Source organism: Bombyx mori, chromosome 18, assembly GCF_030269925.1.
Source record: "Bombyx mori chromosome 18, ASM3026992v2".
Taxonomy (NCBI): Eukaryota; Metazoa; Arthropoda; class Insecta; order Lepidoptera; family Bombycidae; genus Bombyx; species Bombyx mori.
In genome coordinates this window covers 3,383,990-3,508,344 of record NC_085124.1, presented here as the reverse complement: position 1 = coordinate 3,508,344, position 124,355 = coordinate 3,383,990, and the positions used below count along the sequence as shown (strand labels likewise).

Below are 124,355 nucleotides of genomic sequence, written 5' to 3'. Positions count from 1 at the left end.
ATTATATTTTATACTTCTATAATCACAAATTTCGCCAAGAATACACTTTAAAAAATATTAACAAAGACAAACAATATTTAATCTATTCTCAATTTGACCACAGACGTCAAGAACAAAAGTTTGACAATAAATAGTATGCATTATGCATGCGTGTGTGCGACAAATACATGGTATGTAGTGTGTGTAATGTTTTCTTTATTGATTTAATGTATCTTTTATGCATTATTTAAAAAAATATTAGCATTGTGCACTTCTTCTCTATATTCTCTATAAATGTGGAAAATTCATACTCCTCCGTCCGCGCAATTTTCGTAAAAAGGGATACAAAGTTTTTGCTTCACGTATTAATATATAGATATAGATTTGCGCGCAAGAATTGTTCAATATATTATCTGACATAAACTTTGAAATTATGGTTGAAAAAACAAAACGCCAAACCTATTACAGATAGGCAATGCATTTATTTTGTAAACGGAGTTAAAGAAAAAAGAAACTTGTTTGACTATAGTATGAAAATTTAAATGATTAAAATGTTTACGCGAACCTATTTTAGATTATTATTTGTGGTGTAGGTACCTTAAAGTTTAGCAATATTTGTTTCATGTGTGTTTTCTTTTTATGGGATTATCCCTGTGTATAGAATGCGAAAAATAGTAATTGTTTTTCTATAGATTGCCACTGTGAATCTTGAGACATAAAGTTACGCCGGGATACGTGCTGTGGCAGAAATTGGCGAGATGTATTCCTGATTGCATTAATTATATCCGCGTGCTGGTATTGGTTTACTGGTCGTGGACCTCATGTGAGACCACACGGTTATGTACCACCACTCTGCCTATTTCTGCCGTGAACCAGTAATGCGTTTCGGTTTGAAGGGTAGGGCAGCCGTTATAACTATACTCAGACCTTGGAAATCATATGTCAAGGTGGGTGGCGGCATTTGCGTTGTAGATAACAACTTAACACCAGGCGGGCTGTGAGCTCGTCCACCCATCTACGCAATAAAAAAAAAACATATTCACCTGGACTCTTTTTAACACTGTACAGACACGACATGTAATTACTTTGACTGCTTGGTCACCCTACAACACAGCCCAAGCCACCCTCCTATGTGTGTGTTCGTAACTTTTTTCTTGTCATCGAATTTATTAGAAAACGAAGACGTGAGAAAAATCTTTCATTCCCCAATATTCCTTCGCGGCTCTTGTATTCAAAACGGATACACGTCACAACACTATGCATAAAAGTAAATGATATTAACTTTGTTTATACGAAAAAAAATAATAATAATAAGTCTCATCGAATAAAAAAAAATTAAATGAAATCGTATGTAACGGGTTGAAGGGAATAAAATAATAACAATATTGACGTACCTGCTCAGCAGTAACAAAGAGTAAGCTGATATCAAAAGAAAACACAAAAATATTATTTATTTCCCTTTTACCAAGCGAATGATATTGATAATTCAAATAGCACTGTTTAGCTCCAGGCAAAATTATACCTTAATTAACATGTATAGCAAAAATATTGTTTTTTTAGAAACAAAACAATTACAGATGAACTGACAGTTTAGTTGAAAATGAATACAAATTTAGAAATAAGAAATAAACTGATATTTTCCAACCATTGTCTTCCTGATTGCACTGTACTCCTCGGTATCGAGCATCGTAAGCTCCTTACAACATTGCAGATATCCTTCGATATATATAGATAATTAATTCGAACCTTAAAATCTACTATTAACATTCCACAAGATACAAAAAAAAAACAAAATGTGTGCAATTCACACGTGGTAGAAGTGAAACCTTCCAAAATTAAAATTCAATTATCCTAAACGTCTTAAGTATATGTAAAATTTTGTCATTAGTAAATAATTGTAAGGTAACGCCCTCTGTGAATTGATATTTTAATTTCACGTATAATCCTAAATTAAAATTCACTACAAGAGCTTTCATACACACGTTAGTATTAAAAAATCTCACAGATGGCGCTGTATTAAATAGTATGTATATTTCTGTCTCATTCTTTGCTGGCTTCATCCTACACATTTTTGTATTTGTGTCTCTTACCTGTCGTTTTTTCCGTTGCATCCGGTTTGAAATCACAACGATTCTAAAGAAGTTTTCACTTCAACAATTTGGTGCTCTAAGAAACCAGAGAATTGGAATTAAATCCCATTCACGGTGATCCCAAAGCACTACAAACTATCCGTTACAAAGGGAGTATGAAAAGAGTCAACAGCAGTAAATTAGCTGTGCAGATATTAACCACTGACCAAGGTGAGCCCTTCGGTCGTGTAAATAGCCCATTATTATTGAGTAGTCAAACATCAGTCAACACAAATCATGTTATTCTAAATTATTGAAAGTACACATAGTTATATGTATGCATTTGGCTGGCTTTGTTTAAGGAAACACAAAGGAAATGGCATTTCATGTACAGGTAATACAATCGTGCATGAGGAATTGACATAGCTGCGTAGGCGAAGGTAGGGTTGTCTAATCGTCCAATTAAAAGTATTATTTTGCTTTTTGGCTACGTAAAAGTAAGTAATAAGTTAAAATACAAACGAGACTTTATCTGCACTTCGCGGTACCGAATTCTAGTTAGTGTCAATTAATTGGCTCATGCACAGCTATTGTCGTTTCAATAATCGACTTTATCGACTCAGATGTCCGTCTTGTTTTCTGGAACGTTTAAAATAAGACTTAATTCCAAGTCTACGCCTAGGTAGTTATAAATTGTTTATATTTTACTGTCCACTAAGTAATACCTAATTCACCCATAAGTTACGTTACAAATAAAGATGCATTTTGTTTTTAATGAAGTAATGTAATGTTATTAAAAATTATATCTACATATTGTTACACGCTGGGGTTCGGAATAAATATAAAATCTACCGAAGTACAAAATAGCACAATAATAACACTTAATGAACGCTTGAAAATTCTCAATTTACTTCTTCCGCTTCGCTTCAGGTGATCCGATCGCTGTTTCGCTTCGAGTAGTTCCAATTACTGGCTGGCTCCGTGTCATCACTGCAACGCTTTTATAGTTGATACATCCCTAGAATTATCGAGAACATTCCTAACAAGTCGAGTATTTGTCGATGTGCGTTTCTGCCATTTGACAATAAATGCCGTTATATTGCTGGAGCGGTCTAGATTTCACTGGCTATTTTGATATTCGTTTCTGCTATTTGAAGACAGATGGCGTTGCTCTTACCGGCGTAACAATATTTCTTAAAGTCTCGACAAAAAAATTAAAATATATTCTATTCAAAATAGCCATCTTTGGAGGCCGCTACCTACAGGGGCCGAGACGTACGGCGGAATCGCTGCGGATTGGTGCGGAAAGGGAAGAGCTCTCCCTCTCTCGTTCCGCCGCCTCCTTCTGCGAGATGGTGGACTCGCAGAAGTCGAGCATCGCCTTCCAGGACGCGTTGCTGCTGAGCATCGTAGCCACAACGCGCGGCAGCGAGAGGTCCTCTCCTATGACCGCGACGAGGGCGGCGCGTTGCTCGTCGAAACTAGAGCAACGCGCCAATGTGTGTTCCGCTGTGTCATCCTCGTCGCGGTCTGCGCAATGGTGGCACTGCGCCGTCGGTTCCCTTCCGGCTATCTTATGCAAGTACCGGCCGAAACATCCGTGGCCGGTAAGCATTTGCGTCAGCCGGAAGCTGAGGCATCCGCGGTCGCGGCCTACCCAGTCCGCGAGAACCGGGCGGACCGCCTCGACGGTACGAAGGCCGGCCGACGGGTCCGCCAAGCGGCGAGACCACGCCTCCAGCACGGACCGCCGAGATTGGAGCCTCTGCGCTCGAACTACTCCTTCGCCAGGGCGCCCTTCCCCCCTAGAGCGGAGATCGCTACGCCACCGGTAATCGGCAGCGAGCGCCTCCGCCTCCAGGTCCCAGGGTGGCGCCCCGAGCAAGCACGCCGCCTCGAAGGAGAATTAGAAAAAAACCTAGGTAAATTTTTTAAATCAAATCAAATCAAAAAAAAAATTTATTCAACATAAATGAAAGTACATACTTGTTGAACGTCAAAAGAACTACCGCCAATTCACAAGAACTAGCCTCCGTCCTGAGAAGAATTGGCAAGAAACTCAGCGGGCATGTCTTTTTTTTACATATAAAATTATTATTTTTTTTTTTTTTATATATATTTTTTTTAAATATGAATTTTTTACACTGAGTATTATAACGTAACAATTACTACAATATTGAAACGCCTGGAGCGAGCAACTCCCACTTTGTGCAATCTTCTAGATAATCATTGACTTTATAGTAAGCTTTATTGCACAGATGTTCTTTAATAGTTATCTTAAACCTATGTATATGTAGGTTCTGAACATCATGTGGGATTTTGTTGTACAGGCGCACAGACAAACACCCGAATGAATTTCGTATCTTATGTAACCTACTCATCGGCACAACAAGCTTGTGTTTGTTCCTAGTATTTTTATTATGTATGTCCGACTGTTTAGGAAACTCCTCAATATGTTTACGAACATACATCAAATTTTCAAAAATGTACTGGGATGGCATAGTGAGAACTTTAATTTCTTTAAATTTCTCCCTCAGGGATTCCCTTGAGTGCATGTTATAAATAGCACGTATAGCTCTTTTCTGCAGATAACTTTTTAACACACATCCATGCCTTCAGGCAAACAATCAAATATTTTTGCCACAACGTATGCTGTTATTGCAATACTTTTTTCCCCTTGCGATTTCACCCACTTGTCTTAGGGTACGCAATATTTTTTTTTATTGCTTAGATGTGTGGACGAGCTCATAGCCCACCTGGTGTTCAGTGGTTACTGGAGCCCACAGACACCCACAACGTAAATGCGCCACCCACCTTGAGATATAAGTTCTAAGGTCTCAAGTATAGTTACAACGGCTGCCCCATTCTTCAAACCGAAACGCATTACTGCTTCACGGCAGAAATAGGTAGGGTGGTGGTATCCACCCGCGCGGACTCACAAAAGGTCCTACCACCAGTAATTACGCAAATATAATTTTGCGGGTTTCATTTTTATTACACGTTCCCATTTCGTAATCGTTATAATCGTTCCCATTATCGCCTAAATAGCATTTATTCTTTGAAAATGCGAATTCAATCTTTATATAATAGAGAAATTGAAGAATAAGCAACCCTATTTTGAATATCTTAATATATCGCAGTGCATACCTAAATTCCCTCATTAATAAGCTAATAAAGTTTCAATGCCTTTAACAATATTTGGTCGATGTACAGTGAGTTTACGAACTATAAATTAAACTAATTTAAATTTCATTTGAAAACGCTATCACCATCGGAGGAATTGACTCGGCATACTAGTAAGCGGTATAAGGTGTACTCATATTCAATTTATAATATTTTTTATCAAACGACAAATAAAAAACACTTGTGAAACATATTGTTAGAGAATCCGTCTTTTATTTATTTATTTATTTATAACTTCTTATACTAGATAGTATAAAGGCGGACTTAATGCCATAGGCATTCTCTAACAGTCTACCTTAGGGGGGTGCAGAGATGAAGTTTGGTAGGTGTAGTGTGAAGGGGATATTACTTAAACATATATTATGTGTATATATAACATACATAATACATAGTACTTAAATAAATACATATACATAATATATAAATATATACATATAAAAACTTATATAAACAAATATTATCAATTAGATGACTCTGCTAACTCTCTGAGAAACAGTTCTCGAACCTTCGTCTTAAACGCTATTTACAGCCCTTTCTTTCTATTAAATTCAAATAAAGCTTTATTTTTATTACTACTGTTCGCCCAATACTCAAAACCCCAACATCTTAGCTGAGTCCTCAAGTCTTAGATTTATTTGAAAGATTACATTTTTTTGGTTAAATTATTCTCTAACAATCTCATAGTTGATGATTATTTCCAAAAAATATTGGAACGCTAAAGTTGGTTAATGGTTACTAAAACGAAAAATTGACAAAGAGTGGAGAAACTCTGGTTTGTTATGTCTTTACCTATATAAATCGTATATGTGTTAAATACGGTTGTGGGAATTGAAGTGACTAAACATCATCCCATCGCTTTTCCATCCGAGCGTAAGATCCCCATGGCCTTATCGCGTTCTAAGTAATGCTACCGCTTTATCAGAACCAAGGTGTGGCAATCCGTGTAAATTCCAATATATAATTTTTGTATGTTGCCTATGAGTACACCTATGAGTAACCAAACAAAATAATACAAAGGTACGAAATTTAATATTTTATGTAAATTGTTTTACCGTCCACTCCGTCAAACAATAAAGCACGAAATAAATAAAGCACGAACAAAGCACGTTTTTTAGCAAAAAACGAATCTACTACTAATATTGCCTTGCCTCTTATATTGGCTTTTCTAAAACTGGACCGATTTTAAGGCGTGCTTCCAAAATATTTCTTCGATTTATTTTTGTTTTATTTCAACCATCAAACTAAAACCTCTATTTGCTGGGTTTCTTCAAAAACGTAAATAATTATCACAATTTTAGTTTAAATTTTAGATTAGTTTAATTTTACATTTTAGTTTAGTTTTTAGTAAATTTGTAGTATAATAAATTTGCGATAAAAAAGAGTTTAATAGTTAAAAATAGGTTTAGATAAAAATAGGTCCTATAAATTTCCCGATCGAATATTTATTGAAAACTAGCTGACCCGGCAGACTTCGTAGTGCCTCAATCGATAAATAAAAGACACATCAAGGGGACACATCAAAGGAAAAACAAAATTGTTTTGTTTTTATATTATAAATCCGAGCTTTTTTTTATATTTTCTCACCTTTTAAACCTTCCCTGGACTTCAACAAATAATTCAAGACCAAAATTAGCCAAATCGGTCAAAACGTTCTCGAGTTTTAGCGAGACTAACGAACAGCAATTCATTTTTATATATATACTTAGATAAAGAAAATGGGTTTGCTTAGAGAAAACGCAACCCACGTTACCGCCTTCTTCTTAATTCTGGGGAATCCGTTTACAGATTCGAGGGGAGATGTCCGCGTTGCCCGCTAAAATAATTGCACAGCCATCCCGACCTATGTTTAGAGAGAAAGAGAGAGTAATGCTTTATTGTACACAAAATAATAATAATAATGCGAAACATTAAATACAAAAAAATACAATGGTGGTCTTATCATCAAGAGCGATCCCTTCCAGACAACCATTTACCGATGCTCAGCCTGTTAATATTATTTATTTTGGTTAGATTGTTAAGGTAAATCGAGTTCGGAGATTAAAACAATTAAACAAATACAACAAAATAACTTGTTTTCAAAATATTTTCCACAAACATAAATTATGTATCGTTTTCTTTATTCAAAATCAACATATTTAATTCTATTTTGATTAAGTTTTTCATTAAGAGGATAAAACATCACAAACATGTTTTTATTCGAAAGCTAAATAAACTTCAAAACAAGTGAGCTTTCAAACATTACAGGTTTGTTTGTTTAGGTAACATTGTATGTATTTATGTAGATATTATGTAAATTTGTGTTATCAATAAATTTCTACCATCTGTTTCTCGTTGTCGAGTGAGTTGACAACACACATTTTATATTGTTCGAACGTTTCTGATATCTATTTAACACTTTTATTTTATTTATTGCTTAGATGGGTGGACGAGCTCACACCCCACCTGGTGTTATGTAGTTACTGGAGTCCAAAGACATTTTTTTTTTGCAATTTTTCCTTATTAGGAAAGGCAAGGGGATCTAAGCCCATACAGCCTTGTTTGTTCTTTAGAATTTCTGAAATAAATTTTCTAAACAGCCGAAGCCGGGTCTTATATGATTTATATTATATCCTGAAATAACAATTTCATTAAGGCCGAAGACAAGTCCTTTATAATTTCTTCCTGAAATAAAAACTACAACGTCTAAGGTCTCAGTACATTTACAACGGCTGCCCCACCCTTCAAACCGAAACGCATTACTGCTTCACGGCAGAGTGCATTTAATGACAACTAACAAAGAGCAAAAGAAATTTCATAATGCGCTGATTGACTAAGACTAGTGCAGTTTTAATACAACGTGTAATCCTTGAATGTTATCAAGTGATAACATTATATTCGCAAAACTCAAGTCGTCGCTCTTAAACCGATAATCACGAAAACTCTTTTTAAGGCTCAGTCAAATCGAGATTTGCTTCAACGTAAATGGAAAAATTACTTTATTTCAATTAGATAATTTTAATAATATTTGTTTTTGCAAACTGAGTTTGCAAAAATGGTTGGAAAATCTAAAATGATTTCGACAAGATGATTATTTTTTTCCAGATAAAAAGTGCAAGAAAAAAGTCAAACAAAAATATTTAGAATGAAATCTGAAAGATTTCGTCCATTGAGTCGTAAACATAATAAATGATATTTGAAGACGCATTGAATAATACCTAATTTACTTAATTACGATTTATAGTTTAAGAGCTATGATGAAAAACTCTATAACTTTTCAAATCTGTATACTTTTTCCCTTCTTAATTCTCTGTGTGCTTTCCTGCTTTGCTTGAAGAAAACTAATTAGTGTGTAAAGCTGGTCTTTGTCCATGCTCTTTAGTAGCATAAAATTAAGATCACTGTACCTTTTTGATGTGAAACATTTATAGCTGCACGTAAAACCGATTGTTGACGTGGCGACGCATGGCCTTATTATCATGATCTTACAGTTTATATATAGTAGTGTATACGGTGTAGCGACACGTCGCCAAGCGCCAGCGACTGTTTCTTAATATTCATATTTTATTTTTCATTGTGCCATATGAATTTCCTGTCGTAAACTATCCTTTTAGGCATGTATCTCCTGTACAAAATGACCTCAGTGTTCCACATCTGCTAGCCTTCCCGCAATAGCTAATTGTTTTATGTGTATGTACATTAATTTTACTAAATTAAAGAAATAAATATAATAGACAGCTGAGAACTTAAATGCTTTTGCAGTAAGTATGTCAATCGTAAAACGGACCGTAACGGCTCAGAACGAATCCCAACAACATCAGTTGCAAACAACTCAAAACAATCCCATTATTATTTCTTTCGAGTTTTTTTTTTTTGTTTTTTCGATAACGAATAACAACAGTAACTTGCTCAACATTTCTAAAACAACAGTTAAAGTTTCAATTTTTGAGGTTTCTTTTCATTTCGAAACTGTAAGGACTGTAACTGAAAGGAAGGTAAATTTCAACAATTCCCGGTTTTTTTTTGTAAAGCACTAGAAAGAATCACGTGTTACAAGCAGTTGACTTTCGTAAAAATTTCTGAAGCCAACACAAACTCAATAGAAATAAGTAACTTTACAACCGTCACGCATTTCGTAAAGTTCTATACAAACTCTTTGCCTTTATTCTATGTTTTCCTTACAAACTTCTCAAAACACTTCTCAGAAAAAAGCTGATATTTTATTTTGTTTTTATTTTTTTGGAACCGAAATTCAATGTACTTTTTTAAGCTAGACTAGACGACCCATTACTATGATATATAATATCGATACTATAAATTAATAAATTTTAGCTATGAACAAATTTAATGAAAAAGCTAACTATCATCATCTATTAAAAGTAACTAAAATAGCATTTTAGGGTTTCTATAAAAGTGGGTAATTAAATTAATAAACGAAATATATTTTAAATAGTACTGTACCCTACAACGTGAATTCTCATGGAGATTGCATGCAATATCTAGTTCTATTGTAGTGAAATTTGTACGTTTCAAATCAGAATAACTCTTTAGAGGCAGAAGTATGAGATTGATTGCCTATTTGGATTAATTGGATAGAATTGGATGTACCTATAATAACGCACCAGCGATTATATACAGAATTTGTGTGTTACATTTTTAGGACACGTATTATTTGTTAATCATTCAAGTATCCTTTTTTTTAAGTATTCGTTAAGTCTTCTTCTCTTTATGCCGATACCGTTAAGCCGTGAAAATTTTGTTCTCCTTAAACTTTCCTACGAGTATAATTTGCATTCGTTGCAATGAGATCTTCGACTCATGTCTCAATTCAGACGATGGCCTTCATTATGTGCCGATTAAAAGCTTACACGTGAGTGGGCTTAAGTTCGGTTGCCGAACAAAGTATTAAAAACAAAAACATCAAGCTTCTAATTTATTTACAACTAGCTGACCCAGCAGACTTCGTAGTGCCTCAATCGATAAATAAAAGACCTAAACTGTTGTATAAAACAAACTTAAAACAAACAAAAGTAACCGTCCGACGGGGGACATATCAAAGGGAAAAACAAAATTGTTATTTATTTTTATCTAATTCCCCGCATTTTCATATTTATCTTCCACAAATAATTCAAGACCAAAATTAGCCAAATCGGTCCAGGCGTTCTCGAGTTTTAGCGAGACTTACGAACAGCAATTCATTTATATATATATATATATATATATATATATATATATAGATAAATAGATTATGCGTTAGAGAGAAAATAAAACCGTTATCATTAATGTTCGAAAATGTGTTTGTAAAATTTTCACAAAAAGTATGTTCGTTAAAATCGAAAACGACTTTTGTAAGCCGACTTTCAAAATAAACGGTACGCTCTGTGACGGTTACGGATAAACGCGCACGTGCGGCTCCCTCATCGCTTGTAATTGGCTTAAACTGGATTAATCCGGCTAGAACCGAATTCGAAAAGATTTTTCGATTTTCCTACGCTAATGAACGGCTTAACGGATGTTAAGAGTCTTCCGAGCGTAGCCGAAATAGCCCCTTAGGTTACCGGCGACTGGGTAGGGAAAACAAAAAAGTTGAGAGTTTTTTAATTATCCGTTTCAAAAAACCCGGTGGGCGTGAGCGGGATTATGAATACACGAATCGCGATGCTAATGGTCCTTTATTCAAAATAACCGACTTCCAGTTAGAGAGAGAAGCTTTGCAAAATAATGCTGTGTGTTTCCGAGAAACGTGTTCAAATTCGATGCTATCTTATAATAATAATATAACTCTTTATTCAACACCACATGTACAGAGTAAGTATATAAAACAATTAATAGACGGTAACATAAATTGGCGGCCTTATCGCTGAAAGCGATCTCTTCCAGGCAACCTTTCAGGGAGAGGAATAAGCAAACTAGCATGGACGGTGCTATATCTTAATAAACTTACATAAAAATATATACTTATATTCACATACTGTAAAAAATAAATACAATATAAGATAGACTTACATACGATAAAATACAAATATCTTATAGTGACTTTTTATGTGACTGCTGTATATGTGACTTTTTTGGTAGGCGAAGTGCATTTACGAATGTTCTCTGTTAGAGATTTTTTTTTATTATTATTATTTGTGGTCATAGTTTAACAAAGATTAATAAGCTAATATTAATAAATGTATCACTATGTCCTGCTAGTAAAGCGTACAAATATTAGGTGTGAGTATAATCTACATAAAAAAAAAACTGAAGATATAATTATTTAACTCTATTCTACTTTGTCATCTAAATTATCTAAAGTTATCGTCTAAATATTCTGACATACTATAGTAAGCCTTATCTATTAAAAATACTTGCAATTTTTGCTTAAAATCTTGTAAATCTACTGTCTTCAAAATTTTTATAGGTAGTTTATTAAATATTCTTGATGACATACTAAAAAAACTCTTGTCATAAAGGGCAGTTCTATGAGGTAGCGAAGAAATCTTTAAAGTATTCCTAACAGATTGCGGTTTTGCAAACAGATGTTTGTTCGTTTTGACAAAAATCGCTACCTCATAAATATATAAAGATGTAAAAGTCATGATTTTTAAAGAATGCTTTTCGCACAAAAACACGATTGACATTAAATATCGATCAAGTAGATACTCTTATCGCTAAGATCGATCTTTCCAGTCAACCGTTTTTATCTAGAAAACTATTATTAACAATGTTTGTAATATACCAAAATAGACGAAACCTTTAAAAAAAAAAATTAAATTATGAAACTAAACAAATACGTATATGGTACAACATGCGTGTATATTATTAATGTCTTATGCTATGACATGTCCTTCTTCAAACGAGGCTTGCGGAGAGTACTTTATGGTAGGCAGCGGATTGACTCTACCCCTGGCATTGCTGACGTCCATGAGCGACGGTGACCACTTACCATCAGGTATGCTCGTCTGCCTACAAAGGCAATAAAAAAAATTTAAATCACTATATCAATTAGATACCTTTTTTTATTGCTATGATAAGTGGATGATCTTACCCCCACGGCAGAAACAGCCGGGCTAGTGGTACCTGACCTACGACCAGTAAATACGAAAATTATAGTATTAGGGGGCTTGATTTTTATTACACGATCCTTCGCCTCGGACGTGAATCGTGAACATTTATTCAAATACGTATTTCAGCAGAATAATTGGTACCCGCCTGCGAGATTCGATCACCGGCACAGTCGCACCTAGATACCAAAACTTTACGCCACGGCGATTTTTTTATGACGTCCTCATAAGTTAAATATTATTAGAAGTTCATCTTTAGAAGAACAAACTAACTAAAAAAATCCATATAATAATATCCATAGAATATCTTGACAAAGTCATGGAGCTGGCTCAGCATACATATTGCGATGAATTTAGCTTTTTTAGATTTTTAAGACATTCTTATTTTAGAATTGATTCATAATAAATTTAAAGTATATTTTTTCTAAGAACAATAAAACCATATTATTCGGACCTCAAATTGCGAAAACCTTAGAATTACTCAAATCCTAACCCTAACAATGAGAGATAATAGAACAAATCATCGAATGAGAAAGTAGGTCCATTCGTTGTATGAAATTGGCTTATTATTTAGGTCCAAAGCCATATCAATTTTGTACAGTTCTGCTGATTTTGGGACATGTTCCAAGACTGCCAAGAGTTTGTCAAATTGTAGTCGCTTTAGATTTAGTGACAACGATTAACGGATTTAACGTGGAGAGTCTTTGAAAATAGCACGCTATTAATTGACAACGAGCGCTTACAATCTCGTTATTAACGCGCTTTTATTAGCTTGGTTTCTATGTAAGGAAATCTTTGAAAGCGTTTTTCACCAACTTCAAAACTTCGAATTGGTTTGCGTGGGGTGTTTTTTAAAATAATTTATAACGCTTTTTTTTACAGTAACATATGTATTTACAATAATTGACATCTAGCACCCCACTTATTTTACGATATAATGTTTTTTTTTTGTGAGTCTAATTTTTTTTTATCTTTTAGAACATTATTTTCTGTCTTTTATTTCATTTAGCTACAAAAGCGTGTTTTTTTCTTTGCTTTTTTAAACTATTCATTTTTGTTGTTGTAAATGGTCGACGCCCGGTGTGCTTATATTAAGTGACTTCCGAGACGAAAAAATAAATCGTGCAAAAAAACCTCGAAAATTATTAGATCTTTTGAATATTACGACAAAGGGAAAATCTTCCACCGAGGGAGTGAAATTGCTCAGTAGACCGACGCATGACGGTCCGAATGTTGTTGTTCGGAACTTGTATATATGCAAGCATACCTTGAAAATATTGTAAGCGAGATTCAATATATTCAAATATATTTTATTGCAGGGGTGGCCAACCGGTAGATCGCGATCGACCGGTTGATCGTGGCTATTATTTCAGTCAATCGTGGCAAGACAAAAAATATAAATACATAGAACAGACTGCGCAACGTAATCACCAATTGCTGCACGCATCATCTTCATCTCGTATCATTTGTTAATGACCATTACGTCACATTATTTATCCTCTCTTCTACACAATACTTCTCTTTTAGTATATAATTTTAGGCTTAATTTAATATTTTTAATAAAAGAAACTATACTATTTATTTTTATACTGAATTACATTGTCTACATTCTTTCATTAAATTTCAATAAATGTCTGGTAAATCACAGAGTGTTTCGTCACTAGACAGTAGATCTTGGTTTTAATCAAGTTGGACACCCCTGTTTTATTGTATAATAGCTACAGCCACAGACTTGTTTAATTACTGATGGTAAGTCGTGCTCTAAGCCCGCTCAGGTCTACCATCACCATGATGTTGCTTGTTATGCCGAGAAGCAATCATGCGGTCCGGTTTGATTTGCAGGACGACTTTTATACCATAGAAATGAGACTTCAAACCTCACCCCTCTGGTAGCTTAATTGACGCCGTGATGTCTATAGGTTTGACAATCACTCAAAAACGGGAAGGCAGTAATTTAAGCACAACATAAAACAATTCATAACTTAGAATCAAGCCATTACCAACTTGGAAACATTAGATCGAAAACTGATTTGTATTCATATTACGTGACTGCCTCAGAACTTTAACCCCTAAATACTCGCATCATTTGATACGATTACACTGCGACACCATGCGTCTTACCTATTAAGCAATTTTTTTTCAATACAGTAAAAAAAAATTACGTATATTTTGTTAGAAATGATACTGTAGTATATCACCAGGCCACTGCAGTTAATTATAGCTTATAAAATAGCACGCTGTTGGTGTGTACATCACTATTTATAATAGTTATAAGCTTCATGCGTGAAAATTATTTCCATCACCCTGCTTTAGTTCACTTTTGTTTTATTCATTCGAATTTATCGTACCTAATAAGAAAGCGATTCAAGCAGAACCGATACTGGGCTGTGTAGTCAATTAATTAACGCATGATTGATGAACCTAATTCATAATCGATTGAATAATTGGGGATAATACTGGGAAATGGAATAATACTGGGAATTCGAATTTGAATTAAATGAAAATTGATAACATACTAGAGGTCCCGCAGTAGTCGAAATTCGACTATAATTAATTGGAATTGTAAGAGTTTACACTATTATGGTTGTATTTTATACTTCTATAATCACAAATTTCGCCAAGACTACACTATAAAAAATATTAACAAAGACAAACAATATTTAATCTATTCCCAATTTGACAACAATGTGTCAAAAACAAAAGTTTGACAATAAATAGTATGTATGCGTGTGTGCGTCAAATACATGGTATGTAGTGTGTGTAATGTTTTCTTTATTGATTTAATGTATCTTTTACACATTATTTAAAAAAAATATTAGCATTGTGCACTTCATCTCTATATTCTCTATAAGTGTAGAAAATTTCATACTCATCCGTCCGCGCAATTTTCGTAAAAAAGGATACAAAGTTTTTGCTTCACGTATTAATATATAGACAATGATATTTTATATGTAAAAAGAAGCAGATATGTTTCAAGCGCACGTCAAGTGAAGACTCGAAAACAGGCCAATTGGGACGTTTCGTCTTTAGTCGCGTCTAAACAAATGCAATAATAATATAACAAGTGCAATCGTTCCAATTATAGCTATCTTTTTTACTCACGCGCTTATCCCATCTTTTGTACTTTTCATGAATGCTACTTGTCAACACGTGTGTGCACCATATCGGTAGGTATGTAGATATATATGGCACGATCAGATTTGAAGGGTCAGTTACTTTTTTTTTTTTTTTTTTTTATGATTGAAGGATTACTGGTGGCCCGGAGGCCTTTCCAGTTTCACCAGGACAGGTGGGCGAGCAAAGGCTCAGCCAGGAGGGGTGGGATTTGCTAACAGCTACCCGAGCGCCTCCGAAGGAGACCTAACAACTCAAGAGTAGCTGCTTCGCGAATGAATTTACTACCGGATCGGAATCGCGACCCGCTGAGAAGATCCGGCGAGAAACTCAGCGAGCTGATTCATGGGTTAGGTTGCACGGCGAACTCTTTGTCGAGTTCGACGAGTACGGTTACCGAGGTCCCTAAGCCTGCTCCTAGAGCTGAAGGCGTCTAGTGCGAAGGTTATTGGATCTGATGGATCCGTAAGGACGTGGGGTCAGTTACTATGAAGATAACATATCTGTTGTATAAAAAATCATTGTATATAGATATACGAGTTTTTTCCCAAATTTTTGGACGCATTGCCTGCATACGCATTTTATTTATAAAAAAAAACTAGCAATTGCACACCACGGTTAAAGTTTTAATTGAAATATTATTTGATTTCTCCTGATTTGTCTTCACAGAGAACTCTTCATCTCAATGAGAATTGATTGTCTTTAACCTGGACTGCGATTTTTTTTGTATTTCTTAAAACAAAATATGTTGCAAACAGTTCAGTATATTTTTAAAATTTATTGATTAAACATAGTAATCAAACAATAATATCCATTACAATTCTCCATTATTTTTCTTTTATCAGTAGATGGGGTTGCCATAATACTGTGTCCATGTTTTTGTTCGATTTCTCAAAGGGTTCGCTTCGTAAGCGCCCGCCTGATATTAACTTAGAGGTTGTATACCTCGAATCAGCTAATCGGAATAGAAATTGTTGAGAAGTTCTTGCTTCAAAACAATTAGTTTGTGGAATTGGGATCGTGGCGTATAAAACTGATTGAGTATTGTAGTTTTATTCTTCTCACTCCAAAACTATTACTAACCTATTACTTTAAACTAAAATTTTATTAACACCTTTTTTACTCCTCGCTCACTCAACGGTCCTCGCCATCTTGCTTTTTTTTCTTTTATTGTTTTTTCCCTTTCTTACCATTTTCTCTCACTCACACCTTAACGCTCCGTTTCAAAATATTTTCATACGTTCATTCCTATATTATTATATTTCAGCATCACATATAAACAGTACCATGTTGCCATTGATAACATATTGTACCAGTGAAATGTGGTCGCTAACATTGTACCCTATCAGGAGGGTCAACGTCTAACAAAGAGCAGTGCAGATATCTATGTATGTTCGGAGATTCCCTGCGAGATTGAATCGGTTAGAGATATAGGCATTGCTTAAATAAAATCGGATGGTGCAATAAAATGTACCGTCGCTTAAACATTTCTTTAATTTACTTAAATGCTTTTAGCGGGTTAGCCCTGCCCAAAAATAAATATAATAAAAACTGTATGATAACATAATTATAAATGAAAATATTATTACATGTTGTGTCGAATTTACAATATTATTGATTGATCTCGGCTGTTTCGGCCGCTACCTGAACCTCGTCGCCCGGAGGGAACCAACCCCGAAGTGCCACCTTTTTTTTCCAACCTATGCTGATAGCCTTGAGAAGCTATTTCAGCTTCTCCTTGACGTGTAGGTGAGCTCACAGGGTTCAAGCCGGGAGTGTTGCTAACACTGGCCCTAGCAAGAGCAGTGCTTCGCAGAATCTCCCACCGCATCGGAAGCACGACCCACTGAGAAGATCCGGCGAGAAACTCAGTGGACTGTGCCTATGGGCTGATTCACTCGTCGAGCCCTTCGTCGCAAGCGACGGGTTCAACGAGGACGGGGGCCGGTGCTTGTGGTACCTAAAAGCACCGTTAATGGATCGGGAGGATCCATAATGACGTGTTTAGGGCGACGTCTACTGTTTACCGTTCGGTCTACAGGATCGGGTATGTAGAGTGCCACCACTGCAGTGGCTGCGACAAGGACACGGCGGAGCACACGCTCACATACTGTCCCGCTTTCCCAAAACCGCGCCGCTTCCTCGTCACGTTGCAGCAGCTTCGCCACCCCCACGGCCAGGGACTGGCCCCACACGGGCGCCCCGTATAGGGCCATTGATCGCACCACCCCCGTATAGAGACGGCGCGTCACCTGGTCAGGCCCCCCGACGTTGGGCAGAAGCCGGCTTAGCGCGCCGGCCACCCCCAACAAACGAGGGACCAGGTTCTGAAAGTGAGCACGGAAGGTCCAACGACTGTCCAGAATGAGGCCGAGGTACTTCAACTGCACCCCGACCCCGATACGGACGCCTCCAACCACGATATGGGCATCGACAGGTGGCACTCTCCGGGGCCTGTGGAACCACATGGCCTCGGATTTACTGAGCGCCACGTCGAGGCCCAATCTCTTAATTTTGCCGACGACATGCGCCACCCCAGCCGTAGCAAGACGGGCAGACTCAGCAAAACTCCCCTCCCGGGCCACGACCAACGTGTCGTCCGCGTAACATATTACGCTCAGGCCCGGGAGGAGGGCACCTCTCAGCACCCAGTCATACCCGATATTCCACAAAAGGGGGCCGAGCACCGACCCCTGTGGAACACCGCGCACGACCGGGAACCGGTGCAGGATCCCACCGTGTCCGGTACACGTGACCGATCTGTCCTCTAAGTAGGAACCCACCAGCCGGCGAAGGTAGGGGGGCACTCTATGTCGTTCCAGCGCCCCCCCTATCACGGACCAGGGCAGGGTGTTAAACGCATTGGCGATATCGAGCGACACCGCCAAAGCCACCCCACCCCTGGAGACGGCCGCCTCCGAGAGGGCCCGCACGCGAAGGATCGCGTCTACCGTTGAGCGGCCCTCTCGGAAGCCATACTGCTCCGCCGACAGTATGTGTATATCATAGTCCTTAGGAAACAACGACGGCCTAGTTCATGCCAACCGGTCGGTACGTGGCAAATAATATACTTGCTCTTGATGAACTAGTTCTAGCTAGTATAATATGCAGCTTCACAAGAGAATGTGTTGCGGCAAGCAAACATAATATGTTTTATTGAGACAAAAATGTACTTTTTAATCACGACTCGCCAAATCACCAGTCATTCGTGCTGAGATAAATATAACTGCAATAGTAATGTTTGATAAGTGAGCATTGCATTTAAATGTATTCACATGTTCATTCAATGCGATACGTCATTTATGTAATAGGGGTTAAAGTATGAAATTGCCGTTCTATTGTAATAGGTATTTATTACATATTCACATAGAACCTTCATGGTTTGAGATTTTTTAGTAAAACTTTTTCAAATGGTAGGTACGTATGAGGTTCTTCTTTTAAAAAATGTGCAACATTCGATTATTGACTTTCAGTTGTTTTTTTTTATTCCGCTTAGACAAGGAAAATGGATACTTAAAAATCGAGTGATTTTTTAAAACGAGTTCCGACGCGGAACTAACGCTGCAGAAACAGCTCGCAATATCAATGTTGCGTTTGGAGAGGGGACTGCTAATGAACGCACCGTGCGATTTTGGTTTAAACGCTTTCATGATGGAAATTTTGATTTGAAGAACGAACCACGTAGAAGACCGCCCACGCATGTGAATAACAATGAATTAAAAGAGATGTTGGAAGCCGATCCGAGCCAAACTACCTAGAAATTACCGGCATGGTTTAACGTTACCTTACCAACGATATTGACTAATTGGGTCAAATCAATAAAATAAAAAAATATTAAAAATGAGTGCCTCATGATTTTACTGATCTACAGAAAGAAACGCATGCTGAAACTTGTATTGCCTTGAATCGAATTGTGACATGCGATGGTCTGAAAAGTGAATTCCTTACGAAAACCGTAAGCGAAAAATGCAATGACTGACCCCAGGTCAAACAAAACAGTGTCCTAAAGCAAAACTTACCAATAAAAAGATAATGGTAGCTGTTTGGTAGTCTCAGCATGGTTTTATTCACTATAGCTTTCTCCGATCCGGTCAAGCAATAGCGGCAGATGTCTACTGTGTCGAACTCCGAACAATGATAGCAAAGCTTGCAGTGAAACAGCCGCGACTCATGAATCGATCTTCACCATTACTGCTCCATGATAACGCGAGACCTCATACAGCACGAGAAACCATTTTAACTCTACAGGAACTGCAATTAGAAACCATTCGTCACTCTCCGTATTCGCCAGACCTTGTTCCAACGGAACACCCTTTTTTTGTGATTTGGACAAGTTTCTATGTGATAGTTTTCTTCCCAGGAGGCAGTACAAAATGCTTTCACACAGTTTGTAGAATCTAGATCACCAGAGTTCTATCGCAAAGGCATAAATGACCTTCCTATTAGGTGACAGCAATGTATAGATAATAATGGTAGATATTTTGATGAAATAAATATGTTATATTAAAAAAAAAACAATTTCAATTTGTCAGTAATAATCGGCAATTTCATGCTTTAACCCCTAATATAAATTAGCGGTCATAATTATTCCCAGTTTGTTCGATTTGCATTAAATTTAATTAATACGTAGTTACACGTGAACGCTAATTGAATTCGTCCATTGACTAACTCGAATTATTGACTAGTACAAACAGTATTATGTTAATTGTACAGAACTGTATTAGTAGGTCGTTTGTGATTTCAATGGAATTCTAATTAATTAATTGTAACACTTATTGATAGGAAATTAATTATTTGATTAAAAACAGATCTGTTGTTCAAGCACTTCGTAAAGGTATCTGACAATAACGTTTAGGGCAGAATACAGAAATTTTCTGTATAGTCTGTATGTATTATCTGTATTTTTTCTGTATTCTTTGTTAGGGCCTTTAAGGGCTACGGACGGATTTTAGTTTTTATGTGTTTTAGACTTTTATGTGTTTTGTGCGTTGAGAAAAACCTTGGAAAGGAATTGTTAGAAATGATTTTCCATTATACGTACCGTAAAAATTAACCATTGTTCGTCAACCGATCGAAATTCACCTTACTCACTCAAGATTTATATTCATTTCAAGTATTACGTAATAATTTTATTTTTATTGCTTAGATGGGTGGACGAGCTCACAGCCCACCTGGTGTTAAGTGGTTACTAGAGCCCATATACATCTACGACGTAAATGCGCCACCCAACTTGAGATTTAAGTTCTAAGGTCTCAAGTATAGTTACAACGGCTGCCCCACCCTTTAAACCGAAACGCATTATTGCTTCACGGCAGAAATAGGCAGGGTGATGGTACCTACCCGTGCGGGCTCACAAGAGGTCCTACCACCAGTACCATTGATAATAAATAAAAAACAAAAAATATTGTTACACTAAAAATCGTCGATAACCACTTCAGGGAAAAATATATGAAAAATATGTTTTAAATAAAGAGAGGTGAAAATGATAAGCATTATCTGATTGTAATAAAAAAAACAGACTAATTGATTATGGATTTTTTTTTCATAGAGTTGAGTTCCAAAGCAAGCCTGTCGCTGCAGTCGAGTTCAAAATCACATCTTAAATCCGTTTGATGCTGCAACATATCACACTTTGTCGTAAATTTCTTTGTGGCCAAGGAAAACTTTACTAAGCTCTCCTTTTTCGAGAGCGTCAAATAAAACCAATGTTCTTCACTTCAATGAATTTTATTTAAATAGTGTCTAGACCATTACTATTACATTAATATATCTATGCGCTTAAGCAATACTGAACAAAATCATAAACATTTTACAAATTACAAACACTCGTAGGAATACACGATTACAATCATTTTATTTCATCTTATTTATTCATATATTAAAACAAAACTGGATCGGTAACGCGAATTTTGGCAAAATTAAAAATTATATTTACAAAGTAGGTGATGAAAAAAAATAATTATATATTATTTCAAGAATTACTTGTATTTAATAAATAAAAACTTATTTGAGATATTTCATGTTAAAATTTATCAATTTTCAGAGAACCGTTACATAATTCACAGATTGAAATTCACACTGACACGTGACAAATCTCAATTTGAAAATTTGTCCATTTAAAGGTTTTGAAGACTCCCAGTTTACATGGTGGGCTAGCCTATGTCCTACGCAATTGAGAACTGGACCAAATGTGAGTGGTCAATTAACAGCGTATAGGCTGTGAGTTCGATAGCCCGTCTATATAATTAAAATAAAATTAGTTACACTCAACTTTAGTAACTAAAGTCCCAATATCCATGATAATTAATTATTATTTGACTTTCATATATTTGTTAAGATTCAATGGCAGGCATTAAGTATTCACTTCTGCCTATATAGTAACTCAATATTGAAAAAATAGCCTTTTTTTATTGTTTACCTATTTGCTGGGTTTATGTCAATTCCTACACTATAATGTTTACGAAAAAATTGTATAACATTTCAATTCCCTTTTAGATCGAATCAGATCTAAAATACCAATGCGTTCCGGTGATTTTTTAAACAAAACTTTTTTTTTTAATGCCTCAGACTCAAATATTTATCAAGAACGTCTAAATTTGGTTTATTTGTAAAATTTGAATTAAATATGTATACCCTAACGGGGATATGTTAGGTTTGTTTTTGTGTGTTGGCAACACCGGGTACGGTGTCAAATCGAACGCGTTAAATACAGTATCTAAATACTACGTACATAGATAATACAAACACATATAGCTCTATAGTAAGATTAAGACAATCAAAAAAATTGTTTACGGAATCATTTATTTGCAGCCTTCTCACTACTTCAGTCGTTACGAAAAAATACAAAACATTGAAACTGTATCTCAATCTACAATTATTTCAATTTTTGCAAAAATTATTACAAAAAAAATACTCTTCAAAATACTTTATTTTAGTACCAAAAAACACCACTAAAATACGTGGTAAAATGCATACAAAAATTACAAAGTATTAAAGGCAAAACGCTACTCATTATGAAATTAATTAATTAAGACCAAGCCGCAAACATATACCTGTGATAATTAAAAAGAGACACAAGATAAACAATTTGTGAAATCACAGATCAGTCCTTATCCCCTGCAATTTAAGGTCTAAATTAATAGTTAATGCTGACTTCGTTTAAAATTATTCCATCGTCTATAGTTAATACATTTGTGTAACAATTAAATTAACTCGGCGATATATTAATCGATTATTATTTATTAGTGGATTTAATATCGATTATTTATTAATCGATTTAATATATAAGCGATCGCGCTCATAAATTGGTATGTAGCACATTAAACGTCCTATCTTTTATTCTGTATAAATCTCTAAATATTTTGTGACGTACATTTCATCACCGTCCAAACTAATCTACTTCGAAAATATCACTTGTTACAATTATACTAATCGATTATTTTAAAGCAGTCATTCTAATCGATATTCCGACGTATGACGGTCATCGGCTCTCCGTTCCCAAACTTTAATTAGCATCGACGAATAAGTACATGTATACTATTTCAAAACTTACAGATTAATGCCTAATTATTTATTTGAGGGTATTTCGAAATATTGACAAACATGTGGTCGATTCTAGTAACAGAAAAGTTGTTGTAACAAATTTCTGTACTTACAAGCAATGTTCACGCATAGAGCCGTACTCACGTTCTTTGACACATCAATAACTGCTGTCAATCTCAATTCTTCTGTCTCTCCCTAGAGTCTTCCCTGCACACGCCCCTGGGAGGAGAGTCGCGACCCTTCTGAGTGACTTTGGAAGTCTTTCTTGATCTTTTGAATTTGGCCACGTCATCTCCGAAGACATCTCCTGTTCGTAATGCGGATATAAGGTCATCGAACTCTCCTTTTTGTCCGTTACTCATGGTGCCGTCCCGGGAGCTATCGTTGGAGTGTCCGTTGCAATCCCCGTTGGATTTCGCTAGGGATTTGCTCACCGAGCCTAGCGAGTTTGATTGCTTACGTTCCATTGTACGCTTTTTCAACTGCAAGAAAAAAATATATATTAAAATCAAAATTCTGTAGTGTTGGTAAGAATGGAACGAATGAAAAGAGTGTGAAACGAAGCGTTAAGAAGTGAGTGAGAGAAAACGGTAAGAAAGGGAAAAGATAATGACACACAGAATGACAGAGAAGAAGGAAGATGGCGAAGATGGTTAAAAATGCGTAATAAAAGTGCGAATTAATTTTTAATTATTATTATAACAGAAGATTTTGGAACAGCGGAAGTTTTATTTTATGCGCCGCAATCCCAATTCTACAATTCATTCGATAAAATTACATTGAGAAAAATGATAGATGATTCCGTCAGCTATTACCCGCTACAGACCATTGACGCTGCAGCCCCCAGTTCCCCAGTTGACTCCCCGGTCTCCACTGTCCCCCGGTCCCCACTGACAGCCCGGTCCCCACTGACACCCGGTCCCCTCTGACGCCCGGTCCCCACTGACCCCCGGTCCCCACTGACCTCTTGCTCATGCCTGGTCCGGCGCTGCTCGTCGTCGCGGCGCCTCCTGATGGCGTCGCACTCGGCGCGCGCCTCCGCAAGCTGCGTGAGGAACGCGTCCATGGCGCCGAACAGTTGCTCCGGGGACGCACTTGTCTCTTCACCGAAGGCGTGGGCGCATGCTTCGAGACGACTCTTCATGTCCTAGAAATTACTTGTTTAATTTTGCCCTTATCCGACACGGGTCAGCTGCGATAAAATGTATCCATATTGTATTGACTGAATTAGGCGTACTGGCTTATTCTTAAATTTTTTTGTGCTATTGTAGGCGGACAAACGTTTGACGCAACTAATGGTGAGTGGTTACCATCCGCCATGGACGTCAACAATACCAGGGACATAGACAAGCCGCTGCCTACCGTACCTAGCTTATGAAGAGATTTTCTTCGATAGGAGAGTCAGTATAAGTTACGGTGAATAAAAAATAAAAAAATAAAAAAAATAGCGGACATTCCTGTTTACATCTACTGTCCGTTCATACAATGCATATTTCCTCTGGTTAGAGCCACGTGAGCTTACCTACTCGCTCGGTGAATCTAGTATGACCCCTCGAGGTCACTAGCGTAAGTAGAAAAAAAAACACAATGCATATGATCGGCTTACCTGGAAAAGGTCTTCCAGTTGTGTGAAGGTACAAACGGCATGCGCATGGAACTCCCTCATGACGGGTAGGAAGGCGTCACCGGGCTGCGGTGAGGGCAGCGACGCGTGGTACTCCACCTCCTTCGCGACTTCACGGAGACCACTCCTCAAAGCACCCACATCTTTCTCCAGTTGTTCCACGCAAACCTTGGCCGCGGCTCGGACGTGCGGTAAATCCTCTTCGAGCAGCAGTATGTCTTTGAACTGAATATGCAAACCATATTATTATAATTAACACAAAAAGCGACGAAGAAACCAACAATGGTGAGGCGTAATACGAGCTAGCTAGAGTACCCCTACCTCCTGTCCTAAAGTAACCATGGGTTCCAGAAGGAAAGAGTTACATAATACTGTTACGCCGGTGTGATTGACGCCATCTATCGCCGAATAGTCGAACGAATATCGAAGGTTCTAGTAGCATCTAGAACGTTCGAGAAGTACAACGCCATCTATTGTCAGATAGCGGAAAAACAATACTCGACTTGTGTGGAATATTTTCGATAATTCTAGGGATGTCGGATCGATTATAAAAGCGTTGCAGAGACGGCCTGCAGTTAGTTAGTAATCGGAGCTACTCGAAGCGAAACAGCGAACGGATCACTTGAAGCGAAGCGGAAGAAGCGAATTGAGAATTTATTGTTTGTGAAGTGTTTTAAGTGTTCTAAGTACTAATATAGTTTTAATTTGTACTTCTAACTCTAACGACTTACAGTGGATAGTGGCATTCGTGTTGGAAAGTCTACTATTAGTACTATATTAGTTACATCGAGTGTGTTGTAAATTGGACAACGGTACTAGAGATGTTTTCGTTTTAAAAGTTCTAATCTGATTTTGGGTAATAGCTGTGCGTCCAATATGATGCAAAGCTCTCTGAACCCTTTAAAACCGTCTCCTCGTTATAAGTAAAGAGATACGTAACATTTCAATTAGCACTCACCTGTGTCTCCAACATTTCGACCAGGAAATGCAGGAGCGTGGTGTTTCTTGTAACACTGGACTTGGTGTCGGCGAGTTTGTTCAGTGACGAGAGCCGGAACCCTGACGCGTTGCCGCGGGCTCCCCTAGAGAGAAACGCACAATATGTTAGCGTTCAGCGGTAGGCAGCGGCTTGGGTCTGCACCTGGCATTGCTGACGTCCATGAGCGACGGTAACCACAGTAACCACTCACCAATGGTGAATCACCATCAGGTGGGCCGTATGCTCGTCTGCCTATACCGTGTGTGTGTGCAAGTCAAACACGGTAGAAGTGAAACTTATAAAATATAAAAATAATTGCAAGGGTCAACCACTCCGCAGTGCAATGGAGCAGACGCTCCCCGGGGGAACCGCCTGCATGATCACGGTATCCCGACGCCAGGTAGGTACGATTTAGCAAAAGAGAAATACGAGAACGTCTATCAACTATGTAACACAGTGAACAGAGGCGGCGTGCGTGCCAACATGCGCCACTAACAGAGATTCCATTTCTGTTTTGTAGCATTTTTTTCTTTAGTGGACTTCATTTCTGTTAATTTTGTGTCACAATGCGCGCGCATCGTAAAATTTCACTCTCATCAATTTTTCATAACGCGCCTAAAGTTGTAGTATAACTTCAATAAAAACCTGTTCATGTAGTTCCCGAGCGCCAGCACCAGCTCGAGCAGCGCGCGCAGGCGGCGCGAGCGCGTCATGTCCCGCGCGGCGCGCAGCACGGTGGTGGCGCGCCCGCTCGCCTCCGCGCTCGCCGCCGCGAACCGCTTCTTGAACAGCAGCGTGCGCACCCGCATCGAGTAGTGCGGGATCCTGAGGGCGGTACCGTTCGTTTATCTGAGATCTGGTTGCATTACAATGTGAAGGCGACGCGGCCCGAACTTCCACAGTGAATTAGTGACATCGCGTAATAAAAATCAACCCCGCAAAATATTTAATTTGCGTAATTACTGGTGGTGAGGGGGGGGGGGGGGAGCCCGCAGCAGTAAGTACCAACACCCTGCCAATTTCTGCAGCGAAGCAGTGTGATGACGATTTGAAAGATGGGGCAGTCCTTATACTATACAACTGAAACTTTCAGAAATCTCAAGGTGAGCAGCGGCATTTACACTTGGAGCCACACACTCAACCACTTGGTGCCGCGAGGGTCATGATCTCGTTTCATCCGTCTAAGCAATAGGATAACCTCCAATTGAAACACGTAGCTACTTCGTGACGTGACACATGTACCCGGACGGGTTCGGGTTGAAACTTTTTTGTAATGGACGATCGAATGACCAGGGCACCTCAGGTTGTGACGTCACGGTGCGACCTGCGGAAGGCAATTCAGCCCACGCTAGACGACAGAGAACGAATAAGTAAAGTCAGTGATGCAACATAGTTCAGAGGTACCCTACACCTGCAACTACACTCACTTGGAGATCTCGTAGAGGAAGCGATCCGCCCTCGCCATGCTGTCCAGTTCATCTTGGTGCTCTTCTAGCATGGCGGCCTCCTCGGCGCTGGGCGTGAACTTCAGGAGTTGCTCCAACATATCGATGGGCAGTTGTTCACCGCTGTCCATTTTGAGGATCGCTCTGTGGGAAATTTTAAAAGATTCAATAATTATTATAGAATCATTGCTGTCATTCGGGCAAACATTCGTGTGATGAACATATCTATTTATTGTATACATTTATACGTATAGAAGTACTTATAACAGTTTCTAGTTTCCATACTACAGGGAATCCTAGTTTGGGTAGTACCAGTTTAGTCTACATATTTTTAAAGATTTTAATCTTCAATGTTTTGCAGTGCACAACAAAGAAATGACTTTGAAAGTACACTTTATTGTAACTCAAATTCCATAAAATCAAAACAGAAAACAATTTCACAACGCTTCTGAATTCACCAAATGCCATATCTATACATATAAATAAAATTGGAGTGTCTGCTTGTAATATTGAAATAACCGCTTCTTACTACATACACCAAAATAGCATTTTTTACAATATTTGTCTATCTGTCTGTCTGTCTGTTTGTTCCGGCTAATCTCTGGAACGGCTGGACTGATTTTGACGAAACTTTCACTGATAGGTAGCGATGATATAAGGAGTAACTTAGACTAGAAGAAATGACTTTGAAAGTACACTTTATTGTAACTCAAATTCCATAAAATCAAAACAGAAAACAATTTCACAACGCTTCTGAATTCACCAAATGCCATATCTATACATATAAATAAAATTGGAGTGTCTGCTTGTAATATTGAAATAACCGCTTCTTACTACATACACCAAAATAGCATTTTTTACAATATTTGTCTATCTGTCTGTCTGTCTGTTTGTTCCGGCTAATCTCTGGAACGGCTGGACTGATTTTGACGAAACTTTCACTGATAGGTAGCGATGATATAAGGAGTAACTTAGACTAGGAGTGGGTAATATCGGTTTTGCCGCGTATCGAATCGTATCTATATATCGAGTATCAATATCGGATATTGAATCTATATATTTTCTGAATCTATATATTGATGGATGCTAGTAGATTTTCTCGATTCATGATATTTGAGATTTGAAACGATACGCTGATATAATATCGTAGTAGATATAGATTTAAGTCAACGTTATACGGTTGGTTTTCTGATATCAATTTATAATATGATTTTAAAGTAATAAAAAGAACATGAAAATAAAAATATCAAAAAAACTTTCCTTCATGCTTTTATCAGGCTTAGGACTGGCTACATTATTTTCAGTTTTTAGTATTTTGTGTCTTAATTTAAAATTACAAAATATACCAAAAGAGTGTAGATTTCAAAAGTTTAATACAAACACAAGAAATAAACTCAATTATTTGGATTCAACTAAAAATAGAAAAATGTGTACTTTAAAAATCAAACACAAAAAACTTTTAAGTATTTATAAACACTTGTCCAAAAATTGTAGTTCAAGGTCAAAGCGCGTGAAATTAAATTCAACGATGCAAATAGGCTATACTGCATTCAAGTTAGGGTCGAAAGTTGAAACTTCTTTCCTAAATTGTATCCTGCTGATACGCTAAGAATAATCTACAGACATATGGACGTAAATATAAGGTTTACAATTGTATGGATAATGCCTGTTTCTGTTTCATTCATCACATGATATCACTCACTCTGGCCGATTCGATACGAATCAAACGAATATTGCTGATATTCACGAATCGGTACGATATGCCGATGCGCATCACATCGAGCAATATCGTGTATCGGCTGATATCGATATATAGATTTCGATTCACGAATCGGTACGATATGCCGATGCGCATCACATCGAGCAATATCGTGTATCGGCTGATATCGATATATAGATTTCGTGCGGGGCGATATCGGATTCAACGATATTGCTGCGATATATAGATATTGAATCTAGATACGATTTATATCACCCACTCCTAACTTAGACTACTTTTATTAGACTAGCTTCACCCCGCGGCGTCACCCGCAGTACGACAATAACCGACGACAGTAAGATCGCGGGACTCATTTATCAATAATAAAATTTAAAGTTTCCGAAGCGAAGCGACTTATTATTTGACCACAGACTTTAAACAATAACAAAAGTTTCACAATTTACAACAAACGATTTAACAAGAAAGAAAGCAGTGCAAGTTATTATAATATTATATAATTTATCAGTCATTCATCCATAATTCAACTGATAATTAAAAAATCCATTTATTTTCAATGTAATCCATAAGAAAATCATTTATGTGATAATAATTTTCACTAATAAGATTACCTTTTAGGTTTACAAATTATAAATACGTGCAAAAAATAAAGAAAGATTAAAGAAACATAAGAGAGACTTTATTAACATTTCACATCACCTTTTCCGACAGAGCAGAGTACACTTCCTTTACATACAATTTATATAATAATCGTATAAATGTTACCTGCAAATCTCCTCATCGGTCATTTTAAGTTTGGACAGCAGGATGGTGCAGTTCTGGGCGCGGCGGCCGTCTATCACGGACAGTATCTTCGTCCTGGGCTTCGAGCCGAGCTGGCGGAGGTCCTCGACGGACCCCTCGTTCTGTAAGGCACGGGACCAGGGTACAGACAGACACAGAAAAAGACAATCCAATTCACAGGCGGTAGACGTGAAACCTCCAAAAGCGTTCTATCTCATTTTAACGTAGGACATTCAACACATACGTATACGTTTGTCTCTTTTTAGTGTCGCTTTTACGTTTCATTAAGTTTCAAACGACATCTGTGAATTAAAGAAGTTTTTATCTTTGTGTGACAACCCTTTTAGTGCTGAGCTTATTTTCATATATCTTGCAAAAATTCCTGAAAGGATTTTCTAAATTCACAGTAAAATAATGTTAACTATTTACAAATGTCATTATCTTATTATATGTACTTATTTATATGTACGCGCGATAAGACACGTCCGTGCAGGTTGATACCTAATACTCAAATAATCAAGCTTCGCAAAAGTCGATATTCCGACGCTCCGCATTTTATACTCCTCAACCGAGTGTCGATTTATCGACGGTTCGCGCTCTAATGGTTAATGTCTCCAAAGTCTGTGCGCGTAATAAGACGATGTATTAATTAGTCGTCACACACACATCTCCACTCGGGTGGTCTCGCATCCTCACTAACCTGGACGCCATTCTTCTGGTAGGCACAGAACATCTTGTCGATGGTGTGCAGATCCATCGCGTTGTACAGCTTCGTGTCGTCTAGCTCCTGCCATATCGTGCCGTGCAGCTTGGTATCAGGTAGTTTACTCCAGTTGAAGCTCTTGAGCGGGTTCCCGGGCGTGGGGACGTTCTTCTTGGGCTTGGGAGGGGCGGGGGCGAGCGGCGCCAGGGGGGCGAGGGGCGCGAGCGGCGCGGGGGGAGGAGCCGGCGCGGCGGGGGGCGCGGGGAACATTGACGGCGGGGGAGGAGGGGGAGGTACTGAAGACGTTTCGATCACCGCGTTCTTGAGGTTGTTCACCTGTAATATGAGTGATGTGGTAAAACAAAGGAAAATACAGTGCAATGATTTTCATGCAAAAGTTTATAAACTTATTTTCTTTTTTTTATTACTTAGATGGGTGGACGAGCTCACAGCCCACCTGATGTTAAGTGGTTACTGGAGCCCATAGACAGCTACAACGTAAATGCGCCACCCACTTTGAAATATAAATTCTAAAGTCTCAATATGGTTACAACAGATGCCCCGCAGATCAAACCGAAACGCATTACTGCTTCACGGCAGAAATATAGGCGGGGTGGTGATACCCGTGCGAACTCACAAGAGCTCCTACCACAAGTAAAATGTTTCTTGTCTTAGCGTGAGCAAATTATCTCAAGAACTGTGTCTTATGGTCTAGTCACCGACATGAGATCTAAATATCGATTTTAAATGAGCTATTCCACTCAAGCTTCAAACGGTACCTGTACCTTACAGCGTGCCCTAAAAATTTATGTTCTATAAATATCCCCCCCCCCTTATTATTGGAACATTAAAAAACTTCACATTCTGAACGTTTCAAATTACCTTAGCATCATCAGGTATGCTTCCCTCGCTGACTAGTTTTTCGAATCTCGCTCTCTCGGTTCTCTCTTGGGTCAACTGCGAGTCACGACACAATAATGTAAGTGACCGGAATCGTTCATTACACAAGCGCCTCAGTTCCAAATAGCATAAAGTCGGAAATCCATTGAAATCATACGACATTGATGCATTAACCGATTATCGAAACCCATAGATATCAGCAATGTACATATCTACGTGCGGCCACCCACCTTGAGACATTGATTCTAAGTCTCAATTTTATAGTACAATGGCTGCCTACACATTTGCCGAATTATCTTTTTTCTAATTGAATATTATTTATCGAAAATCGTGATTGGCGAGCAATACCCGAGCCAAGAGCAATAGCTTAGGTAGCGGCTTGACTCTGCCCCTGTCATTGCTGAAGTCCATGGGCGACGGTAACCACTCACCATCAGGTGGGCCGTACACTCATCTGCCTACAAGAACGATTAAAAAAAACAAACTGAATTTCCCTAAAATTAATTACACTTAATAATTGGGTTTAATAATTGTTTTAATAATAATTGTTTTTTTTTTGTTGCACTGAATCTGTGAACGAACTAACTAACAGCTCAGTGTATACCAGAGCGTCATGGAGATCAACAATGTGAATAACATTACTTCGAAATACTACGTCAATATCTAAATTTTATTCTACTCCCTCCCAAAAATCGAATCGAGTTAATGCTTCGCGGCAGAAATAGGGAAAACGATCTCACTTACTCTCTCACAAAAATATCTTCTGACTTTATCACTCTTTGGAACTGGGATATCAATGCTATGTTTAGTCGTGTGTACGTATGTAAGGACGTGTGTAATGATGTTACTGATAATATTAAAACTCTTTAAAACAATTATGGTTATTTTAAATACGCTAAAAGCCGCCCAAAGTGATAAAGCTCTCGGATTCTTTAAGCCGTGACAAATTATAAAGTGTTTTATTATAATATTAAACCGTTTAATTCGTAAATGAGTAAAATGAATTAATGAATGTTAAATGTGTTTTCATTTGAACTAGAATGATGTACGATATTGTTTTTATTCATCACTTTTACGGTTGATTCGTAACCCTTTGACTGCCGTGTAGATCACGGGTGCCCTACGCGGCCCACTGAAGTAATATTGTCGATTTCTGTTACTAAGGCGCCTGGATAACTTTGCCTTCTTTTGTTTTAGTCTTTTAGGTCTCACAGAAATACATTCGATTTCATTATCCTCGAATTCGTCTTTCCCACAGTCTACTAGATGTTCCGGCGTCTCAGTAACAAAAATTGGCATAATTATGTACTTGAGTGCGCCGCGTAGGGCACCGGTGACCAACACGACAGTCGAAGGGTTAAATCAGTAGAAACGTTAGCGTCAATTCGGAATGCAGTTTCATTAAAGAAGGTTCGACAAGAGACAAAGGAATCGTTATTCTATTTACTTCAATCGCATAAAATTACGAATCATTTTAACTTTGAAATTGACAATCGACAATAATTCAAAACATATTATTATATGAATGTTATTTAGGCGAGAGATTTACGCTAGTTAATAAATGAGGTTCATAGGTGGCGGGTCAACGACCCATTTTACCCACGAATACAAAAAAATATTAAAGTACAGTCCCCGACAATAAATATTGCACATCGACCCCTGGGAAGAGACAATCGGTTAGTTTCGGCTTCGTAGAGGTTCGAAAAAAAAATTGAATTGTTCGAGATGTGGTGTTGGTGAAGAATGCTCCGCATACCGTGGACTGCCAAGAGAACAAACAGATCTGTCCTCGAGCAACTTCGTATAGAAACGAGACTGTCGACGATTTGCTACCAGAAGGTTCTTGGTTACTTTGGTCACATTGCTCGGCGGCCACCTGACAACCTTGAAAAATTGACTGTGGTGGGCAAGGTAGAACGAAAAAGACCCACCGGCCGGCCACCAAACAGTTGGTCAGATCAGATAACTGCGCTCACTGGAGTCTCTGTTGCGACCGCCCTGAGAGAAGCTGAAAACCGAAGGAAATGGAAGCTGATGGTGCAAAGAGCCACAAAGGGCTTTCAGGGGCACAACCTTCAGCAATGAAGTATGCGACTAAGAAGAAGAAGAGGTTCCAAGAGTTGATGTGCAATATTTAACGACGGGCACTGTATGGTCATCATTTAACTCATAAACACAGCCCACTGAGTTTCTCGCTGAATTTTCTCAGTGGGTCGCGTTTCCGATCCGGTGGTAGATTCTGCGAAGCATTGCTCTTGCTAGGGTCAGTGTTAGCAACACTCCGATTAGAGTCCCGTGAGCTCACCTACACACGTTAGGGTGAACCTGAAATAGTCTCTCTCAAGGCTATCAGCACAGGTAGGCAAAAAAAAAAGAAAAAATGTATCGTACCGAAATAGCATCATTCAAGTTCAAAAGGCCTCAGAGGGCAGTCGCGTTTATGGTTTAGTGTATGAACCTGGCAGTCGAGCAGCTGCGCGCGTGCGGCGGCGGCGCGCGCCAGGTCGGCGCAGTGCATGTGCGCGGCCGTCTCGCGCTCCAGGCGGTCCCGCAGGCGCGCCGCGGCGCCCTCCAGCTCCTCGCGCTCCTGCGCGCGCTCGTCCAGCTGCTTCTCCTGCCCGCGCCCCACCCGCGTCAGTACACGCTCCGGGACGGTACGCACGTTACGAACGTCACATTCAGAAACGACGAACCAAAACTACGCGTCTTTTGATACTCCCGCGCGATATCACTCTTTTTTTCGTAATCACACAAAATCTCATAAGACCAGAGGCGGATTATCCGTAAAACAAACTAGGCACGTGCCTAGGGGCGTGCGAGCTCAGAATTTTTAAATAAATAAAGAAAATAACATATCGACGATTAAGGACTAAATTTTGATCTATAATAGGTTTTAATACTCGTATTATGCAATATTGCGGGTTTGTTTGTATTTCATTCGCGCATTAGCGTAAGTACAAGGGTCCTGGTCTACTAAAATCAAGGGTTTGATGATACAACGTCATCGTAATTGCAAAAACAACTAGTTAAAATATATAGTATTATGATGGCCATTAATGACCGGTACAGGGGCGCCGATAAAGTAATTTCCTAGGACGCTCTGGACCTTTAATCCGCCACTGCATAAGACAAATACCGATATTTTTATTCGCCTTCAAACTGAACTATATAATTTTTTTTAAAGACGCTCTTTTCAATTAAGACCATTCTTTAAAAAAAAAAGGTATTTATAAAATAAACGAGTGATATCTCCACGATCGAATTGCAATACAATACAATCCCAGAAACGAGCCGTACCGTACCATTTTAATGTATATATATAATATGTAAATATAATTATTGCAATAAATTCAAATGAACATGATATATATTTGGACTCTCGACTTTAGTCATGCAATTTATCAATTCGATGAATGCCACCAATAAAAGTTTTTAAAAAATCACAAAGCATCCAAAAACGCTTTTCATTAAATGTATTTTATGAGTGAGATGATCAAACCTAAACATTTCCATACCAAAAGTTATTTGGTTAAGTTCGAATAGTGAATGTGACCATAACCGAGATATTGGCTGCGTCGTCCTGACGTACCTTCTTAGCCAGCTCTGTGGCCAGGTCGATGTTCTCCCGTTCCAGATTCTCGGCCTTGGTTCTGGCGGCGACGAGCTCTTCCTCCTTGGCGAGCAGGTGCACTATCTCGCCGACGTTTATCTCGAGGGGAGCCACGTCAGGATCGTATATCTGTAAACAGATTCGAGAAATCTCTCAATCGTTTCATCCAAGAGAACAAACTTTTATTGATGTTATCCTATTAGCCAGCAATGTAAAACGTACTAAACTCTGATTTGATTGATTTGATTTTATAAATGGAACATTTAGTCACTTCCAAATCTTTTATCGTTTGTAGAGTGGACCTCAATACAACCAAGCTACAGACTATATTTGAAGTTTTAAAAGCGGTGTTCTTTAATACAAATCTACCGACTAAAACTGAATACCAAATATTTATGTCACAGATAACTGTATGATTTGACTACACTGTACGCTATTTGGGTACGAAGAGTTACAAGATCCTCATGACTGGGAAATAATGATATTTGAGGAGGTTAAGAACCCTGGTCTGGTCGCTGGTGCTGCCGCCCTCGCTGCCCTGCTCGCTGTCGGCGCGCGCCCCCGCCGCGGGCTGCTGCAGCACCACCTGCTGCACCACGCGGTCCAGCAGCAGCCAGTGCTGGGACTGCGGGCCGTACTCCACTGTGGAAACGATATACGACCTTTCACTCTCCTAATCCTTGTAATTTAAATATCGACGCTTGAAAGACAAACGTGACTAAGCGATAATGCGTGAACCAGCTTCCCGGGCGCCATTAAGCACAGGAATGCAGGCAACATTGGAGGAAGCTGTGCAAAAACTGAACCAAGGTGGTCACAACCCTCAGGAATGAGGAAGCGATGAAGGAGAGAGAGGGAGCTGTAGGATTGAAATGATTTTAATAAACCTAGAAATATATATATTTTGCGCATTGAATATGGTTATTGCCTATCATTTATGTATAAAACAGTTATTGTCGCTTAGTCACGTTTGCCTTTCAAGCGTCGATGTATAAAAATGAATTGCTGTTCGTTAGTCTCGCTAAAGCTCGAGAACGGCCGGACCGATTTGGATAATTTTGGTCTTGAATTATTTGTGGAAGTCCAGAGTAGGCTTAAAATGTAGATTTTTTTTTTTTTTTTTTTTATTGCTTAGATGAGTGGACGAGCTCACAGCCCACCTGGTGTTAAGTGGTTACTGGAGCCCATAGACATCTACAACGTAAATGCGCCACCCACCTTGAGATATAAGTTCTAAGGTCTCAATTATAGATAAATATGAAAATGCTCGGAATTAAATAAAAATAACAATTTTGTTTTTCCTTTGATGTGTCCAACGTCGGACGGATTCCTTTTGTTTGTTTTAAGTTTATTTTATATAAAAGTTTAAGTCTTTTATTTATCGATTGAGGCACTACGAAGTCTGCCGGGTCAACTAGTTCGAAATAAAAAACTTAATTGTTAATGTGATGCCTTGAGAACAATAAGTTTTCTGGAACCTGTCTGCAAAATGCTGATCTCAGTTGAGCATTTAAAACACCGAGATCTTTTTTTTGTTCATAAAACCCATTATCCGCGAACTCGTCTGACTGTCGTACGTCATTACCGACAACTCACACTGGTCAAAGACTTTTGTCTTGAGGCACTGCGGCTTTTTTTATGATCGAAGCATTACTGGTGGCCCGGTGGCCTTTCCAATTTCACCAGGACAGATGGGCGAGGAAATGCTCAGCCAGGAGGGGTAGGATTTGCTAACAGCTGCCCGAGCGCCTTTGAAGTAGACCTAACAACTCAAGAGCAGCTGCTTCGCGAATAAATCTACTACTGGATCGGAATCGCGACGCGTGACTTTTTTTTTTATTGCTTGGATGTGTGGACGAGCTCACAACCCACCTGGTGTAAAGTGGTTACTGGAGCCCATAGACATCTACAACGTAAATACGCCACCCACTTTGAGATATAAGTTCTTAGATCTCGGTATAGTTACAACGGCTGCCCCGCCCTTCGAACCGAAACGCATTACTGCTTCACGACAGAAATAGGCAGGGCGGTGGTACCTACCCGCGCGGACTCACAAGAGGTCCTACCACCAGTGATAAAGTGGCCGGTGTATGTGCTTGGTGCAGCAACTCACGCGGCAGCAGCAGCAGGTGTTGCAGCAGGGACAGCAGGTGCGGGTAGGCGGCGGAGTGGCCCAGCTTGCGGCGCAGCAGCTCGAACATGGCGGAGGCGCTCTTGGTGTCCACGTGCTCGCGGTCGAAGCGCCGCGCCAGCTCGCGCTCGTCCTCGCCGCGGACCATCTCGAAGAACTCGATGTGCCGGTCCAACGTCTCGTTTTCGTATTTACGGAGTTTTTCGATCACTGTAATTGAAAAGGTGTATATTAAATAAAAATAGCCGTTACGTTTTGCTAACATCACACTTTAGGACAACGACGCTGAAACGTTTCTAGGTTTTCAACAACGAATCATAGCTATATAGAGGACAGATTATGAGGCAATAAAAGGCTATAAAATTTTAGGACCACAACTTTCTAAAGGTGTCATCAACAAATGGACTATACTTCACCTAAAGGAATATGAGTCTACGAACCAGGCAGGGCCTGTACTTTGAGTTACCGTAACAAATTAAAACAATATCAATTTAAAGAAGTAAATTGTAACCAGTACAAAAATAGCATTAGGTTATAGAAAATAGAAAAAATTACACAATTATATATTTTAGTCACCAAAAATCTAAACAAGTCATATTATTATGCTCTTCGGTTTTTGCGACTTGTGGAAATATTATAATTGAAGCTACTTTTACAGATTGATCTCATGATTGTTATTGTCATTGCATTATTTCCGATGTTTCGAATACTTTACAATTTCCATAGTCACGGAGAACTAAGGTGTTATTTGTCGACATTTGAATACCGTTTGTTCTAACTACCGTCCTATTTTTCAATTAAAGTTATATGTGGAACGGTTATGGGCCTTTCCGGTATTATTTTCCCCTAGCTATTCACTGGTAGCCTAAAGGGTCATTCCACCGACGCCCGGACGGGTAGGTGAGCTCACGAGCTCAACCTGAGAGAATTTGCTAACACCAGCCCTAGTAAGAGCATTTCAGATATTTAAAGGCCTGTGCACACTACGTTATTTAAAGGCGCCGTCAACGCGCGTTTTAGAAACTTGCGTCGACGGCGCGCTTTTATCCCTACAGAGTGGTTACAAACGCGATACTAACGCGCATGTGTATCAATACAAACGCGCATTAGCATCGCGTCTATATCGATTCAAACGCGTATTTGAATGTATACAAGTGTGCAAAGGTCTACAGGCTGCATCTGACTTGTGTGCGTATCGCATCTGTATTGCTACAAACGTGGTGTGCACAGGCCCTAAGATCCCCTAAAGACTTGAAGAAATGAATCCCAACTTGAGACATGAGATCGAAGTCTCAAGCCTCGTGTGCGTCCAACTGGTACATGTATTCACCTGGTTGAAGCCCCAGCATGAGCAGCTCGTATCTCAGATGGAGCCTGAACTCGAGGCTCTCCTCGCCGGGCCCGTAGTTGAGCACGGCGTTGACGAGCGACATGATGGCCGTCTTCAGGCCGAGGTCGTCCCTGTAGGCGCCGGTGCTGCGGTCCAGCTCGTTGACGATGCTCTGGAAGCGGGCCCTCTCGCCGGAATACTTTTGGAAGTTGACCATCGCTTCTAGCACCTTGAAATGTGGAAAAATTATGTTAAAAAAGTTTTTATTGTTATATTATGACATTTGGGGCTAAACGAAATCACGGACCATTTGGTGTTAATTGATTAGAGAACCCCATAGACATGATTACGTGAATACCGCCACCCATCTTGAAACATGAGGTTTGGAGTGCCAAATGTATTTTTTTTATTGCTTAGATGATTGGACGAGCTCACAGCTCACCTGATGTTAAGTGGTTACTGGAGCCCATAGACATCTATAACGTAAATGCGCCACCCATCTTGAGATATAAGTTCTAAGGTCTCAAGTATAGTTACGACGGCTTCCCCACCCTTCAAACCGAAACGCATTCGATACTGCTTCACGGCAGAAATAGGCGGGGTGGTGGTGCCTACCCGCGCGGACTCACAAGACGTCCTACCACCAGTAATTATGCAAATTATAATTTTGCGGGTATCGTAAAAGACCATCCCCTCTCCACAACCCGAAATTCTTAATGCCAGTTGCGGCAGAAATAGGCAAAATACTAATACCAACGGTCATTAACTTAGTGCAAGTTTTTGTTTATAAGCCTCTACACGAATAACCATTATACAGATTGGTATTATTATTTTTTTTTTTTTTTTTTTTTATTGCCTTTGTAGGCAGACGGGCATACGGCCCACCTGATGGTGAGTGGTTACCGTCGCCCATGGACTTCAACAATGCCAGGGGCAGAGCCAAGCCGCTGCCTACCGCTTAATACTCTCCATAAGCCTCGTTTGAAGAAGGACATGTCATAGCGCTCGGGAAACACCGTGGAGGGGAGCTCATTCCATAGCCGGATGGTACGTGGCAAAAAAGATCTCTGGAAACGCACTGTGGATGACCGCAGTGGCTCCAGGTAGTATGGATGAACTCTACTCCGGTGGCGGGCGGTGCGATGGTAAAAACGAGATGCTGGTATCATCTCGAACAATTCCTCAGAGCACTCCCCATGGAACATACGGTACAAAATACAGAGGGAACCGAAGTCCCTCCGTAGACCCAGAGGCTCCAAACGATCCGAGAGAATGGGATTATCGACAATCCGAACGGCCCTCCTCTGTATGGAGTCAAATGGAAGAAGCTGGTATTTGGGAGCCCCGGCCCAGAGATGGGAGCAGTACTCCACGCGAGGCCGGACTTGTGCTTTATAAAGCAAAAGTCTTTGTCCAGGCGTGAAGTACCGCTTCGCTCTGTTGAGGACTCCCAGCATTTTGGACGCCAACTTGGCTTTGCCTTCCAAATGACTCCGAAACTGGACATCGCTCGAAATGTCGACCCCAAGTATCCCGATACTCTCGGATGGTTGCAGGGATACTCCTTGGAATTGCGGCGCCATGACAAAGGGGTCCTTCTTCGCAGTGAACGCGCAAACTTGTGTCTTTATCGGGTTGAATTGAACCAAGTTCAATTCACCCCATTCGGAGACTCGCCCCAGAGAGTTCTCCACTTCAGATACAAGTTTTGATCGTCTCTCTTGCACCACGCTCCGAGAGAGACTCTGATGGCCGATATATCGCGCATCCCCCGTGCTATCATCTGCATAGCAATGCATGCCATCAATAGACAGCATGTCATTGATATACAGGATGAAAAGCGTGGGGGAGAGCACCGAACCTTGTGGAACGCCAGCGTTAATGGTCATGGTATCAGAACAGTCACCGACTACAACGACCATGATGCTCCGCCCATCCAAAAAGCTAGCGATCCACTTGCAGAGACCCTCGGGGATTCCGTAAGATGGTAACTTCGATAGAAGTGCCCTATGCCAGACCCTGTCGAAGGCCTTCGCGATATCAAGGCTCACAGCAAGAGCCTCGCCCTTGCTCTCCAAGGCTTCAGCCCACCTGTGAGTAAGGTATACAAGAAGATCGCCAGCTGAGCGACCGTGACGGAAACCGTACTGTCGGTCACTGATCAGCTGGCGATCTTCAAGATACTTCAGGAGTTGTGTATTTATAATTCGCTCCATCACCTTGGAAAGCAAGGAAGTTATCGCGATAGGCCTGTAGCTCGATGGGTCCGACCGGTCACCCTTCTTGGGGATAGGGTGGACGTGGGCGGTCTTCCATGAAGACGGAACCCTGTTAGTGCAATAAGAGAGGCGATACAAACGCGTTAGCGCAGGTGTCAGCTCAGGGGCGCACGTTTTCAAAACCACTGCGGGGATGCCGTCTGGCCCACTCGACTTATGGACGTCCAGGAGTCGGAGCTCCCGCCTGACTGCACACTGTGTGAAGCAGATATCCGGCAGGGAGCTATCACACCGGGGGATGTTCGGTGGTGTGGCACCCCCGTCGTCCACAGTCGAGTTCGAGGCGAAGAGTTTGACCAGAAGGTCAGCCTTCTCTTTCGCGCTGTGGGCCAGATTGTCATCGGACTTGCGCAGTGGTGGGAGACTAGACCTGCAGAAGTTTCCTTCTGCAGCTTTGGCGAGCGACCAAAAAGCACGGCTCCCGGAGGGATAGCTCTTCAATCGCTCGCCAACTCTAGCGACGTGCTCCGACTTCGCCTTGGCAATTACCTTCTTGTAGGACCTGGAAGCGGCGTTATATTTCCGCCTTTCCCCTGAGATGTTAGGATCCCGACGTCTCCTGGCATTATCCCATGCCACGTATGCAGACCGCTTGAGGTGTGCAGCATCCCTGCTGGCATTGTTATACCAGGGTCTGCTGCGACCCCCAACGGGCACTTCAGAGGAGGGAATAAACAATTCCATCCCCTGGAGCACCACGTCTTTAAGACGGTCCGCACAGACGTCAGGATCAGCAGAGGAGAAGCAGAACCGCCCCCAAGGGTAGGATGCGTAAAATTCACGCAATCCATCCCAATCTGCTGACATATACCGCCAAACTCTTCGATACCTGGTCGTCGTTCGACGATCAGGACGAGAGAGTGGTACGGCAGCACGAATAAGGCAGTGATCAGACGATCCAAGCGGAGCGTCGACCACCACACTGTATCCGGCCGGATCTGTGGTCAGCAGAAGGTCCAACAAAGAAGGCTCGTGCCCCTCGATATCTGGGACACGGGTGGGCTGTGTCACCAGCTGGGAGAAGCCGTAGGCCAAGGCGAAATCGTAGGCAGTCCGACCCGGGAGGTCAGTGGTTCTGGACCCCAACCACTCTTGGTGGTGAGCGTTAAAGTCTCCAAGAACCACCACCTCCGCAGATGGGTACTGCTCAAGCACGCGGTTAGTCCCCTCTTGCACATGCTCAAACAGAGCTGAACCTGCATCACTGCTGTGGGACCTGTACAGGCACGCGTAGATTCGGCTACGGCCCCCGTGATCTACGCGCAGCCACAAGAGGGACAGGTCCCGTTGTTCGAGGCCCCGAAGACGGCGACAACAGACATCAGCCCGGACGAATACGCACACCCCGGCTTTACGCAGGAAGTTGTGCTCCAATACGTAGCCGGGGTATTCAAGGTATGAGGTATCATCCGGAGCAGATATCTGCGTCTCCGTTAAAAAAAGCAGGGCAGGCTGCGCCGTCTCAAGGTGGTGGTGTACGGCGTCAAGGTTGCTATGTAGGCCCCTGACATTGCTGAAATCCACATTAAATGTGGAATGGGGGACCGCCTGTGAAACCCTTTTCTTTTTTTTTGTCGTCTTCATGATTCTTAAGTTTACGGAGAGTAGGATTAGGAGAGGTAGGATGTTGGAGGTGAGATCGAGGCAACACCTGAATGAAGCGCGGAACATAGTACGTGCTCGACCACGGGTTGCGTGAGAGACTGACGCAGGGCATGGAAGGGCCCCCAGTCCACTCTGCGTGCGATCGCCGGGATCCACTCCGGTCTCCGACTCCGGCACGACGACCGCACGACAGGATTTTACACCGGTTGGCGGGACAGCTTCCCGGGGCGGAGTTTAGTAGAGACACCCGGGTTCAGGTCCCCTACTGACCGGCGGGCGGCAGCGGTTACCGTTTCACTGGGTCTCCCTATACCCCCGTCAAACAATCACGCCCCGTGAGTTCGCACGCACGTCTGCTCCGCAAGTTCCAGGCGTCACCAAGACTCAACCCCAACAAGGAAGGGGAAAGGGAAAGGATAGAACTGGCTCTCCAACCCACACGCCGGAACACAGCTAGGCTATTTGGCGGCGGACTCTAGTTGGAGGGTGGTCGCCAGCCAGTCGGACTAGGTCCTACCACCGATTAGATTAATACAATATATTATACAGAAGAATAAATGTGAATGTCATTATTACCTTTTTATGTCCCCCGGGGACAAGACAGACGGCGCCGAGTATCTCAAGTGCTGCGACTTTCGTCTTCACATTCTCCGTGTCCAAGGACTGAGCGATCAGGTCGATGCTCGTGGGATGAGCTAATACATGAGCACGACCAGTCTGGAATGATAAGGATAAATACAGTTGCGAAACTACGATAATACTTATGGTTCTATTCAAATTATTAGGCCAAATTAGTAAAACTATTTCTTTTCATGAGTCCTTGATCTCTCACTCTCTCTTTCCAGCTATCAATCACACATGGTAGCGGAGTCAGCTTCCCTTATTTTTCTCCTAGGGCCATCGTGGTAGAATTGACCTCCGCCAAATGATAAAGCCAACTGAAATTAACCAACTCACCGAATTATTCATCAAGGCTTTTATGGCAGCTATAAGGTTATGTCTCGTGACAGCATCGTCCCTGGGCGCCTTCTGCAACGCGTCCAATATGGCACCGAGTCCTCCTTGCTTGATAAACCGGAGGACGAAGCTGTGAGCCCTCGTCCTGAGCGCTGTCTTCAGGCCCTCGAGTAGGCCGCAGGATTCCGTCGGGGGGACGCCTTCAGACGACGCAAATGCCTTTAGAAAAAAAAACCAACTTCCTTAATGATCTGACACTTCAATATCTTAACATCATAAGGGACATATCCAAGTCAGTGCGGAAAATAATTGTTTATGACAACATCCATGAAAACTGGTTGTACAATTCCAATTGAATCCATCCGCATCCAGTTGACAGCATCGTCGGTCGATTTTTTGCTAACAATAATAAGAAGAAAGAATGCATCATCTGGCAGCATTAGTAGAAAAGCAGATATTAGTAGAAAAACCTATAGACCATTGAAAGGATTATGTTGACAGGCAAACGTACATCAGCGATCTCGTTAAGGGCCTTGATGTACTCCTCGACTTGTGGGGCGGTGGCCAGTGGAGGCGCCTGGCCCGGTGGCGGCCTGCGACTGCAGTAGATCTGCCATTTCTTGGCAGCCGGTAGCGCCATCATCGCTGCCTTGTTAACTGCTGTCAGGTCCAACTCCTCCTGCAGATAGCATATTTTTTATTTAAAACCGAAACATATATTTAACATTAAAAAATCGCCGGAATGCGTCATGTCTTTGCGTTCGTTTTATTTTTTATTTTTTATTTTATTCTTAGATGGGTGGACGAGCCCACAGCCCACCTGATGTTAAGTGGTTACTGGAGCCCATAGACTACACTATTAATGCGCCAAGCACCTTGAAATATGAGTTCCAAGGTTGAAGGTAAGTCGATTGACGTAAATACGATGATTTTTTAAGTTTTATTATTAGAGGCATCTTTGTAACAATAATTAATTACAGCTATTCGACTAACGCCAGTGTGAATCGCCACCGCCATCAGTGTTGATAAATAATAATAAAAAATACGGAATTTAGTTCCAAACACAATCGGATTAATCCCAACTAGCCGTTGATGACTAAGACAAACGAAAACAGCATTTCTAACACCAAACACAGTAAAACCTGAGTATCAATGGAACATGAAGATAATTGACAGGGAAACGAACATATTTTACATCGAGTATGGTCATTGCACGATGGCTACTTTCACAATGATATATCGCAAATTCCGACTTAATTAAAATGTAGTGAAAGATCAATAGAGAATGTGACATTTCGTTTAAATTATCATAAATATTTTTGTTAGTCGTTTGTACTTTTGGCAGAACGCTCGTGGTCATCAATTCGGGTGGTGCTGCCCTTCATAAGACGTCGCCATTCCTCGCGTACCACGGTCTTTCTTGTGCACTCGTTGACCCATTTAGAGCAGCGTTTATTTGGTCAGTCTCTATAATCTACCGCGCAGTTTTGTACCCACAATCATGCCTCAAATATAACGAGCCATATTTCAAAAGAAAGCACTTTAACTTCGACAGACTGAGGTTGAAAACCCCGAAAACCAAGCGTATTTCACCTCGTTTTTTGCATGCGTAATTAATTTTATTGTAAGTCAAGCTACCAGTTTTAAGTGGGCTTCCGACACATCTTCTTTGTTACCAGGACAGATATATCATCAGCAAGCCATTCTGCATTGAATTTCATTGACCACTAAAATTTATCTGCCATTAACGAATTAACACATCTCTTCATCTATATGAATGTTTCCATAATGGCTTTTAGTTTATACCACCTGCTTGGTGGAATATATTTAACTCAACCTATCAAACTATTCGCCCACTCAACTTAAGCACCACTTTCAACGTAAATTAAACAAGATTCGAAGTCACAATCGGACTTCCTGCCTGAGAGAGGACAAATATTTCGCCCACGGTCTGCGTTTCAACAATGGGTGCAGCCTGATTCATTTACATATTCATCAGAACATTCAACTTCAATTTAAGACCCTTGCTCGTCATATACCAATATTTATACCAAGTTAAATTTAATACAGATATTTTAAACTCTAAATATTTTTCTAAAACTTAACATTTTCTAGATCAATATACATATAAAAGGCCCTTGATTGCGGATGAATAAACATAAAAACGGCTACTAGAATAAGTATAAGACAGAAATCATCATTGGGATCTCCATAAAATGGGTGTCACGCTACAGAAAAAACTAAATATCTGATGGTATGGATTATGGACTAAGAACTAAGGTACAAAAGAGTTTCGAAGTGAAACATACACAATATGGCCATTTAGTGTCCATTCACACATTTGCTTCACACTTTAGTCATATACATACTTTAAAAAAGATTTTAACTGATGACTGTACGTACTATCCGAACAAAAACAGTTTCACTGTAAAAAATTGCGCCAAGTCCACGTTTATAAAACTCATCTCAATAACATTTGCACTTTACAAAAAAAAGAAGACTTCAATAGCTTTCATTCTCTACAAAAATATGTGAAATACAAAAAAATACCAAGAAACCGTCATAAAGATGAAAAAATAAAAAAAAAATTGTTGAAAATTTAAAAATAAAAAAATAAAAATTTTATCGTGCTTGGCGCGCGTCATTGAGTACCCCAAAATTTTCAGGATAAATGAACATCCTTTCAATGTTTAGAAATTTATAAGTAGGTCAACCTATGAAATGCATAAATGTAATTAATGAATTATTATTTCATAATAAGTTTTACAAAAGTTAAGTAAAATCGACATCTCATACGTATGTTATTTGAATTTTTTTCATTTCCCACTCATCTTTTATGATTTGAACTAAACACCCTCTCGTGTTCGCTTATACAAATACAAACTACTTACGAGTCGATACGTATGTATACGTTGGCTTCAAAACATTTGAAAAAATTCTCAAAGATGTTTTTCAAAGGGTAGAAAATAATATTAAAGTTTCAGCTGAATCTAAAGGGGTCGGACGCAAAAGTGGTCGATTTGGCATATAATAGCCCATAGGTATATAGTGAGAGCTGTTGAAAATTACCGTAGTTCTGTCTCAATTTCTCATAAAACGCTAACAAGAGCGAAAAAGACAACCTGGGTAACTTTTTCAGCTTTCACTGTATATTAAAGCAAAATGGTTTTTTTCTCGGGTTGAAATTCTTCCGAAAAATTTTGGGGTACTCAATGACGCGCGCCAAGCACGATAAAATTTTAATTTTTTTATTTTTAAATTTTCAACAATTTTTTTTTAATTTTTTCATCTTTATGACGGTTTCTTGGTATTTTTTTGTATTTCACATATTTTTGTAGAGAATGAAAGCTATTGAAGTCTTCTTTTTTTTGTAAAGTGCAAATGTTATTGAGATGAGTTTTATAAACGTGGACTTGGCGCAATTTTTTACAGTGAAACTGTTTTTGTTCGGATTTCATATCTTTTTGTTAAGTATTATTTTTTGCTCATTTATTACTTAATAAAAATAAATTATAAATAGTCACTCAGCTTAAAAGCTAATGAAACGCTCAATTAATTAGTGTTTTAATGTTAGGTGCCCGACTGGCATGAGACTCTCGGGTTGTCAGTTCCGGTATCGACCGGGGACGCGTGTATTCCGCTTCAAAGTCTGGCGCGCACTAATTGGGGGTGCGAATGATGCAACAGATGCGCGGGCGCGGGTAGCGCGGGGTGGGTCGTCGCGGCACGGACCTGAGTCACATTCTCTTTGGCTGCTGTTGCCCCGCGAAACGGAACGCTGCGTTACATACTCCCCCTCCAAGTTGGGAACGCGTCCCGAGTCCAACTTGGGACTGTTAGTCTGAAGACGCGGCCTTCCTCTCTGCCTCTTTGGCATAATTGGATCCGTACTTGAATTTGACGGAGAGTGGGTTAAATCCGCGGTGTGATACTTGCCGATGACATTGTTTGACAAGTCTGCTATGAAGTACGTTGTAGGACTAACTATCTTTACTACGCGATACGGGCCATCCCGTCGTGGCATGAACTTACGTGTTACACCCCTAGACGCATAAGCAAGCCATAACGAAGGAAATACTCTTCCAGTAGGACTCGGGAGCAAGCCACGGCGGTGGCATCAACAAGTGCGTAGAGTTCTACCCATCTTGTAGCTACATCCTCTACCAGGAGTACCCATCGCTCCCCCTGCTCTCCTTCTGGCAGTGGCCCGAACAAATCGATTGCGAGAACCTCTCCTCGCTGTTGAAGCACAGGAGTGAGCCTATACGGCGGTACCGATATAGGCGGATGATCACCGGTATCAATGTGGTGCTCGGCGTAAAGGGTTGGGGCTCCCCCCACCCTAAAGATGTCTCCATTCTCCTGCAATAAATGTGATAGCTGCTGCCGTTCATCGGAGCCAAGCATAGAACCCTTATCATCACGCAGGAAGTCAGCAGTAGAAGCAAACATGCATGGCTTAGGGCACTCATATTCAATTGGATAGGTAACCCGTTTTCCTGAAAAATGCCAAGTGGATGAAGCAAAGTCAAGCACAATACCTGCCGCCACCAAAAAATCCATGCCAAGCAAAGTTTCATTATTTTGAGCATCTGGAAAAACAGTAAATTCAAGGGTTACTGACCTTTCGGGACTTACCCTTACTTCAAGAGTAGTGAGCAAAACTCGGCGGGTGCGCGCGGAACCGTCTGCAAGCCTCACCCGACGCCTGGTTTCCTCACACGGATGGTTATGCTTTAACAGCAATTCATAAAGCAACGCTCCGGCAACGCTACTCTTAGCTCCCGTATCCAACAAAGCATTACCTCGTATACCTAACATTTGAACACTTAAAATTGGTCTTAACCTAACCTGGTGCTCAGTAGAGTTACTCTGGGCAACACTTTTCACATTAGAATTAATTGTCGAAAAATGTCCGACGTTTTCGATGGTCACCCTATTTTCGTTCATCATGGTCACCCTATCGCGGCCACTTGGTACCTCGGAATAACTATGTTTTGGTTCGGTACCACTCGAGTAACGCATCAGGGGCCTATTCCTAGAACTAATATTATTGTTTATATTATGATTAAGTCTAGAATAATTTTGAAGTCTAACCTTGTTATCAGTACCGAAAAAGCGCGAAGGAAGAATCGCCTTAAAATCGGTAGGATAATAATTATTTTCATTATCAACAAAACATTGTTTACGATTATTAATATAAATGGACGACTTTACGGTGTTTGAAGTGCAAGCTGTATGCAACGAGCTGTCGCGATGAATAGAGTTCACTGAACTTGACAGCTGTGTATTTACTTTACCAATAGGTAAATCGGATGTGACTGATCGGGTCCGTGCAGCGTCGACGGCGTAATAACTTGCGTTACACTTTGTACACTGAGACCGAGTAACACCTTTGGTACCACACCCGTAACACGAGGATACAGCTTGCGTATTTTCGTTGTCGAATTTCGTTTTTGACGCTAATTTTAAACACTCATCACGAATATGTCCGTACTTTTTGCAATAAACACAGAACAGTCTTTTAACAATCGACGTAGATGATACATTATCAGTGTTCGTGTAGCGAGGCGCGGGGACTCGAACGGTGCTCGGCGCAGCGCTGTCGTCGCGTGGCGGGCCGCCAGCGGCGCCCGAGTTGAATATTTTCCGCGGCGTCATCCGCGCCGAAGTCGAAGCACCGGCGGGAACTTCGCCTACGGTACTACCCGATGAACGTGGCGTCGCTCGCTGAGGATGATGAATAAATTCAGGCGGACTGGTCTCGTAGATGGAGTCCTCGATATGGCGCGTTTTCTTTAATAACGTGTCGTATGAAGTTACTTCGTCTCTTCTTAATCTTTTACGAACACGACGGTGTAGAAGGCCGTAAAGCATATCAATTTGAACTTTCTCACTAAGGTCACCAGGTGGGAGTCGAGCTAGTAGGGCTCGTGCTCTGGCAACGAAGATCTCCGTCTTCTCTCTTTGTCCTTGCGACATTTTGAAGAGCTCTAAGTAGACTCGATGGGGCGGTCTGCAATCACCGAAAGCGCTTCGTAACGATGATAAAGCGTCGTCCCAGGAAGTGATGCTAGCTTTAACGCCTTGCCACCACACGGCTGCATTTCCGGTTAGTAACATCGGGAGTCCTCGTAACGCGATGGCGTGTCCTACGTCAGCACAATCTTTGTATGATTCGACCGCGTCAAGGAAACCGTCGAGTGAGTCGCCGGGCGCTCCGCTGAACCGCGCCGTGCATGACGCGAAGTTCCCAGAATGGTGAGCGGGCGTCGAGGAAGGCGGCGATGTCGGCTCCGACGTCGGTGTTGCTGATGATTCGAGTTGAGTTTTATGCTCAAAAACTCGGTCGAGTAGGCGTTCGAATGCTGCCATTTGACTTTCTTGTAATGACGCCATGTTGTTTGCGGTAAATGTTGGCGTCGGTCCCGCGGTTGAACCAATTTCTTCTTCAACGTCTTGAAAATCGGATTGACGCCGTGACTGACGACGAGTACGTGTCGTAATTACGTAGATTCACTCCGAAATACTAGTTAAAGGGCCCGCGCTTGGGCTGCCAGTTTAATGTTAGGTGCCTGACTGGCATGAGACTCGGGTTGTCAGTTCCGGTATCGACCGGGGACACGTGTATTTCGCTTCAAAGTCTGGCGCGCACTAATTGCCATAATTGGGGGTGCGAATGATGCAACAGATGCGCGGGCGCGGGTAGCGCGGGGTGGGTCGTCGCGGCACGGACCTGAGTCACATTCCCTTTGGCTGCTGTTGCCCCGCGAAACGGAACGCTGCGTTACAGTGTAATAATAATCAACATCAACTTTTACAAATTTAAACCGAATTAAATTTTGTTTCTAATGTGAAGGGTAGATGACGCTGTTCTTAATTATTTCAGAATTTAAAATTAAAATCTGAAAGCCTTGAAACATCAATCCGCATAAATGTAATTTAAAAACTACAGTAAGAGGCTTAAATAAAAAGCTGAACTTAACTCAGCCTTAATTAGAATTTTCATCGGAATTCAGTAGTAAAGTTCAAGTTATTTTGATGAAATCAAAACCGAAATATTCATAGCATCTTAAACAATCACCTACGAATAAAGATTAGTTATTATATTATTTATTATTCGTAGACAATCACAACGGTTTTATAGTTTTGGGAAGGGATTTTTTGTAACGCCATCTCGTAAAGTATTTCGGTATTACATTACAAAACAAAATTGTTTCTCCAACAGTAACAACAGTACTTGCTTCGGCAGTACTTAAACTAAAATACTAACAGTAACAACATTAACGTTATTTAATGTATAAACCGTTCAATAAGAACTGCAAACTATCCCCTTGAAGCTACAGTTTATGTAGGAATAATGACTTTTTGGCGGGAACGCGAGGTGTGAAGTTGTGTGATTTGTTTTAATTTGTCTATTTAGTGTTTTATTCGGGTTTAAATGTGTAATAATAGTGGTTTATTAACTGTTTAATATCTGTGAAAGTGCACAAACGTGGGAAAATGAAACAAAGCCGCTGTACGTAACTTCTCGGTTTCCTCCAAAAAGTCTACTGAGATCTTAGTAAATGACCACCACCATTTTACTGAGATTATATTTCATTCCATATCATCTCATCTCATTTCATTTCATCCCTTTTGATTAATGTCTCAAATTAATCATCTTCATTTCATTTCACTCCATAATATCACATTTCATTTCACTCCATAATATCATTTTTCATAAAAATATGAATATAAATTAAAATAAGACATGACTTAAAGGTCTCAGTTACCAGGTCATAAAATCCATTACAAATAGGAATAATTCCAGCGCACCCTGGCGGCCGTAGATTACCATTCTCGAATATTTATAGTCTGTGGCATGTCACTTTTTACATCGAAAAAAGTCAGGATCGAAATTTTTGAGCGAGCCATAGTTTGTGGTGATAAAATTAATAATTTCAAGTAGATTAATTGTTGTAATTGATATAACTAGTTAATATCAGTAAAATAAAGTTGTGAGCGATTGATATAATATACAATTTAGGAACCAGAAGTACCGTAGAATTAAATAAAATTTCGCAACCTCAAAAAACTGTTCTGCTCACAGTAAACACAGTCGGTAGTCTGGCGCTCCGTTTACAACGGGATTTTTGAACGGAACTTGGCGCCAGATTCTACCGAATCTGTGGATGATGTACATGGCTCCAATTAAAAAAACTCATTTAAGTTACGTTTGAAGATGTAGCGTAATTCATGTCTCATTGACAGCTTATTCAGAAGAATTAAAAATAGAAAACATTGATGTAATGTAAATACAGTTGAGCTGATAGCATTAGCTTTGCATTCTACATTCAGAGAGCGAGGTTCATAAGGGCGCGAGGTCATATGCCTCCATTTCGCGCGCTTTGTACATTCCATTTATTCCGTTCGGTTGTAGACTAGCACAGATTGTAGACGGACCGAAATTCGTCTGCATCAATAGCCAGTAACACCACTGAAGCGTGAAGTATTTGAAAAATCCATCACTTAAGACTTTCAATGTCATTAACCACCATCCAATTTGTTTCGATTCTTAAATATACAACAAAATACATACAGCCATTTAAATGAAACTTCAAAACTTATTATCTATATATTAATTAATACGTGAAGCAAAAACTTTGTATCCCTTTTAACGAAAATTGCGCGGACAGGAGTATGAAATTTCTCACACTTATAGACAATATAGAGAAGGAGTGCACAATGCTAATTTTTTTTTAAATAATGCATAAAAGATACATTAAATCAATAAAGAAAACATTACACACACTACCATGTATTTGACATACACACGCATGCATACTATTTGTTTAATGTCAAACTTTTCTTATTGCTTAATGTCTATGGTCAAATTGAGAATAGAATAAATATTGTTTGTCTTTATTAATATTTGTCTAAAGTGTATTTTTGGCGAAGTCTATGATTATATAATATAAGTATAATAGTCTTTGAAAATAGAACCATAATAGTGTAGAAACTTATAATTTCAATTAATTATAGTCGAATTTCGACTACTGCGGGACCAACTAGTCTATCTAATTACACATTGATATAACATCTAGTAACTTATTAGTTACTAGATGCATACATAGAATAAATAGCATTTATGTTTACACACATCTAAGACTAAACCGGAAAAGTGGTTTTAATTATCTCCAAGATCGAACTTAAGGAAATTACTATTACTGTGAGTGTGTCGTTAGAGATAATTTCTCCGGCACATAAATTAAACACCTCTGTTGTTTTTTTTTCATGTACTTTTTTTTTATTGCTTAGATAGGTAGACGAGCTCACAGCCCACCTGGTATTAAGTGGTTACTGGAGCCCATAGACATCTACAGCATAATTGCGCCACCCACCATGAGATATAAGTTCTAAAGATCTCAATATGGTTACAACGGCTGCCCCATCCTTCAAACCGAAACGCATCACTGCTTCACGGCAGAAATAGACAGGGTGGTGGTACCTACCCGTGCGGACTCATAAGAGGTCCTACCACCATTAACTGTCTATTGATTGCACGAAATTTTAAATAGACATAACCGCAGCTGGCGTCTTTGCTGTACACAAAGACTACTTACTTACATAGAGATCTCTTTAACAGATCTCTGTAGATCAAAATTCTGTCAAAGAATAGTTCTACAGAATTCCCAAAGGCGCACCTATACAACAATAACTAATGTATACATATATTGTGCACGTTACGATGCGAGCGATTACCAAACCTCCATTGTACGAAACATAATGAGAATGAAAGTGTAAGAATGTTTAATTTTCAAACGATTACATGTCAAGAGGAAAGCTACGATGTACCTACTCATTGTTACGTTTGCCTTATGATTAATAGCTACTAGAGACCGGTGTTACTGTTTACTAAGTGTTCTATGACCTTAAATCTGTTTTTTAGGAAGGAAGAATTACTGGTGGCCCGAAAGCCTTTCCAGTTTCACCAAGACAGCTGGGCGAGCACGGGCGCCAGCCAGGAGGAATGGGATAGCTTGATGGTTGAAAGAATTCAGGTTGAACCATATATGGAAGTCATCTGAACGCTAATATATAAAAAATCAAATAACAAAAAATCAAACAACACATTCAAATCATTTATATATATTTTTTTTTAAATTGTTTAGTTGGTTGAACTAGATCACAGCCCACCTGGTGCTAAGTGGTTACTGGAGCCCATAGACATCTACAACGTAAATGGCGCGACCCACGTTGAGATATGAATTCTAAGGTCGCAGTATATATAGGTAGTTACAACGGCTGCCTCACCCTTCAAACCGAAACTTATTACTGTTTTACGGCAGAAATAAGCGGGGCGGAGGTACCTACCCATGCGTACTTACAAGAGGTCCTACCACCAGTAAAGAGTGGCCAGTTTATTGATTTAATTGATTAAATACTTATCATCAAAACCAATACCATACTTTACATGTTGATTGTCTAAACGTGTTAAATCTTTTAACAACGGTTCAATTATATCTAGACAGCTTAAAACAAAACTGATTTACTGTAATGTTACTAAATTTTACATTAACATTTTCTATTTCTTATGATTATAAAACAATTACACTAGATGGAGCTACTACTGTTAAATACTATCAGTTATTGGGACAAGTTTAACAGCATTTCAAAATTACATAGTCAATATTGTAGATTTTAGAGCGCACCACTTAAGAAGATTACTATGAATTTCTCGAAGAATTTTAACTGGACTTGACTCTAAGTAGTCGCTTTAGAGCGCTTGTCGTGTGAGCGAAACGTTTGAGCTCGATTGGTATAATTAGACGCTTAGGTACCTATCGCTTAGTATCGTGGAATTTAGTTTTATATTCCGTAATAGTGAATACTGTTGGTGCTTCTGTTTTGCGATTTTGAACTTAAAAACGTAGTCTCAATTAACTTTACGATTAAGCGGTAGTTGCCAATATACATTTACGAAGGAAAGACGTGTTTCTCTAACTGATCCGCAGGCACAAGCCAAACTGAACCTTACGACCTCACCAATTGTGTTGAGCTAGATCCTAAAATATAAATTTTGACATAGTCGAAGAAGAAATCATATTTTGTCATAGGTATATACAATACAGAATTACGAAAACCGAAAACATTAGAAATTTTAAAACAAAACCCATTACCATCAATAAACCTGCCTGTTAAATCGATGCGTAAAAGTCATAATTTGAGCTTTAATAGTGAGGTAGCCGTACAATAAATATTAAGATTTAAACGTAATAAAACAAGCATATAAGTTGTGATGTCTATAAGCTCTGGTAACGACTCAAAACCCGACGAACCATCAAATCTTTCATCCAATTAGTTCTATAAATTACAAACACCTATAACTATACTTGAGATTTTCTCTTTCTTGAGACGTTCTAGATGTCTATGGGCTCCAGTAACCACTTAACACCAGGCTGTGAGCTCGTCCACCCATCTAAACAATAAAAATAAATAAATAAAAAACACCGCGATCGCGTCAAATACATCACACATTATACAAATCCCGATATAATTTATTCACCCATGATCGTCCGCAACAATTACTCGTACAAATACAAACATATAAGTTTCATCTTTGCTACTTCATGAAAGAAAAAAACATTGAAATAATCGTAGTTAAAGACCACACAGCCGGACCATACTTTCACCGTTCAATTGCCTTAAGAAGATAAACGTCCGCCGGCCGTGTAATTAGTGTAATGGCTGCGCTCGTCGGTATTATAAAACGATAAATTATCAGCTCCGAACCGCGTACGTACGTCCTGTTATTTTTTTTTATTGTTCTTGTAGGCAGACGAGCGCACGGCAATGCCAGGGGCAGAGCCAAGCCGCTGCCTACCGCTTAATACTCTCCACAAGCCTCGTTTGAAGAAGGACATGTCATAGAGCTCGAGAAACACCGTGGTGGGGAGCTCATTCCATAGCCGGAATGTTAATACATATATACATTCGTCTTGTACCAATATCACTTGTGGTTCCTGACCGATTTGTATGGAAATGAGTCGTAAAAAGAAATACCAAGTTTAACTATTTTATCTTTCACCATATTCTCTTGCATTGTCATCGCCAAATTTCCAGTTTTACTGGTGGTAGGACCTCTTGTGAGTCCGCACGGGTAGGTACCACCATCCTGGCTGTTTCTGCCGTGATGCAGTAATGCGTTTCGGTTTGAAGGGTGGAGCAGCCGTTGTAACTATACTCGAGACGTTAGAACTTATATCTCAAGGTGGGTGGCGGCATTTACGTTGTAGATGTCTATGGGCTGCAGTAAACACTTAAGATCAGGTGGGCTGTGAGCTCGTTCACCCACCTAAGCAATAAATAAAGTTTTTTCAAAGTTCGCGAGATCTTCTCTATGTTTCCGTGATGCTGTGTCCTTCTTACAGCGAGATTTGAAAGGTAGCGATACGACTATGCTGTTTACCAAATCCCTCACACATGTCACGAAGTTTCTTAAGAAAATATGATTGTCCACGAACCTCTTCATTGATGAATGAATGAACCAATAATATCGTGTACAAAATATGAACATAGGTAATTACTGGTGGTAAGGTAAGCATAGGAGTATATGTACTACTGTTCTGTCTATTTTTTATCATAAGCTGATCGTATGCGACTCCGATTGCAAGATGGAACGACAGCCATCATACAAAAGAATAGATACTTCAATTTTATGTCTCAATGTAGCCTGCATTCGCATACTGATATCCATGCGATCCGGTAACCACTAAACACCTAATCAGCGTTGAGCTCATTCAAACACATAATAAAAACAAATTTGATTGCTAGTTTTTTTTTAACTATGAACTTTGTGGACCATCAGCGATCTCATTAGGTACACCAAACACACCAGTATGTACAAAGTCTTGACGTAACGGCGCTATGCACAATTAAGATTTCCCCTGTCTGTCTCCAGTATGGATTCCGATAGCCACTTAGCATTAAATCGCCGTAAGCTCGTCGCCAGATAAAGTCTAGTAGTAAAAACTGGACGGATGCGACCATAGGGCGGGCTAGAAAGCTGCGCCCACATCCAACGAGATCGGTACAGGTATCCAGTGGGTGTCGGGTATCGCGCTTTCAACTTCGCACGTATGCAGGTACGCGAACTTGCAATTTTCTCGTAGAAACTCTTGGCATTTTGTTATTAACATTTCTAACGTGTGATGACAAATAGAAAATGGATGTGTTGGTGATAGTGACGTCACGTGTACATGATTCGAAGTTTTTAATACGCTTTTATTAGCTTCAGACGTATGTTTTGATTTTGATTGATTTTGACCCCCTCAAAACGTCAGATTAACTCGAAATTTGGCATACTTATTAAGGACCGATGACAATTCTATAATTAAAAAAACATTGAAAAAATTTAAATTCAACTAAAAAATGAAAAATAAATAATAGTTTAAAAAAACTAAAAAATACGTTTTTTAGAAAATCTGACAAAAAAATAGAAAATAAATTTTAATAAATTTGATTTAAAAATATTGTAAGAAAAATGATTTTATTATAAAAAAGCGTGGGGTGCTTTTCAGGATATTATCAAAATAACCCTTCTACTCATATCTGTTCATAAAATATTTATAACTACCGATACCATGCACCCCAAGCTTTTTTTTTACAATAAAATCATTTTTTCTTACACTATTTTTAATTCATTTTTATTAAAATTATTATCAATTTTTTTGTCGGATTTTCTATAAAAGCGTATTTTATTAGTTTTTAAACTATTATTTATTTTTTGTCAACAAAACCACGTTGCGCACACAATACACTATTCATCTATAACTTTTTTTTTTTTTTTTTTGGTCAGGAGGAAATCGCCGGACTTCCGCCCTTTTCTGGGGATACTGGGCGGGGTATGTCAGAGTCGAACTGACTAAAACCTCCTGTCGCTCAACAACCAACGTCCAAACCTCGCATGAGACAGAACTCATGACAAGGCAAAGGGGGGAAAGTGAAGCGTTTAGTGCGGAGCACATCTCTCCCATCACCCTCCCCCTCGGGACGCCGGACTGGCGGTCGTCGGCGCCACGACCACCAGCCCTCTCGGTCGGCAGACTGTCCGAAGCCCGCCTAGATGGCGCCGGTTAGAGTGGGTTACCCTACGGAATACCCCGCTGGGCCAGAACCAGCGTGGGTCGAGGATAGCCGGCCTTCCATCACCCGGATGCTCTTGCGTAAAACGCGTGCAGAGCAGCTTGCACGTCGTCTTCTTAGGCCCCCCTCGCCGGTCCCCAGACCGACACGTGAGGGGGACCCGAGACACTTAGAGGGCCAGGGCTTGGGCGAGATCCGCCTCCCTGGCCCCCGCTCGACGGCGGCGGGATTGTGCGTCTCTCACGCGCCCCGCCGCCTCCTTCTGCGAGATGGTGCACTCGCAGAAGTCGAGCATCGCCTTCCACGACTCGTCGTCGCCGAGCATCGATGCCACAACACTCGGCAACGACAAGTCGGTTCCTATTTTTGCGACGAGGACACGGCGCCACCCCTCCCATGCGGGGCAGGCGACGAGCGTATGCTCTGCCGTGTCCAAGTCGCAACCACAATGGTGGCACTCTGCCGTCGGCTCGGCTGTGATCCGGTGCAGGAACTCACCGAAACAACCATGCCCAGTGAGCACCTGCGTAAGCCGGAAAGTGAGGCGTCCTCTGTCACGATTCACCCAATCCACAAGGACCGGGCGAATCGCCTCGACGGTCCTACGACCAGCCGAAGGATCAGCCAGCCGTCTGGACCATGACTCCAGCACGGACCGCCGAGATTGGGCCCTCCGTGCTCTGACCACACTGGGGCTGGGACGCGCCACGCCCCGGGCAGAATCATCTATAACTTAGCTTATTACTATACTAACGCAACATGAGTCGCTTAATCTTTATGTTCGCCGATGATCATATCAAGAGGTCATTTAAAACCACAAACAAATTACTTCGGTCGCCGGTACAGAGTTTCGCGTGTAATAACGGTTAACTCTACCATTGCCGGTCCCAAGCCCGGAAGAGAAAAGAGGAGGGTTGGCGTCGGTATGCCACCTAGCCGGCCGTAAAAAAAAATATAACGCCGAGCAACGGGCGGCGGTCAACTAATCCGAACTAGGGCTTCAGTAGCCAGAGGAACTAAATCGCCTTTGTAATTCTCCTGTGGAAGGACGCGGGAACCCACCACTAGCAATTTTCCCAAGAAAACCTTTAGGCATGTATTCCGTAAAGATCACGATCCTCAGCACTGAGCAACATGACGCACGGAGGAGGAACGCACAAATATAACGACAAAATATAGTTTTATTGTCATTATAATAATATGTTCAGAGCTCAGGTCACGGAGGCCTACTCTCACAGCCACACCCCGACATCGGTATCTTCTTCGATCGCGTATCAAAGCTCAAATTTAATATTAACAATTTATGTAGATGCAACCCACGCAATAGAAACTGCAATAAAAATACTAAACAAATTAGAACGAAATAGTAGGAACGAAATTAAAACATATGCATATTATATTTAGTAATACAGAGTAGCATTGAGAGAAACGACTAATCTACATGCACTAATTAAAACTACTTTTACGGTTTAGTCTTTTGTTTTTTTTTTTTTTCATTAGATTATATGAGTCGTCTATTATCAAAGGTGGCAATCTGTGCATTTGGACAAAACATTTTTATTGATATGTCAATACAGATTTATTTGAATATAATCGTCTCCTTCAAAGAATACGGTTCAAAACCTGCATTAAATAAAGGTTAATAGTTAACCTGTTATTTATCTAAGATGTCATTCCGAAGAGTTTTGTGACTGCCAATGGAATACAAAGTCAATAATTCGTTTTTCTGATTTACCAATCATTGTCCAAAAGTCAGATTGCCGCCTTTGATAATAGTCGACTCATATACGCGTTTAGAATACTTTACAGTTTTGAATACTTTCCAATTCTTTACAGACGACCACGAATACTCTAAAGTATTCGAAACTCGAAACATTTGAAATAATTTAATGACATTAAAAAACAAAATATTAAACGGTAAAAGTTCTTTTAATTGTGTCTACGACTCACACATTTAGAGGAAAACATACACACACTAAACTATACATTAAATTAATGTTCTCGAAATAAATTTCGAATTGCTCTAAAAATAATAATTTGGAAACTGAATCGAAGAATTCTTTTCTTGTCACATAAATATAAACCAAGTTCAGCATGGAGCTGACGAAGACGTTAGTAGAAAAGAATTTATACTAATATATAAATCTACAGTGGTTTTACGGATGTTCCGTTATAACTACTGAACCATGCATCCGATTGACTTGAAACTTGGTATCCGTGTAGAAAATACATGTACTTAATGGATAGGCTAATATTTATATGAGTGTTGGACTCCCTACACCAGTTGCAGGGACGTTAATGATGAGAATCTTTGTGGATGTGAGAAATAATAATGTTAATTTTACTGGTGGTAGGACCTCTCGTGAGTCCGCGCGGGTGGGTACCACCACCACCCTGCCTATTTCTGCCGTGAAGCAGTAATGCGTTTCGGTTTGAAGGGTGGGGCAGCCGTTGTAACTATACTTGAGACCTTAGAACTTATATCTCATTTACGTCGTAAATGTCTATGGCTCCAGTAACCACTTAACACCAGGTGGGCTGTGAGCTCGTCCACCCACCTAGCAATAAAAAATAAAAAAAAATTCTAAGCGAAGCAGGCGAGTACGGCTGGTCGCTTATAAAATACCATGTAAATTCCGCGTTTTACACAAAGCTTAATCAAACACAATTTATCACGTTTAATTTCGTTTCTATTCTAAAACGTAAAACGAACTAATCAAATAATGCCTACGCATAGCTGGACGACCGTAATTAGTCAACATAACCTTTGCCGTGGGAGGGTCAAAGTAAATTGTGCCTTTCGAAAAGCTATTAAATCCGTCATTTCCACAAACTCACTACCGCTATGCACTTGTACCGGTTAATGAATTTCCTAGTCGCACACGAAACCAGTGGGCCCACTTTCGATCTTATCTAAAAAGTTCAAAGGTCGACTCTCACGCATGACCGCTCCTCAAAACGTTCCAATGCACTTGTGTTGCACTAAAGAAATAACACATATACACATTAAAACTGGCTTGTATGCATAGAAATACTTTATAATCCAAATTTCACTTTCCGCATGAGCAAAAAAATAAATAAGCGACGAAATACATCAACGGTACGTTCTAGAAAAAATGCATAAACGAGTTTTAAAATTGTAAATAATATTTTTTTATGAGGCTTTCGAATCTATGACCTTAAGTAAGGAAAGTACATTAAAAATGACCATATTAGGGAACCGTCTACTGAACTACACATATCGAGGGGTGAAATTTCGCTTAATCCGCGACATTTATCTTTATAATTAAAAGTGTGTTTTATTTGATATTAGCATCAACAGTTCGATGTTTTTAATTGAAATTCAATTAGGTTTATACTCCACTCAAATAGCTGAAGAAGCTTTTTTTTATTAATATTTTTTCCAAACTTTAATATTTATAAATAGCCTTTGAGCCCTCGATATGTATTATCAAAAAAAATAAAGCACAACTAAATCATAGACTCCTCTGATATATACTTATTAGTTCTTGCTAAAATCATCATCATCCTAAAATTTATTAGTTTCTATCACATAAAATAATTGGACATTCTCGCGTCCCAACTGATTTTAGACGGTTACAAAAGACATATAACGTGAATGCAGCAGTCCATTTTGGGACATAGATTAAAATCTCAATCCGTAAAACGGCTGTGTTACAATGAAACGCAAAATTGTTTCGTAGCTAAAATGAGCAGGATGATTGGTATCTGTTTCGTGCGAACTTGCAATATACTCCATCCACTTCGCCGTGACTGTCTTTAAGCATGTGAAACGTTTGATGAATCGACTCTAATTAAGTTCTTAAGGCTTGCAGACTATACAATAAAGAAATATTTAATGCGGATCGAAGTGGCAATGCTTCTTGTATATCAAAAAACAATAAACGGTTATAACTAGAGTTGCACATGTATTTATAATTATTAAACGCTCAAAAGCAAATAAAATAAAAACGCAACTTGAACTCAGAAATCGGGAACAAACAAACAAACAAAGAAATCGATAATTTAATTGATTATTCTTTAGTTTACTCATTAAAATAATCTTAGAACATTCAAGACCACTACGACAGAACCAGTTTCTATATTGATATTCAAAGTCAGATGTTAATGTAGCAGAGACCTTTCAATACATCTTAGGAATCTCGTTTGAGAGCTAAACGACTCTAAGATCAGTTTAGATCCAAGCTTAGCAGAGAACAACGTAATATAGTTTAGAATATTTCGTTTGTGTTCTTAGCAAATGGATTTGGCATGTTTTATAAATTAGTGTGGATATACCAATGAGTAGTAGTATGATTACTTGAGATCACTAGCATTTGTTTTGTTTGACGTAATCTGTATAATATAAGCTGCTATTACTTAGAAGCAGGTATCTGCCACTGCTGAAATGGTGTAGTATTCGAAAGAGGAGAGGATTCTTTTAAATCATTTAAAGACACCCAAAGATCTTAAGCCGCAATTTCTTAATGTTTTAAGCACAAACAGTTACAAGCAGGGCATGGTAGGGCATGTTGTGAGCCCGCACGGGTGGATGTACCACGACCTTGCCTGTTTCTGCCGTGAGCAGCAATAAAAAAATGAAATAATAATTTAGGAAACATAATGAAGAGGCGACAACGTCATCATAAAAATCAGCCCTATGTACGGTAATCAGGCATTTCGGATCCTCTCGATACACTAACGGTGTTTTTAGGTACTTCAAGCATCGGTGAACGTTCTCGTGGAACCCGTCGCTTGCGACGAAGGGTTCGGCGAGTAAATTAACCCACAGACACAGCCCACTGAGTTTCTCGCCGAATCTTCTCAGTGGGTCGCGTTTCCGATCCGGTGGTAGATTCTGCGAAGCTGCATAGAACTTTGCTATTTGGAGTACAAAAAAATCCCATCAAATCACACGAAGACCGACACTAGTTAATGCAGGAAAACTGTATAAGAAAAAGTTCAGCCCACTGAGTTACTCGCCGGGTCTTCTCAGTGGGTCGCGTTTCCGATCCGGTGATAGATTCTGCGCAGCTGCATAGAAGTTTGGTATTTAGAGTTCCAAAAAATTCCGTCAAATCACACCAAGAACGACAGGAAAACTATATAAGAAAAAGTTCGCCAACAAAAAAAAGGACACACTCGATTCCGTTGATGATTGATGAAGTGAAAACAACGTGCCGAATCTATTGAAGAAACTGTTATTGACAGTCGGAGCCTCGCCAACGGCCCGTCGCCTCTGTCAGCCCAGCAGGTACGGAGAAAGCGCCTTTTTGTTGGGCAGGCAACGACGAGAGCTCTCCAACTTAATGAATGACAGATACGTGTAAACAATGAATCGCCGCTTTGATCGTGATCATTCAAAGGCGAAACTCGAGAATTTAATTTTATGGATCCGTGTCAGTTTCGCGGTTTCAACTATTCGCTAAGATGATGAAAATATTAACGAAATTTATTATGTAACTCGTTTGGGTCGAATAAGAAGAATGTATTTTATTTATTGAGTACAACCATAGATCAAGTTATCCGTCCCAGCGTTAGGCGATTTACGGTAGTCATGAATAGTAAAATATGAATTTTGCTGTCCAATGTAAAATAGGTTAAAGTTTCGAATAGGAATTTCAAGGACAATTAAGCATGATTTTTATTTTTATTGCTTAGTCAGGTGGACGAGCTCACAGTCCACCTGGTGTTAAGTGGTTACTGGAGCCCATAGACATGTACGACGTATATGGGCCACCCACCTTGAGATATCAGTTCTAAGGTATCAGTATAGTTACATTAAATACATTAAATATAATTATTTAAAAAATTAAGCTAGTACCGGTGCTAGAAGTTACATAGGCAACTATATAGATAAATACCTATTAGATAAAAACTATAAATACCGTATCGTATAGGAACCCGTATAAATAGACGAAACTGTCATAATGCCCTAGATCTTTTAGCTAGCTAAAGTTAGAACTTAAATCTTCAAAAGGTATCAGCTCCCGACACACATACGCTTTGCCATAGAGACAGCTATGCCACTGCCTACCTATCACGACACTAACACAACAAAAAATAAATCGAAGAAGTGGGTTAGGTCCTTACTCGTTTTCTTATCAGATACGTCAGCGGAACAACACCAGTGAAAGTGACGTGTGCCTTTTATCGATACAATTACATCACTCCAAGAGATCTCAGATATATCGGTAACAGCCCAAATATTATTGTGTTACATGATCAATTGATACCACTGTTCATTTGCATTGTAATATCAAAATTGTGATGTTTTACATAATACTAATTAATTAAAAGCGTGAACACTGTGGTTCCCATGCCACCATCTACACCAACCACCCTTTGATACGTATTCGTTTGATACGTATTGATACGGGGAGCTCATTCCAAAACCGGATGGTACGTAGCAAAAAAGATTTCTGGAAACACACTTTGAATGAACGCAGTGGTTCTAAGTAGAATCGATAAATTATCACTTTAGAAAGATAGTTAGTTATTTGTTCAACATTCACAAATTTAATTTAATGTTAAACTGTGGGCGCGTCCCAACAACCGGTCCATAGCACGAGTGAAAACCCTATAAACGTGATTAAAGCTTATCTTTAATCGTCGATAAAACTCAATTATATCGTAACTCTCGGTTACTAACTACTGAATTTTTATAGCATATTAATTTAATAACTTAATATCGCGGTTGCGTTGTCGAGATACTACTCACTCAGATGATGATGAAAAAAAAGTTTGCTTCTGAGTGTTTGTGACGTACTCTGTACAATTTTCGCGCCACGTCAATTATACAGTTTATCAATTATAATGGACTGTTGAAAGGTTTTTTGGGGATGGAAGGATAACTAGTGCCCTTTTCAGCTTAGCCTCGACAGGTCTATTCCCGAATGCATCTACTACCATATCGGGATAGCGACCCGCTGAGAAGATCCGGCGAGGAACCCAGCAGGCTGATGCTATGGGCTAGATTTCAAGTTTTTTTTATTGCTTCGATGGGTGGACGAGCTTACTTCCCAACTTGTGTTAAGTGTTTACTGGAGCCCATAGACATCTACAATGTAAATGCCGCCACCCACCTTAAGATATGAGTCCTAAGGTCTCAGTATAGTTACAACGGCTGCCCCACCCTTCAAACCGAAACCCATTACTGCTTAACGACAGAGTGGTGGTACCTATCCGTGCGGACTCACGAGACATCCTACAGCCAGTAAAACATGCAAACAAGCTGTTTAAAATATTTGTAGGATGTAGGTAATATAGTAAACCGGCCTCCCTATTACTGCCACGACTCAGTCATGCGCTCTTGGGTGTAGAGCAGAATAACCATAGTTCGATGTAACAGCAACTTTGATCTTACGTTTGCGAAAAAAGCGATCGCATTCACTTTCATATGTCCATAAGCTTCGTTAGCCGCAACAAATAAAATCAGATTGATTTACATATTTTATTACTTTACATTCCGAACAAATAAACTTCTAGGGCGAGCATTGATAAATAAAGAATGTTGAACCGCAAACTTATTATGTAGGTACTATAGGCGTAGGGCGTAGTCATTATTAAGTGAAAAGAGAAATTATAAGATAGTAGACTGAATCGTTTGTTGCTAACAAGCTACACACAGTATTTCTTCAATCAGTCATCATGACTCTTGCAATAGCGCTGACATTTCCGACACAAGCTCTTGTCACGGTAGGAAGAAACCAATGAAGCATAAGTATTCTCAGGCCAAACCGTAAAAGATTAAAACCATTTTCCAAACGAATCATTCAAATAAAATGTAAACATTACATCTTAATATATTTTTTTTATATTTATTTACTGACAACCACGGCACGTTAACTGGTCCCGTGGTAAGTTCGTAAAGAACTTGTGTTACAGGTACCAGATAACGGAAATAAATGTAAGATTTTTATTATACACATACATATATTTAATATACATCCATAACCCTGGGAAAGACATTTTACATTATTCATACAAAATATCTTCCCTTGGCGGGATTCGAACCCGCGACCACCTTGTGTAGTGACCATGTCACTTACCACTACACCAGACGGCCGTAGTCATCTTGTTAAGTCAATATACGATTACACAGCCCAAATAATGAACATATTCATACTCGTTTGCAAAGCACGAGTAACTAGATGAATTATAATTAATCAAAGCATTCTAGAGAACAACGCGGCGATGGTTGTAATGTGTGACGACGCGGAAAATCTTTAATCAGATTAGCGCCTCCTACAGATAAAATCGATTACTTGTTATCGCGTGATAGGGTTGATAGTCAGTCCGATACCTCATCACAACATTTTATATTTTTCTAGATTAATTCTCATTTGATTTTCAAACATACTGGTAAAATTAATATCAAAATTACTCTTCATTTGTAATTTAGTTATTTAACTCTCAAACTATCAGACTAATTAATTGCATATAAACAATTTTCTCAATCGTGACTTTTATTTTAGTACATACGCTAAGCTACTACAAAGTTTTTATTAATAAACCGTTCAGAAATTATCTGCAAAACCTAATTTAAAATTCATTAGGACAAACAAAAAGCCGTAAGCACTTGTTATGCGTGAAAGTAGACCCACCCACAGCGCCAGTGGCCCGAGGCGTGACCGCAACTCATCTATCAAAACAACACTTCAATACAACCCAATGGATTTCCAATTCATAAGAATAACATCTTTATTTTGACTGAGGTTCTTTGAGTTAGAAACTACGAGAAATAAACAGTCTTGTACATATCGCGGAAGATTTCCTTTTAGTCACAAAACTCACAAATCTTGCGTGTGTTGGTCACTGAACTCATCCTAAGTGGCTGGACTGATTTTAATGAAATTTTCTGTGTACCTTCAAGTGGATTCGAGAATGGTTTAGCTTTACAAATCAGCCCGGCAGATGGCGCTGCAGTCGGTATCTTTCCTAGAAATAACTTATATGGCAAAACAACGTTTGCCGGGCCAGCTAGTAAGCATATAATTTACGCTTACCAAAACCAGGCTGCATCGACCAGATTATTAGTTTTGCAATACAATGTCATGCAATTATGAGTAAATGCCCCATTAAACGAATTTCCCCATTGCGAATGTCTCAGTTCGCCACAATCGGCGTTAGTTTAATGATGACAGACGACACCCATTGCGTCATCTCGGTACAAGTGGCATTGCAATGACGAAACTACATGAAACTATGGGAACATAGTGTTCTTTCTACAGAAGCTGAGACATTGTGAGAAATTTACGTTCCATTGACACTCAATGTGTGTAATACTTCTTCGATGTGAGGATCAATTAAAATTGCATCGCCTTCTTGGTTTCTTGACTTCTTCATTTGAATTAAACATATTGATTGGCCTTCGGAAATTCAGCTATTGATAGACGAAAATGAACCCAATATCACGATAACGGTGTCTGATTTATGACGGAACAACTACTTAAATTATCTGTGGCTAGGATTTCTAATTATACATCTCTGAAATACGGCTTCTAAACTTATCTTTTCAGATCAATTTTGTTAATCAAACTATTGATTCATTCAGCTTGAAGAATTTGGGTTTAGGAAATTAATACTGTGAATTTATTAAACAAACACTTTAAAGCTATTTCATCTGTATATCTAATTATTTTGATACATATAATAAAGGAAGAACTTGGTGGTAGTCTGTACCGTACGGTCCATGCCACCCATGATCGAACGCTGTGGAGAAACGTCACATGTGGTCGCGATCCTCAGCAGTGAGGGAACGCTACAGAAGAAGATTTGGATACAAATAGCGTTTGCAATACTTACGACCAGCTCCGCAAACTTGGCGTCCAGCTCATCTTCCGGGGGCATGGGATGCGTGGGGGTGACAGCTTGGAGGGCGAGACCTCCTTCGCCGCCCACCACGCAGTACGTGATCTCGGGCGGTTCGTCATTCTGGAACAATTAACACAACCTTGATTTTTTTTTTGTAATTCAGTTAAGTTGTGGCGGTAACTATCACAGAACACATTTTCAAGATAATCTTGCGTATATACAAATTCCGAAGAACAACATTCGGATACACGATTAGCGATAGGCAGCGGCTTGGCTCTGCCCCTGGCATTGCTGAAGTCCATGGGCGACGGTAACCACTCACCATCGGGTGGGCCGTATGCTCGTCTGCCTACAAGGGCAATAAAAAAAAAAAAAAAAAAAAACACGTCATTTCCGATCCTCCCGATCCACTTACGGTGCTTTTAGGTATCTCAAGCACCGGTCATTGTTCTCGTCGAACCCGTCGCTTGCGACGAAGGGCGAGTACTTTAACCTATAGATACAGCCCACTGAGTTTCTCGCCGGATCTACTCAGTGGGTCGCGTTTTCGATCCAATGGTCGATTTTGCGAAGAACGGCTCTTGCTAGGGTTCGTGTTAGCAACGTCGTCAGGTTTGAGCCACGTGAGCTCACCTGCTCGTTCGGTAAAGCTGAAATAGCCTCTCAAAGCTATCAGCAAAATAGGAAAAAACAACAACATTCGGACCGTCGGCGTCGGTCTACCGAACATTATCACACGCTCGGTGGAAGATCTTTCCCTCCGTCGTTTAAGCTAGTAATTAATTAATAATAAAGCCACAAAGTAATTATAGATCAACGAAGATACTCCTTAGCTGACCTGAGCTGATCCCTACTATTATTTTCCCATCATTCGTATAGCAGTGACACAGTAAGCTCTTTCGCTAATCTCTTGTTCTGAGATCCCAAAGATTACTACGACCGACCTGCGTATTTCTGTAACGCAATCACGAGGTTCGGTTTGAATATTAGGTATTACATTGCATAAACTTTGACTTCGTGTATCACGGTAAATGGTTGAATTCCGGCGCGAAATTTCTACGGATTAACCTAACCACTTAAAACTAAAATGGAATGTAAGCTTGTCTATCCATCCGTTGCAATAAATAACTAAAAGATCGAACAACAGGAATAATGACGTTGATATCGGAATAGATTATTTACGCAATGCAAATTATTCTCTAATTTGTTTCATATCTTTATCAACGACACATGGAAGTTGGATAATTAGAATGCCCAACAAACACATATTGTAAGCTCATACAAATATATAACAAAATATCAAACACACACAACGATATGTTCCTACATAAGCCAATTTATTCATTTTACATAATTTCCGTCGACATTTCAATGTTAAGTATTCGAATAACACAAAATCAGAATATAAAATTGCATTATTTATACATTTATTCTCAAAGAATATAAATCATATTACGAATACACACCGGTTAAGGGAAGAGAAGTTATTTAAATTTTAAATAAAAACGAGCCAAGGCGGCGACTTATTTCCTTACTTGTAAAAGATGAAGGCGAACGTTCCTTGCATCAGGAAATTGAACGAAATAAAGCCATATCCGTCTTTAGATTTAAGACGGTAAGATTACGGTAATATTGGTTTCAATCGAGCGGTCATACGTCGTTTTCTGTTGTCGTATTGGATCACGTAATGTAAACAATGCACCGGAACACATACGCCGGCTTCTGCATTGTATATGTAACTTTAATTAAAGACATGGATCACCAGACTCAATGATTACTTCTTTTGAATTTCTCTTTTACTAAACTCGCGGGGCTTAACGTTATCGCGACTTAAGTACTCGTCTAGGTAAATTGTGTTCTTGCACTGTGAGCTGACACCATCGTCTATTTCTGCCGCGAATCGGTCTAATTTTTTTTTATTGCTTATATGGGTGGACGAGCTCACAGCCCACCTGGTGTTAAGTGGTTACTGGAGCTCGACTACTACGTCAATGCGCCACCCACCTTGAGATATAAGTTCTAAGGTCTCAGTATAGTTGCAACGGCTACCCCGCCCTTCAAGCCGAAACGCATTACTGCTTCACGGCAGAAATAGGCGGTGATTGCAGAACCAATTGTTCCAATACAGTTGAAACACCGATTCTAATCTCAAGGTGACTGGTGGTGACACTTACTGTTTGATACTTAACAATTCAACACACCAGGCAAGCCAGGATTACCACTATACATTTATTTACACTCTATGGCAGAAAATGCGTGTTAAGTGCCAATAATCAAATTGATGATCGAAGGTGTCCTTCAGCGTCCGTAATGTAATCCTTAATCAAAGATTTATTTCACACGACTCGACTTTTTTATTTTTATATTAAATGTGCACAACATTAATTAAATTCACAAAAAACTGACTCTTTTTATTTCTTAATTAAGCAATCCAACATACACAGTACTTGCATTAAGGTTGTAGACAATTACATCAAATAACATTCCATTTCGGTACAAAGTTAGCTCTTAAAATCTCGACTGCCATTCAAAAAACGTTCACACTCGCATCCACATTAATTTCCGCAAACTTTCGACTGTGGGAAAATATTTAAAATCAACACAATGAACGTGGACAAAAACTTAATCTCATTTCCGTCGAATAACGCGCATAACTTTCATTTTATTATCTCCGAAATATCGTGATGAAAGTCCTTTACACAATTCCTTAACTCTAAATCATTACTGAAAAAGTTCTTTACCACAAACGTAATGTAGCATGTACTTGTTTCCAAAAACACAAAAATGAACTTTAATGCGTTGCAACAAAAGTTCCATCCATATGAAACAGCGTTTAATGTTGATAGTGATAACAGCGATCCATGTTTGACAATCTTTACGAGCGCTCAGTGCAAAATGATAAACATCATACATACATCACACTTACGATTGTACATAAATGTATGAGTCAATGTTGACCTTTCGCCGGCGCCTGTGGAATATATATATACATATTTCTTTGGCTGTGACTGTAGAACTCATTGAATGGAACTCGAGCAGGGCTGACACATGAATTACGGATGAAATGAAAAATGATGACACACAGTCCAAAAATTCGTGACCTTTTTAACAAGACAAGATCAGGGCTGAGACAGTTCAAAAGTTCTTTGTTTTCAAAGGTATGACGCACTTGTATACAATACAGTTTTATTGGGGAAGCAACTTTTTTTTTTATCGAAGTGATTTTTTGATAATTGTATTGCTTAGTTGTTTCAAATATAACATAAGTATCTGTATACTAATGTATGTAATGTGACACTGAATAAAATAACTGAAATAGTTTTAGTCATCGGATCGAATAAGGCTAGAATGAAGAATTCGGAAAAAATAGACATCCGCGACAACAGCAACAACTTCAGCCAGATCCGTAACGCCAAATATCCGTCATTAGGAACCCAATAGGAAATCAAATTGGGGACCGACGCGGTCACTAATAATATATTTAATCCTGGCCCTATCACGAAACTTTACTGCTTTACATATACTTTAGATAGTATATTCATGATGAATTTTTTTAAAAATATTTACTCGAGGCTTAAGAAAATTTATCTTGAATTCACTTTAGGCTGTGACATTAGGCATTTTGTAACTATCTTGACTTCGAAAACACTTTCTCTACCCTCTATAACACCCAATATATTATGACTGTACCATCAACAATTATTTTCTTCTTCATAAATTTCCGATAGGTGTTTTATCAATCTTATTATTATCATTACTCAGACAATAAATTGATTCTAAAACCTGTTTCAATAATCAAAAGACTTCACAATATTAAAGAAGATTCCAATTTTACGAAAAAAAGCACGTGGTCGTACAATTAACTTGAACCAAAAATTATAAATCACTTTTTTACATTTAGTCGTGAAATAAGGCAATAACAAATATAATTTATCAAAATGATGTTGATGTTTGTGCAAACATAGTTACGAGGTCACGAACAGAGACGCAAATATTTACCGAGTCGATGAGAACAATAGACTTGATGTGTGCGTTGTAATTATGAATGAACTATTCCATTAAATAGATGAAAATGAGATTAAATACCTAAAGACATCTAGTGATGTTGATACATAATACCGTTAGCACATTAAGTTACGAACTGCTGAGATAGATAGTAAACAATACCTTAAACCTCAAAAAAAAAAAAATAGCAGTAATAATTTTACTAAGATGCTATAATAAAACAAATTTGTTTTAATCGGTATGTTGATTGAATGTTTTTGTTCTCAAAAGAGCTAAACACGAACAAATCCGATTGTCGAACAAAAATCAAATCTGCTCAGAAATAAGAAATTAAAATCAAGAAAAAAATTTTTAAATGCGAGTCAAAGAATACACCATAGTGATTAATGACGTCAAAGTTTATGTGCGCTATGTAAATACGGAACGAAATAAAAAGGACAACAGTGTCCCTTTATAATCAACTCTCATACAGAAGGACTAACAAGCTACCTCAACGAGTTAATAAAAATTTCATACCAATACTTCTCGTTTCATTAAATAAAAATATCGTGAACCCGGTGTATTTTTAAGCAGATACAGTAGACTGACTAAACACTTTGCAGACGAGAACGTGATCTTCCGTTTTAATTGATTTGCGCTGGCAGTACTACAAAAAGCTTATGATTAATATAAAATTTCGATGGTGATTTAGATGTAATCGTATATGGAATCAATTAGGATTACCAGTTGCCTTCTTTGTTGTGAAACTAAACCTACTAAAAATAGGCGACGAAACTATTATTGGAACGAAGTTCCTTACGGCAGGCTTGGAGGAGATAGGGATTTTGCTGCGCGACCGAACTGAAAAAAATGTGATAGTAAAAACCTTAAGAAAAAGTCCGTGGAATAAGGCCTTGTTTTCCGCACAGAGATATTTCACCGCGCGATTTTTTTCTCGTAATTCTTTTTTTTTCTTTTCTTATATGGAACTTCGTTCCTATCCAGTATCCCACGACACCACACATCTTTTATACTTCAGTTAATTCTTTATCAAGATATTGCTGCCAAAGATAGAATAAAGAGTTTAAAAGTTTACTTTTCCCATAGAATTACACTCTACATTTACTTCAAGATTGAAACGCGGCGTGGCGTACACGTAATACAAACACCCACTTTGGAAAGTTACAGTAATTAATAGCCGGTAGATAAGCTTGGTGCGTAGAACAATTAACAAAACACATACACACACAGAAATCTTTTAGAAATACGAACATCAAACAGAATTTACTAACCAAATCAAAGAGCAAATCATAAGCAGAAAAAAGAAGACTTGAACAAACTTCGAACGCACGAGGCCGTTTCTTTTAAAGCATGAAATTTCAATCATAATTAAAGAGCCTAATAAATAACCTTTCAACCCTCGCAAGGAACGAGACTACTGAAAGTATTTCAGTCGATGACTTCATCGACCGTCCGGCCAGAACGATTTATTTACGATCTCTAAGGAACCGTTTCCAGTTAGTAACTTTAACGAGGCGAAGTTAGTATGAAATATGAATCGTGAAATTATAACAGATTGTTTTTTTTTTAAATATCACAAAATTTATCAACTAATTTGAATGATTTATTTTTATTAACCATCCAAGCCGCGTGTACTACCAAAATAGCATGTGTACAATTCATAAGCGGCAGAAGTAAAACCTTGAATAATATTCTTTTTCATTCTCTCAGATGCTAATACATTAGGCATATTCGTGCAGATGTAAGTCTGTCTCCTTTTAGTGTCGCTTTTTCGTTTCGTTGAATTCACAACGGCACCAAAAAAGTTTTCACTTCACAAATTATTTTTCTATAAATTTAACCATAACTTGATCGGGAATCTTCGTAAAACGTGCAAGCAGGATAAGCACTAATTGTTAATAAGGTTGTGCATTGCAGCCCTTTTCTTTTAACACTGTTACTTTATCGATTCTTTTTAAGCTTGATAAAACTCCAAAATTGTTCCTACCAAACATAAGACATGTACGATACAAAACTACTTACATTTTGTTTCGCAATAGAACATTTTCGTTTGATTGATAAACCGATCTTCTTTCTTTTGATCGACGAACTCATTTTTTAAAGAGAACACGGCCCGCAATTTTATTTTCGGCGTTTTTAAATCTGAAATATCGACACAAACATTACACTTCAACAAATACACATTCTATTAACCGACGCAACTGGTCCGAATTGAATCTTGACATCCAGACACCCTCCGTGACCGTAAAGCTTATCGACTTTTGACAGTATTTAATGTATTTGTCGTGCACTCCACAATAACTCACAATCAATACGAAGACATCTCCCGTCTCGTTAGTAATCACTTCCCGTCTACTCATCGACGTTCGTTCGTCTCGCTCTAATTGTAATAACGAGTTAATTGTTTTAAGTACGTGTTTTGACAGTGCCTCGATAATAATTATCATTTGAGATGCTTTAAGAGGTGCTTCAGGCGTTCTTTAGGCCTTTTTAGTGGATTTCTTCCTTAGAAAACCGAACAAGTAGTGGAAATATGACAACGTAGTGTAGTGTTGGACAAAATTATCTATATTTTAAAAAGTAATTTACTTTAGAATATCAGTAAATTCCGAATAATCCTGCACCTTACCAAATACTGGGTGTATTTGGTAATGTATTTACTGTAGCGATGTTTGTCAAGAACAAAATATATTTGGCAAATGCCTGAATATTTTCCAGAAAAGTTTGCATAGCAAATTCAGAACAATAACCTACGAACCGTGTCGGTCTATCTAACTTTTTCACTCGCCTGATAGATCTTCCCTTTTTTCGTTTCCCCCAAACCGGTGACCCCGACGTGATATTCGATAGCATTTCCCCCAACTTTACTAAAGAATATTTTTTCTTGGGCTACGAACACTATACAAATATGCATCCCAGTATAGGCAGTGTAATATGGTAATAAGATAGTATAGGGGTGCGGATATGTTCTTGGCATATTTATTGAATTTAAATTGCCTAAGAAATTAATCCACATTGAAAAGTTTAAAACTATATCCCAAAACACAAAGACGCATTGAGGTGTCTATCGCGAAATTGCTAAAACGCCTGCTTAACAACGAAAAACACATTATAGATGTATTTATAAAACAGGAGCTAACAATTTAATAACCAAAAGCAAGCGACTTGAAGGATTTTATTGTAAAGTTTATTCCGAAATTTAATCTCTCAACGACGAGCTGCTAGTTGACTGATATAAGCATCATAATATTATTTTAAATCCTATTCATAGATATGTAGCAATAATAGATCCTTGGAGTGAGCACAATCGTTATAATCTACATTCAGATCGATTTCAAGTTAAAATAAAAATTCTAAATTAGGTACAATCTGACCTTTCTCGTGTAACATTTCGATTGCAGGCAACAATTGCCACATACCTATTGTAATATTTACCGTTATTAATGAACCGTATTCTATGGTGGTATTCAAAATGTTAGATATTTTATTTAACAAGTTTGCTTAGATTATTAATAAAATTTCAATCAACAAATTCACGAAAAGTCGTATACAATGTGCGCGACTGAAGTATATGGCCAGTGAAAATACGTGATTTAAGTAAACATGCCACTAATACTTTTATAAATGCGAAGTTTGTGAGGATAGATATAACTATGTTACTCTTTCAGAAAAGAAAAAAAACTGGACGGCTTTTAATGAACCTTCGCAATAGCTTTATAAATCAGAATAGCAATAACTTATAATAAAATACAATTATGGTACGAAAAATGGCTAACGAGTTCCTTCAAGAAATTAATTTAGAGAATAATTTTTTAACACAATTAACGATTACCATACTGCAGTGTTATAGGATTTCACTAGTTTACTAATAACGCTACGGAATAGTACATATTTAGCTTAATTTTCGTCACTCGTATAGATAATTAAAATTATCACAGTTTAAACTCGCTTTTTTTATTGCCGTCACCATGTAACCTGAAACGCATCCGAAACTGAAAGTAACAAAAGACTATTAAGGTAGTTTTAATAGCTCTGCAGTATACGCGGACATCGCTAATAAAGTTAAAAAAATGTAAGCCGTCACGGGACGCCTGGCAGATGTGAAACATCGACATTCTTTTGTAAAAGTAATATGCAGAAAAGAACAGATTGTGATAGGAACTAAATATGTCATAATGATGAAATAAAATATTACGAAAAAATAATTTGTTTTCAAGTAAAACACAGGTTATGTGTACTGTAGTAAACAACACTGTATACACTACGGAGTATACACTATAGGTATCCGAGCTCAGTGTAGCGAGATATGGCTTAACGCCGGATCGAGTGGGAGAGAATCGCACAGTCGATTGCGCATGGCGACGCGTCGCCAAGACATGCGTCGCCACGCCAGAAATCGGTTTTACGTGCGGCTATAGATGTTTCACATCAAAAACCCGAAATATCTTATGAGGCCTTTGTCAAATACATCCTTGTTCAGACAGCCGTTTCCCAAATCGAATACCTGCAATATTTATATATTCACGGGAACACTGTGAAAGTGTCACATGAACCTGATACGCAGCTCGTGATCCGATACAAGGGGCTAGTGTTACTTGCACGATACATTTGATATTATGTTCTGGAACAATTCATATGAACTAGTTCGTGGTTGTTCTTGATGTTTCTTTGAGATTAATAATTTTAAGTCCGCCTATTGTTAGTTCTTTGATCCGTCTTGTTTATCACAATTTATTTACAATTTTATTGATATCGAGGTGTTTTTGAGTAAATCATTACAAAACTCGTTCTTAAAATGCTCAGTCAAGCATCTAACAGTTTCAAATCTATATTTATATTGGCATGATCAACTCATCTGACAAATTTGTGATGTATGTATGTGTGTCCACAATAGCAGAACCTGTGACGCTTAACTTGGTTTTCTTAACGTAGCTGAGTAATCTCATCTCCCGAATCAACAAATTTCCGCTACTGGCCGATTTATTTAGAAGGACAACACACGTCATCTCATCTTGGCCTCGATAGTCCTCAATGCTGAGGATCATGGCCTCCTTTAATAACTTTCTTCTTGATTATCCTGTGCCACCACTGCTTATCATCAGCTATGGGGATATTAACGTGTTGAGAGTGGAGGGTATCTGGTCCGAGCAGCGCATTGGACTATTGTCTCTGGGCCTTCTTCAACACTCGTCATAACATTATCCAAAAGAGACTGTTGAACTTAAAATTTCATCCAAGCTTCATATCGACGGTTCAGTCGTGTGCTGCCTAGATTCCGTTTTATTAATTATCGAGATTCACACTTATCATCCCATATTATTTTAGAAGTTTATATTTAATCTATACTAATATATAAATCTACAGTGGTTTTTACGGATGTTCCATTATAACTACTGAACCATGCATCAGATTGAATTAAAACTTGGTATCCCTGTAAAAAATACATGTACTTAATGGATAGGCTAATATTGGTATAAGTGTTGGACTCCCTAATGATAATGACAATAAATAATAATGTTAATTTTAAATGCCCAGCGAAGCGGGCGAGTACGGCTAGTTACTTATATTATGAATAGGGTACTTTGTGTTAAAAATCTCAAACATAGTAGTGTAAGAATCCATTAGTTTTGTACATCAGAGAATCAAATTACCTGTAAACAAGGACAGAGCGGCCACCTCCGTCTTAGCGCATGCGGCATCTTCTTCCTTGGCGGGTCAGGCTCGGTAGGTGGGTCGCCACATGCCCAACGCACCAGACGCGTCCGGGCCGCCTCCACCGCCTCCACACCGCGGGACCACGACGGCAGACCCTGGGAAAGAAAACAATACTATGAAAAAAATATGTTACGTTATGGACGTTTTTTCCCGGTTAGGGTGGGAAAAAAAACCCTCCGCATCGTCCCATAAGGAACTTCGTTCCAAAATTGTTCGACTTTTCTCTCTTTATCTTTGCAGTTTACACATTCACAATACATGTTTTTTGTAGTAAGCTTTTGAATTAACTTGTTGGTCAACAATTGAAGTTATTGACACAGACACAATACTGTTTATTGTTATACTGATTGTTTATTGATTCAAAAACAGAGAACCCTGATGATCTAATTGATGAATGTCTCACTGTTGTTTGGATGTATTCTATAAAATTCTTGTACCTAACTAAAATTACTTATTATGAAATAGCTTTAAAGATATCTAAACGAAATTCAATACGCAAATTGAACGCAATGCTTCAATCAATATAGTAGCCATGAAGCGCGCAAACAACTCATGTTGCGAGATATTATAGAGTTATGAAAACACCTGACATTTCCATGCTACATTCCTCGTAATAGTTCAATTGATAGTTCCGTAACATGAATATTTTTAATGTAAACAAAGAAACGGTTTAAAATAAAAATAACTGTAAATTTGATTTTTATTGTAAAGCTGATTTCAGACTACGCTATACTATAGTGCCATGTAGTATAGCAGCGTATACTTAGCCAATAATATATATGTAGTACAGTACAGTGTGAACGTGTCCATAACAATGTATGGTGCGTTATTGTTGTGCTAAGAGCTATATACTATATGCTATTATTATATTATAGAGTAGCCTGAAAGCAGCTTAAGCCAAAAGACAATCCGACGAACAAAACACAATGGGAACACAAATTCACATCCGCTGATGTTAAGTAGTTATCCTATACAAGTTATGTTTAGACCTAGAGAGGTAAGGTCGATTTATCAATTACATATTATAACGGCAATCCTTCTCTTCAAGCCAGAAGGCATGACGAAATGGTTAGGATGATAGTAGTACCTCCGCGTTCCAAACTCACAGCACGCTTTATGCATATTTTATATTATTCCTTCACTACAGGAGTTGTTTAAGAAAGCGTTTTAAGGTACATATATATCATCTTAAAAATACTACTAGAATTAGAATCAAGTCAAAGTCGCTTCACACGATACCCGTTGGGTGTCTTGCCTGTTCGGTTATAGACGCCATACATACAATTTACGTAATAAAAATAAGGTGGGGCATGACAGCTACTCCTCTATAGACCTAATCTCTTAAAATCAGAGTTAAAATATGAACGACATTGTAGCGTCTTGAGGGTGAACCAACCGCTTAATACATAACGAATGAAAACAATAATACCTAATTATACACTTTACTTCATTCGTGTGCATCTCACGACCGATTTCACTCATTTCTTTCGAATTAATTTCACTCTCGGAACACAAACCCGAGATAGATGGGTTCCGTTACGTGAACATTGCGTGTGTGGATGAGCAAACTTATGTAACGTATGCGGCGTCCTTGACGTGAATGACCGCGTTTTCGATATAATTCACATATTTTAGTACGGCCCGCAATTTCGCTTAGATTTTTTTTTTTTTTTTAAACGAAAAACTTTTCGTATTTCTTCTTTTATGTAAACTAAATTAAGTAACGTGAGATTTTTTCGGATCAACACAATTGCCTGAGATTGCTGCTTTAAAATGTATTAGAATGAAAAGATTACATTAAATCGCTCATTTACAGAGTTGTCGTATTTTCCACGGATTAAGAACGAATTAGGAATTTGATAAAAAATAATTTTAATTTTGATGTAATTTCTTCGACATTTATCTTTTTTTTTAAATGTAATGAAATTATTTAGGTCCAATTTACAGAGTTGTATTTTTATATGTATAATACTGAATAAAATTACAAACAGTATACTTGATGATAAGTACTTAATTAACAATTAGCGTAGTTAGTAGTTTGTAATTGAGTATTTGAAGAACGTGAACGAAGAACTGTCCGATATTTCCCACCCAAGGGATCTTTTGTGTGAGCAGAGTTGATATAAAAATAGGTAAAATGTTTAAATAAAGTCTGAGTGTATAGAACTGAATGTATTTTTCTTTTTTTCGAAGGCAATACCAGAGAGGTAGTCTGCCAACTAAAGCTATCAAACCTCATCTGAAGAAAGTCATGTCATCGTACTCAAGCAACAGCAGATAGAAATTCACAAAATTTTCAAATTGAAAAAGGTTTGTTCTCGTTACCATAAAGGTAACGTTCACGTAAACAAAAAAAAAAAAAAAAGAAATATAAGTAAGAAATCAACACACCCGTTTGTTGAAAACACACCCGTTTAAACGAAACAAACCCAAACTATTGAGTAACACACGACTTACATTAGAATATTAACCTTTTAATGGCTTAATGCAATTAACAACACGTTCAACTTGACATCTGCGATAGTTTTGAGAGGTAATTGACTTGTACGCTTGTCGGACAAACGTGTTCATGTAAATTATGATTCGTGATTACACACATACATTCGTTCAAATGACTTTCGTGATTTTGATACCAAACTAGCAGACGCCAACTGATGCCAAATTAAAAGCATTTATATTAAACTAGTGGTCGCCCGGTAGTCGAAATTCGACTATAATTAATTAAAATTATTACACTATTATGATTCTGTTTACAAAGACTATTATACTTCTTCACAAATTTCGCCAAGACTACATACTATAAAAAAAAATTAATAAGACAAACAATATTTAATCTATTCTCAATTTGACCACAGACGTCAAGAACAAAAGTTTGACAATAAATAAATAAATAAATAGTATGCATGCGTGTGTGCGTGAAATACATGGTAGTAGGTGTAATGTTTTTTTATTGATTTAATGTATTTTTAGGCATAATTTAAAAAAAATTTAACATACTGCACTCTATATTCTCTTTAAGTGTGGGGAATTTTATACTTCTCCGTCCGCGCAATTTTCGTAAAAAGTGATACAAAGTTTTTCATTCACGTATTAATATATAGATGAGCGTAAATTAAAAAATTTGACCATGTGGTAATTGTTTTCAGTTTTTCCGATACGTTCAGATTCGTGAATCTGTTTGTTAATAGTGATAGGAATGTCACTCAGGTTGATGCTTTTTCTTGTCACGAAGCAATTAATCTCAATGCCATCGAGACTTCGAACTCAAGTCGACAACGTCATTAGTATTAGTTAACCTTGAGCACGATTTGTTGGTGGTAGGACCTCTTGTGACTTCGCACGAGTAGGTAACACCACCCCCCCCATTTCTACTGTGAAGCAGTAATGCGTTTCGGTTTGAAGGGTGGGGCAGCCGTTGTAACTATACTGAGACCTTAGAACTTATATCTCAAGGTGGGGGGCGCATTTACGTTCTAGACGTCTATGGGCTCCAGTAACCACTTCACGTCAGGTGGACTGTGAGCTCGTCCACCCATCTAAGCAATAAAAAAAACGGTTATAAAATTTCACCAAAAACCAAACTCATTTTTGTACGTAACATTAAGCGCGTATTAATTTAGCGCATCCATTGCCGCAAAACATGTGTTCTTCAATTAAGATGTCAAGATTGAAATGCGTTAGTGCGTCCCACGTGACAAGATCGCTCACGCACTCCAAGCAGATTAGAGGTTATTGTAACTGTATCGCTTAAATGTTGTTATTTTAACGGCACAAGCTCCCGTTTTAACTGACTTGCTGTATTTAATTATAGCTTTTAAATTGAAATTCAAATTCAAAATCATTTATTTCAACTTAGATGTCAGTGTAACATACTTGTTGAATGTCAAAATATAAATAACAATGTTAACTCTACCACCAGTTCCAAAAAAAGCCACAGTCCTGAGAAGAACCGGCGAAACAAACTCAGCGGGCTTTTTTTTAAGTTTTTTTCTGAAATATGTACTTTTTTTTTTAAATAAGTAAAAATATTTACAATAAAGAAAAAACAAGTCAAAAAATACAATAAAAAATAATAATAATAATGAAAAGGCCAGGAGCGAACGCCTCATTCCTACGTAGTGCCATCTAGTAAATAATCCTTAACTTTATAATATGCCTTGTTGCACAAACGTTCCTTGATAGTTTTCTTAAATCTATGAACAGGTAGTAATTCATTTAATTCTGATGATAAACAATATCTCAAATATTTACACTAAGAAACAGGACAGACTAAATAAATAGCTTCCGTTTTCAGAATATGAAATATTTATAAAATTAATTAAAGTTTCAACGCAAGTTAAGGCCGTAAGTAGACCGACTTTAATATATAGTTTAAAAGGAAATGCAGAGCGAAAACCGAAAATACTTTTTTTGTCGGTTGTACTTCGTCTTTCCTTCAAGACCTACCACATGGTAAGTGGTGATCATTAAAGCAATGTCTTGAGAACTTGTTAATATTATCCTGTTATTGATCACTAGCGCCAAGCCAGCCTTCGTTTTTTTTAGAGTAGATGTGGATTTCCGTGGTCAATACCTACCCGGTATTACGTGGTTGCCGAAGGCCACAAGCAGCATGCAAATGCTGTCATCACCATCACCAACATTATGATATGAGATTTCTCAATTACATTACAGTAGAAAGACTGTTCCACCCTTCAAACTAAAGTTCATGACTGCGTTTTTACTAATACCCATATAAATACGCCCTAACACCAATAAGGATCGACTTCCACTACCGCATAATTGTCATGTAACCAAGATTGCGATGATCAACAAAGCAGCCTCTTACAAATTGGGCGAAAAAAAACTCACCACATCTCAAAGACATTGCAAGCGAACGCGATATAATTGCGACAGTGCATGCACCATTGTCGCTGTGAACTTTACTTAGGGCATTCAACTCGACCGTTCACGAAACATATAAACTTCTCAGATAAACTACGTTAATACGGAAGACCTATAATTTGGAAATAAATTGTGATTACTCCGTTTATATTTTTCACTTCAAACCCTTCAAACCGAAACGCATTACTGCTTCACGGCTGAAATAGGTTGGGCGGTGGTACCTACCCGTGCGGACTCAGAAGAGGTCCTACCACCCATCTTGAGATATAAGTTTTAAGGTCTCAAGTATAGCTACAACGGCTGCTCCGCCCTTCAAACCGAAACGCATTACTGCTTCACGGCTGAAATACGCTGGATGGTGGTACCTACCCGCGCGGACTCACAAGAGGTCCTACCACCAGTAATTACGCAAATTATAATTTTGCGAGTTTGATTTTTACTACACGATGTCAGTTTGTAGTTTCATTGTAGTCGGTTTTCTAGTCCTCGTATTATCGAGCTTTAAGCATCGAGGTCAAACAATACTGTAGCATTACGAGTACAAGTGAAAATTTACTATTGAGAAGTGTAACAATGCAATGTATGTTTCGGGTTTGTGTGTGTGACCGTGAACGTTATGTGTGTCAGGAGGACGTCTTCGGTAGGACAGTCACGTAGGAAACGAACAGGATGTCAGGGTGAAAGTGAAAACGATCATTTGAGAATTTTTGTATTAATCACTAGCGGCCCGCTCCGGCTCCGCTCGGGACTTTAACAAAAACTTTAACGATATTTGACGTTGTTTTATTTTTTAAAATAAAAGAACACTTCTTGCAGCATAACTATAATAGTTAGACATAGGAGTATGCTGTCGCGACACTTTTTGTAAATAATAATGTGCTCTACGAAGTCGTAGTACATTATTTTTTTCTATCATCAATAGTTTTCGCAGGGTACGCGACGCAATGAATATTTTAGGTAACTTTTTCACACCTTTTGCACCAGGATCCCTAATTTTTTCAAAAAAGATTATATATAGCCTATGTCACTCGGGAATAGTGTAGCTTCCAAACAGCGAAAGAATTTTTCAAATCGGTTCAGTAGTTTCGGAGCCTATTCAATACAAACAAATAAACAAATCTTTCCTCTTTATAATATTAAGTATAAGTATAGAGTATAGATTTGTAAATCTCTGGAATGTTATTAGTGAAACCAAAAAACTTAGATCCATGCTTATTGCCATTCTGTACAGGAGAAATAAGATAAGAAAATAAATGTCTAACCACATTCCTTTGCGTTGATCCTTAGCGAGAACTTTTGATAGACATCTTATACTTTTTCCTTAAAGCTGCGACTTTCAACACATGAATACCATACTACCGAAAATAATATAGTACGTACATTTTTTCTGTAGAAAATTTACTTCATAAACTATATTAGTATATTATTATAATATATTATTTATATATTATATTATTACTTAATTAATTATATTATATATTATATTATTACTATATTATTATAAGTCGACGTTTTCATCGCTTAAGTACAAATAATACTAGATAGTTTAAGTTTTGTCGATTTACTAATACTAGTGGTGGCGCGGTAGTCGAAATTCGACTATAATTAATTTAAATTATAAACATTATTAGGCTCTATTGTAAAAAAGACTATCATAGCCCTCTATAATAACAAACTACGCCAAGCTACACTAATAAATAATATTGAAGACAAACAATATCAATCAATTCTGAATTTGACGACAGACTTTAACAATAAACAAAAGAGTATATATGCGTGCGTGTGTATATCAAATACATGGTAATGTGTGTAATATTTTTTATTGATTTAATGTATTTATTATGTATAATTAAAAAAAATATTAGTATTCTGCAATCCTTCTCTACATTCTCTATAAGTGTGGGAAATTTCATCTATCTATCTCTTAGGTTTATGGCGTAAGGAAATTTCATACTCCTCCGTCCGCGCAATTTTCGTAAAAAGTGATACAAAGTTTTTGCTTCACGTATTAATATATAGATAGATATTTACGTATAATAATTTAATTTAAATTACTGGCTGTCCGTGTGTATGTTCCGCACATTTTCAATGCGTTCTCGAAAACATCGGTACACACATTTCGTACTGGCACCACTCAATGACGCGAATTTGAACAATCTTTCGTTTTCTTTCAACGCTCATGTTAGCGAGAGATCAAGGAACTTGCCGATTGCCTCGGATGCATCATTGTAATGTGCGCCCAAGCTTAAAAATCAAAATGAAAAGGTATGTTTTTATTTAAATTCAGATTATTTTACTTTTTACAAATTTAATAAACGAAAATTATATGTATGTGTAATATATACTATATGCGCGTGTGTGTGTGTGTGTGTGTATTTGTAGGTATATATATTGTTTTGTATCTTGCAATATGTATATATTATTATATGTAATGTTTACTGTATGCACTAGGTTTGTGTTCCTAATTCTTCTTTCCTTTTGCGGGCCTACTGGAAGAGATTTCAACATGAAAAGGCAGTGCCCTTGTACTCTGTATCCTTATTGTCGTGTTTTTTCTAATAGCTGTGTGTACAAAATATATTAAATAAATAAAAAATAAAAATGAAACAAAATAAATGTTGAAAATAAAAGCAAATTGTAAAAAAAAAATCTATACATCCGTGATCGTATCGAAAATACTAGAACATTTGGTAAACAAGCAATAAATTGGTCAACACGTCGTCAACATTGAAAGCCGAACGGAGACGCGTAACTGAATAATTCATTGGTTATGTACTCAATGCTCATGTCGCACGCACAGGGGACTACCGGATGCAGAAGTGAACCATTTTATGTTTTATGCGCACGGTGTACTCGCTTCTAACGATGCAACCATGTCGGTATAGGCAGGTACTCGTTTTCCTTATAAAATACGTACATACTTTTTTTTTTATTGCTTAGATGGGTGGACGAGCTCACAGCCCACCTGGTGTTAAGTGGTTACTGGAGCCCATAGACATCCACAACGTAAACGCGCCACCCACCTTGAGATATATAAGTTCTAAGGTCTCAGTATAGTTACAACGGCTGCCCCACCCTTCAAACCGAAACGCATTACTGCTTCACGGCAGAAATAGGCAGGGCGGTGGTACCCACCCGTGCGGACTCACAAGAGGTCCTACCACCAGTGAAAAAATGCTAAGAATAAGAATATAATATAAGAATAAAGCTAAGAATGTATTTGTTTTATTGCGTTGATGGGCCAATGAGCTCACTGTTCACCCGGTGGAAAGATGTTATCAGGACCATAGATACGTGAATGTTAAGGTCGATGTTTTTTTTGTTGCTTAGATGTGTGGACGAGCTCACAGCCCACCTGTTGTTAAGTGGTTACTGGAGGAGCCCATAGACATCTATAACGTAATCCATAGACATCTATAACGGCATAAAGCTCGGTCTACGGAGTCTTGGTTGGAAACGAATGTTTCGGACTTCATCAAAGCTGAAGACTGGCCGTCGTCTAGTCCCGATCTTAATCCGCTGGATTATGATTTATGGACAGTTTTAGAGAGTACGGCTTGCTCTAAATGCCATAATAATTTAAAGTCCCTGAAACAATCCGTACGATTGGCAGTGAAAAATTTTCCCATGGAAAGAGTGCGTGCTTCTATTGATAACTGGCCTCAACGTTTAAAGGACTGTATTGCAGCCAATGGAGACCACTTCGAATAAGCTTTTTATACTTTATATTGTTTTATATTTATGTATTAAACTAACACACTGTAAAAGTAATAAATGTTATTTGCAATTTTTTTTTTCTTTGTCTCGGTATTTATGGCAAGACTAGGTACATAAGATATATTCTTCCAAAGCGTTCTAGAAAGTAAAAAAAAAACAATCCCGATCCGTTCGCACAAAAAAAACGAATCGTCTATAAAGAAATCAATCTATCATCAATACAAATCGCTCCAATCAAACGCTAATTAATGTAATATACAACAAGTTACGTGTTACAATCGGAAGTATGTAACAGCCGGATCCAAGTAGTCGGAGAACGATTACGTCAACTCTAACGAGAGCCGACCTCATTTATCTTATAAATTGTATAATGTGAAATGAGCCGGCTCTTTACATTACCGATACCGATATCATCTATTAAATGCTACACACCTCGAAACAGTCTAATTCTTCTCAATGTTATACTTGTAAATCAAATAGGTATTCCGAGAAATAGCAATTAAGATTTTTGACGTGACAACGTCTTATAATTCGATGGAGCCGGCTGCACGCACGAAAAGACATGCCTTATGCGGCGTTACCTCGCTCTGAGGCGTTCCATTTAAGGCTTGAAGTGCAAGCGAAAGCGCGCAACGAGCGACAAAGGGGCACAATCGGCCTCCGCGTTCGGCAGCGTTCGACATCTGTCTCTCTCCTACTTGAGTGAGCGATGCATCCGCGTGGACAGCTGCTATACAATAATACATTTACAGTGAATGTGGTGTCAATTGTTTATAGCAACGATAATTGCGATAATTGAAAAATGAAACCATTCCATCAGTATTTTCTTATGACGTTGTCACGTTCAACTATCGTCAGTAAACCGACTTTACAGACAACTGATTTTTTTTAATGATAATTTGATGTCGCACGCAAATTGAGCAAGTCCTATCTGATGATATATAATTCAACGTCATCTAAACATCAGGATTCAGAGCGAAGCGAATTGTGAATTTCATTCATCTAAAAACAAAACTTTCCTTCAAATTCATGTCTCCCTTCAGACAACCTTCGAAAGAGCATTGCCGATGTCTATGGACGGCATAATCCACTTTTCATCAGATGGGCCGCGTGCTCATCTACTTATTAAGACAATAAAAACGAGTCAAGATAACGCCTAGAAAAATAATACTAAGCATTTAGTATTTAAATGAATGTAAATTTTGAAACGTGTTTGTTAATATAATATTTAAATAATGTTACTAAGAAACTCGGGGCAACTCGTGAGCGTGTCTAACAATAACGACAGATAAAAACTCAAAGTCGTGGCAATTATTGTTTTTACGAAGAAAATGAAGGGAAAAAAAGAGTTTTGTTTTAATGCTTTTATTTTTTTTATTGCTTAGATGTGTGGACGAGCTCACAGCCCACCTGGTGTTAAGTGGTTACTGGAGCCCATAGACATCTACAACGTAAATGCGCCACACACCTTGAGATATAGTTCTAAGGTCTCAGTATAGTCACAACGGCTGTCCCACCCTTCAAACTGAAACGCATTACTGCTTCACGGCAGAAATAGACGGAGCGGTGGTACCTACCCGTGCGGACTCACAGGAGGTCCTACCACCAGTAATTACGAAAATTATAATTTTGCGGGTTTGACTTTTATTGCACGATGTTATTCCTTCACCGTGGAAGTCAATCGTGAACATTTGTGAAGTACGTATTTCATTAGAAAAATTGGTACCCGCCTGCGGGATTCGAACACCGTTGCATCGCTCGATACGAATGCACCGGACGTTTTATCCTTTAGGCCACGACGACTTCATAATTTTGCTGCTCTTAATTTTTCTTGATATGAAATTTTATCGATGTGATAAGGTAAACGTCTATTTTATACATATTTACGGAATGTTTTATCGATGGAATGTAATCGATCATTTTATGTACATATAATAGAGCAAAATCTTTTTCATCACATAAAATTATAAAATTCTAATCCGTTAATCTTAAATCTTCCGTAATAGCAGCAGCTGTTATGTGAAGTTACTTATTTCAAGCATTACCACTCTGCTTATTTCACAGGGGAGTCGCACGTTCCATCAAGAGTAGAAAAGCCGTTATTACAACACAATTGAGACTATATTGCCGCGAGCAAACACTACGACAAGATGTCTATGGACTTCGATAGCCCCTGAATACCTGGATGACATAGTGATCTCATCTGCCAAAAAACTACATCAACCTACAGACTAATCAATCACTTCAATCAATCTTTATTAAACGTGAATATATTGAAATATATCTATCTCATATATTGTTTTGTCATATATTGACCTTGAAAAAGTCATTAAGGGCCTAATTAAGTTTTTGATTACGCTGCATTAACATTCTAATATCCATAAGTGAAGAAAAACAATAGCTTCTGTTTTATTTTTCAATAAAAAAACTCATATCAAACAAAAACGAACGACTGACACAAACCTTTTAAATAGTAATAAAATAATTAAAACATAACTTAAAAACAATAAAATAGTCTCCACGACTACTGAATTTTAATTTGAAAACAATTAATAATCAAAATTGTACAGATTTGATGTATGTGTAAGCAACAACAAAAAGTATCAGGGGTGAGCAATATTTTTAATCAATGGGCCATTTTAAATTTAATTTTTTTTGGTAGGCCACACGTCATTTCACTCATATTATTTTTTTACGAAACTGAATAAATACTAGAATAAAAATATATAAAACCAAAAAAAAAAGTAAAGATTTCATATAGAAATTTTAATGTAAGATAAAAACAAATAAGAAAAGAGCAGAAAAACGAATTGATGGGAGAAAGTCGATAAAATAAATTCAATTTTAGAAATGTTTGGCCCGCGGGCCGCTTTTTGCTCATCCTTGCTTTATATCAGCGGTCGGGGAACCGGGGTAAATTACCCCAAATGGGGTAAAATGAAATTTTGGGAAATGAGTGAAAAAATGAAACCTCTTCGTAGATTTTCCACTCTAGGGTCCAATTCATATACAGAGACAGAACTATAAAAGGGTAAGGAGGCCGAATCATCCCAATGGACGATAGACCGACGCGGCGATTGACGAGACGGTTTCAACTCTCTTTTGTGTTATAGCTTCGATAAATACCGTCGTAAAACTTGCTATAAAACGATATTTAAACACTTATCGTGCTTCGATTCGATCAGCAAAAACGAACTGTTTAGGGCTGTAGGATTCATAAATGAGTGTGTAACACCTGTGCTCCGCGTTAAATAAAAAATGTACTTCTAATATGTATGGAGTATACAATATCATTATGATATAGAATACTCCAGAATTAATTAACAATATAAGACTTAATTGCCTTTTCTGTAATTTAATAAGAAAACAACAATTAAAGAACTTAATCTCTTTTAAAAATAATATTTTAAACAGTATTATTATACTATGAAAAACTGACTTTTTTACTGGTGGTAGGACCTCTTGTGAGTCCGCACGGGTGGGTACCACCACCCTGCCTATTTCTGCCGTGAAGCAGTAATGCGTTCCGGTTTGAAGGGTGGGGGAGCCGTTATAGCTATACTTGAGACTTTAGAACTTATATCTCAAGATGGGTGGCGCATTTACGTCGTAGATGTCTATGGGTTCCAGTAAATACTTAACACCAGGTGGTCTGTGAGCTCGTCCTCCCATCTAAGCAATAATAAAAAGAATAATAAAAAAACTGAATTACTTTCTTCACTGAATGACAGACGATAGGTTAATCAATCCGTCTAAGGAAAATCTTTTTTTAAAACTAAAGAGTTTGAAAGGTTATAAATGATAAAGGTTTTTCTTAACATTATATTAAGACACGGTTTCTTGTTTTCGCGATAAAATTTAACGTCCTCTCTAAATTAATAACTGTTTATTTTAAAAAAAAAAAACATGCTGATCAGTTGCTTCGTGGTAGAAACAATTAAACGCACTATCACTTTTACGACATTATCACATGTTAGAATTAGGATTTTACTAAATGTAAATGATAATGGTTGGATGCGACTTGTCTCTGGAATTGCCTTTGTTCATTGAAGTTCGTGATTTATTGATATCAATACTAGAACGATAGATAGACCGTTTCTGTATTATACATTTTTAAACAGCAAAGCAACATTAAAAACGCCAGACGTAGGAACCCTAAAGCATTGACCAACTTTCCCAAAAATTTCACAGTCGCGTTCAATTTTTATAAAAAAAAAACTACCAATTACACACGCTATAAAACCCAAGTCTTTATGTGCGGAGTTTAAAAGCGTATGCCAATAACAAAATACGAATCCAAAGCTATTAGTTTGACACATCACACCCAATTATTTGTACCGTGAAGATGGATATAGATGTTCTCCAAATTAATTCTAGACAGCTGTTTTTTAAGCCAAGGACAGACTATGCTCAATCTCAGAAGAACGTTACATGCAAATTCAAAAAAATTTAAAATTTGTAAATCTGCAAACTCTCCAGTTGTAAGGCGTATTGTGAGCCCGCACGGGAAATGCTCACTGTCCTACCTATTTCTGCCACGAAACATTGAAGTCCCAATTAGAAGCCAAACTTTAAACTTCAATCTCATGTTTCAATATATTCACCTTGTAAAAGCCCGGTAGCCGCTTAACATTAAGTGGGCCGTGAGCTCGTGTCCTTCTTAGTCTATAACGGAAATTAAAAACACATTTCTAAACTACTATTAACAATGAATGATTTCACTAAAAAAAAAAACGTAAATCTCGATAGTCATACGAAAGCTATTTGTTTCGGGGTCATAGTTCAAGTTTTCGATTTGCGAATAGAGATTTGCAGTTTTATGGTTTCACTCGTGCTCATACGTTTCGCTTTCACAACAAATCGAATAAAGGTTACTTGTTTTTGATGATAGTTACATATGCCTAATTACCAGTATTAGCGCACGTAGCGATACTGGATTGCGAGCCCAGAGATTACGGATAAACAAAAACAGAATTATTTTGTTTTTATAATTTACCAGATTTTTATCACAAAAATTAGCCTCTAATTTTTAGCAATTAAACGTGAAAATTTAACACATCGTATGTACGAAAGAAAGCCTAGAATTAACCGATAAACCCATTTAAATAAAAATCAAACAAAAATTTACAATAAAAGCTCACTCATTCTATTATTTTTCGTGGTGATGGTGTTAGACCTTTTTTAAAACAAGTGAGTCGTCTATTATCAAAGGTGGCAATCTGTGCATTTGGACAAAAAAAATTTATTGATATGTCAATACAGATTGATTTGAATATAATCGTCTCCTTCAAAGAATACGGTTCAAAACCTGCATTAAATAAAGGTTAATACTTAACCTGTTATTTATCTAAGATGTCGATCAGAAGAGTTTTGTGACTGCCAATGGAATACAAAGTCAATAATTCGTTTTTCTGATTTACCAATAATTGTCCAAAAGACACATTGCCGGCTTTGATAATAGTCGACTCAAGTGCACGACTCCAAATAATCTAAGAAGATTTAACAAAAAAAAACTACACCGACCTTTTATAAATAAACGCGTACAATTAAAACCGAAAAACGATTTGAAATAACCGACTGTTTCCTAACAGCGCACAAGCTAATTTTATAAAAACACAGCCCGACCTCTGTGTCAATTGTTTGTTGACCTCCACAGCTAAGGGTCATCATACTTGTCTATCGAATATTTAATTGAATTATCATCCGTGATATTTTAAGAGCCAATCGATCAAGTCGAACCTTTCCGATAGAAGTGATGGAATAATTGGCAGTTCCTTAGCTGTGTCCCGAAATATTTCGTAAGATTTGACTGTCCATGTCCCGCAAAACCAACGGCAAATCTAGCTAATGGCGTCACCCAATCTGTCCATATAAATGGTTCAGACCAGTGTCAACAGTTACAAACATGTAATTTATTTATTCGATTTTACAGATTCATTTATAGGCCAAAAAAATTGGAATGGTAAGTGATCAATGGAATTTTAAATGCAGTGTCTACGGGCTGCCGTCACAGTTAAACGTCAAGTGAACACGTGCGTTATTTAAGTTATCCTCCGTCGTGTTCCTCAGTGCTGAGGATCGTGACCTTTACGGAATACATAGTTTTTTTTATTTATTGCTTAGATGGTTGGACGAGCTCACAGCCCACCTGGAGTGAAGTGGTTACTGGAGTCCATAGACATCTACAACGTAAATGCGCCACCCACCTTGAGATATAAGTTCTAAGATCTCAGTATAGTTACAACGGCTACCCCACCCTTCGAACCGAAACGCATTACTGCTTCACGGCGGAAAATGGCGGGGTGGTGGTACCTACCCGCGCGGACCCACTAGAGGTCCTCCCACCAGTTGTAAAGGTTTTCTTGGGAAAAATTGCTAGTGGTGGGTTCCCGCGTCCTTCCACAAGTTATTTAAGTTAAAAAATACATATCGAGGAGCGAAAGCCTGTTTGGTTTAAGCGACATTTCGCTTAATACGCAACATTTTTCTTTGCAATTAAAGATCCGTTTTATTTAGTATTAGTATCAACAATTCGATGTTTTTAATTGAACTTCAATTATGTTGACCCTATTCAAATAGCTGAAGAAGTATATTTCTTATGATATTTTTTTCCAAATTTGTAACTTTAAATGGCTCTCCTGTAAAGTTGTTGCAGTATAAAGTTGTCTAAAAATTTCGCTTAATCCAAATAGCCTTTCACCCCTCGATATATTCGATAAACCGCAGATTTTCCCTAAAACGATGTTACATCATGAACCGCAACAAAAAAATAATCTGCATGCCACCTGCACGATGTCGATGCATATACAAACCTTGGCGGATTGTTACATAAAACTATCCGTTCTATACAACAAAACTATTATATTCATCGAAGATGTGCAATACATATGAACGGGCAAGGAAAAACCAGTTTCAGAAAATACACAATGTTTTACAAGATTTTTAGATGACATGCGCTTTAATGGCAATGCCATGAACAACACCCATGATGTAGGCAGCGGCTTGGCTCTGCCCCTGGCATTACTGAAGTCCATGGGCGACGGTAACCACTCACCATCAGGTAGGCCGTGTGCTCGTTTGCCTACACGGGCCATCAAAAAAAAATACCCATCACGTCAATCACCTATAGAATAGTTGAAAACTAATGTTAACTTAGTATCGTAAATTTTAAAATTTAATCGGGATACCATTTCATTTCATACGCGGTACATTAATGATAAATCCCTTGAGGGAGACCTACCAGAAACCTTCCCTGCAGGGACCTAAAGAAAAGCGCAAAAATTCAACTCAATATAACAACGAGCCAATCTAAATAGCATATGAACAAAAAAACAAATAATTTATATTAATTATATTAATGTTTATATATTAAAAAGAATCCACAATACAACTCAATTATTAAACAATTCGTAAATTACAAAGCACACACAGTGTATTTCAAAAGCAACAATTTAGTTTCAAAACGACGTACCTACTTCGCGTGTTAATTACAGTCAACAAAAAAGACCCTAATTAATGTTCATACGGACTTGTATCACGGAATGTTGCGTAAAACTGTCGTCGCCTGTCTCTATTCGGAAATGATTTTGATGAAACAACAAAACGCGTTGTTACAGTGTTCAGTGGCCATATTTTAAGATTGTTTTTCTTTCAATATCGCACACTATTACTATTACTATTATCTATTATCTATTACTGGTGGTAGGACCTCTTGTGAGTCCGCGCGGATAGATACCACCGCCCCGCCTATTTCTGCCGTGAAGCAGTAATGCGTTTCGGTCTGAAGGGTAAGGCAGCCGTTGCCGCGTTGTAGCTATACTGAGATCTTAGAACTTATATCTCAAGGTGGGTGACGCATTTACGTTGTAGATGTCTATGGGCTCCAGTAACCACTTAACACCAGGTGGGCTGTGAGCTCGTTCGCCCATCTAAGCAGAAAAAAACTAGCTAACATACTTACTGAAAGTATGTTGAGTGATTAAAATGTTTCATCGAATAGTTTCATAGAATAAAACTTGATGCAAAATTTGAAAAATGCAAATGCAAAATTGAAAGATGCATGTGACCTAGGACATGTATGGAAATGGTATTGCAAAGTAGAGGGGGAAAAGGTCGACCGAGAAAACATCGATGGAGTGTGTTGAATATGAAAGAAAGAGGAATCAGTGTTGAGGTGACGGCAGATAGAGGAGAATGAAAAAGTAAAATTAGCTGTGCCGACCCCATCTAGTGGAGTATATTGTATTATTTTCGTAATTTTAATCAAAACAATACTTTCTTTGCCAAAATTCTTAGGTGTCGAATGCTGTCACATTTGGTAGTCGGTGAGATTTTTTTACACACAAAAGAAATCAACAGTATCTTGGAGCTTTGAAGTGGCAGTTAATTTGGTTTGTTTGTTTATATTCCTTATAATAATTAGTCACCAGTCTCATATATACATATGTGCTTTAAAACTAGATAATGAGAATAGCACACACATAATTGTAATAAAATACACCTTATGCTCTCAGAAAACTGTGACTAGTAATCCATATTTTAACAGAAAGCTTTTTTTTTTATTTTTTATTTTTTTTATAACTTCTTATACTGGAAAGTATAAAGGCGGACTTAATGCCCATAGGCATTCTCTAACAGTCTACCTTAGGGGAGTGCAGAGATGAAGCTTGGTAGGTGTAGTGTGAAGATGATTACTTAAACATATGTGGATATATAACATACATAATATTTATAGATACAAATACTCGCACTTAAATAAATACATATACATAAATATAGACATACATAAATATATACATATATATATATTATACATATATACATATAAAAACATATATAAACAAATATTATCAATTAGATGACTCTGCTAACTCTCTGAGAAACAGTTCTCGAACTTTCGTCTTAAACGCTTCACGTGTAGTGGCCGGCCGAAAGCTTCGATATTTTCGACCATAATATCGTTACAGTTCGTTCAATCCAAATCATAGTTCAAACTACGTATTACATTATAACCTGCCAAATACTTAACACATTACAAATTATATAACTTTAACAATTATTACTCGTAAATTTTCGAAGGTTAATGTCCAAATTAAGTAAGTACATATCTACAAACGGAATTGTTACAAAATCCGAACACACATTATTATCATATTACAATCGATGCATTGAAAAGACCTTGATGCTACTTTACAATTTTAATGCAACTAACAGATATAGAAATTAAAATGTTTCGTAATTTATTGAGGTCGTGTTTACCTCATGTTCAGCGGAGCGCATTGTGAGCAAAATTAATTATTGTATTAATTTTGTAATAGTATGTTGATGAGTTAACAAAGTTTTGTATCTATTATATTATAAACTAATCCATATTGTTGATTTTCAATGAATAAGATTTACGATTTTGATGATGATTGAATGAATTATAAATGCCAATTAGTGTGCAAACCAATCAAGCCGTTTGAAGGGTAGGACAAACGTCATGGCATAAATCCACACATAGTAAATACAATATACCAGAGATATAGTAATCCAATACAGGTCTGCCAGCAAACCTTCAACACTCTGAAGGATATGAAGTCGGTCTATTTACGCAAAAGAAAAGAATTAGTACGTGGATTATTTACACCGCATTTCTACCATAAACGCAACTGAATTCTGAAACCTCAAAAAATACAATACCGATTACACTTCGTGATATCACTTCGTTTTGTCACGAATCCAAAAAAAAAGTAACGTTTCCTCTTTTCTAGTTCTCGACCAGATAGAAAAAAAAAATCTAAAAAAAATCTATGCAGCAACATAAAAAAAAGGTGCGTGTACTTATGTACGCGCGTAAGAAGTTATACTTTATTTTTATTAAATTTATTTCGTTTTTTTTTTATTTAAATTTTAATCAATTTGAAAAAAAATCGATTAAACAACATCTTCAAACACGCATATTGGACATCCCTTTTCTTGACATCTTATAAATTCGGTAATTCTCGATACGGTTCGGAAAGTTCATCTGCGGCTATATTCATTCTGTTAATTTTATGTCACGGTGCGCGCGCATCGTAACATTTCACTCTCATCAATTTTTCATAACGCGCCTAAAGAAGTATAAATTCAAAAATTGAACAAAACCCTTTTTGAAGAATAATACAATGCATCCATGTGAAAATGTGCTCAATTAAAATTTTATACGTTACTTCAGCTTTTATTGACCGTGAACGATCGTGGAAATTCTTTAATTCATGTTTACAAGGAAACAAGTGAAAACTGCTCAATGTACGACGCACCGGAACGCTATAGAATGCACGCATTGAGACGCGAATGGCGCCCGCACGTCACTCCGCGCTCGATCGCATCGACACGCTACCTACCCGCGCATTGCAAAAAAAATAAATACAAAATACTTTATTTTCAAAAGCGAGTTAAATTAATACAATGATTGGAATCTCCTTTTAAGCGTTCAAGCCTTTACTAGGAGACTCCGCTCTTCCATAAAAGCATGTTAAATACTACAATATTACAAGTTATCTACTACAATATTACTAATTATATATAACAAATGTGTGTGTGTTCGTGTGTGTGTGTGCGTGTGTTTGCGTGTATGTGCGTGTTCGTGTGCGTGTGCGCATTGCATGCACATCACACCGCTAACTTGCAGTTTTGAAGTCATCGTGGCCTGCGGGATAAGACGTCCGGTGCATTCGTGTTGAGCGATGCACCGATGTTCGAATCTCAGGCGAGTACCAATTTTTCTAATGAAATACGTACTCAACAAATGTTCACGATTGACTTCCACGGTGAAGGAATAACATCGTGTAATAAAAATGAAACCCGCAAAATTATAATTTGCGTAATTACTGGTGGTAGGACCTCTTGTGAGTCCGCGCGGATAGGTACCACCGCCCTGCCTATTTCTGCCGTGAAGCAGTAATGCGTTTCGGTTTGAAGGGTGGGGCAGCCGTTGTAACTATACTGAGACCTTAGAACTTATATCTCAAGGTGGGTGGCGCATTTACGTTGTGGATGTCTATGGGCTCCAGTAACCACTTAACACCAGGTGGGCTGTGAGCTCGTCTACCCATTTAAGCAATAAAAAAAAAATAAAAAATTCGTATCGAGCGATGCAACGTGTTCGAATCCCGCAGGCGGGTGCCAATTTTTCTAATGAAATACGTAATACACAACTATTCACGATTGATTTCCACGCTGAAGGACTAACATCGTGTAATAAAAATCAAACCTGCAAAATTATAATTTGCGTAATTGCTGGTGGTAGAACGTCTTGTGAGTCCGCACGGGTAGGTATCACTACTCTGCCTATTTCTGTTGTGAAGCAGAAATACGCTTCAGTTTAAAGGGTTAGGACCGCCGTTATACTGCAAAAACTGAGACTTAGGACTCATGTCTGAAGGAGGGCGTTGACATTGTTGATGGTATGTCTGAGGATTCCGACGACCACTTTAAAACAGGTAGACCATCCATCTTAGCAATAAAAAAATAAGTCAAAGAACGAGACTTGGAAGTATTATCTTGTCAAGTAAGTCACACGATTTTGTTACATTTACCCCGACGCTATCATTCTATTATTCCAAAACAATAAATTCAACTTCATATCTATGTTTATATCACGTTTTGATACGATATGGCGTCAGTTTGTTTCCGGTAATCATTTAACCACGTAATCCGGAATCAATTTATTTCGTTTAAGATGATTTAATGGCTTAAGAAAAAAAAAATTATATCCATTAACTAGTGACATTATTATTTTTTGAATAAACTAATCCACATTTTCCGGGCCGGCGCGTATTTATACCACAGAGGTTAAAAAACAAATTTGCGCCTTTTTTAAACTGACTCGATCAGTACTTTACAACACACACACTATACCTATAGGACTATGCGTAAAGTATACCACTGGAATGTCAATAAAGTTATCCTTTGCGGGAGCACACATGATTAGAACAAACCGCAAAGGTCGCGTATGACATTGAACGGTAGCCGAACAAATGTGCATCTCTAGATCTACATCATCGATCATACGCTTAAATTCATCATACAAACAGCACTATATAAACACGCACTCATTAGCTTGATAGGTACGTTTTTTTGTATGTAAAGGAAACTTAGAATGACATTTTCTTCGACTTGCAGATGTTCGGGTTAAGTGTGGTGTTCAGTGGTATCTGGAGCCACGTAAATGCGCCACCCACCTTGAGATATACGTTCTAAGGTCTCAAGTATAGTTACAACGGCTGCCCCGTCCTTCAAACCGAAACGCATTACTGCTTCACGGCAGAAACAGGCGGGGCGGTGGAACCTACCCGTTCGGACTCACAAGAGGTCCTACCACCAGTAAATACAATATAATTATAATATAATATAATTTCGTTCTAACGTCTAAGGTCTAAGATAAAAATTAATAGTTAGCTGGGTTTGGTATTTAAACGGTTTTTTTTAAACTCCATACATAGTTATTGTAAAACACGAAACGAGAAGCAATGTTATTCTATTTCTAGTACAAGGGTATTTATTATTTTAAGTCTTAGATTACGCCGGCGCCGGGAGACGTGCACGCGACAGACGAAGCCGTCCCAATTGCAATTAACATTACAAATACATCGCTCGCATGTAGGCGGATAAACGGTAACAAAAACTCGAGTCTCGCTAAAACTCGAGAATGGCTGGACTGATTTGGCTAATTTTGGTCTTGAATTATTTGTGGAAGTCCAGAGAAGGTTTTTTTTTTTTATGATTGAAAGATTACTGGTGGCCCGGAGGCCTTTCCAGTTTCACCAGGACACGTGGGCGAGCAAAGGCTCAGCCAGGAGGGGTGGGATTTGCTAACAGCTACCCGAGCGCCTCCGAAGGAGACCTAACAGCTCAAGAGTAGCTGCTTCGCGAATGAATCTACTACCGGATCGGAATCGCGACCCGCTGAGAAGATCCGGCGAGAAACTCAGCGAGCTGATTCATGGGTTAGGTTGCACGGCGAACTCTTTGTCGAGTTCGACGAGTACGGTTACCGAGGTCCCTAAGCCTGCTAGAGAAGGTTTAAAAGGTAGATAAATATGAAAATGCTTGAAATTGGATAAAAACGGACGGATTCCTTTTGTTTGTTTTAGGTTTATTTTATAGAAAAGTTTAGGTCTTTTATTTCTCGATTGAGGCACTACGAAGTCTGCCGGGTCAGCTAGTTTTAATAAATAAAATGTAGTGACTTATAAATTTATTACTATCATTTAAGGAGTATTTCATTGTCTACGAAACATAATTTATTTCATTAAGCTAGCATAGTTTTCGAGATTTATAGGTTTTTGTAAGTGACCCGGATTCATTGCTTTCGAGTGTATTTTCGAGAAATTCGAAGTGGTCAAATAAAATACTTCTTCTTCTCTTTCTGCTTTTACGGTTTTTACCTAGTGTTTTTTATTGTTATTATTTTATTTCGAATACTTTACACTTCACGTGGTCACAGGCGACTATGGTGTTTTTCGGCGACATTTGAATATAGTGATAACTACCACGGTATACACGCTGCTGTATATCACAAATAAAATGACTGCTGAAAGGTTCAATATGCTACTGGCGGTAGGACCTCTTGTGAGTCCGCGGGGTTAGGTACCACCGCCCTGCCTATTTCTGCCGCGAAGCAGTAATGGGTTTTGGTTTGAAGGGTGGGGCAGCCGTTGTAACTATACTTGAGATCTTAAAACTTATATCTCAAGGCGAGTGGCGCATTTACGTTGCTGATGTCTATGGGCTCCAGTAACCACTTAACACCAGGTGCGCTGTGGGCTCGTCTATCCATATATGCAATAAAAAAAAATAAAAAAAAATATGCAAATTTCGACGAATAAAGTACCTTAGACGTCCGTGACCACGAAAATTCAACTTTGTAACTAATTGATTTTTACACATTGATCATTCCTCTTCATCTTTAGAGTTGGTCGGTTGTACGTTATCCATTACAAAATCAGCCACACACACACATACATAAACGTGTAAAACACTAATATTTATAACATTGTCAATTTTCGTGATCTCGGAAACTGTGATGTTCAAAACTTCGGAAATAATCACATGAAAATAATAAACGCGAGATTAAAGCCTAAAAGCGGTTTTAATTATCTCTATACTGGCGAAAACTGAAGAAATATACATATTTTTTTGATAACATTTTACAGATTTCTGACACTATATACATTTACTGGTGGTAGGACCTCTTGTGACTCCGCACGGGTAGGTACCACCACCCCGCCTATTTCTGCCGTGAAGCAGTAGTGCGTTTCGATTTGAAGGGTGGGGTAGCCGTTGTAACTATACTGAGACCTTAGAACTTATATCTCAAGGTGGGTGGCGCGTTTACATTGTAGATGTCTATGGGCTCCAGTAACCACTTAACACCAGGTGGGCTGTGAGCTCGTAAAAAAATCACCTCTATAGATTGTACATTATAACTACCGTGCTCTTGAGATATTTAAGGAACTCATATGCAAAATTTACTTTTAGACTAACCAGTTTAAAATTAGAACATAGTCATAACTACCAACTCACCTATTCAAACAATCCAATTGTCGTTTACCAATGAAAATATCAAAACAGTTTTAGGGGCCTTATACTTATAAATCATTACACGAAGTCAAAATTCAATTTAGAACGCCCAAAGCAATAAGCTAACAAACAGGTGAGCGTGATTTATTACCTGTGACCCGCCCTTTAAATATCTACATTGCATAAGCACTAGTATGTTTTTATAATTGACTACCGACCCGACCTCGCTTCGCTTCGGAAACATTAAAAAACACATGAAACAAAAAAAAAATAAAAAAAATTTAAAAAAAAGTAGCCTATGTTCATCAGGGACAATGTCGGCTTCTAATGGAAAAAGAATTTTTCAAATCGGTCCAGTAGTTTCGGAGCCTATTCGAAACAAACAAACAAACAAATCTTTCCTCTTTATAATATAATAATATTATATAGTATAGATTTAATGTCGTACCTGTGGCTAAATGCTCATTGAATACTTGATGCAACTACTAGAAATTTAGTTATATCCTTACCCGCGATAATGTATAATGGAATTTTATCTGCTAGCATTAAGAACATTACATTATAACGGTAGGCAGCGGCGTGGCTCTGTCCCCGACATTGATGACGTCCATGGGCGACGGTAACCACTCACCGTCAGGTGGGCCGTGTGTTCGTCTGCCTACAAGGGCAATAAAATAATAACAATACAAAAAAACAATGTCCAATACTACGCGTGTACTATTATAGGTGTCTCTTACGAAAACCAAGTTATCTCTAATCACTAATAATAGATTATAATAGTATAATTAAAAAACAAAACAGAAAATAAACGCTATTTTTTTTTTAAATAGTAACATATTAACTTAGGTCGGAGACCTAGAGGCAGACCCAAGACAAGGTGGAGGGACGTAGTGCTGAAGGACAAGAGAGAATGCAATGTTGCTGACGAGGATGTCGAAGACAGAGCGAAGTGGAGGAGTAAAGTCAGGAAAGCTGACCCCACCACCATGTTGGATAAATAGCTGGGAAGAGAGAGAGAGTAACATATTAACTTAAGGCTTAATAATTATTATATTATAATTATTAATTGCATCTCTGTAATTAAACGGCAATACAATTCACACACAATTTCTTAAAGTAAAGTACGTATGTACATGAGTTTTCGCAAGATATCTCTTATCAGTTGAACGTGTTGTGTCAAGGACGCCGACCTGTTTGTATTATAATTTTATCAAAAGTATATATTCAAACAACACGAATTTTCACTGAACTGAATGTACTCTTTTGACTCTTTAGCAGACAAATAAACCACCTACTTTCCAGTGAATTCGGCAAATTTGAATAAATTTACGTACGCCTTATGTTACTGGCTCTCGTGACTGGCTTTAATAATCGTAATATCAATTGTGCCAAAACTAACAGCCCAAATGATAATATCGTACGTTTAGTGATAGAAGATAAAATGTAGACTCTTAATGACAGTAATCTGACATATTATTAATATAATATACGAAAGATCTCCGAAAAATATACGGATCAACTTCCTGGAATTACAGATATTACATTTCTGGCATCATTACTTTTCGACGAGCCGCCTAATTTGCATCTAGAAGCATAAGAGTGGTTAGGTGTTCTGGGTGAGCATAGATATTTCGTTTGAAATACAGGACAATCGCTACTTCAGTTGTAGTCCAGACTTAGACAGCGCGTCTGATGGCATTGCACTAAGTCAAGTCAAGACCAATAATAACATCGTGACCTAAAGGATAAGACGTCCAGTGCATTCGTATCTAGCGATGCAACGGTGTTCGAATCCCGCAGGCAGGTATCAATTTTTCTAATGAAATGCGTACTTAACAATTGTTCTCGATTGACTTCCACGGTGAAGGAATAACATCGTGTAATAAAAAATCAAACCCGCAAAATTATAATTTGTGTAATTACTGGTGGTAGGACCTCTTGTGAGTCCGTACGGGTAGGTACCACCACCCAGCCTATTTCAGCCGTGAAGCAGTACTGCCTTTCTGTTTGAAGGGTGGGGCAGCCGTTGTAACTATACTGAGACCTTAGAACTCATATCTCAAGGTGGGTAGTGCCATTTACGTTGTAGATGTCTGTGGGCTCCGGTAACCACTTATCACCAGGTGGGCTGTAAGCTCGTCCACCTTATGTATGCAATAAATAAAAAATTGTATTGACTTGCTTGCCTAAAAATCAAACTGAAATGTACCATATAAATGTTAATCTCACGAAACCTTCTATTGAACTGCGCCATCGTTAGCTCCTACAGACCCTGAATAAGATTAAAAACATAACAATAAAACAAACTAGCTACTTAATCATGGAAACATTTCAGAACCGTACACAGCCTTCGCGTTATCACGACTTCGATTGATAATACGTAATCAATCAACACAGATTTTAAATATGGCTCTCAATTCAATTACGATGATTGGTAATGTTTATGTATCGGCTCAATAGATGTTTTTATTTATTTGATTGATGATTTGATCATCAAAAATCATATCAAGCACTTAACGAACATCAACAATCACTCTTCTATGAATTTTAATGCAAAAATATTGATAAACAACAGTATTGTTTTATTTGTGTTTAATTTAAATAAATAAATAAAAGTAATAATTAATTAACCTCGTTTGAAGCAGAACATGTTATAACTGCAACTTTTCTACAATATTACATAAATATAAAACATTTGTTTGCTGATTAATATTTTTTTTTTTAAGTTGTTTATACGTCACTCAATCTGGGGTTCCGGTAGATTAAAAACTACATATTATTAAGTAAACATAATTATATAATATTAAGTAAACATACTAATAATATTAAGTAAGCGATAAAAACTGTATTAAAAATTATGTAAATTTACTAGAAATAAAAAGGCTTTATTATTATTATTATTATACGTCAACCAATAATTATAAGTATTAATTGTCTGGTACAATTAAAGTGTAAATTTTAGTACAAAACTATTAACATGTGCACGAGTATACTATTGTTCAGCACATTCAGCAGCCAGTGAGATAATAAGAGTGAGATCCCCTGACTCCAGAATGCATTGATTTTGTCATTGTGTTACAAATCACAAGCACTATCGTAATATTGTTTTATTATATTACATTAATCAAAACTTATACAATTTTTATTTCCAAACACTCATGCCTTTCTCCAGTACACGCGATCAGTCAGGGCCTAATTAAACCCAGATAATGAAGTCGGCAAAAAAATCTGTTTCGCAATGCATTGTTCGTCGAAGGTCAGAGATAAGGTCATTGTCAGCAGCGAAGGAAAATGCGCATCGAGGTGTATTGACAGATAAAATAACAATGATTGAGGATGCATTTACGAATAATGTATTAATATAAAAATACATTGAATAAAGATGGTACGGTATAAGTACCAAACAATTAGGTTTTTTTAATTGCTTAATTGGGTGGACGAGCTCACAGCCCACCTGGTGTTAAGTGGTTACTGGAGCCCATAGACATCTACAACGTAAATGCGCCACCCACCTTGAGATATAAGTTCTAAGATCTCAGTTTAGTTACAACGGCTGCTCTACCCTTCAGACCGAAACGCATGACTGCGCCACGGCTGAAATAGGCAGGGTGATGGTACAGGAGGTCTTACTACCACTAATTACACAAAATATAATTTTTCGGGTTTGATTTTTTTATTACACGATGTCATTCCTTGCGCGTGATCCATTCCAGCGTGCATCCATTCCAGCGTGAAGCAGTACACGGCTGAAATAGGCAGAGCGGTGGTACCTACCCGTGCGGACTCACAAGAGGTCCTACTACCAGTAAGAAACTGTTACTATGAGTACTAAGTTAATGGTATATGGTCGTTTTTAGGACGGTTGACTCGAAGTCCCTCGTGAACTTCGTTTTGTAGTGATTTCAAATATACTTGATTAACTTATTATTTGTTTGTTGACCGTAGGTGAGCCGTGAGCTCGTCCGTGTCTGATGACCACGTATCAGTGGCGGCACTCACGCTGTAGCCTTCATGAACTCCAGTTACCACTTTATGATAACGCTGTACCGCAATGGACCGCGTACCCATTTGAAAATGTACAGAATTAAATTTAAAAAAATATATAACATAAGAACTTACCACATTGATCTTCCCGAGTATGTGATTGATCTGATCCTTGCTGCACATTTTGCTGTCTTGTTGCTATCAATTAACTATTTATTCACTTTATCACATTTTACATCTATCACTCGATTTCAATCATCATTTTACAACCTAAAATTCAATTTAAAAATAGCATTTCTTTTTGAGGCCCAAATTTAAAAGTGACTAAGATATTTTCTACTCTATACCATATCGAATAAGTTCTAAATTTCATTTTATACACATGATTTTGATATGTAAATAATATGAGGTGAAAGAAATATAGTAAGTACTAAAGTGTTTTTTTTTAATTTTTTTTTATTGCTTAGATGGATGGACGAGCTCACAGCCCACCTGGTGTTAAGTGGTTACTGGAGTCCATAGACATCTACAACGTAAATGCGCCACCCACCTCGAGATATAAGTTCTAAGATCTCAGTATAGTTACAACGGCTACCCCACCCTTCGAACCGAAACGCATTACTGCTTCACGGCGGAAATAGGTGGGGTGGTGGTACCTACCCGTGCGGACTCCCAAGAGGTCCTACCACCAGTGTGTTTAAAGCTAACCGACCAATAACTGTCCGTAATTTTTCACAACGAAATAAATTTACGTAACCCTGTCACAACGAGTAAATTTACAAGCGAAATTACAACCTATTGTAACACAATACAATTAACATATTCAATTAGGCCTGACATACCTGTACTGTTCACGATTACAATCAAATAAATCGACCGATACGCGAATAATTAAGTTCTATATTAACTTTACGAAACGTTGTTCGATACATTATAACATTCGACAATACAATCGACAATGTTCATTATAATTATTTTATTACTAGCTGACCCGGCAGACTTCGTAGTGCCTCAATCGATAAATAAAAGACCTAAACCTTATTTAATTTCGAGAATTTTCATATTTATCTACCTTTTAAACCTTCTCTGGACTTCGACAAATAATTAAAGACCAAAATTATCCAAATCGGTCCAACCGTTGTCGAGTTTTAGCGAGACTAACGAACAGCAATTCATTTTTATAAATATATAGAGAGACAGATTATTATTATTAATTGTTCATTATAATATGAGTGATTTTTTTCTCCCCTACCTATTCGTTGCTAGCATAAGGGGCTATTCTAACTACCCCCGGACGGATAGTTGAGCTCACGAGCTCAAGTTGAGAAAAAGCAGTACTTCGCAGAATCTATCACCGGATCGGAATCGCGACCCACCGGAGAAGGCGACCCGGCGAGAAATTCCAGAGAGCGGTGGGTCTGTACATGCTTCTTGCTGAACTATCTAGTAATTGTCGGAACTTCTACGATGGCATATCCAGAGCAACAAAACTGAATTCACAATAGTTTTAAAATTCATGTCCAATTAAGTCATTATAAAGATATTTTAGCATTCAATCAAAAACGCAATTATCTGCGAAATACTAGCCAGCCCTTGAACCATAAACGTATAGTGAATAATTAACATTATCATTATCCCATAGAACTCAATGCTTCATACATACGCACACAAATAAATGAAAAATCACTCTAAGTATCTGTAGGTAAGCAATAAAATTTATAATTCGAGCTCATGTCGTAGCAAGGCGTACAGCGTAATTCAACATCATATCTATGAACATTGGTAACAACATAACACCGGTGGGCAACTACGAAACAAATAAAACCTAAACAACCTCTCTATAAACGATACGACTACTTTAATTTAATCAAGTCATATATACGAAATACAAAAAAGATACAAAAAACATCGCTATAAATCACTTCAGTATCAAAATTAATTTAACTTTAAAGGTCGAATCATGAAAACACCCATACATGTATGTATATTAAATAATTTCAATAATTTATTTAAATTATTTATCAAGAGATGTTAAACAAACTTCATTAGTTCATCTGGGTTGAGTAGAACTAATATTACGCCAGGGGGCCTATCGCAAGATAACTCACTCTAGCCGGCGCCATCTAGGCGGACTTCGGACAGCCTGCCGACCGAGAGGGCTAGTGGTCGTGGCGCCGACGACCACCAGTCCGGCGTCCCGAGGAGGAAAGTGATGGAAGAGATGTGCTCCGCACTAAACGCTCCACTTTCCCCCCTTTTCCTTTTTATGAGTCATGCGAGGTTTGGACGTTGTTTGTTGAGCAAAAGGAGGTCTTAGTCGGTTCGACTCCGACATGCCCTGCCCTCCATCTCCAGTGGGGGGCGAAAGTCCGGCGATTTCCTTCTGATCAAAATAAAAAAGAGGGCCTATCGCCATTCGCTCAACCCCTTAGCGGTTGATAGAACGATCAAGTACCTAAATAAACTAATAAGCAATGTCTAAAGAGCTTCTACATAAACAACTCCGGATCAAATAATATTTAATTTTCAAAAACAAATCACACTGCGTTCTCAATCCGAAAAACGGATACAAGCAGTTCACGTTACATACAAAAACGCAATTATAATGCGGACAACATAAAGGTATTAGTGAAAACACGATTCAAAGAGAAATTCGTACAATTTCACCGAATTCTTGCATATTGGCACCGCGTATTGGTCTGTTTTTATACGATTTAATTGAATTTTGATTCATCGACGAGCCACCACAGTCACACTGAAAGACTAAGATCAGAAATACACGATTTCAACATTTCAAATTGTAATTGGTTCAAATGTATTAGAAATATTTGTCGTAATTTTTTTTTTCTTTATATTTTGGATCTATAAATACAATTCTACATTCGTTCAATTTCGATTTCAACTTTCGAGAAAAAAGATCCATAAAACATAGGATGTAGTTAATAGTGATCCTTTTGCTTTTTATATCTAACTACCGCTTCTCCTTTGAAATTATTAACAAATAACAATGCTACGGCTAATATAAGTGTCTGCTATATACGATTATTATTTGTTTTTTTACTGGTGGTAGAACCTCTTGTGAGTCCGCACAGATAGGTACCACCACCCCGCCTATTTCTGCCGTGAAGCAGTAATGCGTTTCGGTTTGAAGGGTGGGGCAGCCGTTGTAACTAAACTTGAGACCTAAGAACTTATTTCAAGGTGGGTGGCGCATTTACGTTGTAGATGTCTATGGGCTCCAGTAACCACTTAACACCAGGTGGGCTGTGAGCTCGTCTAGCCATCTAAACAATAAAAAATAAAAAAATGTAATACTAAAGTAAACTACAAGATTTATGATCATATATCTTTATGTCTCCGCATACATAAAACTAATTAAAGAACCCATCTAAGCTAGTTCCTAGTCATATTAATAATAAAAAAACAAAACTAGCATAAATAGTTTGACCACAAAGCAGAGACGACAAAAAGGTCAAGGTGACAGTAACATTTGACTGTTTCGAAAGGATTTACTGGGATCTAAATGCTTTGAATTACCGTGAATCCAATAATAAGCATATAGAATCATAATCAAATGTAAAACAATTCTCAAATAAATTATCAACTTTTAATAAAATTCAAACAAATTAAACATTATTTATTGTATGAGGTAGTTTTATTTTCTGTGGTTCAGTCTTAGACAAACTTCAAAATCCTTTTTGAGATGTACTGTAATAACACTTACCTGTTTTGTTTTACTTTAATGTTTTATACACAAAAATACTTCGAAAACGCTACACTATCTCCCTTCTTGTAAGTATTAGAAAACGATGAGCATTCCGATAAAATTCTTGAAATATGCGGGTAGTACACGCGAAAAATTCCTACCTACCTACCTACGGTACACGAGAAAAATTCGCTGCAAGGCATTTAAAAAAAAAAAAACCATAATCCTGTATTCAGGAAGAACTCAAATTATGACACACCCAGAAAATCAGTATTAACCTCATATGCAAATTAATAATTGTACGCGGAAAATCTTTTGCAGCCAACAAAAAAACGGACAACATTCGGCACCTCGTAAAACGAAAATTACGCCATTTTTTAATTAAAGCATCTTTATATTTTATTCGCTACGGTCACGCCGGAATTCGTACTGTGAAGCCAAGAACTAGTTTTACGCTTGTTTTTGTTCACATTCCGAAGAAAACGCGAGTGTTACCTAAATGCTGTTACAGACGACGAACGTAAAAACTGTTCACTTTCTTTTCGCATATTGGAGATAATATCAAACATTAAATTATTAAGTGTCGCGCCAATTAAAGATGTTTAACATTTTGAAGACAAAATCAGGTATTTATTAATTCCACGTTGGTAATATTACTGAATTAGCTTAATCAATATTGTATTCATACAAATCAATTTTATAACAAAAATTTCAATCGTTATTTTTATACGGCGCAATCCTCATTCGCGAAGCAATTGCTCTTGTGTTGTTAGGTCTCCTTTGGAGGCGCTCGGGCAGTTGTTAGCAAATCCCACCCCTCCTGGCAGAGCCTTTGCTCGCCCACCTGTCCTAGTGAAACTGGAAAGGCTTCCGGGCCACCAGTAATCTTTCAATCATAAAAAAAAAGCGTCGCTATCGATCCACGTCTACAAATGCACTTAGTTTGACAAATTGAAATTACTCCGTTCATACCACTATAATTTATAGAATCGAATAGATATTTTTCAAATTGATCAACCATCCAACGAATCACTACAGAGTGGAAACAATTTCATGCCTTTTGGACAGACATTTATTTTTTACGTTTTTTCGATATTCTTAATTTAAAAATTCACTTTCACCGTAAGATATAAATTTAGGCTTTATAAACTTTCAATTTTAATAATAAATTATTAAAATAAATGATCTTTTAAATTTGTTTGCTCCAAATTTTATTTTATATCACATGTTTATATTCTCAAATAATCATATAAAACAGATATTTATTCTTATATTTTCCTTCTTCAGTAAGCAATTTAACATTACTCTTATTATTTATTACAACTTTAAATTATATGTTTTCCCTTCTGTTAGAAAAAGTAATTTTTAATTTAGAATATTGGGAATTGGGATTGGGTTCCCATAAACCAGGTCTCTCCAAGGTATCATTCACCGGAGTGTTTGTAGCTGTAAACTAAAATGATAAACATACTAGCGACCCGCCCTCGCTTCGCTTCGGAAACATTAGAACACAAATGAAACCAAAAAAATAAATAAATAAAAAATTAAAAAAAGTAGCCTATGTTCATCAGGGACAATGTCGGCTTCTAATGGAAAAAGAAATTTTCAAATCGGTCCAGTAGTTTTGGAGCCTATTCGAAACAAACAAACAAATCTTTCCTCTTTATAATATTAAGTATAAGTATAGATTACGGTACGAACAAAAGTTAAATGAATCTGTAAAGTTCGCTAATATTTTATTAATATTTTAAGTATATTTAATACCCGCATGAATGTAGCAAAAAGTCACTAAGTTTTGCCACGACTATATTTGGTCGGAAATATAACTCATAAGGCTGATTTACAGAAATTGAAAACCAATACATTTCAGCAAACAAAAAACATTTGGAATCTGAAAGAATGAGTATATCAGAGGAAGTGTGAAAGTGGCCCCGGTAAACAACAAATTAAGAAGCGGACGGTTAGCGTGGTATGGACATGTGATGTATAGAGAGAGGATGCATGTGACTAGGAGCTGTATGGAAATGGTAGTGCAAGGTAGAGGGGGAAGAGGTCGACCGAAGAAGACATGGATGGAGTGTGTGAATGACGATATGAGAGAGAGAGGAGTGAGTGTTGAGATGACGGCTGATAGAAGAGAATAGAAGAGAAAAATTAGCTGTGCTGACCCCACTTAGTGGGATAAGGTGGAGAAAAAGAAGAAGAAGGCTGATTTACAGAAATCGAAAACCAATACATTTCAGCAAACAAAAAACATTTGGACCATTCGGAAAATCTTCAAAAATCAATTCAAAATATCTCAAGCGCACTAGGTCATCGACGTTCAGTTATAATAACAGAATGCGTTGAAGAAGAATTTATGGTAATTCACAGTGAAATTCGAAGATTCAGAACGCACGCACCATAAACAAAATTTTCTATTTTTTTATTTGCACCTCTCGATACGAGCTGTTCCGGATTCGGCGGGAAAACGATCTTAAAGTAAATAAAAAGTAAGTGCCGTTAACTAGAAAAAAGGAGTAAATTAATATTTAAAAAAAAAACAATGATTGTTAGACAGATAACAAAAAATTTATTTCCATGGTAAGATGACAAACAATATTACTGGACAATACTGGACTGGATATTAATAATATTACTGGTTTTGAGAGATCGATCGATTACTGCCATAAAAACTGGATTATTATTTAAAGCAGATCTGAGTTAGCCCTATATTCTGCACAACACAGACCCAAGTAAAAATGAGTAAGTTATTGTGCATTCGCGTCCTAAACTATTTCACATATTATATTTTACTAAATCTCTCAATTTCAGATTCATATATGTATTTAATATATATGTATAAATATTTTTTTAAGTAAAATTGCTCTTATATGGATATGCGCATATTTTTGTGATTTTATAAAAATCAAACGCGCATTTAGCCTCAACACGGTAACGAAGTTTTTTTGTGTGCCCTAAGATACGTATACGTCGTACACCTATAAGCCATTACTAGATCATCCAACCCGCTGTTCACTTTCACTGTTCACCATGACTATCTCTTTGTTAAATTTAACACCGTTCTTTTAAGCTTTCCAGTTTTGTTTGGTAATTATTTTGCATATCATTATGTTATGCGGCGAAGATTATGTTAAATTCATCAACAAAGTAAATGCTGAGGTTAAGCTAATATAAATATAGCAATTTGAAATGTGGAAACATGTTGATAGAAAAGAGAAAAAGACTTGTTATTTTCTATCTAGTCATTTTATTTGTGTGTGTATAAAATATCATTTTTAACGCGAATTAAAGTGACTTTAACATTATTGTAACAAAGGTTTGAAGACAAAATTTACATACACGTAGCTATACAGATGCTATACATACATAACATTTTCTTTGTAATTCATTGCTAAAGGCTACAAAAAAATAATCTAGAACAGACATTACAAATCGAAGTTAAGGTTTTCGCAAATAAATTTCATCAGTTACGATTTGATTTCAAACGATTTGTTTCATTGTTAAACCGCGAATTATTATCGAAAACTTACATTGCGCTAGATATTTTCACAACATACCCCTATTATATTTAATATTTTATTTATAAGGAATTACCAATCAATCGCCTTCCCTCCTTGATATTTGTAATTGTTTAGAAGCAATGGCTAATTGAAATCAGGCATTTGAATATAGAACCGTATTATACAGATAAAGTTGAAGATTTTTTAAAATATACTCATGAGGATCTGCAATACCAATGTAATTTTACTGGTGGTAGGACCTCTTGTGGGTCCGCACGGGTAGGTACCACCACGCTACCTATTTCTGCCGTGAAGCAGTAATGCGTTATAACTATACTGAGACCTTAGAACTTATATCTCAAGGTGGGTGGCGCATTTACGTTGTAGATGTCTATGGGCTCCAGTAGCCACTTACACCAGGTGGGCTGTGAGCTCGTCCGTCCATCTAAGCAACAAATTAAAAAACCCAAACGGCTTCCAACTGCTTAGAGTTTTAGACCGACAATACCCAATGACCGTAAAGCATTTCACAAGTAACATCGTCTCAATGGGTTGCAAAGTGCCAATTTCCGTTACCAGTACAGACAGAAGACAAACAACAGGTGGTGTTCATTATGACACGGGAACTTGGGGTTACCAAACAAGTGAAGTCCCGTGTTTTCGTAGCTCTCTGAATAATTTACATTGAGTGCTCGACTTAGTTGTGAAATTGACTTCAATAATTGTGAGCGAACTAACGTTTTTTACACTTTGCTCCGCTGTTTACTTCTGATGTTACCATTAGCTAGCCTAATTTGGGTAGCCAAACTTTAAAATGTAAATTTTATAAACTTTAAAGCGGCCCATCTACCTAAAGCTATTCTCTCTGTTATTCTCTATTCTCTCTTCTCTTTTCTCTATTCTCCCTATTCTCCCTATTCTCTCAATTCTCTCAATTCTCTTTATTCTCTCTATTCTATTTAAATTAATCAATTCGTAGCACTACAAAAACATAAACTCATTGTAACTATCAAAAACAAATACATAGAAACATGCAACTGATTTAATTAAAAAATAATAAACTTTAACACCCTTCAAATACAGCGTAATAATCCTTTTTTTTTCCACAGGATAAAATCACCGGATCCCCACCCGCGCGGCAGGTGGGGTATGTGGGATAGCTTAACTTGACGGAACTATTGTAATGTCGACTATTTTAATATTAAATTGTTCTCTTGTGAGCGAATAGGTGAGGTACACGTTGCAGTCAGTATGTTGCAATTGAAATGGCTGATTGTAAAGGTTCTGGTGAACGGGATCGTTCAAGCATGTTCATTCGTTTCTAACCTTGATAATATGTTGGATTATTTATTTGTACGAGTTAAAAGCATTGTACTGAAAAAAGAAATTTTCAGTACAACCCTTTTAAGTTCGCGAAATATGACAGTATTATTAAGCAGTAGGCAGCGGCTTGGCTCTGCCCCTGGTATTGCAGAAGTCCTTGGACGACGGTAACCACTCACCATCAGGTGGGTCGTATGCTCGTCTACCTACAAGGGCAAAAAAAAGTAACGTTTTGACATACTCTTTTTTTGGTCTGGAGGTAATCGCCAGACCCCCGCCCTCCAATGGGGATGGCGGGCGGAACATGTCGGAGTCGACCCGACTAAAACCTCCTGTCGCTCAACAACCCACGTCCGAACCTCGCACGAGACAGAACTCAAGAAAAGGAAAAAGGGAGAGCGTTTTGACATAGATTAAATTTGTGTATCGTGCAATAACACTAATGGGAAGACGCGGATGCGTATTGCCATTCTATCTCTGCACACTGTGAAACGTTCATGCGTTTTAGTTATACGGATAAGCCTTAATATCGAGGTGAAAGGTTATTTACTTACATTTCGCTCGACATTTATCTCTGTAAATAAAGATCCGTTTTATTTGGTATTCAATAGCACAATTCGATGTTTTTAATTGAACTTTAACTATATCTACCCCAAATAGAAGTTTTTTTGTTCTGATTTTTTTTTCCAAATTATAAACTTTAAATGGCTCTCATGTAAAGTTGCAAAAATGTCGCTTAAACCAAATAGACGTTCACCCCTCGATATGATAGACGAGACAATAAGATATTAGACATATAGACATAATTAAATATAACGGATCATATCTCCAGCGGCTACCCGGCGGCATTTTCGCTATGATGCCTACAAGTTTTAATAACAAAAGAACACAGAGTCAGTCGTGATCTTGACTGTGTCACGGCTATACGTGCAGCTGAACAAATACGAAGTGGCTGTTTACCAGTGCACTAAATTATGTAAATCTATTTAATTTCGGAATTAAACACCCAATTTAAACACCAATAATAAAAACTAACCACTAATACTTAATGGAAAGTAAACATGAAAAATGTATAATATAATTTAAAATATTTCGCAATTTAATCTCCCTTTCGTTATTATTGTCTTATTTTTTCCGAAATTTCCAATACCAGTAAAATTGTTGCAAGTGCATATACGTGTCGCGAAAATCGAAAAAATTAATTGAAAAATTATATTTATAAAATCTAAACAAAAATTCCAAAGTGGAAAATCCTGTTGCATCCAAGCAACAAACCAAGCCTTGATGTAATGCCTTAATATGTCGAGAAATAATATATAATGTACAATATCCAAGAACATCGCAAGCCATAGTTACTTTTGTAGCGTGTCGACGAATGAAACCGAAAGCGTTATCAACGACGTGCAGTACAACGACCCCGTACTAACAGTAAGAGATGTTTCTAGAAGAATTAAGTGACTGATCATCTAAATGACGACGTTATCCTCGGATTTGTTTATATTTTTTGTACAGACGACACGTAATCAAAACTAGAGGGTAGTTTACTACTAACTATCGCAACAGATTCTTTTGTAAAAACTTTTTATAAGTTATATAAAAATATTCAAATGTTTGTTTGTTCGTATTTAAGTCGTCTATAATGAAAGGTGGCAATCTGTGCATTTGGACAAAAAAAGTTATTGATATGTCAAAACAGATTGATTTGAATATAATCGTCTCCTTCAAAGAATACGGTTCAAAACCTGTATCTAAGATGTCGTTCAGAAGAGTTTTGTGACTGCCAATGGAATACAAAGTCAATAATTCGTTTTTCTGATTTACCAAAAAGTGTCCAAAAGTCACATTGCCGGCTTTGATAATAGTCGACTCATTTTATTCAGCGGTTGTTAACACTTCGGAGAAGGTTTTTGGTGTACTACATTCCGTGGTTTACAGCAACCCTATTTCTTCTGCAAAGCAGTTGTTGGACAATACAAGTGATACTTCGATCTCGTGTCTTAAGGTCACCAATGACCGCTAAACTCTAGGGGAGCCGTGGGCACGTTTATTGGTCTATAATAAAAAAATTAAAATATACATCGCACTTCATAGTTATATTTGGTATTTAAAACGCTTTATCTGTTCTTGTCTCTAGTTATCTCCTTAGCCCGCACGCATATTTTACCGGTCCGGCATGTCTCTCTCACTCTTAGTACATTACGAGAATGCTCTATAGAATAGGGAGAAATTATTGAAAGAGAGATTGAACTTAGACTAGACCTAATAGAAAATGAATGTACGCTGTCGGTAACAAATACCGAACCGATGCAGACGCACGATATGCGCCCGAGCTTAAAGGACGTTCTTGGCCTTTTGTAAGAGCCGATGGACGTAACTTTTAGTTTAAAATATATGTCAACTGACATAATGCTAAATTCTAAAATCAATAAAATCTCAAATTAACAACGAAAAAAAAACGCATTAATACTAAAATAAACCAAATAATCATATCATAATTTAGTAACACGTCAAATGTTTTTCTTGTTCTATCCATTCGCAGTTGCCCGAAAATTCTGTCTTTCGATCTTCCGCCCAGAGAATAATTACAACACACAAAACGAATATTTACAATTTCAAATTTCAAACACTCTATGAATTATTGTGACAGCCGCTGATTCGTACCAATTTCAAATCGATTGCCAATAAAATTGTTCAACACGTCAACTTTTCTCCGGCCGCTTTTACGCTTATTGTTCACGTTAAATAAATTCTGAACCAAAAACATTCACTTGAAACTGTAATCTAGAAATACGTTCGTTCGATTAACGTTTACTTACTGCTGGCTGTAACATAATGAACCAATTTTAACGTTTGTTAAATGCAAATGAGGGTATTTTATAAAACATTAATTATAGTAGAAAAAGAAGTTCAAATAACTACACAATATTTAACGCTTGAAAAGATTAGAACTCAAAAACAACCAATTTGATCCTTGAAAATCAATTCCGATAATAATTTAAGATCGTGACACATTTTTATGTAAATATTAAATCAAACAGTCGCTAAAAAATAATCATGCAAATTACTAAATAATCAAGCAGCCTCAAAACGCATTCTATGACATTCTAGAATCTGAATTTCATATTTTTAACAACTTGTTTGAGTTAATGAACTAAAACCACGGAAACCGCATGTAAATTTTTATTCAAAAACACACCCACTTTTATTTTAATTAAGTAATTAAAATATTGTGCGTCAATTAAGCTAAACCGATTTTTTTTTAATGTTTGTATTTCAACTGAACTCTTTATTTTTATGTTTTTAACGATTGCGTTTAGGATTACCAAAAATATTATAGGGGCCTCAAAAAGAAATTAAGAGAAAACTTTATATCGCTACGTATTTACCGAAGTATTTGTCCGAAAGACTATGCACACTTTTCTCACAAATACCATTAAGCACTGTCCACAGATTAAAAAACGCGTGTAATTTTAACTGTCAAATTTTTTTTGTTTTTTAAAGCACTGCGTCCTCGTTGTATTCAGCCCAAAATCGTCAATTCGTCGGAATCGTACGTTTGAGCGACCCAGGCATCGCGTCCGACGCGTGTTGCGGTCGTGTACCGAAACAGGTGACTGACTGCAGTTGCGGTCGCAGCCGATCGCATGAACGATTAAAATCGCATGGTAGGTAAAGAGTTAGCTGAGGTGGTATTGTCGTATTTGTAAGGTGGGAAAAGTTTTATTTAAAAGAAGCATTTATATGTTTCTTTAATAATTTTTTTAGGTGAAAATGGAAACAATAAAATATGCACACTTCGATAATTATTCAAACAGTGATCTCATAAATTCAAAGTCACTAACGATAGTAAAAATCATCTCCTAACTTTTACTATACTAATTAGATTAGTTTATTGTAACCCAATTTTAATTTTTTTTGCACACTTTTGTTTGCTCTCCAGACAAACTGGGTGTTTATTATCTGTATAATATGTCTAATAATATATTTAAAAGTATTTAAGTATGTCTGTCAGTCTCTGGTACCCATAACTCAGAGAATATTCTTAAAAAATCCTCTTGATAGCTCTCACTCTTGATTCATTTGTTTCACTCTTTCTCTTTCTGTTTACTGTTTTTCTTTGTAACTAATTTTATTGTATTGTCAGCTTATTTCAATAGCTTTGTCGAAGTAAACTAGTTCTGCTTAAACTAAAAACTGAAAAAACTTTCATTGGTATTATAATCGGTGTCATTCCAAGCTCCTAAGCTATCTGAATCAAAGTAGGTAGCGATGTCACAGATAGTTTATAGAAAATAGAAAACAAACTACAGTAATAATTGTTTATTGTCTTTTGTTTTTATTGAACGTCAGCTATATGGGACAATGGGTATTAAACTAATCGTTTAGGGACTATTACCATGAGGTTAATCCGATTGTGGACAATCGCCTTTTCGCATTAAAAATGTACAATTTCCAAAAATATTCGAAATTGAGTTAATATGCGTAAACATTTGGTATCACCAGTATTTTTCTAATAAATACTGTCAAAAGAGCGTAGTTTAGCTTTTTTTTTTTTAGATTACCTATGTTTTGACTACTATTAACAAAATTAATACATAATTTTATCTCACTTTAAAAGATCGATAATGTAACTGGTAAAAAAAACGTTGCAATTATGATTAATATTAAAATTATTACATGTTAAAACACTCTCCTGTAAAATTAGTAAGTTTTGAGATTATACAGTTTTAATACGAGAAGACAAAATGTTCTCTGTTGATAATTAAACACTCTATTAATATAATTCATTACTATAATACGAAGACGTTCGAATTCGAGCCACGGTCATCATTATCAGAAAAATATGCTCTAGAAATACGCTAGAAATGTTTTAAAAAAAATAAAACTCTCAAATTATATATACTCGTAATACGATGGAAACACAATTAATATTTAACTTTCCTACCTATGCTGATAGCCTTGAGAGGCTATATCAGCTTTGCCCTAACGTGTAGATGAGCTTACGGGGCTGGAGTGTGGCTAACACTGCCCTAGCAAGAGCAGTGCTTCGCAAAATCTACCACCGGATCGGTCTGGTACTCAAGGTACATAAAATCATGACCTACTTTACGTATTTTCTGAAAGCTGATTTTTACGTATATTTTAGGCAATATCCTTAAAAATAAGTCGCCAATACTCCCAGACTCCCAGACGGATCGGAAACGCGAACCACTGAGAAGATCTGGCGAGAAACTCAGTGGGCTGTACCTATGGGTTGATTCGCTCGTTGAGCCCTTCGTCGCAAGCGACGGGTTCGACGAGGACGGTGACCGGTGCTTGTGGTACCTAAAAGCACCGTTAATGGATCAGGAGGATCCGTAATGACGTGTTTAGGGCGACGTCGACTGTTTGCCATTCTGTCAGGATCAGGATCGAGTATGCATATTTAACGACTTAACAACATACCACACCGAAATTCTCAACTTTGTTCCTGAAAAAGCAACACATAAAAATTTTGAGAAAATAGAAAACCAAACATTATGTTCTTTTTTATTGCCCTTATAGGCAAACGAGCATAAGGCCCACCTGATGGTGAGTGGTTACCGTCGCCCATGGACCTCATCAAAGCCAGGGGCTGAGCCAAACCGCTGCCAACAGTAACTATCATTACCAATCGTCGTGTTTTTAACAAACAATATCCGAACGCACAAGTAAACCACATACTTAAAATAATTTGAGAAAATCGGTCACAAGTTAAATTACGTACGCATTAAGAAACGTTTGGTGGTTACGCTGTTTTGATGCTCAAATGCCGGTGAAAGAGCAATTTCGCGGTACACATTGTTCCAATTCGACCTGGTTTTGTAAATACAATAAACAATTAAAAGTGTTTAGTCCACTGTTTAGTGTTGGTGTAGGATCGCAACACCCTATTCCCGTGGGTATTGTGTGAGGCGACTCGATTCACTGGAGAATGGATAGCACGCTTCTCTGAGCATTTAATATCAGTGAAGTGTGGGATCGCGAACCGGCATGTACTAGTGGTAGGGCGTGCTGTAAAGCCTGCAACTGTTGCTACTAGCATTGCCTATATCTGCGGCAAAACAGTCAGGCGATCCGATTTGAAGAAAAACAATATAAATGAGACCTCAATTTTATATATTTCAATAAGTAAACATACACAGAAACTAAAGATGTCGTCCTAATACTTTCGACTCCTATCCTATTCAAAATCAGAATCATCAGATTGTCCATCTGATTCCCTCCTAAATAAAATAATTGTAAAATATTCACAATATGACGATGCTGTCATCACCAAATCCAAATAAAGATAGTTGTTTAACGTTACTGATTATGAAGACTTTCAATCAAGATAACGATAGGAATTCTCTCGAGTTGTAGATATCTCTCATGGTCGAGTCACATGTCGCGTTGAAGCTGTGAAAGTATTTTTTGCTGAAAGTAATTCTCCTTTTAGATGCACACAGAAAAAATACTATTACTGATCATCAAAAGCTAAAATGCAACTCAATTGCATCGGAGTAAAGACTAGACACTAAAGACTAAAGACTTTCTACATCTAGAATCACTCAAAAACTGAAAACTTAATCAATCATGCGTACGCGGTTATATAGTTTACTGGTATCTTTGGGCATATGTGTTTAAGAGCTGTCTTAAGAAATGAGAGATACACACAAGTCTCAACAAGTATGGCACCTACTGTATTTTTTTATTTAGTCTTAACTGAGAGACAAATTAACGATTTAACCATAAAGGTCGATAGAGATATTAACAATGCACACTTATGAAGCCACTCCACTATAGCCACGTTCCCTGAACTTCCCCTCCCGGCAGCTAAGCTCTCGAATTCATCCATCCGTTCTAAGATAGCAACAATGTCACTGGACCGGCACCGATTCTTCCGTCCCAACAAAAAGCCCATTTGACTTATATAATACCAGCTCTTTTCAAACCAGCCTAACTCAGCTCTAACACGAATGAAACATGTTTGTCTTGCCCTCCATGGTATTCTAAGAACCTAAAGGTGGCGCTTCACACGCCATAATATGCACTTTGAAGCAGAATATTAAAAGTAAGCCCAGCGATAAAACTAAACCACAAGAACATAAATCACAACACAATCTTTGATTTGCGGTATAGACATTTGGCGGCCACTTTATTACACGTACACTTAAGTCCAATAAATAGCGTATTGCAGACGTGTGCCACAAAACGTACACTTTCCACCGCACCATCAGAAAAGAGGCCAATCAAATGACCTATTTAATTGGCGATTTTTCTTGCCTGGCTACAAATATAATATACTACCAAATAATGGTAAGTTTTCTTCAAGCAATTTCGTAAAAATCGTAAAAATAAGACAACTTTACATTACTCCTTCTTCATCCTTATGAAATAATAATACCACTTACCTCATTCAACCTCAATGTTCAACCGAGAGTTTTAAAGAAAGCGAACATCGGTAGCATTTTGTCCTTGTATTGTTCAAGTAGACGAACAACGGTATATACTTAAATGTAGGCTAGTACTTTCTACATTTAAATGCAAAAAATACAGCGTACCTTGACCTGAAACAAAGAGAAGTACTTTAATTAACGAGCTCGAGTTTAATTTGTTTTGTAAAATGTTACATAAAAAAAATTGTTGGGTAGCTGTGCCTATTATACTAAGCAGTCAGCCCAATTAGGGCAAAGGTTGGTCGAAGTTCTTAGACAACACAATACAATACAACCAAGTCATTCTATATCTTCGACTTCTTACGCAGAATTTGTAAACTTGTAATCTTCTATATATATATAAAAATGAATTGCTGTTCGTTAGTCTCGCTAAAACTCGAGAACGGCTGGACCGCTAATTTTGGTCTTGAATTATTTGTCGAAGTCCAGAGAAGGTTTAAAAGGTAGATAAATACGAAAATATTCGGAATTAAATAAAGTTTAGGTCTTTTATTTATCGACTGAGGCACTACGAAGTCTGCCGGGTCAGCTAGTTAAACATATATATTATATACAAGTTCCGAACGACATTAGATACATTGGTATTCCGAGCAACGAAACCCGCTCGATGAAATTTCTGGTCTTCGTCATTCTCAATACAAAAACGATGTTTTTTTATATTACTCCACATTCCTTCCCAAGCCTCCCGCGCCCGTACCAAAACGGAGATTAAATTTTACAGTAATCAATAGTTAAAAAATACTTATTTCCTGCACTAAACGTCAAGGTTGGAATTCTCTCATTAAAACAACCGATCATTACGATACATTATGCAGTAAGTCAATCATTGTAACTACATATTTGCGACTAGCTACTTTGACTATTAAACTTTTCATGTCTTTGATTCACAAACTTACACTTTCTAAGTTTTCATTTTTACTATATTCTTTAATATCTTTAATTTAATTCATGATTCGTTTCATTACTACCTGGAAGTACTGCGAAAATGTTCTTACTCCCGTTGTGGCTTGAAATAGAAGTTTCAAGTTCACTGCAATAACATCTTTGTTATTTTTCAAACTATCAACTCGATGAGATCCCGATTATTGTATCAGGTCCGACTCGGTTGGAACCGGTAAATCCTCTTAAAGGTATTGGTTGTTCGAGATTTGGGTAAGATTGCTGCCTTTTTTTCTACCTATTCTGGTAACCGCAAAGAATTATACCAGCTTCATCGAGCAAATAGGTGAGCTCACGGAGCTGTAACCTGACGTAGTTAACACTAGCCGTAGCAAGAGCAGTACTACACAGAATCTACCACCGGATCGGAAACGCGACCCACTGAAAAAATCCGGCGAGAAACTCAGTGGACTGTGTTTGAGGGGATCTTGCTGCCTACGTGTTATCTCGCACGTGAAAGTTTCCAGCACCGGAAACTCTTGCTTAGCGCTAACTCTAGGACGCTTCGCATTTTTTTGCATACCTTCGACAATATTTCTTTTAAATATAACAGAATCAATCAATACCTAATTAAGATTTGCAAGAACAAATTTATTGTTTTTCATTAATTTTACCATATCCCACGTTTAGAATTCTTAGTCTCGAGAACAACCACTATAGTCAATTATTTCAATCATTATACGTTCTTAATCGCTTATAGCACTCGGCAAAATGCAGCAAATAGACAAACGCTGCCCACACTCGACAAAACATCTCGAGGTAGGACAAAAGTAAAGGAATTACACATTATGCTTCCCCTTCCCTTCTCACCACATTATCGGTCGTTGTCAGTTTTTGCGATCGAGACAAGAGTATTCTAGAAACTAACGCAACTCTACAAGAAATAGGGAGCGAGCACGGTGACCACCACAATATAATTTTATAATTAATCATTTGTATAACAATATAATTTTACTATAGTTTTTTCTTTATACAAAGAAACACTTTGGTAAAGTAACTCGTTGTGGCAAACGTAAGAGAAAACAACTGAAGCTTGGAACTAAGTAAGACTTGATGTTCTAATACTGCATACAATAAAATATATAAATATGTGTTTTCACAAAGGTATCACTTATTTTTATAAATAGAGTCGCTATTAAAAAATCACGCTAGATTCTTTCAGGAATTGTATATGTAACCTCATGTTAATTGTAGTTTTGTGTAGAATCCAATCAGCCGTTTCAAACGATTACAAAACGGAAATGGCACACGACGCATCGATCGTTACTCGATAATCGATTAACTTTCTCCACTCGCTACAAATTTATCGATAAATACTATCTAATCGAATCATTATAGGTTTAAAGAAACTATAATAGGCACGGTTCTGGTTTGAATTGTTGAGTAGGGTCAGTGCTATTTATAAAATTAAGTGCTTACTCCTGCCGCAAAAACAATGTCTCAGTTCAAAAAGTAACAATAGCTATTGTACCAATAAAATGAAGATTTATATTTGGTCATATGTACCTACAGCATTAAAGAAACGTATAACCAATGAATCTGTGTATATAATTATACATTTGACACCTCATTGAGAATAATTAAAGTTCAAAAACTTCAAATCAAAGGATATTATTATAATATTCCATCAGAAATGAGTGACGAGAGTCGTCGTCTTCTAAAAGATAAGACGTCCGGTGCTTTCGTATCTAGCCATGCACCAGTGTTCGAATCCCGCTGGCAAGTACCAATTTTTCTAATGAAATACGTACTTAGCAAATGTTCACGATTGACTTCCACGGTGAAGGAATAATCGTGTAATAAAGATCAAACCCGCAAAATTATAATTTGCGCAATTACTAGTGGTAGGACCTCTTGTGAGTCCGCACGGATACCACCATCCTGCCTATTTCTGCCGTGAAGCAGTAACGCGTTTCGGTTTGAAGGGTGGGGCAACCGTTGTAACTATACTGAGACTTTAGTACTTATATCTCAACGTAGATGGCGGCATTTACGTTGTAGATGACTATGGGCTCCGGTAACCACTTAACACCAGGCGTTCCGTGAACTCGTCCACCCATCTAAGCGATAAAAAATAAAAGGAAAACAACTCATCGACTAACACCAGCCCATTTACGCTAGTTAAAACAGTTATTTATCATAAACTAGCTGACCCGGTAGACTTCGTAGTGCCTTAATCGATAAATAAAAGACCTAAACTTTTGTAGAAAATAAACTTAAAACAAATAAAAGGAATCCGTCTGACGGGGGACACATCAAAGGAAAAACAAAATTGTTATTTTTATTTAATTCTGAGCATTTTCATATTTATCTACCTTTTAAACCTTCTCTGGACTTCCACAAATAATACAAGACCAAAATTAGCCAAATCGGTCCAGCCGTTCTCGAGTTTTAGCGAGACTAACGAACAGCAATTCATTTTTATATATTATACATATAGATGTATACCCAAGAGTAATTTTTGAACTCCCAAGACAATTTATAACCGCAAATTAAAAGTGTTCAAACTACAGTATACTTCAAGTCATAAGTGGGTACATTGAACAATTTTCACCTAACACCGGGCCTAGATAACCGTTAAAGGCGCGCCCGTGATTTCGACACGCCCACCATAACGAACTGAACATCGTAATTCACAATGATATATTGTTACTAGAAATACGCTACTGTGACTCGTATTTTTTTTACAATAAAAAACATTAGTCCTTTTATGTTCTACTAGCGGCCCGCCCCGGCTTCGCTTGGGAAGTAGCACACGCGATGTAAAGAATTTTAAGTATTTTTTTACACATTGGGTTACATTATTGGACTTTCAGTAAGGATCCCTATTTTTTTGGAAAATACAATAAATATAGCCTATGCCATCCAGGGATAGCTTAGCTTTCCAACAGGTTTATTATATAGGTTCAGTAGCTTCGGAGCCTATTCAATACAAACAAACAAACAAATCTTTCCTCTTTATAATATTAGTATAGAAAAGGTTCATACGTTTATTAACACGATTTTATTCAATTTATATAAATCAAATCTATCTGTGTGTAACGCAATCTTTCAACGCTATTCGTGAATACAAATGTTAGAAACTGTAATGTTTATTAAATATTGTAGACAGCGGCTTGGCTCTGCTCCTGGCATTGCTGAAGTCCATGGGCGACGGTAACCACTCACCATCAGGTGGGCCGTATGCTCGTCGGCCTACACAGGCAATAAAAAAAATTAATATTAATGCATATCATCTTACTTACATATTATGAAAAAGAATCAAAGATTATGCCTGGGCTAATAGTACATAATTAATTTACAAAAACCAAACGTATAGCATTACTAAGCAAATTATTTACATAATTAAAACAAATTCACAAGAATGTGACGCTTCAATGTTATTATATATAGTTTTATATCTTTTGTAAAGTTCACGGCGACGGTGCATAATTTGTGCATGCGGAGTGTGAAACACATCAAGGATCGACACTGACACAATTACAAACATACTGTAAATGGTTTGCGTTTATGGGCCACGTAAAGGCTTATAATGGTTTCCATATACGGTAATCCCCCCTATAACACAGTAGGTTGGTTCCGCGTTATAGGAAACGCGCTGTAGGAGTATTCTCGCATAACGCGGCTGTATACAAATATAATACAATATAACTATATTGTAAT

The 124,355-nt window shown here is 37.9% G+C and overlaps 1 protein-coding gene across 4 annotated transcripts; it reads right to left on the bottom strand.

Annotated features, from left to right (window-relative positions):
- Window positions 1-21,075: 21,075 nt before the first annotated feature.
- LOC101736446 (disheveled-associated activator of morphogenesis 1) lies at window positions 21,076-115,935 on the bottom strand. Of its 4 annotated transcripts, none has more exons than XM_012692154.4 (21): window positions 115,683-115,935; window positions 103,900-104,034; window positions 76,572-76,730; window positions 66,907-67,035; window positions 43,484-43,651; window positions 42,973-43,191; window positions 42,592-42,732; window positions 38,132-38,360; window positions 36,784-37,011; window positions 35,173-35,312; window positions 34,650-34,799; window positions 33,519-33,674; window positions 31,043-31,117; window positions 30,158-30,496; window positions 29,440-29,579; window positions 26,940-27,101; window positions 26,158-26,337; window positions 25,492-25,615; window positions 24,516-24,758; window positions 23,874-24,056; window positions 21,076-23,391 (listed from the first exon to the last, which is right to left on the bottom strand). In XM_012692154.4, exons 2-21 carry the CDS (start codon window positions 103,945-103,947, stop codon window positions 23,086-23,088), a joined length of 3,519 nt encoding a protein of 1,172 aa, XP_012547608.3. In that variant the 5' UTR covers window positions 103,948-104,034; window positions 115,683-115,935; the 3' UTR covers window positions 21,076-23,085. The 4 variants fall into 4 exon arrangements, with proteins under 4 accessions (XP_012547608.3, XP_062529554.1, XP_062529556.1 ...); XM_062673570.1 differs by having other exon boundaries at window positions 115,620-115,928; XM_062673572.1 differs by lacking the exon at window positions 33,519-33,674.
- Between the last annotated feature and the right edge of the window lie 8,420 nt (window positions 115,936-124,355).

Excerpts from the sequence above, each read along its gene's own strand:
- LOC101736446 (XM_012692154.4), bottom strand. The coding sequence starts at position 103,947 with ATGTGCAGCAAGGATCAGATCAATCACATACTCGGGAAGATCAATGTG. Across the intron at positions 33,675-34,649 it reads CCACAGAGCTGGCTAAGAAG|GAGAAGCAGCTGGACGAGCG; the intron begins GTACGTCAGGAC and ends GGGCGCGGGCAG. Across the intron at positions 30,497-31,042 it reads GCATACCTGATGATGCTAAG|GTGAACAACCTCAAGAACGC; the intron begins GTAATTTGAAAC and ends CTCATATTACAG.